Below are 141,334 nucleotides of genomic sequence, written 5' to 3'. Positions count from 1 at the left end.
GGGATATACGGAAAGAAAGATGCTCTAGACGCATGGAAGGTAAGGCCAAAACTATCAATATTATTATCAAGGTGGTGAAGGTATGATGAGCAAACACTCTTTTAAGCCTTCTTCACATTGCTCGTCGATCATGGTTTGGGCCCTTGGGGCTATTGATATGATGCCTAACCTGGCGAAAACTCCTAGGATGTGTCGGGTGAATTGTATGAAGCCTAAGAGGAATGAATTCAAATTGAACACGGATGATGCCTCCAAAGGCAATTCCGGCTTCTCAGGTGGAGGGAGGATTATAAGAATCGACAAAAGTGAGATTTTATTTGCTTTTTGTCGCTTTTATGACAACGGCACTAAGTTGTAGACAGAGACTAGGAGCATGTTAGATGGGCTGAGATGCTGTAAAGTATTTGGTCAATCTAACATTTGGCTTGAAGCAGACAATAAAACCTTGATTGATATGATCATTGACAAGGACCCCCCACGGTCCATTAATTATTACTAGCAAAAAATCCTGTGCCGACAAAGAATTGTTCAGACCACATCATAGGTTGATCTAAACCGTCCATATGATGGAACACAACATAAGTAGGTTGTGCCCGTAAACTAATTTTCATATGCTGATCCTAGCCCTCCAATCTATAGAGGTTTTCATAATTGTTGTTCCTCTGAAGGTGCCCAGAATTCGTCAATATTTTTACATGTGCATTCGTAATATCAAACATTTAGTAATTTGACCAGCACATAGTGAATAAGGAAAAGTAGTTTTTTCGTCATTGTTAGGGGTGCAACTTGGGTCTCAACCCGACCCAACCCGAGGAGCCCATATTTTCCAACCCAACCCGATTTCCAGCCCGACTGGGTTCAACCCGATTTGCAATTTCCTCAACCCGACCCAACCCGATTTCCAATTCGGGTTGGGTCGGGTCGGGTTGACCCGATTTGATATGATATCAATTGTTGACCACCTCAACTGAAGCCGGGTTGTTTTGGATTTTGAAAACCAATAGTAAGTCAACAATAATCAGTTTTTAACTCACAATCGGTTCTCAATATCCAAACCAAACATGGACTAACAATTAACAAAGGGAAATGTTATCCGCACTACTATATTTTGATGATCAAACTCCTCACTTTATTAAAGCACGGTATGGCCTGCACCCGTCCATTGTGGACTGTGGAGACTATTTCAATGTTGAAAAAGAAAAACACATATACAGAACTTCTTCAGATGGAACCCAAATTTCGGTTTCGGGTCGGGTTGCTCGACAACCCAATCCGACCCGACCCGACTCGATTTCCAATTCGGGTTGATTTTTCCCAACCCAACCTAACCGGATTTGCGAAACAGCTTAACCCGACCCAACCCAAATTCGGGTTGAACCCGTCGGGTTCGGGTTGAAGCCGACCCGCTTGGGAACATCCAAGTAACAACGATGATTTCAAATTATATATAGTGCTAATGTCCTCACTACCATATTTTATAATCGCACTCCTCACTTTATTAAAATGAACGGTATGGCCCATACCATAGGATAATCCAAACCGTCCATTAGATGGGCCACTGCCTACATAGGTTGTGCCCGAAAAATAATTTGCATTGGTTGATCCGAACCCTCCGATCTATAGCGGGTTATAGGTTGATCCAAACTGTCCATGTGATGGAACACAACATCAATCGGTTGTGCTCGTAAAATAATTTCCATAGGTTGATCCGAGCCCTCCAATCGATAGAGGTTTCCATAATTGTTGTTCATCTTCAAGTGCCCGGAATCTGTCAATATTTTGTAAGTGTCCTGCATGAGTAATAACAAGTGGTTCTTTCGTCATTGTCATATGTCTTTACCTCTTCTTGGTAGTTTTTTTTCGTAATTGTCATAGACAGGTACCCCGGGTCGGTACTTTTCGTATGTAGATTACGATTTTACCCTAAAATAATTTCTTATAAAGATATCAAGAAAGGGGTTAATGGTAAAAGAGTAATGTTGATGTGTAAATCTCACATAAAAAGAGAAGAAATTTCTTTTTTCTCTAGCTATATAGTAGTAGAATCCTTATTTTTTGGTAGTTACCAAAGTTCAGCCAAATCAAAAGATCCATCAGCCACCCCTTCCCGTATGATTGAGGATCAATTCTCCTCAAAATTGGATCATGGTGACCCTAGCAATTCTTTTCAAATCCAGTTTAATGCTAATCTCTTTGCTGCCCTTGAAAATGTTTCCACTCAGAATGGATGATGATGATTCTTGGCAAACAGTTAGAAAGAAAAAAGGAGAGTCTTTGGTACTTCTCCAACATGTATTCTGCCATTCCTCTCTAATCTATCCCATAAAGCAAATTTTGGGGTTTTGGATGCCGCAGGGAGTTAATCAGCCTTTCCTTGCATGAAATCGCTTGCTTTGGTTTCAGTGTTTTGGATTGACTCCCCCTTTTGTTATTTAAGCTTTGTTAGTTTGTTTTAATTCTTCTTGTTGTTTTTTCACCGCCACAATTACCGCGAGCAAACATATTAATGACGAGGAACGCATTTTTGCTTTGCTATGCTACTAATACTTGTATTTGCTCTGCTATTCTGCCCAAGCCTGGCTGAGGAAGAGTGAATAGGAATCCATTTTCTGAAAGATCCTGGCTTTCGTGCTTTGGTGGGTCGTCCGAGATCCTTTCGATGACCTATGTTGTGTTGAAGGGATATCTATATGATCCGATCGATTGCGCAAGGAGTTCTATTAGCAGGATAAGGGATTCCGAGTCTTTTGTTGATCAGGCGACACCCGGATTTGAACTGGGGAGAAAGGATTTGCAGTCCCCCGCCTTACCGCTCGGCCATGCCGCCAAAACGATACAAAATAGATATTTTCACTGTCCTTCTGTTCCCTCCTATATGTGGGAGTTTCTGTATTGCCCTATCTTGTTGGGGTTGGCTTTTCAAGCTTCATGTATATCTTTTCAAAATAAAAATAACGATAGGCCCTAGTTACCATCAAGACCATTGATACTATGTGTAAGATCAATCACTACAAAAATCAACTGTTTAGATTTTGCTAGCGAAATCACTTGATGGATCAAAGAACCTAGGTTCATCAAATTAAGTTGTTCTAAATGATAGTATGGCCTGGCCACAAGTGGGCCCAGTGAGTCGTTTTAGGACATTCCATTAAGTATCAAATCAAAATCGTTGATAGGCACATATAACATTAACATAGGCCCAGATCGGTCATAGATAGGGCCCACTATGCAATAGTTGGCGTGCCCCGTCCTATAAAACTTTTCGGTGTCCTTTGCGTCTCTCTCTCTCTCTCTCTCTCTCTCTCTCTCTAAACTTGGTTTGTGGAACTTTCTTCATGTTTCTTTTTCTGGACCCCTCTCTCCTTTGAAACAAGCCAAACCAGCAAAAAAAGCCCAAATCCCTCTCTGAAATTCGAGTTTTAGAAGTGGCGGGATGGCGATGAAGGTGGAAGCGGAGGCTTCTATCTCTGAGCTGCCTCTCTCTCAAACCGACATCAATTGGGACAGGTCGCTTTTCTCTATTCTACTTTTTTTCTTCTTCTTTTATTATATTTGTTTCAATCTTCTCTGCATATTTCCCGTATTTTTCTACTTTTTTTTCTCTAGATTAAGACATGGGTTTTCTTCCATATTGTTCATGACTATTCCTTCCTGTACTTTCTCTTCTCGTTTTTTTTTTTTTTTTTTGGGTTTTTTTTTTTTAAATTCTCTATTACTTTGCATTTGCTTAAATTTTCACTTTAGTTGCTGTTCATGTCTCAGATTAACTAAGTAGGTTTGCTTCCATTTTTATCAGGACTATTCCTTCCTGTACTTTCATATCTTTCTTTTTTCGAGTTTTTTTATTCCTTCTTGCTTTGCATTTGCGTAAATTTTCATTTTACTTGTTGTTTATGTCTCAGATTAACTAATTCAAGTATTGGTTTACTGTTGGTAGGATATAATTGCGACCATTTCGTACGCAGAACCTAACCCATTGGTCGGTCTTAACAGGTGTTATTACATTAATAAGTATGTCGAGTCATTCCAAATCATGATTTTTAGTACTTGTTAGGTGCTCCATTTTCCCATTGAGGCCTTTTACTTCCTGTAAAAAGGAAGAAGAGAGCAATGAGACGTGAACAGGAAGAACAGAGCAAAGAGAGGAAACTTGCAGTTGGATAGAATTCTGCTTACCTTCAATGGTTGCAGGGTCTCTATTATATAGAGATTGAGCTACACTTACTTTGGGCAACGCTCAATCAAGATATATTTACAATAAATGCATTCTAAGATTATTGTGTTACTGATTTACGAACAGTCAATCAATTAAGATAATTACTATATGAGATTTTTCTCAAATAGGAAAAGAGATTGGTCTAAGGCAAACTCTTAAATTGGAAACAAGGTGGGTTTTTATTCATGGATGGATCTTGAAGAGAATCTCAAGACGCGTTTATACGAAGTATCATGTTGAGTTTGCCACGAAACCATATGAATTGTTTCACAAGGAGACTCTTAGTCAAACCATCATCTAGTTGATCATTTGTGCTGAAAAATGATTCTCTTTGAGCCACTCATTCACAAACAAAATAATAATGAACCTTGATATACTTACCATTAAAAAAAATGAACCTCGATTTATTTCTTCCTAACATGAAAGGCTGGATTAGCTACCAAATAGGTAGCACTTATGCTGTCACAATATAGCCATGGGGCCCCAGGATGAGGAATGACGGGATCTTTTAGAAGTAACTATATCTAACGGATGTCTATTGTAGCAGAGGCAAGGACACGTTACCCGGACTTAGTACTGGAGCGAGCGACGATTGGCTATTTCTTGGAGCTCCATAAAATTAAGTTGGGATCAAGAAAAATTCAGCTGCTTGTGGTGGAGCACCTATCATTTGGTGAGCTGGCCCAATTAGCACTGGAAAAAGCCATACATGAGACATCGTGTGAGAAAAAAAACATAAGCCCGTGGCCAAGCGATCCTCTGAGATATCAAAGAATTCTCTTGACAGCTTCCAAATGAGTTGTCATTGGTTCGTGCATAAATTGAAAAATCTGATTAACCACATAGGAGAGATTAGGCCAAGTCAAAATAAAATACTACATAACCCCAACAATGTTGCGGTATGAAGTGGCATTAGAGAACAGTATACCCGTATGAGCTGATAACTTGAAAGAGCAGGCCGATGAGGAGCGGATAACTTGAAATCACAGACTGATGGGGTGGATACAAGTTTGGCATCAATCATGGTCGAGCGACGGAGGGGATCAAGGGCATACTTGGTCAGTGCAATTGTTAGGGTGCTATCCTTGCTTGTAACTTCTATTCTGATCTTGCATATCAAAACATCTAGAGAGGCAAGAGAGAAGTGATTGAATGCTTGTGTTGTCTCTTCAGGTGATGATAATATCATCGACACAGGTAAGAAGTTATATAGAGTCATGTTGTGAGTTACATATAAATAGAGAAGAATCACTTGGGGAGCAATGCAGTCCTTGTTCACAGAGGGTGGAGTTAAAGTGCAGAAACGATGCCCTGGGGTCTGTTTGAGACCATAAATTGCTTTGTAAAGTCGACAGACATGACTTGGCTATGTGGGATCTACAAATCAAGGAGGTTGTTGCATATTTACTTCTTCGTGACGGTTCCCATAAAGGAAGAAATTGCCAACATCGAGTTGACGGAGAGGCCAATGGCTTGCACATGCAAGGGACAGACTAAGCCGAATAATAGGTTCCTTAACAACTAGAATTATAGTATCCTCAAAGTCAATGACATAGTGCTGGTGAATCCCTTTGCAACAAGTCTTTCCTTATGTCGATCAACTATGCTGTCAGATTCTAGCTTTGTTTTAAATCCATTTGCAGCCAATAGGGTTGACGTGAGGTGATGGTGGAACTAAGGTCCATGTGTGGTTGCAAAGAAGGGCATTGAATTCGTTTTCAACAACGAGTCTCCAATGAGCATCTTTGAGGCTTGGGTAAAACATGTGTGGCCAGGGGTGGCATTCATGATAGAGAGAAAACATTGAGGTAGGGGGTGCTTGGTCGAGAGAAGAACTTTGGGCTTCCTGATTCCATCCTTTAACTGAGTAGCCTCCCCACAAAATCTAGGCAACGATGAGTTGTGTAACGCGCATCTCACCATATCCATGAGAGTACGACTTCATCTCTCAGCTACAACATTTTGCTCGGGTGCACCCGATATTGTATATTGAGCGATGATACCTTTATCCTGCAAATATAAGGATACTGCACCTGTATTGTGACCTGCTTCAGTTTTTTATTACCGTAGTTATTCTCCACCTATATTGGACCTCACAATTTTAATCTTTAAGTCTAGTTGATTCTCGACTTCCGCCTTATATATTTTAAACATACCATAGGCTTCTGACTTTCACAAATGAGATAAATATCTTCATAACAAGAAAAGTCATTGACAAATGCAATGAAATATCTTTCTCCACTAACACTCGAGTTGAAAAGGGGGGAAATGCCAAAATTTGTTTAATCCATGTCAATGAATCTGACTTTAGAAAAAAAAAAACTAGTTAGATTGTCCAGAATCACTCAAAATACATAAGTGCTTTCCTAGAAAGAAACTAGTGTATCAAATCGATCCCTCCGTTGGGCTGACTCAATAACTTATGGTATTAATGTTTTTCCAACATGAGGCTAGTCAGATGATAAACAGAACACTAAGGCAATGTCTGGCAGCCAGGAATTTTTTGTCATGATAAATCGGTTTCTCTGAGTGGTGAGAGGGGTAGGGCAGTGGGAGAAGGAGAGAGATTTGTGAGGGCACGAATGAGATGAGCCTGAAAAGTGGCTAAAAATAAGGAAAACGTCAATCCTATTTTGAGTAGAGTTTTTTGTTTCCTGATTTTTACCCCTTCTCATCACTTGGACGCACTAGTTTCCTTATTTTTGTTTCCTTCTTTTTAGCCACTGCACCCTCATTTCCACTTGGAGACACCGATTTATCATGGAAAAAAAATATTCATGGTAGCCAAACATGCCAAAAAGGTATTCACACCATTGGGCAGAAGAATTCCTCAAGTCAATCTTCTGCGTCCAACTCCCTCATACCGTCTATTTACACAAGGAAACAACTCTTAGTTTGGGTTAATCATTACATAGGATAAACAGACCCCACCAAAAGTGATCTTAAACAATGAACAATGCATGTACATAAAAGCAGGAATTGTAAAACACAAAAGCAATTCATTGTTAATCATCATGATCACAACTTGATCCATTTTCACAGATTATACCAAACAGTTTACGTCACAACATGCAGTTAAAGCTTCAAGAAAACACAATTAAGATCAGGAGTTGCAGGTAATAAGAACAAAAGATAAAAAAAAAAAACCACCTCAGTTAAGTCTCAAAACATTAATAGGGTTTGGAATCTCCCACCCTCAGGCCTATAGAGGTATCTGTTCACTAACTGCCACAAAAAAGGTATAAAGAAGACAAACTAGGGTTAAGCAGGTTCCAGAAGGGCTTGAGCCTTTACAGAAGGGTCTAACTGGGTCATAGATGGGCACAAATAGCTTCCAGAATGGTCGCTAAGATCCTAGGATCACTTTGTTGCTGAATGGCATGACAATTCTATCGGAAGATCTCTTATTAGGCATTGAAACAGTCCAGAAATGTTCCATAGCCAAAAGCCCAAGCCAAAACAGGTCCACAATGGTGTCAAACACCAGAAACTGCTCCCAGCTAGCCTCCTAGGTACTGAACCAGACCAAAAACGACCCGAAACAAAATCTGTTTGAGTTTAAATTGCAAGAATCAGGAATCGAAATCGACATCCTATTCTGACCCAAATTTTGGCACGTCTCCCCCTTTAATTATGCCCCAGTCTCATTTCTGGCCCCCTGATTCCCTTCATTTTTGGAACCAAACGCCGGAGTCCGGCTGAATCAGAAAGGGATGTTGATTCCAATTCCTGATTCCAGCAATCCAAACACACTCTCTGGGCCTTGAACCCATCAAAAAATTGTCCAAAACCTAAAAAGACTTTGAACTGATCCCGAAAACTTTGAGGCAGCCCTAAAATGGCCCAAATCAGACGATTCAGACTGAATCGGCCTCAAATGGCGTAAACCAGCCCTGAAGTGGTGCCAAATAACCTAAGTGTCCTTAAAAGGCTTGAACCAACCATAGGTCACTGGGCACTGAACTGATCATAAACCAATTCCCTGGACCAAAAACTTTGTCCAAAAATGGTCCAGCGAAAACTGGCTCAACCGGGCCGACAAATCCCGCCCAACTTCATGTCCATGAAACACACAGTCAAAATGCGTTTTGGAAACTCATGTACGATCCGAGAGCACCAAGACATGCTATAGAAAACGTGCCACCAAAATAATGCCACATGCTTCATGTGCTGAGCCCAATGCCGACCTTAATCGGGCCGTTGTCTTGCCGGTCGAACAGACCAGAATTTTTTTTCTTACAAACTATAACTCCTCACTGCATGCGCTACCCTCCACCATTATTTCTGGCCGATTGCCAGAAAGGGTCGCCAGAGCCCAGTAGTCACTGCTATGTCGCTGGAGTTGATCCGCCCACCATTTACCAATAGCGACTGTTTTCAAAGTAATGTTCGATTTTGACGAAAATTGCAAAACAGATCTTTTTATGCATTATGACAGCCTAAACAAGGCTCTGATACCAACTGCTGGTCTAGTGATCCAACGATCAATATGTGGAAATGATATTGATCTTTGTTGTCGGTAATGCATATTAAACACAAAGTTAAGTAAAAGCTCTCGAGTCCCTTGTGCCATGATCATGGGATGTCAGCCGGAGAATCTGAACCTCTTTTCTGACTTTTCTCCTTTCCTTGCTCTGGTATGGTCCTTGCTCTAGAATGATGGGTGTTTCTCTTCTTGTGTGGATTCAAGAAGACTAAACGAGTTTTGTAATGTGATTGAGATTTGAGAGTGAGGACCAAGGCTGTATTTATAAAGCCGACAATTGAATTTCCTATCACAACTCTAATGTAATTTGGTAGACTTCCATCCATTCACATTTCTCCCTCACACCTATTGTTTCGGCAAGGTCGGGTTGGTCAATGGATCTGGCCCACAACACTAACTAATAGTGACAATTTAGGCCTTTGGAAGGCCACCTAATGAAACTTATTGCAGAAAAATGATGAAACCTAAGAAGTCAATAAAACATTTGTCGTGAAGATGACTCTCAGGCTTCTACTACTTTCTTCTAGGCAGGGTCCTTATACTCCTCTTTGCTGAATATGCTTCGTTTGAAAATTATTAGATGCAAATACCCATATCTTTGGCATCTCATATTGTTTCCCCTTCCGGCAATGTCAATTTTTTTTTATAAGTACAAATTTTCTTATCTACCTTTAATTTGTGAAAAGAAGCAGGGTTTTGCCATGCATAGTGTTGGAAATGCTTACTATATTTTTCCCTGGCACTGGGCTTTAGGTTGGACAAGACGAGGTTTCATTTTATTGGAGCTATTCTCTTTACTGCCCAATCTGCCTTCTTACACCCAATAGCAGTTGTGAAGACGAGAATGCAAGTGGCTGAAGCTACATTTGCTCACATGTCTGGTAGATCAGTGTTTAGGAATATATTAAGAAAAGATGGAATTCCTGGTGTTTTCAGAGGTTTTGGTACTTCTGCTGTTGGATCATTGCCTGGTAGAGTATTGGCTTTGACTTCACTTGAAGTTTCAAAAGAAATGATGCTGAAATCCACCGAGGGTTCCAATATGCCTGAGGCAACACGTATTGCTGTGGCAAATGGAGTGGCAGGAATGCTGTCAAATATAGTTTCTTGTGTCTATTATGTTCCTCTGGATGTGGTAAGTTCATTCTTTCCTCTTACTTTCTTTTTTATGTGTTTCAGAATTTCGATATTGCTTTTAGTTTCATTATATAGTTTTTTTATCATTAGCAATGAAAATTATATATTACCCTCTTATTATTTTCTAATTAATCGATGTGTTCATTAAAACTTATTATTTGACCAAAGTGTTTCTTCTCCTAATTGATAGAAACATGTTTCCAATCAAAAGTGTTTCTAAGGGATACCTTGGATAAGGTATTTAAGGGATCGCTCAAAAACACGGTGTGGGGGGGGGGGGGGGCTCACATTGTTTGTGTGATGCAAACCATTCATTTGATGGCATAGATAGGGTGTGCCCAAAAAGTCAGCTCCATAGGATCATCCCAACCCTTCGTTTTGTGGAGGTTAAAATGGACGGGCATAAACCTCCATAAATCTGTCCATTTTTAACCTCCACAAATCAAAGGGTTGGGATGATCCTATGCAGCTGATTTTTCGGGCACACCCTATCTATGTCAGGGCCTATCAAATGAATGCTTTGGATCACCCCAACAATGTGCCCCCCTGTGTTTTTTGAGCGATACCTTATCTAAGGTATCCCTTAGAAACACTTTCCTGATATATCAATGCCACTTTACATCAAGAAAATTATCGAAATACCCTTTAGTGCAAAAATGAAAATTAATTTTTCCTTCAGGGTGTGCGTCATGCACATTAGTTCGTTGGGTGTGGATATTGCCAGAGTATGAGGCATTTGCTTGATATGGTCAAAGGATTGAGCTACCACCATAAAACCTGGCAAAATCTTATGATCCTCGCCATCACCAGCACACCTCCCGTATATCAGTACATCAACTCATGACTCGTCATCCAATATTGATATCAAGTAATCAAACATTATCAATGGAAAAGGAAGAACACTGATATCGAGCTTTAAAGGCCTCACTTTTATCTTTGGCATTGCCATAGTTAACAATAAAGTGTTTGTTTATGTGCCTCGCTCGTGAGTGCTGTCTGCTACTGCTTAATCTACATCACGTTGCATTGTAAATGGGCTATCTCCAAGATGACTAGATTGGTAGAGGGCTTGGTCTAGCTCGCACATATTGTTAGTTTGAAATTTCACATTAAAATTAACAGATCTGATATCTTTGCTAACTTGGAACTGATTTAGACTTCTATTCTAACAGTTTTAATTTTATTTATTCTTTCTCAATACATTGAGTGAGCCTGGCGTCAAATGGGCATTCTTTTTCTATTCTTGTCTATCGAAGGTTCCGAAACTATGCAGATGTTAACGACTGTCACAAGGTCTGGCAAGTTTAAAGATTTATCTATAAGTCAAAATAGCCAAGCCATATTGGGATTTGCAATATCTTCTCATGAAATGTGAGGACACTTTGACTAGGCGAGCTTCTCAGCTAGTGTTTGCTTAGTTGGTTTTATCTTTGTATAGGTGTCCTACACTCCTGCTCGTGCCTCTTTTGTCATATAGTATATCCAATCATCTGCTTTTGAATAGTGCTATTTCTGCAAAGGAAACAATTTCTAAAATCTCAGGTCATCCAAGATTTCTTGTATTCTCTTTAGAATCATGTAAATGTAGCTTTGGTTCTTCTTTTTTCCTGCTCTTACAATCTGTACATGTATTTTTTCAGGTTTGCCAGAGATTAATGGCCCAAGGTCTTCCGGGAATGAACACTTATAATGGTCCCTATGATGTTGTTCGAAAAGTGGTCAGGGCAGAGGGGTTTCGTGGTCTATATAGAGGCTTTGGGGTAACAATCCTGACCCACTCTCCAGCATCCGCACTTTGGTGGGGTGCCTATGGTTCAGCTCAGCATGTCATTTGGAGGTATGAAGAAATAAGTCAATTAGTTGAACCCATAACTCATATTTTTTCTTTGTAGGTCTAATTTTCGTTGTTACCAACATTTCGATTGATTTTTCTTTTTTCTTTTTTCTTTTTTTATATATATTAGGAGCTTGGGCTACGGAAACGATGCAGAGAAAAGGCCATCCCATTTGGAGATGGTGGCTGTCCAGGCTACGGCAGGAACAATAGCCGGTGCTTGTTCGTCAGTTATTACCACTCCAGTAGACACAATAAAGACCCGACTTCAGGTGAAGCACACTACACCCAAGACACATTAAAACATCGGCATTTAGAGTAAATACACTGTCCAAAAAAGTGGGGCCACCTGTCTAGATGATCTAACACATTCATTTGTTGGACCCCACCGCAAAATAGGTCATAGCTATCTGTGGTGGGGTCTAACAAATGAATGTGTTAGATCGTCTAAATAGGTGGGCTCCCACTTTATTTTTTTGGGGTAATATATTTACACTGAAATGCAGGCCCGCTTATCGTATAAAATCTCTTGGAACAACTCAGAAGTTGTTGGATATGCTTAGTAAATGTTTGACACTTGGTACTATTTTCAGTTCTCTGTTTCCTTCCCATCTGCTTTGTTTCATTTTTTGGGTGAATAGGTTGCGAAAGAGCAAACCAGATGCTTGCAAGTTTGAATAGTAAGGACCTGTTCATTTCAGATTGTGACAACTGATTGTTAGCCCCAGATTGGTTTTGGGCTCACAATTGGTTGGCATAATTAAAACTGTTGAGAGAAGAATGGAGAGTTAGAGAAGAAACTCCCCCTCACTAATGTATTTATTTAAAGAGAGATAAGTACAATTACAACTATGCCCTCAGGCTTATTACATATATCCAACACTCCCCCTCAAGCTGGAATGTAGATATTATACATTCCTAGCTTGCTACAAATATTATTCAACTTCGACTTAGGCAAGGGTTTTGTGAAAATATCTGCTAACTGGTCCACAGATCGAGTAAAAGAAACATGTATCTCGCCCTTATGGATTCTCTGACGAATAAAATGGATTCTCTGACGAATAAAATGGCAATCAACCTCTATATGCTTGGTTCTCTCATGGAAGACGGGATTGGTGGCTATGGTGATCCTGTGGGTCAGAAACCCTAGGGCTCTGATACCATGTTGAGAGAAGAATGGAGAGAAGAAAAGTGACTTAGAGAAGAAACTCCCCCTCACTAATGTATTTATTTAAAGAGAGATAAGTATAGTTACAACTATGTCCTCAGGCTTATTACATATATCCAACAAAAATGAACATGGCCTTAGTAATACAACAATTTTACTGATTGGCTATTATATTAATGAGGGTGATTTATCACCCAAACCCAAACCCAAACCAGGGCTTTGCTTCTTCACAAGTGTTAGAAAAACCTAATATGCAAATTACCTCTTTCTTAGATTTGAATCCAACTGCACAGCCGCATGTGAATTTTATAATGTAAAAGGTCTGTCAAGATACCAAACACTTCATCACAAATAAAAAGACTGGGGACATTAGTTTTGGTTGAACCTCCTAATGACATTTATTGTTATTGTTACTCTTTTGGTTGTTAATATCAAGAGTGCCATGCTATAGATCTAGTCACATGGCATGGACATAGATGCCAACTTACTTGAACTAGACTGGATACTAAATTCTAAGAACACCAGGGGGGGGGCTCGGTATCCTAATAGCTTTTCCTTGACTGCACCCTCACAATGGGATGGTAGAACTAAAAATGAACCCTTGTTTCTCAATATACTTGGAGCAACCCATATCTTAACTGCACCCACCAAGAGAGATATTGAACCTACAAAGAATCCTTGCTCCTTGCTCCTTTATGTAACGGAGAAGCAAGTATGAAACTGACATCCAAATCTCCAATGTCTGGGCTTAGGTATTTAGCCTCCACCAATGTAGTATGCTACCATTTGCGGGTCTGAATAAGCATGATCAATTGCCAGGGTGCCTATGAAAAATTTATAGTTCCCCTGTGGTTCCTGATTATTTAAACAATAAGAGGATAAGACAAACAAAAGGGCGTGGAAATGTTGTCATTTTTTGGAAAACACAAAAGGGTTTCGCAATGCTGGAAAAGGGGTGGAAATATCATTCCCTAAATAAAAAGGGAGATGATATTTTCATCCCTCTGCAGTACGCATTCGCCCCCTTTTAACGTGATTTGACGTCAAAAAGCGTTAAAGTTGCCCTCTGTTCACATTATAAGGGGGCGAATGAGTACTGCAGAGGGGTGAAAATATCATCTCAATAAAAAACACAAAAGAAGTGAATCCTCAAGTCCTGTTTATTTCTCTTTCTGTTGCACTACATTTTTCATCCTGCAGAGTTTGTGCGCCTGATGTAATTTGCTAATAGACACAATGTCGCAGCACATGTAACTGTCAGTTTTCTTGAGCATATACATTAGTATATAGATACTGCCCAAAACACTTTACTCGAATGCTTGGTATATCTGTGTGAGCGGTGCCGATGTGTCGTATTCTTACTCATTGACCATACTTATTTATAATTACTTGGATTTCATTTTCACAGGTTATGGATAATTATGGTGCTGGAAGGCCGTCGGTTATCAAAACGACAAAGAAACTCCTCAGGGAAGATGGGTGGAGAGGCTTCTATCGAGGGTTTGGACCGCGATTCCTGAATATGTCACTTTGGGGGACTTCGATGATCGTTACATACGAATTAATAAGTGAGTCATAATTCAGTTCATGCCTTTCTAAGATCCCACTTATACTGGCTTCTTTTTTATTTTATTTTTAAAATTTTTTAATGGCCACTTATACTGGCTTCTCAAAAGAGAAACCTTCAAAGTTAAGTCATCTTCAGTTTATCATCTGAATTACTTATGTTCGTTGTGTTTTTCTGTTTTGATAGAGAGATTATCAGTGAAGCACGTGTGAGGCATTCCAGTCTACGAAATAGCTCATGGGCATTACAATACTCTATTATAACAGGATTCAGTTTTTCATTCCAAAAGGGAGATTTTTTGCGCAACAGCTGAGACTACAGCAGGTAGAGGGTGTGTTGCTTCTTGATTCTTCCCATCCAGACTTCAGTGGCATTCAACACCTCATTTAATTTTGGTGATGAGATGGTCCTTTAGATAGTACCATAGGTGGCATCACTATTGGAAATGAGTTTTTACGAATGACCACCTATAGCTTAGCTTATTTTGTTTCCGAAATATTAAAAGACTCACCTACTGCTGCCCATTCTTTTGAAAAGACCACCTGACATTAGTTTCCTCCTAATGGAAACCCTAATGACAGTTGACTTTGACTCCAAAAGAGATGAAGATGACATTTGTAGTGTGAAAAGGGAGGAATTCCTTCAGTTGTAAATTTAAATTTGGTTATTCATTGTCCTTAATGAAATCAATTTAGTTTAACAAATCTCATTTAGTTATATAAAACCCTATTACCTACAAATCCATAACCCATTTCATAAAACCCATTGTTTTAAATATCATGATATATGATATGATATAGGCACTCCTATATCGATATATTGCCCGATATAACCTGGCTATCTCAAGTATGGTCGGGTTGGGTTTATAAAATAACCTGGCTAGGGTTTAGAAATCCTGGGTATCGTACAGGTCGGGTTGGGTTTAAAGGGAAAAAAAAATCCGAAACCCAAATCGTGACCCAACTATAATCTCTTGAATAACATGACAAATTCTTTTCCAGTTTTGTGATGCTTACCAATGTTGGCACTATCATGTTTTAATAATTGCACAAACTCGGCTTGCCTTTTCTATTTTTAATTAGCTTCTGAGAGCTTATTGAGATACGATCTTTGAAATTAGTCATTGTCCTGAGCTAAAACATTAAAAACTCGACCCGACGAGACTCGAGATAGATAATTTCTCGTATAGGGTAGGGTAACTCTAATGAGATGAATTAAGTAGGGCTAGTATGTTTGAAAATATGAAATTGGGGATTTTTTTGATAATTTTATTTTCCTCCGTGACATGGGTTAAAAGTTAAAGAAGAAGAGATGGTGGTCTCGGTTGATAATTGATTTTTGGACTCAAAATTAAACTCAATTCGAGTCCAATAATCGAATTACCTAAGATTTTAATATGTTACGCAAATAACGTATGAAACTATCAATCCTCTAAAGTTGAATATGATTACTTGCGAATATTGATTTCTTAAAAGGAGACTTGAATGCCTGTGATCATGCCCTCAGAGAACCAAAGACTTACCTTTTACCATTGATGGTGAAAATGAGTCTGTGCTGAGTTCCTCATTAAAATAAATAAACTTATCTACAAATAATGGCAAATTATTGAATACGTGGCAGTGCGTCCAGCCGTTTATTTTTGCAAGCTAATTATATTCATTAATCCTATCACTGAACACGTGGCAGTGGGCCAGCCGTAAACAATGGTTTCTTTAAATAAGAAAAGAGGGAGTGGCTTTTTCGACATTTTGAAGAAAAGAAGGTTCTATTCTTCGAAAAAAGTTTCTCAAGATGGAATCTTCAACACTTTTGAAGCGAAGCGTACGATAGCCGGCAAATGATAACGATGACCGTCGGGTACTACGTCAGTTTTGGCCATTAATACTTACGGTGAGTTAACGACCGTTAGGCCAATCTCCTATAAAATCTCCCCCTTCATTGCGTAGAATTTGGTTGTGGAGGACAGCTCTTTTAGATCTGCTCTCCCGGATCGCCTGTAATTTCTCCTTCTCTTTCTCTCATGTAAGCGTTAGATCTCTCTCTCTCTCTCTCTCTCTCTCTGTCTCTCTTGTTTTCTTCCCGATCTGTTTTTTTTCTAGGGATTTCTAAGGTTTTGCAATTCTATTCAAGGATATTTCATTGAGATCTGGCGTTTTATTCTGTGTGAGGATATCTCCTTTAGATCTGTTGTTTTTGCTGTTTTCCAAGTCGATCTGGTTATATTTCTTGCCTGATTCGTTTGATTTGTCTTTGGAATGTTTGGAAATCATGTTTTGACTGTTCGATCTGTGGAAATGAGGTGAATTACGTGGCTGATTCGGTTTTATGCTAGGATTTTGTTTTGATCTGCTCAATTTTTTTGCTGGATTCAGTTGATTTGCTTTTTGTTTGACGGAGAGGTTTTTTTATTGCTTGATTTGCATGTTTGTGATTGAATTTCATGCTAGATCCAGTTTTGGTTGGTTTTTGTTTTCTGGCGTGGGATTTCGTTCCTGATTTGATTCTTTTGTATTGCCTGAGGGTCTGGAATGAATATTTCGCCCTCAGTTGTGGGGTGAGGTCTTATTTTGTGTAAGATCCGTTGTTTATTGACTTTATTCTTTAATTTTACTGAATTTATTGTCTAGTCGCTTGATTTTCTTTTTGATGGACGAAATGGTGTTTTGACTGTTTGATTGCTGCAAACGAGGTTTAATTTTGGGCTTGATTTGGTGTTTTGAAGGCTTTTTTCGTAATTGGTGATTGTGTGGCAATGTTCTTTTTCATGTTATGTTCATGTTGATGAGCTTCAATTCTTTGGGCATGATTTGATGCCTTGAAGACAAGGATGTCGATTTTCTTGTTGGATTTGGTGCATGTTGTTAGATTGTATTTTTTATTTGATTTTTCTGCAAGGTGGTGCACAAAAAATAATACTTTCTGATGGTTTCTTTGTGTTTCGGGATGGATGTTATTTATTATTCGTTAATTAATCGGTTTTTTCGTTTTTAAATTTATAAAGATCCATTCATAAGTACTGTCCTTTTCAAATTCTCAGTCCAAGTTACGTTTTAAATTTCTTTTTGTTAAAGAAACAAAATTTTTTTCAATCAATGTTGTTTAAAACTTCAATTGTTGAAGATCTACTTCTGTTCAGGGTGGAACATGTTTTTTTTTAATAGAGTAAGATATGAAATGACTTTTAATTGTTTTTTTTATTCCCATATGTCATCATATAGAATTGTACTTCTAAATTATATTATTTGTAAGAGGCCGTTTCACCTCCGTTGCGACTAAGTGCGTCTTGAGGAATCAACCCAGTCACTTTCACTTGCATGGCTGAGATTAGTCTAACTGAAAGCAGGTTTTTTAATCTCAGCCATTCATGGGAAAGCGAATGGACTGATTTCTTGCAACACACTTAGTCACGACGGAGGTGAAATCCACTCTAATTATAATGTTTGGCAAAATTATCTTGCTTGCTGTTCCTTTGTGCAAGTCATTGGTTGAAATGATTTTTCTTTATAATTAGATTTGACCTGTCGTTTATCTTCTCTATGATTTTAGATTCCAGTATTTTCCTCTTGTTTTCTTTTTCCATTTTTAAAATTTTTGGTTGGTGCATTCATTTACTAACATTTACATGCATTGGCAATGGTTAGGATTTGATTTGCAATTTACATTTATATTCATTCATTAACTAGCTCAACTTCCTTTTTTGTTATTGTATAGTATATGAAATTTCAAGGATGAGCTGATGCATGTGAGTGTCGTGGTTAATTGATATTCCATGTGCAATCACTATACCTCATGCTCATTCATTGCCTGCAATTAGATAAAATCAGAGTATATGTGCAGATTTGATTTTTGTTAAGTTTGGTCAATGCACTATCTGTTTTTGAGGAGAGAATGTTTGAAAGGCCAAAGTTGTCCATTATTAAGAAACCGTTTCAACTGGCAGCCTCTGTACAGTGTGTCCCCCCCCCCCCCCCCCGGGTGTAAAATGGGATCGAACTCATGGCCTCAAGGTTGTGAGTTGTGACACGGAGTACTGTCCAATTGAGATGTGAGTTGAACCTCCAAAAGCTGGTGTTATAAATCTATGTCACAAGCAACGACAATCTCTCATTGTGTGTCGTGAAGATATAAAAAAAACTTCATGCACAACCATGAATGCACTCTTACTTGTATAATTAACATTTGATGGATTTGAATATTTTGATTTTTTCCCCATCAGACACAAAGATGGGGCTGTCTTTCACCAAGCTTTTCAGTCGGCTTTTTGCCAAGAAAGAGATGCGTATTCTTATGGTGGGTCTCGATGCTGCGGGTAAGACGACCATTTTGTACAAGCTCAAGCTTGGAGAGATCGTGACCACTATTCCTACCATCGGTATGTTTTACATAGATAATTAATGGCTGGCCATGTTCTTTCATAGTTATTGCTGGGTATGTTATCCAGATTTTCCTTCCATACTTATTTGGCATGGACAGGCCTGCAGAATTCTTGAATACTAGACTTGGATTTGCTTGCTTGTCTTCTTTATTATTTGGATGATTTAATTTAGTTTCTATCTCATTTACTTCTTCGTCAGGATTTAATGTGGAGACCGTGGAATATAAGAACATTAGCTTCACCGTGTGGGATGTTGGTGGTCAGGACAAGGTTAGTAAAGCTTTTTGGTTTTTATATGACAAATTTCTTATAACAAACATGGAAATATTCCAGTTTTCTTTGGAATTGTTTGCATCCAGGCTGTCGAAATAGAACTGCATTATAATTTCTATTTGAGATCAGATATGTGTGTGCGAGTGTGTGTGAAAATTCTAAGAACAAAAAATAATATATAGCGCTAGCACTATCAAAACAAAAGGGAATGACAATATAAGTTGAAATATCCTTATTTTGAAATATTTATGTGAAAGTTCAAGTTATTGTAGACTTCCAATGACATTGATTTGCCTATCATGGTACTGTTTTTATAGGGCACATTAGCACATGTTAACGAGTCATTTGCAATATGATATGGCATCAGTTTATTTGTTCTTTTGATTCTGTTACTATATCCAGAGTCTCCCATAGTTGGTCATAATTACTATCCAGTTTCAATTGCCTTTGCCAATTTGATTTGTTTCTTATACAAGCTTTATACTGTGTTATGTGCATGTGGATTTATCAAGCAGGTAAATGAAATCAAAATACATAATCTTAATTTACATTGCAACTTTTTGAAATACAATTTTCTGTATGGGCAATTTCAGATCCGACCTTTGTGGAGGCACTACTTCCAGAACACGCAGGGTCTTATTTTCGTGGTTGACAGTAATGATCGAGATCGTGTTGTTGAGGCCAGGGATGAGCTGCACAGGATGTTGAATGAGGTAAAGCTTCAATTATCCTTGATTTTTACTATGATATTTAGCTTATCCATAAGAATGAACCATCTAGAGAAAATTCTCTGTCCACGTATAAAATGTATGTATAAAAGGGTCATCAATGGCTGGACTCACGGTTTTGGCCAAAAAATGGGTAGCTGGAATGTGGATCCAGTTCGATTAGTCATTATAGGGAAAATATTGGATTTGATTAGCCAGTGAGGTTGGGGAATACGGATATCTATACTCTGCCCCATTATTGAAAACCTAGATTCTATATTTCTATACTAAAGGTCCATTGTGATGTTTTGATTGGATGGCAGGATGAGTTGAGAGATGCAGTGCTTCTTGTTTTTGCAAACAAGCAAGATCTTCCCAACGCCATGAACGCTGCAGAGATTACTGATAAGCTTGGCCTTCACTCCCTCCGCCAACGCCACTGGTAACATTTCTGTATTTCCTTGTCATCCATGTGGTTCCATTTTTTTCTTCTCCCTTGCTTTCCAATCTTTTTTGCTTAAAAAGTTTATCGAAGGCATTGTCTGCTACTTGCAGGTATATCCAGAGCACGTGTGCCACTTCTGGTGAAGGACTGTACGAGGGATTGGACTGGCTATCCAACAACATTGCTAACAAGGTCTGATTTGCATGCACATAATCCATTTCACTAGAAACTCAAACACAGATCTGTTTGCTCATTACACCCCCTCTTCTTGCAGGCCTAGAGACATGCTGGTTCACAATGATTATGGGTTTCAAAATCAGAGCAGATATTATTTGGGTATTGTTTTTAATTGTGCAAGATAAAGGTAGAGATAGAGACAGAGAGAGAGATAGAAAGAGATCCACCTTGGCTTCTATTGTTTTTAATTACAGACGCTGTCATTTTGTTATTCCTGTAGACTCATAATAATCCGGAAAGTTGTTCTTCTCTATCATCTCAGGGTTGGGAGGTTGATCTTCCTCTTCATTTGGTTTGGGTTTTCATTCCTCTTCCTTATCCTGAAATATATGCAGATCTTGCTGATTTGTTCGTCAGTTAATTGCATTGGCAAATTGATTTCTTTATAATCGTCCGTATCCTCCTATTTAAAGTGATTCTTAATTGTAATTCTTTCCCTTTTTTATCTGCAAATTAATAAAGAATTGTGTTCAGGTGTGGGAGAAAATACCCTGACTCCCTTGTTTTGAATTCTAACGAATTAAAGAGAAAATTCTATAACAATTTTAACAAGGGATTTGGGAGTTTAGAGAGAGAGAGAGAGAGGAGGAGGAGATTTAGTCACACAAGATGTTGTACACCTTACTGCGAAATACCTAGAGCATTAAATTCATCCAATTATATAGGGAAATGATATTAAGAGTGTAAGACAACCATGTTTTGATATATGAGCTCACCTATCCTGTCTTTTTGTATTTAAAGAGCTGTGAAAAGGTCATTACGGTTCCCAAAAAAACTCTTACAAGCCAATTAAAAAAAAATGAAATTTGGTCAAACGGTACCTCAAAATATTTGAAATAGTGAGATGGAACTCTTGAATTTCAAACTTGTTAAAGGGTTCCATTTTGCTTTTCCTGACAAGGTTTTTGATCGAAATACACTTCCACCCTCAAAATACACGTTAAGCCATAAAAAGTGTTCCCTTCTTTTTCTATCAACCCTTTTTTTCCCCAATTCCCATTAACGCCTGGAACAAAACAAAATGAGAAAAATGTGTTATTGTTGTCCTATTAGGGTTTGTGCTTGTAACCTCCTAATATCTCATTTAATGTGTTTGATAACTCTGTCTTTTTAGGATAGTGTATAAGGGTGTCTTAAGGGTGTATTAAGGGTTTATAAGGGTTTATAAGGGCTCATAAGTGTTATTAATGTTTGATGAGCCTACCATTGAGTTGAACCCTTGCTATGTATTTCATAACTGCCGTGATTAGGGTTGTCTAAGGGTTTATAAGGGTTGATAAGTGTTATTAATGTTTGATGGCCCTACCATTGAGTTGAACCCTTGCTAGGTATTTCATAACTGCTGTGATTAGGGTTGTCTAAGGGATTATCCAAAAAATAATCCCTTATTTTTTTTGCTTTGATAATCCCATAGAAAACCCCCATTTAGGTACTCGAAACCGCTTTTTAGTCCATGACCCTATTTTATTCCAATCCGTCCAATTGAAACACCCTAGATAAGCTCTATCAAGCCACAACTTAATAGACCCTTTTAAAGTCTTGAAATTTATGTTAGAGAGTTTAGAACCCCTGTGTAAAATTATAGAAAAATGCTCAAATCAATGGTTTCTCTTCTTTTACACTATGATGGACACTTGAAGGATGAGGTTTCTTGGGACTATGTCGGGGGAGGAAGACATTGTTATCGGTTTCCCGCCGAATTAATTTTGATGAATTTTAAAGTGCAATCCAAAGAAGAATTGGTATAACAGAAAGAGATGTTTTACTATCGATCAAATGTCGATATGTTGTTGATTCATATATAATCACTTTAATCGACGTTGATGATGATGATGTCCTTCAAACAATGTTGAGGATGTTTGACAGAGACATGTTTAATTCTGTAATGATATACATAACGAAACCATAAGTGAGAACAATATTAATTTATTGAATTCGTCAATACTTCTCCCAAACAATATTTGTATTAGTAGAACCTTTATTAATCCTAACATCCCATCTACTTCGATTCCGCTCCAAGAACGTGCACACGAAAGAGAAAATGTCAAACTTCGCCCGTGTTTTGAAGTAGACTTGCAAAAAGACTACGAAAGTGAATTTGTAAGTAAAGAGATCCTTGATACCAGTATAAGAGGTGGTACAGGAGAACACAGCATAAGGTATTTTTGTTCTTTGGTAATCTTTCAAGACTTCCATAGTTCAAATTATGAATTAATCATATGGATTGAGGCTGATTATATATTTTTGAACTATACAGGTCTCGATTTGACTTAAATGAAACATTGGCAAGTGGTTTGCATGCTAACCATGTTACCGGAGGTATAGATGAGTTACAAAATGTTGGAGATCATGAAGTGGACGTCAATAATGTTTTTGAAAAGATTTTTGTGTAAGGGGTTTAGATTATGAAGAAGAAAGAAATGATGATAATGATGATGATGATGATGATGATTATGAGGATCAGGAGGAGGAGGAAGAGGAAGACGAGGATGATCATCATGAAAACATCATTGTTAGTCCAACTGCTCGGCCTATCAACGGAGGCTTTCCTATCAGAGGGGGTACTTCTATCAGAAGTGGTACTCAATCGGTTCTGAGTGACGGTAGTGAGCCAATGGAAGTATATGGCATGTTTGTTGGAGCCCAAGAGATAGAAGCTGATACATTAAAATTTGACCAGTTAACAGTTGGGGCAATGTTTTATGACATGAGACACTTCAAAAAGGTTGTTCGAGAATATGCTATTCGACAGAGATTCATCTTTAAGAAGGCAAAGTCATCACGCACAAAATACTCCGTTTGATGCAAGGAAGATGGTTGCAAATGGCTTATAACGGGTGTGAATCATATGACTTTTGTGGTAGTGAAATCGTTTGTTGCGGACCATACGTGTACAGCTAAAATAAAGGGTAATGATTACCCTCTCATTATAACAGCTTGGGTAGCTGAGACATGTTTACGTTTATTCGCTCGCTCATAGGACGTCCGTCCGTAAAGTCTCTTGAAACTACAGATTCTGTCGATTTGATAACTCGAACATGTTGTCGTGCCTTCCAAACATATGGACCTCTGTACGGACATGCAATCGCATCCATTAACATATACTCTTATGAATTTTTTTGTTATTTTGTAAACAGTGGCTGTATTCAGATACACTTATAATTTTTTTGGAGTAGAAGTCACCCTATTTTTGAAACGGTAACGGATCGACTGCTGAGTTATTACAGTGGGTCCCACGGTTTGGCATAAGTCGGCCTGATATGGTCAAGTAATAATAGAGGTCCCCTCCATCCTTGGAAATTTCTAAATTTTCATATGTGATACTCCCATTTCATCTCTTGGTCACCCCATTTTCATATGTGATACTCCCATTTTTCTTGACCTGGTAACCCCTTCCAGGCCCAACAGACATGAACCGAAAATTTTCCAGGTGTGATAACCCATTTTCATCTCTTGGTCACCTCATTTTCATATGTGATACCCTCATTTTCCTTGACCTGGTAACCCCTTCCAGGCCCAACAGACATGAACCGAAAATTTTCCAGGTGTGATAACCCCATTTCATCTCTTGGTCACCCCATTTTCATATGTGATACCCCCATTTTCCTTGACCTAGTAACCCATTCCAGGCCCAAAAGATAAGAACCAAAATTTTCCAGGTTTGATACTCCCATTTCATCTCTTGGTCACCCCATTTTCATATGTAATACTCCCATTTTCCTTGACCTGGTAACCCCTTCCAGGCCCAACAGGCATAAAGCAAAAATTTTCCAGGTGTGATAACCCCATTTCATCTCTTGGTCACCCCATTTTCCTTGACCTGGTAACCCCTTCCAGGCCCAACAGACATGAACATAAAATTCTCCAGGTGTGATAACCCCATTTTATCTCTTGGTCACCCCATTTTCATATGTGATATCCCCATTTTCCTTGACCTGGTAACTCCTTCCAAGTAAAAGAGGGTTGTAAGCTTGTAATATTTTTAAAATAAACAAAACCGCCTGAGGAGTATTTAGGTAAAACAGCATGTCTAAAAAATTAAAATGGACCCATTTCACAAATTTGAAATGTGGGGGTACCGTTTCACTATTTCCGTTATTTTTTGGACCCTTTTGACCAAATTCCCAAAAGAAAAAAGAAGCTAGAGCGCGCACATAACAAACAGTTGGTGTGCTGATATCATTTCCCATTATATAATACCTAAAGGCTTTGAATTCATCCAATTATCAGACTACAGGCCGTATACAATTTAACTTTGCATAGCACTCACATGAATTCTAGCAAAAGAACACCTATTGTATCGTGAATTCATAAACAATCATCCATACTTCGAGAAGATTGTTTGGCAAATATCGAAGCCCATGGCTCAACCTTTGTATCTTAACTTTCAGGTCCCAGGTTCGATTTATGGAAATAAAAAGAAATATAGAAAGCCATATGGGGAAGATTCTTGTCATTCATATGCCCTGCCTTATTTTTGGGATTTAGCTATCATATTGGTACAAGTTACAGAGGAATGATAGACTGAAGGGAGTCCTTGCAAGTGGTTTTTGCAAAGGCACCCTTCAGTCTATCATTCCTCAGTTATAAGATAATGCTCTAAATAGCATAATTCAGAAGAAACAATGCATATGCTTTGCTAGCCGTCCGATAGAACAGTTTGAGATAGTTAAATAATGCGATTTTGTGTTCATGTCCTCTCAGTACTAAGAGACCTAATCACCCTAATGGCATTTTATATCAATCGTCCATTACTGAGTAGAGATTATATTTGATATCGAATCAACGCTGCCAATCATAGTTCTTCAACAGCTCTCATGGTAGGATTTTGCGACAGTTTCTTCTTTATTGATCTTTTCCTTTCGTCTGTTTCCTGTTTCAGTGACCAGTAAACCATTGTATGCTAATGCTTTCTGCTTTTTCTGATTTCCTTTTTCAGTGACTGAGTTAACCATTTTTTAAAACAGTAATCGAATTTTATTCAGAATGCAGAAAAATTAAAACATCTACATGGAGCAGAGATTGCTTTCCATCACTTTGGATGGTCAATGAATATGAAAACTAAAATTAAGGAGCTGCTTTCCGTCACTAGGATGCTCATTATTTCTCAACAGAACAAAAAACAGAAAAAGAAAAATGAAAGCTTTTCATCGTCACATACATAAATATACTCTACCGGGAAGTTCTAAACCTGGGTCTGTTGCAAAGCTGCAAGTATCACTGTCTCAAAACACTATTTGAACTGAAAAAGAAGTTCTCCTCACCTGCTATGGTGGAGTGTAGTCTCCCTGCTGCCCAACCATTATTCATTGCCCGAACGGCACTTCGAGCAGGGTCCCCTGTTACCCGACTGCCCTCTATCTGCTTTTCGTACTCTGAAAGACCAATATCCTTCCTCTCCTTTCTTCTTTTTCTGTCATCATCCTTCTCTTTCCTCAGCCAACTCTCCACTGTCCTCTACAATTAAATACAGCCACCAATCAAACCCAGATGAAAAATACCCGAGGAGACAAGAACAACATAATACTGCTTCTATGTAATTCATCTTGCTATAATTTCTGAGATCCATGGCCATAATCTTTCATATAGACTTTCAAGTATACTACTACCATTCATATTTACTATACAGAAGCCAAGTCAATAGACTGGGAATTTTGCCCAGCAATCACCAAAAGAACAATCCATATATTGAGTAGCTAAAGAAAAAACAAGTACCTTTTCATATTGAAACAAAACCAAAGTTTCTTGGAACAATCATGAAGTTGCATTTATGTATAAATTCATGCAATTCTTGGAGCAACAAAATGTCATTTGATGAGGGAAAAGAAACTAACCATAAGGGACAAATTACTCATTTCGTTAACTTTCTCCATTGGGAGTGCCAATTGCAACTTGCCATGAGCGACATAAACCTGTAATTTTGAAATTCGATAAACAAAGGCAAGAACTCGTAGTAAAATTTAAATGAGGGAGTTGAAGCATACAATGTAGGATGGCCAATCCTCGAGGCCATCAAATATGTGTGTTGCATATATAATTGTGGCGCCTCGCTCTTCACATTCCTTTTTGAGAAATTTCAAAAGATCGGACCTTGCTAGCACATCGAGGTCAACTGTAATCTCATCAAGAAGAAGAACCTGCAACAAGGTGAACATATAAATACAGCCTTAATGATTTGCGGTGACAATGATAAAAACCTATGCAAGGAAAACCTAATATAGAAATTGTACATGTCAGGCCAGAGAGAAAAACCTTAAAAGGCTTGAGGAGGCCCATACAAATCTGCACTCGTCTTCTCTGACCATCGGATGACCTGTGCATTCGCCATGATAGATCAATGTCTAAAACCTGAAGTACCAACAACAAAGAGATAAGTTAATAGCCTTAAAATATTCACAAACTATCTTCCATTCTGCAATGAAATGTTTCAGTAATGTATGTTTCCACTTCAGAAGAAGCAATTGTGCAATACCTTGATCAGTTCATTTCTCCTTTGCGGATCGACACCAGAAACTCCAAATATCATTTTCTCTGCAGAAATATCCATCTGTATCGGAACCTCAAAACCAGCAAAAGCAACATCTCGTCGCCACTGCAGGAAAAATCTTCCATTTAGAACTGATTTTGAACAGAAAAATGCTATTAATACTTCGGAACCGATGCAGAAAGCATACATGAACAAAAACATTTCCCTTACCCGAGGGAATAAACGTGTACTTCATTAGAATCAGAGGAAAATGAAAGAAAAATAATATGCACATGAAATGTTTCATTCAAAGGATTTACTCCATCAAGGGAGTAAAGAATTAATTTATCGTTGAGAAAAAGAACATGGAGTAGAATTAAGGAGGAAACATATTATCAGATATTATACTAAAATATGGATTATAGATGTTGGGAAGTTGCCTTGTTTCCCGCATATGAGAGAGAGAGAGAGAGTCTTCTTGGGTTTTCTTAGTCTTGAGTTTTTCTCAGGTTGTTCTTTGTGTATGATCTTGGTTGAGAAGCAAGGGAAAGGGTTCTAGGTTTGCGGGTCTACGGTTAATCCCTGGAAGATCGTGTTCTTACCTGTGGACATAAGTATCTTGCACGCAAAATCTTGGAGTGTATCGTATGGTTTGCTTTTCTTTTTACTATTCTTTTTATTTGTGCACGATTGGATTGGATTTGCCTTGTGGATTTTCTCAACAATAGAATTAAAGAAACAATGAAATGTCTAAACATGCTCCTTCCATATTATTAAATTTAGTGCAAATGAAAGACAAGGTGGCAATTATACTGAAACTATCGTGACAAGAAGAACCTATTTATTGGTTTTAGAGATAAAAGAAATCTAAAAAATAACCAATTTTCAAATTTGAAACCCAAATTCCATGCACAAAACTCATGCTTGTGTGTATAGGTTAAGCCCATCACACCGTATGCATAAATTAGTAAAAAACCAAAAGGAAAACAAGCCCACTAACAGCATCAACTTAAGCATACACTAAGGATAACATGCATCCGCAACTTCCTCACACTGATGTGTAGGATAAACCATCACACCCTATGCCCAAGTTAGCCAAAATATAAAATTGTAAGTCGTTAAGAGTTTTTCTTATAAATCTCAACTTGAGCTGTACCATAATTCAACAATGTCTAATCATATATTTGTTCTACCTATGAAAACATAGCAGGTCTCTATTTGGGAAATGATATCAGCACCAACCATGTTTGATATTTGCACTAAACCATCTTGTCTTTTATTATTTAAAGGAAGCTCTCTCACAGGCCCATTAAAAAAGGAAAGACAAGCTAGGTTTGTGCAGTTATTAAAACATGATTGTGCTGAAATCAGTTCCCCTCTAAGTTTCTCAAAATTTTCCAGAAAAGCATTACCTCTCCGCCGAGATAACACAAATCACCGGACGAGGTCAGTCCGGTGTCGTGAAAAGCAGATCTACCCAGAACCCTAACCATGTCCGGGTCCACCATGTGCTTCCCTCCCATTATTTTCAGAATTGTTGTTTTCCCTGAAATAGAAAACAAAATCAGCGAATCAAATATGGAAAACCCAGAAAAATAAAAAAAAAGAATCGACCGAAGAAGGAGGAATTCAACGGTCAAGATCGAACCGGCGCCATTGGATCCGACGAGGAGACAACGGTCACCGGAATTTAGAGAGAGGGAGAATTCGTCAATTAGAGGGGTGGATCCGGCAGGTGGGAGGCCGTCGATTCCCGGGTACGTGAATCTCAGATTGTTTATTTCGACGGTTGTGATTTTGCAGCTCTTTTCTGCCATTTTTTTTTTTTTGCCTGGGTTAGGTTCTGCAGAGAGAGAAAGAGAATTGCATCGCATTTTCTTGCTATTATTTGTGAATGGGCCACATGGGGCGAGTTGGGCTGTCATAGGCCCATTTCTAAGCCTGGACCACGTATCCACGTGTCTGAAAGAAACAGGACAATTTATAAATATTAATCCAATTTTCTTCTTCTCGGTGACATGAGAAATTTTTAATTTGAATCTAGGGTTTCTTTAGTCCACTAATTCTTCCATTTCTCTCCGAATCTCACGCTTGAAGGATTCAGTAAGCTTTCTTCTCTATCAAAACTTCATCTCTGTTAGGTTTTCTTGTTTTCTTACTTCAATTTTATTTTACTTATCTGCTTCTGTGTTCTCTTTCATCAACAGAATGACTGAAATCTCTTTCTCCCTATTTTTACATGAAAAAATGAATAGAAAATTTCAAGTCCGACGATCTGTGAAAAGAACTGAAAATTCCTCTCTTCTCTTTCGTTTTCTATGAATCTCCGTCCGAAAATTAGGTTTTCCTCATTTCGTACTTCTATTTTATTGTACGTATCTGGTTCTATATTTTCTTAGAGAGATCTATTTTTTTCCATCAACAGAATGGCTGCGATTTACAGTCTTTTCATCATTAACAAATCCGGTGGATTGATCTTCTACAAGGTAATGGAATATGTAACTTTTTTATAATATGCAATTTTTTGTATAGATCTTATTGCTTTTTATATTTTTTTTCTGTACCTTTTAGGAGATCTTCTATAAGGTAATGGAATATAAAACTTGTTTATAATGTGCAATTTTTTGTATAGATCTTATTTATTTATAATTTTTTTTCTTCTACTTTTTAGGATTATGGATCAGCTGGTCGGATGGATACGAACGACAGCTTGCGGTTGGCTAGTTTATGGCATTCGATGCACGCAATCTCTCAACAGTTGTCTCCCATAAATGGTTGTACCGGCATCGAACTCCTTGAGGCTGACACTTTTGATCTCCATTGTTTCCAGTCATTGACAGGTATGTGTGATGCTGTCAACCAACCAACGCATCTTATGAATAACGATGCTATCATGTTTGTTTGGTTGATTTTCATTTACTCTTAAGCCCATTGTGTATGTTTTGAGCTTCGGATTGGATAAAATATATGGAAATTTTGAGAATTGGATATGTTTGTGAGGGTGAAGACCTCTTGATTATGATGATCGGTGGCATTTTGGAGATGGATGTGGAAGTCGGCCATCGTGTTCTTGATCCAAGCTTTTGTTTGGACTGCGATTTTAAAGAAGCTTAATGAATATTGGGGGGAAAGAGGATTTTGTTTGGCAAGTGTGTCCTATGCTTTCAGAATGAGCAGTATGTTGCTCACATCATCCTTCATTTTTCCCTTGCTAGAAAGATATGGTGGTCGGTTCTTTGGTGGTTTGGGATAGCGTGGGTGTTTCCCCCAACTCTCAGAGTTATTCTTTAGGTGGTGTAGACTTATGCTGCTAGGACTACATTCATGTGGAATGTCGTTCCCTGCGCTATTTTGGGGTATATGTAGAATGAGAGGAATCCACACTTGTTTTAAAGTGTTCCTCGGACCAGCTGGGATTGGTGTAGTGTTCAGCGACAGCAATGGTACTTTATTGTGGGAGTATTCCAGTCCTATTAGTATTATTGATTCTTACTAATTTGAGTCTCCCAGGCTAGATTTGTTTGAGGGGCTTCTATAATTGAAGGGGACTCCCAAATGCAGTGGGCTGGAGGGCTGGAAAAAAAGTAGAGGTCCATGTAGAGAGTGAACTGTTCTTTTACCCACGCTGTTAGAGAGGCCAGTGGGAAAGCTGATTTGTCGGCCAAAGCCGGTGTTAGTAGATAATCTTATTTAGGGGTAATCTCTGCCCCGTCTTTAATTTTTATTTATTTTTTGGCATGCTGGTGCCCTTTTGTTGGTGCTCTTAATGTTATTAGATGGCTTAAAAATGAGAAACATCCTGCCATGGAAGTTTAAGCGTCTCTTCATGGAAATGTGATGTATCACTAATAGTATAAGTGGGTGCTAATTTACTTGTATTCATCATGAAGGACATGGTTTAGAAGATAAGCTAGCAAATTTTGGGGTGTCTGGTAATGTCAATGTTGTCATGCCTATCATGAGATTCGTCTATTGCGAGGTTCCCAACAACAATTCCATGTTGGCCAAGCTCTACGATGCTTTGATGCATGTAAGAAACTCATCATTATAGCGCGGTAAGCTTCTCAAAAGTCACAATGCTCCATCGGTCATGGGTAGAGTTTAGGCAACAAATGTCTGCCCTCCACAACATCAGACTTGTGTCAGCAGCCATGCAATTTCCTTCCATGAAAAACTATGGCTAATCTGTTTGTTATGCAAATTCTTTTAACCTGGATTTTACTTTTATCATTATTGTAGTAATGCTTGTTTATTAGCCTGCGCTGCATGTCCTGGCAAGTATGCAAGTCACACTGTCAGTATGCTCTGTTCAACAGATCAACACGAATCTAGCATTATGCTGTATATTACATTAGACCAGTGTTTAATCTTTCATCAAGACCAATCTAACTTTGCAATAGGTATTTGCCTGGTCCCTCAGATTCTACATCATTGAAAGCTTCTTAATTTTTCCATGGAACGAACTTAAACAGAAAAAATCAAACCATGGATTAAAACAATTCTCATTATATCAACTCCTGCTTTAATTTCAGTCCAGAGCATGCTTGATGTACTTCTCTAGTGCCTGGGAAGGCAATATATAAACCTAGTAGATAGCTTTGTGGCACTGAAGTAACCATAACCTTCCACTTTCCACCTGAAAAGATATAGTATGGGTTGCTGACCTTGGAACAGTCACAGGTTGTGATGCTTCTTGTTTCAATTCACCCTTTCAAGCAATAAATAGGTGAAATGTTGTCCCTGCCCTTGCTCCTGGTTGCAGTTACTTCTTCATAACTGAGATTTGGATCCAAGATGTCTAGAAACAACCTCCAGTGAAGACTGAAAAATACCCTCCCCATTCTGCCTAGATGAAACTGAAAGAGGTGAAAAGGAAACAAAGTAGGTAAAAACTTCGATCCAGCCTAAAATAATATTTTTCCAAAGCTATGGGGTTCTTTTTTTAGCCAAAACATGTAATACATTATGTCTATGTTTTTTTATGTGTTTTAAGTGAAATTTGAATTTATCTTTCAAAAAAAAAAAACCATGACCATCCCATATTATGGGGCAAGCAAGCAAGGAGTCTCTTCCCTTGTGCTGTTGTTACTATTAATGTTCCTTGTTTAATTATTTATCAGTTTTTTATTAGTAGTTTATAAGAAAATTTTCCTTAATGAATTTTAAATATGCTTTTGTTTTTCTCATTACTGTAATGATCTGTTATTATATTATTCGCAGGAACAAAGTTCTTTGTTGTCTGTGAACCCGGCACTCAACACATGGAAGGTCTTCTGAAACTCATCTATGAATTGTACACCGATTACGTCTTGAAAAACCCATTCTACGAAATGGAAATGCCAATCCGGTGTGAACTTTTCGACCTGAATCTTTCACAAGCAATCCAAAAGGATCGGGTCATGTTGATGGGCCGATGAACCAAAGCAAACCTCTATCAAATGCAGATTAACAGCTAATTAGATCTTTCTCTCGTTCATTTACAGAGATCAGTTCAATTTACTGCTTTTCCTAGTCGCTATCTTGATGAATGGTGGTGCACATTGCTAGTCCCAGGTTAGAAATTTATAGTACTAGTGACAGCTTGTGCTATGATAGACTTTTACTGGCAAGACTTGCCTTCATTTCAGGTTCACTGTGGGATAGTCCAACGCAGGGGATCTTTCGGAGCATGATGCATCAGCACTGGGTCCTCGAAATCAACTGTTTGTGATCAAACACTACGAAGGCCTACGGAACTTTGAAGGCTGTTTTCAGCCGAGAGAAAAATTGGTGAAGCCCAGCAAATGCATTAGTCCTTTCATCAAGCGCATGTTTGGTTACCATTTTCTAAACTTCAGATAAATGGAAATGGAGTTTGGTTTTGAGAATGTAGCCTGAGTTTTCATTATGCTGAAATTATTTAGGTCGATTTTTGCAAAGTGAAAAAGAGTTGCGCCCGCGATTATTCCTGCTCCGCTGAAATGATTTTGAGATTCCACATTTCCTACCCCACTGGAATGACTTCCAGAATGGTAACTGTTCTCTGGGGCGATTTTTTTAGTCCATCACTCTAGGAAACGGAAAAAGAAAAAAGAATTGGACACATTTGGCTGCCAGGGAATGTTTTTCATGATAAATCCGCAACTCCATGTGGAGATGAGGCCAGAATCCCTCAATCAGGAAACGAAATTCCGGAATCTAGACGAGCGATTCTGGTCTTCTTTCCGGATCTCTTTGAAGGCAGTCAATACTTGCTATGCTGTCTCTCCGGTGATCAGAAGCTGCTAAAAGTCCAGAAACAAAAAAACTCTATTCAAAACTGGGTTTATTTTTTCCGATTTTTAGTAGCACCTCATCACATTTTCTGGATTTCTTTTCATGATTTTGAGGGATTTCAGCCTCGTCTCCACTTGGAGGCCGATTTATCATGAAAACAAAGGCAGCTAGACATTCCCTATTCAAATAAGTGTTCAAGATTTCATGATTTTGCACTCTAGAGATGGAGTGGGAAGAATGGTTACTAAACACAACATAGATAAATTCTTTTGATTTTGTTGCTCGATTACGCTGCCGTAATTGGAGGATAGAGCGTTTAAACACTGCCAGGTTTGGATATGGGAAATGTTCCGAGCTTCCTCTTCTTTTGTGTGCAAATGAAGAACGGCTGGGGGCTTTTCTTCAAAAAGGTGCTAATGTCCCATTTGACATTAAACACACGATTATTTGCAAAAAATATAATAATTTTAATGCGAGATTTTGCTAGCGTCCATCCCATAAGCATTCTGCGAATTGGCTGTTGCATATCAGAGCAGCCGGATAAAGTCTGTTGAAAAGTGAGCCTATGTGGCTGCCTCTGACATGCAACAGCCCATCCACGAAATGCCTTCAGTGATGGACGCTATCGACTCCTAGACTCTTTTTTTTTTTTTTTAGGGAAATGATATTCCCCCCACCCCCTTCTCCTTTAAACAGGTAAAATCCGGTTTCTGTGAGAATGGTTCACTGCTTGAGGATAAATTCACCCCCTTGAACTTTTTCCTTTGCCTTTAAAACTTAACGAATAGGAGGGGATTTTATCCGTCAGATGGGGAAAATATCATTCCCCAATTTTTAGTATAAATTACGTCATTTGGTACCGGGGCGTGGTCTGGATTTGTTCTACATCTTGTCACATACCATACCGTCAATCTTAGATTTGTAATAAGTTATTTGGTTTCAGAACGCCAATCATAGATTTTTATACAAAAGACCCACAAGATAACATATCCCTAGGTCTCAAACTCCTGCTAACATGCAAGACAAGCTAAACATCAGTTAGATGGGAATGGCCGTGACTACAAGAACTCACACATCATGGGTGCACCATAGGTCTACTGATGAAAGAAATTCTAAAATTCCATTGTTAACGAAGTGATGAGGGAACCGTTTTTAAAAAAAAAACGAAGCGACGAGGGAACTATTTTTTGTCATTTTCCCAAAAAAATTAGTGATTCCTAAAATGAGAACGACTGCGAAAAAAGTAACTTTTACAATCAATGAATTTTCTTATGGGGCAGGCATCTATGTTAAATCAAGATTACTTATCTTGTAGAACATCATGTGGCGACACACATGGGCTCAATCCCATACCAAACAGATATCGCATGGGTAAGATAAAAGGACTAGAAAAATCAACGATTTAGCTTTTCTTGGCCTAACCCTAAATGGAACTCGATGGATCAAGGACCTAGGATCATCCGTTCAAGGTATTCTTAGCAGCAGTTGGCCAATATTATAGTTGTTGTCACGCAAACAGGGAAGAAGTGGACACAATGAGAAGTCTTTTAGAGGGAGCATAAAATTGACTTGCTTTTTAGCATTTTTCGAATAGAACGTCAAGCTTGATTTCTATTCAAAATGTCAAACACATCTCAAAAAATAAAGCATCAAGATTCTGCTTCTCATATGTAGACAAGGTTTAACTGATGAAGGAATGTTGTAGCAGAACTAAATACCGTCAACTTATCATTCCTTCCATAGATCCGCAAACTCGTCCGGCTCCAAAGGATTTGATAGTTCATGCATCTTCCTCCTTGTTTTGGCTTTGATCTTCTTCGCATACTTTCCAGCCTTTTTCTTCTTCTCCAATGCTCGGATCTAACACAATAGATAGAAACTTCTTCATGTCAATAAGTAAAAAAACAATCATATTGAAAAGACAATGACAGAGAATCATAACCCAGTCCGTAGAAGATTAACAATAACAAGGTAAGGCATGCATCTGAATTTGATAAGTATCACAAGAAATACATTAATGAAATAGCAAGAGCAAAAGTGAAATAAACTAAAATTAAGGGTACAAAATCAAAGCTAAACATGACAATAGCAAAAACAATCAAAACAAAGTCTGAATAAGAGATCAAAAGAGGAAAAAGATCTACATGCATAAAAATACAAAATGAGTGAGATCTACCTGGTTTGGAGAAACATAGAATGGATTTTCATACAATGTAGGGCCACCAAAACTGCCACCAAATACCTTTACTGGATTTAAACAAAACCTCGGACCAACCTGTCCATGACCAATTCCAAGTTAACATCGAATTTCTGAGCAGGAAAAAAAGTCTTGAGAAAAACAGCTTATTGCAAACCTCTACAAGGGTCATTTTGTCTAAACCTCCACGGTCTACTTTATCGGTCTCATTGTGAGGAACGGAAATCTGCAAAACCAATGAACATATATCAAAACACAGTGCTAAAATAAAAATCATTGATACAAAGGTAAATATCTATAAAACAAGCTAGAACTAATGTCGATTAGCAACTGAAGTTCCCCGCTGAATTGTCAAGTGAAAGAAATTACTAGACCGGTATTTACGAGAAATTATCAACTCCCATTAAATTCAGAATCAAACAGTAAAAGCTAATTGGGCAAGCATGTCCTGCTTGTGCAACACTCGTCTCAAATGATCTACAAGCCCGATACCTACTTCAAGTTTCATCATCTTCAAGAAAGTTTCAACAGTAACCTTGTTTTTCCTGTATAGCTCCCAAAATGGAAGAATGGGCACTTGGGTTGCATTTTAGGAGCCTCAAGAACAAAAATTCTCAGGCACAAACAGCTCAGGGAGTAAGCATGCATGCCTGTTTGTGTGGCTAACAAGACAGGCTATCTTAAATGAGAACCATCGGTTAGTTGTATAAATATGGTAGGTCCTAATAACATTACCTGATAATTCCGAAACCATATGTGATCGTCAACGATTGAAAAGGCAAAGACATGATCATGGTAAGGTTTAGCTTTTCTGTGATCCTTAGGCGTTCCAAATATCTGCAACAAAAGATGATGTCAGTACATTGCTACCAATCGAAAGGAAAAAAATAAGGATGTCAGACATCCAACTTCTGGTGGGAAGGACGTTGCCTCATCAACTTTGGACCCATAAATAAGGAAAACATAGCACCAGGTCAAATTAAACAACAAATAAAATAACAGATGAAGCCACTAGTGCACAGCTGCAACAAAATTTTCTGTGGGAAAGCAAGGTTGAGGATAGACAACATTGTAGATAACCTGTCCTGACTCCAGTGTTACAATTCTCAAACCCAGGGCTGCAGTATACCATCATATGGTCTTGGAAATCAGGACTCAATTACTTTACTGATTGTGAATAATTGCTGGAAATCAATAATTGTAGATATCATATTGCATGTATGAGGATTGTGGAACACAAGATCTAATTACTTTCCTTGTAGGGAAAAATTGTTGGATGAGGGTTGAGATTATGATCTTGAAGGCTATAATATTACAAGGAGAGCTGATATTCCCAACCCACTTTGTTACAGAGCCTACAGCCTTTTCTACAGCTCCGGCCACTCTGAAATTACGTAATTTTGTGAAGTTTTTCTAAAATGTCTAAAATGCCCGTGTAAATTTTTTGTCGAACAAGGTTTTCTAAAATGTCTAAAATGACCCTATATAAAATAATATCTTTTACTCAACGTCTTCTTTTCTTCTTACCATAGTTCAAAATCTTGAAAACTCAACCCGACTTGAAAGTCGGCCAAGCAGAGTTAACTTGGAAACTCGATGAAAACTTGAAAATACCCAAGCATAGAAAAATCCAAATATAAAGAATTATATAGATACAGTTCAAATTTCTAATAATAAAAAAGGAAAATTTGGAAAAAAAATATGAGAATAATAGTCTAACAATACAGATCTGTAATCTATGCATACTAGGATAAATCAAAGGAAAACATAAGAACTACAGAAGGTGAAAATAGATCCTCAATAATAAAATAATAATGAAATAGAACTGAATTTATATACTTCTAACACCAAAAATCAAAACATAATGATGTTTCCTAGAGCTATAACAATGAATGCCACTCCCTTATGCTGAATTGTTGATAGTGGCACCATTTTTTTTGTTTTTAATTTTATAACAAGTTGAACTAATGTGATAATGCTATTATTAAAAAAAAAAAAGACCATGTGAGGAGGTGTTTTGTTTACACTTGTCAACAAAGCATAGTTATTGCTGACTAGGTGTCTTGTAGCTCTAACAATAAATGGCATTCCTGTGTTTTAATTATGGCACTCAACTTTTTATTACACTTTTCTAATAAGTTTAACTAAAGTGAACAGTGCCATTATAAAAAAAAGACAAGCTCACCTATAAAAATATGCTAAAACCTGTCAAGCCCATTTGTAGTTTAGACTTCAAAAAGTAAAGCAATTAAAACACCATTCAAGATCTGTCTATCTTCCTTGGATGAAGGCACTTTGGTTGATGAAAATCACTTTACCCAAAATCTTTTAAACCTGTTCTGCTAAAACTTTAGCTAACTCTTCATATATACACAACACAAACTGATAGGTTGAAAATGTGTCAACCAATCTGTCCTGTCTTTTATTGAAGTTTTTATATTGTGTAAGCCCTTATAGTCCTGTACCTTTCAAAAAGTACTGTACGGAACGTATCATGGGATGATCCAAAGTTCCAAACCGTCCATATGATGGAACACAATGTAAATAGGTTGTGCGCCAAAAATCATTTCCATAGGATGATCCCAACCCTCCGATCTATAGGGGTTTCCATAATATGCAGTTCCCTACAGATCGGAGGGTTGGGATCATCCTATAGAAATGATTTTTTGGGCACTATAAGGGCTTACATCATATAAAACACCCTATATCGGAACAACAATAACAACTCAAACCTCATAAATTCTAGGTTATGGGATATTAAATTTTAAATTGAGATCAACTAGTAAGACAATCTCATTTTGATTTCCCAAAACAACCATGATAAAATGTTCAAGTGGCAAATGTGTTTAGGATCAGGGTTGTCGATCTAATGGGCCATCACAGGGAAACACAATGGATCCAGGTCGAGATCCCATTTGCAAGATTCAATTGACTTAAAGACATTTTAAAGTTTAAAGGGTCTTTTTCACCACCATTAGGATAGGGTCTACACTCATCCAACGAGGATGGGATCAGTGACAATAAGCTGGACTTGTGATGGTCAACAAGATTCATGGCCTAGATCACCGTACACATAGTGGTAGGTCCATGCCATATAATGATTGTCTTCCTTAATGAAAAATAAGCTTGAACAAAAAGATCCACTTCTAAATTACACATTGCTTTGAGAGGTACTTTGAAAAGGATCCATTAGTGCATGTCACTACTTTACTCACTATGCTACCATCCTTAATAATAATTGGGGCACGCCTCATCTCAAATGTTCTAGGTGACATACCACTGAATATAGTTACATTAATGTGTCTCCCTTCTTTTTTATTTATCAATACAGACAAGCAAACCACACAAACATACATATACTTCGTAAAAGAACAAAGAGAAACAAATCCAGATATAAAAACAAAAGACCAAAAAACCACATGCCTGCATGATTAACTCTTTCAAAAGCTTCCAGTGAGGCGCTTTATCGAAATTGGTCGTGAAAGTTAAAAGTGGACGTGATCCTTTCAAATGATTGCCAGTCAGCTTCAACTCTTCCATTGTATGTACTGATAGGAACAAGAAAAGCATGACTTTAGCAAAACTTAAGAGAATACATAGTTAACCAGATTTTACGGCTCAAAAAGATGTCGAGTTGATACAAAAAAAAAATACAATGGGAGACTCATGAAATTAACGTCTAGCATGAAAAATAATAATAAAATAACTTAAACAGTTTCAATGTGATGGCAATTGAAATTGAAAAAGAACCTACCAGCATTGACTAAGAATTTCACAGATGGTCCATTGGGGCACTTGGCCATCCAGAGGTAAAGATCTTTCAGTTTCCTGCACTGAAATAAGGAAAAAAATGTATGTTATCACCGTAAGAGAAAACAAACAAAACATTAGCCAGATTCTGATTTCTCCATTTGGTGGAAATTCCAGCTTCTATAACCTAGTTTTAACTTGGAAATTCCACCATGTACTATTTTGTACACATAAAGCTAAGCACAAATTTAAATACAGGTCATCCATAAAAGAAAAATAATACTAACTAAAAAGTGGTAAAAGAATTACATTTGTAGATTCCATTAAAAAAAAGGAAAAAGAATTATGGATCCAACTTTCTTTGTTGAAATATAATACAGAATTGGACTTGCAACCACAATTGCAACCTGCCAGCTAAAGGATGAGAGCTGAGCCAGGATTATGCAAACTTTATGTATGATGGGTATAGTTTGGACCTACACCATATTCATTGTGTTAGAAAGGTGTGACCCTAAATAACTTATTTGTCTGCTGGATGTAACTTCCTTAAGGATCTCTGTTTAGATTGCAGGAAAAACTTTTTGGCAGAAAATTTTTAGAGGGAAATGATAAGATTATAACTTATTTAGAGGGATATCATCATAAACTGAAAGTCCCTACAAATAAAACTTGAACCGCACTAGTTTGAGTTATTTTTTTTCATGTGTAATTAAACAATGGAAAAGCAGGACATACTAGAAATGTTTTTCCTTTCCAAAGTTTTTCAAAAAATTCTTGCAATCCAAACAGGATCTAAAGTTGGTGAATCTAACATTTCCTGCTTGATGATTAATGGCTTCCCATATAAATCCAACAAAATACCTCTTCAGTGATTTGACAAGAACCCCCAAGTCCCAACCACTTAGTAGGATGGGCACTTATGCTTCGTTTCTTTCGACGTAAAAATGGACGTAAATTTTGTTTTATGTTATAAAAATGAACATACAAAAAATCTTACGTCGAAAGAAATAGAGCCTTAGAGACTAAATCGCACCATAGGTGATCCCAGAGCATTCCATAGAGCCATTTGCAAACAAGATGAATTTATGAGGCAGGTCCAAACCATGGGGCAGCCCAAAAGGCATATGGCTAGGTCCAAATCATGTTAGCAGGACAAAGTTCAAATGCTAACGTAAGGTATGCCTACATGTCCGAATGCCCCGTTCAAGGCCATAACAAAAGCATAAGGGAAAATGCAAGTACTTGATACTTGAGGGCCCATAGATTATTGGTAAATATTTATCATTTACTTTAGTAACACGTTCCACTGCACTGGTAATGTAATCACATTAGCAGAATGTCTCGAATGATTTCATTAAACAATCAAAATAATATATATCGGCTTCCTAAATGATTTAACTAATCATGCTGTGCATATTATTGGAAGAATTTTCACAAGTGAAACTGATAGAAGCTTTAATATTTTGAAATTAAGAAAAATGAAGTTTTAATTGCTATTGATTTTGCAATTCAGTGCTGACTAGAAGAAAGTTTCTAAGAATGCAATCACTAATCTTTCTAGTGAATGGAAAGTTTTAATATTGTCTCTCGACACTAAATGGTAGTTTTCAAGTGGCAAAGAGTGTGGTAGACCAGAGCCACTAATTTTTGGATTGCAATCTAAATACTAAATAGCACCCAATTCAATCCGGGTGTTCTTGCAGTTGAACCCTTAGGCCACGTTTGGATACCTCATGTTTTTCTATTTGGATTTGGATTGACTTTTGGATACAAAATACATCAATCATCCTCATGCTGATGTTGTACGAGACAGAATTAGGGAGGGATGTCTGGCTGCTGCAGCAGCAGGGTTGAGGAGAAGCAAGGGTGAAGGTAATTGCCACAAATATTGATTTCTTGCAGAACAGATTTGAAAATCGGATTTTTTTTTCCACTGTTGACTGTTGTAGCTGATTTGGAAATCTAAGGATCTGACCCAATTCCAAATCTCAACTGCAAATGTGAGAAATCCAAATCTAAATCTTGTGGGTATCCAAACGTGGCCTTATATCATGTTTTATAATTGCTAAAAAAGAATTTCATACGACAATAAATAGAAGGACAATTGAGATGTTGAACTACTAGTACTACTTCACATAGTACAACCAAAATACTCATCGCCGTAGGCCTGTAGCTACTAGTACTCACTCACACATATAGCAAGAAAATGTTACGAACCTGAACGGTTCGTAACGTGATTGATCTTCTTAGAGGGAAGATCAGCCTCTTGATCCACTTCGAGGGAAGGATCGGACCTCCTTTGTGCAAAAGACACAATTTTTAAGATGCTTTCTTTTCACTGATGAAATAGAAGATTACAATTTATTTATAAGCCATAGATCCTATTCAACTTTCCTACTTAATAAGAATCCTACCCAAATCTACTTCCTAATTAAATAATAGCTTTCTATTCTAAGAGTAGCCAATATACTAAGAGTTATATCAAATCTCCATATCCTACTAAAAATATTACTAGCAGCCACATTAATATTAAAAGCCAATTTAGATATTGCTAAATCCTAATTTATTCAACTCTAAGTGGGACCCGTCTATCTAGTCACGTATCAGAAAATAAAGCAGTAAAAAAGAAATGAAAAGTGTGACATCGAAAAACAAGCAGAAGGAGCAATCCCTGAGCTCGACAATTTCATTCAGAGTCGCCCCTTTACTATCTTTCGATTCAACTTTGTTATCTTTCTTACAATGGGGCAAAAGAGAGACCACATTCAACATCAAATGCCTATATCTGAAAATCCATAAAAACTCGCATAAAAAAGTTGATCAACAAAAACAAAAAAAAAAAAAAAAATTTGAAATTACCTATAAGGAATGCGACGAGAACACGTGACTAGAACCTTTTCTTTGTTCCTAAAAATCGGAGAATCGGAATCTCTGTCATCGACCTTATCTTTCCATCCGATAAGCGTCCGTTTAGGTCTTGGCGGAGCGATTTCTTCTTTTTTCGTGGCTTCTGAAACCACTTCTACCTGCTTTCGCTTCTTCGCCATCTTTCTCCACTTCTACGGCAATGTAAAAATCATCAATGAAATCTAGGTTGGAACTGAAACCCTCAAAAGCAGAGAATAAGGATAAATGGTATGGAATTAGGGTTTTCCTCAAAAAGTATGGGTTAGGGCCCACGGGCCCACCCACGACGAAATTATTTTCGGGACATCGCCTATCTACAACAGAGACCAAAAAATGAACGGTTTGGATCACCCATTCATGTTGGGTGGCCTAGGCTGTAGCCATGTGACGTTTCCACAGTAATGATGTTTCGAAGAGATGAACCGTTGATATGCTCAGATAAATATGGCCCACAAGATCAAACAGTCCGATATATGCCACATACATGTGATCCGGTTCCATGAATCAGTCCAGGACAAAAGGTCCAGCCCATTGCCATTGTCCCCACCTTAATCAGATAATCGTAGCCCTTGATCTGTACTTCATGAGATGAGATCAAGAAGATGTGGGGTCACCTTGTGATGGTCCATCAGATCAATGTTTCCAATTACTCATCTTCCTTTATTTTATTATGTTATTATAAAGGAAAGCCCGTCTCTCTCGTTTTTTTTTTTTTTTTCTTTTTTCAATCAATTAGGAAAGAAGAGTTCTCTCAGCGATTTTCAAGAGTAATTATATGATGAAGGGTCGTATGAACACGTAAAGGTAGTACGATAAAGGTGCCACCCTTGATATTTTATCCAACAGCAGCTGAGCTGTTGGATGTTGAGTACGTGTTCATAGGGCCCTTCATCATATAAATTCCCTGATTTCCAATTCTTCATTCTTTTCACAATTACAGTTCATTGCACGCCTTACTGATAAGGGCTTTGAAGCCCGCTGAAAAACGTAAGCACCTAGCGCACATGATTATGAAGCCGTTGCCTGCTCTTCGATATGTATAGATTTATATATGCCGTCGTAGTATTAGATTGGAGTGTTAGGATCACCCGATGGAGATGATTTTTGAGGCACAACCTATTTTTGGATCTTTGAACAAAGTGTCCCCAGTGAATTTTCCAAAAAATATATTGTCTTGTATGCGTGCATACGTACATGCCATATAATAAGTGCCCTAATGTATACTGTGTCCTTCCGTAGGTGAGCATATATTTTGAAAAAAAAACAATGAAGCACATCTTGTTCGATGACATAAACATGTCGGGCCCCAATGCTTTTACAATGCTTTTAGACTGGTGCCCCAAAAAATCATCTCCATTGCCCATTGGTTGATGTAACCCTAATGTGCAGCTACACCATATAGAAACCTCTATAGATAATAGAGTTAGGATCTATACATTGTAGTCTAAAAACTGAATGGTTTAGATCTTTGAATAAAGTTGGCCTTCTCTATTTTACAAAAATACGTGCACCTTTGTAATGACAGATATATTTATTTTAAAAAACCATTGCGGCCCACATTATTCCAATATCCAGACCATTCATTTGGTGGGCCCCATTGTAAATAGGCCTTTCTCAAAAAATCATCTCCATATGATGCTAACTCTCTGATTTGTAGAGGCTTATTAGAGGATTTGGATTGTAGCAAACTTTTTTGAATTGTAGCAAACTTTCATTCGAATAGAAAGGGAGGACTGAAATGGTCAACTCCAAGAAGGGGATTGCTAACATCCATCGCATAAGGATTTTGGCCGCTTGTCTGTCGCACATCAGACCAGCCACCTCGGTAATGAAGACAACAGCTTTTGTCTCCATTCACGAGGTGGCTGGTCTGCCATGCAACAGATCAGCCGCAAAAAGCCTTTCGCGATGGAGCTTAGCAAATTCCCTCCAAGAAATATACAAAAGCAACATAAAGGAACCAAAGAAAAAGAAAACAAGGATAGCAACAAACTAAGTACAAATAAGGGTGGGAGAAAATCAAACATCTCAAGCCCTTCCTTATCTATCCGCCCTAGCAAGGCTATCAGCCGCATTATTGGCGGATCTTCTAACATGGATGAACATAATCGAAGATCTGGCCACACAATCTAGGACTTCATTGAAAATTGCGCAAATCTCCAAGAAGCGCACTGGAGCCTCTAAGCCAACGGATAACAATGAGGGAGTCACCCTCTACCACCACCCTACCATGCACCCCTTGTCCAAACATTTTACCCCTTGATGCACTGCTCGGACTTCCGCCTCGCCAGCAACAACACCACCAATAGGCCCTGCAAAGGCCATAACACCTCTCCCCTATCGTCTTCTAACAGGGTTTGGATCATCTTTATGGGCAAGGCCTCTTTATGCTGGGCCCGACAAATAACTTATTTGGATCTATGAACCAGGTAGGCCCAAGTGATTTCTTTTAAAAATATAATTTTTATAGGTCCACTTTCTTCAGTGACCTAACCATTCATCGTTACTGTTGAATGTGCAGAAACGGCCGCTACTGTTGAATGCCTTGATGTGAAATCTATGATAGATTTATTAAAAAATAGATAGAGAATGCAATGATCACCAAAATTGAGATGAAGTCTCCATTCCACAGCGACGGCATACAAGGAAGCAAATTCACCAGAATTTAAATACAGTAAAAATGACCGGAAGTAGAACAGTAAGATATGATTAGGTAAAACATAGCTGGGTAGCTCTAACTAGTTGGGTGGGTGGGCCGTCAAGTCATTTCCTAAAGGTTGATTCCAGCACTAGTTTGGATCACCAGAGCTTCCTCTGGAAGAACATGGCTAGGATGGCTTTACTGTGAGATAAGCAAAGGTCCTAAATAATTAAGGTAATGATAAGGGAGTATGGTTGGGATCATGCCATGCAGCATTGATCGGAGGCTAGAGAAATGGTATTAAAAGTTCTGACAGATTACGATAAGCTTTGTTTTGAAAGCATGTGAGGAGTGAATCTAGGACATGGAGGGAATGCTTATTGTCTTGGGGTCATACGGGGAAGTACATGGATATTTAATTATTTATGGACGACTTCCTGGGTATTCCTAAATTTTCAGGCATAGTTGGTTAAAATTCTATGACAAGGTCTTAGATGGCTTGAGGAGATCATGACAGTAGGGGTCCGGCCTAACCCCAGCTTGCCCATAAAAAAAAAGAGATAATGGCAAATGGTGCAATCGCAGGTGAGTTGGGTTTATACCTTCACGGTTGTTTGGATGTCTCAAGTAATCAAGCCAACGAGATGGGTTTAAGTTGTTATGGAAAAAGGCTAGGCTGGGAAGTTGATAGTGCTCGATCTGTGATGATTCTTAGGATTGTCCAGAGTTGTTGCACCCCCTCGATAATGATCTGATTGTTGCATGGACCAGGGTTCTGGCATTGGTGTGATTGGGCCATTGAAGTGTCTTTGAATGCAATCATAGCCATCAATCTTGCCAGGATCATCTCATCCTTTTATTCCTTTGCTACATTGGCAAAATGGGGGTGTCTATAAAATGAGGCTATATGAACTATTCTCGCTTTGAAAATTCACATTAGAGACTGGTTTGCAAGATCTACAAGTTGAGCTTCGTTTTGTTCTACATTTCATTAACAAAAGTCATCAGAATGATCATCAATACCCAAATATTTCATGTGAAGGCTTGAAGCTTTAATATTAAAGATGCATCCTTGTAGTTGATGTGCCACATCTATATAAAGTTCCACGGTTTGAGCTTCATCATTGGTGACTAGTCCAATGACATCAAAGAGATATAATTCAAGTAACTTCACTAATAGAATAGTGCATCAGAGCAATAAATTCTACCACACATAAAATCCATGTAGCATACTTGAAACTGATACTCAATCCCATTTATTTAGGCATCTTAAATATCAAGAAAGCTTATCTCCCTTCAAGATAAATTGACAACAGCAGGTTGGAAGTCAATGACCATAAATTTCTCCAAGGCAGGCAGGATTTGACCCGCAAACTCAACATGGGCTGGGTGTTCAAGATACTCCCTCACACCTTCTACGCTTTCAAATGTGGTCTCAAACACATGAGTGTAGCCTTGATGTAGGTTCTCTGTGCTCACATTTGTTCCCCTGGATTATGCAATGCCCAAAAGAGAGTTAAAACAAAATTAACAGCACCGTAATTTGCAATTTTCACCAAATATTTCCAATCACTCAGACATCACCATAAAGCAAAGTGCCATATATCAATGACAAAGATGTTAATCACAACCTAAGGAACATAATCAAACATTTTGGAAAGGTCATCGAAAGGTTGGGTCCTGGGTGCCCTGGACAGCGGGCAGCCAAAGTTTTTGGATTCCGAGCTAACCCTTGCTGTTTATTACTTCAAAATGTGCATGGCTTGTGAATGGGCTATTGAGCAATTGTAACTACCATTCTCATTTATTCTAATAACTAACATCATAAGGTTCCAGTTCAAAAAAAATCGTAAGGTATGTGATAACGTGATATACACCTATACAAGATTTACTTGAGTTCGAACAGACTATAATGGGCCCGACCTTAGAAATAGTACAGCATGAAATAGTACAGACAAAATGATTCTCACCATCTGATTGGTGGGTATGAATGTAGACCATCGGTCAATCATATTTTCTTGTCCATTTTTTGGACAATCAATCGAGTGGTTTGGATGAATCGTTGAGTGTGATTTTCATCCTATATTATCTCCATGCTGGGGCATAACAGTGATTCCTCATCTTCGCCCATTACATTAGCTTGCCAACATTTTTACTAAGTCCGAAGGACCTACTTGTCTTCAGGATACTTGTATCAAATTGTGCATCTCAGATCTATATGCTCCTACTTGAGGGGGTGCTGTTGGGTGTATACATGTAATGTCGTATATGTTAGATTTATTTCTATAGTTGAATTCTATTCATTAGTGTTACCCTTCACTAAGGGTATGCTGTTCATTGTAATACAATACTCGTGTTAATATAAAGCAAGGGAGACACATTTTCATTTCTCTATACTATCAACCCTTTATGATTTTTTTTAAATGGTAACCCTCTATGATTGTATTTGCAACAAAAAATATAGACAAATCAGCCAAGTATTTAGTCCCTCCAAAAATATTTCAGAAGTCCTAGCTTATAGCTTCAAGAAGGTGTTGCCGATCTTAATTTCTCTGTCTCAGGGCAGATAGAATTAAAAATGAAGACATTCATAAAAAGGTGGGGGTGGCACCAATTGAGGAGAAGATGAGAGAGCACCGCTTAAGATGGTTTGGGCATATCCAACGTAGGCCTTTGGATGCTCCTGTGAGAAGAGGCGACTCGTGCTAAATTGATGGAGTAAAAAGAGGTAGGGGTAGACCGAAAACAACTTGGGTAGAAACAGTGAGGAAAGACTTGATATCAAGGAACATAAAAGAGAACATGACCTTGGATACGATAGAATGGAAGAAAATGATCCACGTAGAAGAACTCAACTAGAACCATGATTAGAGCCGAGTAGATTCCTTTTACCTTCTTCATGAATTATTTTTCTAAAGGATTCATTTAGCCAACCCCAACTAGTTTGGGACAAAGGCTTTGTTGAGTTGAGTTGAGTTGAGTTGAGGGCAGAAATCATCACTGTCAAAATCTTAACGAAGAGTTGATACTGCATGAATGTATAGACTCTCTTCATCACAACAAGAAGGAAGGTTTCATCTGCAAGATTGGCCCCTACAAAAATATTTCAGGAATCCTAGCAGCTTCAAGAAGGTGTTGCTGATCTTAATTTCTCTGTCTCAGGGCAGAAATCATCACTATCAAAATCTTAACGAAGAGTTGATACTGCATGAATGTATAGACTCTCTTCATCCTAACAAGAAGGAGGGTTTCATCTGCAAGATTGACCTTAAGAAGGCTTATGGTCATGTAGAATGGTCATTTCTGATTTATATCCTCATCAAAGTGAGATTTGGTCGGACTTGGAGGAATTGGATTTCAAAATGCATCTCTCTCGCATATTTTTCCTTGCTAATCACACCTATTGGTTTCCTTCCATAACAACAGAGGATTCACGCAAGAGGATCTCCTCTCTCCCCACCTCTTCGTGATAGCGGGGAAAGCGTTGAGCCAAATGTTGTAGTTGGCGGAGGTTAACATACTGTTCTATGGGGTCAATATCTGCCCAAACATATCTCCCACATCCTACCTTCAATATGATGATAATGTGACTTATTTTTATAATAAGAAGAGAGAGCGTGTTAATATAAGATTGGTTTTGAGATGGTTTGATATTGTTTCTAGGCTCAATGTTCACCTGGCTAAAAGTGCATTGATTGGCATCAACATTGAGCAAGAAAGAACTATGGAGGCAGTGAATTCCTTGGGATACAAGGTGGGATATCTTCGCATTCAGAACCTCAGCCTCCTGTTTGGAATTGGAGTCCCTTCCAAATCCTTTGGGTCGGTTGTGGTCTTAGAAGCAGGAATCTTCCCTCAAGGTGTCACTCCCGACTCGGAACCACCATTCGGCGCTCCTTAGTAAGGAGCTTCCAAGGAGAGCGATCCCGAAGAGATGGAAACCGCTCCCATGGCGCTACCAACATACTCCTATTACTCCATTACTACTACCATCACCAACTTGCATTAAACTCCTCCAACTGTTCAAAGTACTTCATTGGAGTAACACGGAGGTATCTTCAGAAGGCATGCAGAAAGAGGGCATGAAAATGAAGACAGTTAGAAATTACAACTTTAGATGTACCTGGATTTTGAAAAACATGATGATTTGTATGAAGACACATAGAAATTACTATCTTTTGATGTACTTGAATTTTGAAAAACATGATAGTGAAAATATTACATTAACGCTCCCGCGACGCTCCCAATCTTAGACTCTTCTAGACCCCATGCTTCCCTGCCCCCGCACCCGTTTCGTGCTTCTATCATAGTTGTCAACTTGTGGTAGACATGATTGAGGCAAAAATTGATTCGTGGAAGGAAATATACATGTCAATGGGGAACCAGATCAGTCTTACTAAATTGGCAATGGAAAACTTTCCAGTCCACTAAAAGCCCCAAGTAGGCTGGAATTGGAAAAGTAATCAGAATGATAAAGGGAAGTGATTAAAGCGTTCTCATGTCCAACCAGCATTGCCGATTCTAACGATGCAGGAATCAAAGCCTTGCTTGAAGGCCTTATCATTCTCAGAGGTTTTCAAGGCATAAAAATCTGGGTGGAGGGTGACTTGGACTAACATTTGAATTTCTAGCAATTATAAGAGGTCGTGGAGATTCACTAACATACTTTCTTGCATCCGTGATACTAGAGAGACTCAATGTTTATCATTTTTTCTCTCACCCCGCCAAGAATAGAAGGAAATAGTTGATAAGCTTGCCAAAACTGGCGTTGAACGCAACAACCTCATTGGTTCTGATTCTTTCTCATAACAGTAGTGCGGCTGTATTAATTTTTGAGGGTTTAGAGCCATCTCGGACCTAGCTGTCTTTTGTTGATTAATAAAATGTTCATCTTTTCGAAGAAAATAGTGAAGCTTGATAAAGCACCTCTAATAATTGGTTATATATCTAGGGTGGGAATCACCTATACTTCTCAGCTAAGCTGGACTGAAAAAGATTAATTTTTCACATTCACATAAAAAGCCACCACCTGCCAAGTGCAAATACCTCATGAATCACACAATAATCATCACGCAACTGAAGCAAATGTCTTGTTATTATCTCATCAGAGTATCAGATTACCATTTTAGCAGCACTAGTTGAGTTTTGTAAAGCTCTACATTCCCACCAAACCTTTTTCTTCATGCTATAGGCCCACTTGCTTTCAAATTCTTTCTAAGAAGCGAAGAAACACTCAAAATGTTGATCATGAATATGCAACTCCTCTTATGTAAAATTGTACAAACACCAATAAAGAACCATGATAAAAGGGGCTTGTAATGTAAATTACATGTAGACACCCACAAATAATCCCAGGACTAATTAGTTTATTCTGCTTAAAATTTCTTATTCTTAGTCTCATTTCAAATAATTCCCCCCCCCCCCCAAAAAAAAGGTCATAAATTTCATAAGATCAATAATTTCATCTTTTGACAAAATTTAGGTCTCAAAATTTCAGTACTTGATCTGTGATACAGGCGTAGATCTTATACGATCTTCAAAATTTTAGATCCATACAAAATATCAGATTTATGAAAATATAGAACACTCATAACTTGACCCAAAAGGGAAAGCTGCAAGGGTGACAACCAAGTTGTTAGGGAGTCTAAGGAAAAGGCTGAGAGTACTGCGAGCATTAAAAAATCACTATTTCCTAAGGGCAGGTTCTGAGCATCATAAGCAGTGAAGAAACTCAAACCCAAAGACATATCTCAGATCTGGTTGACTCAAGATCATGCAAGAAAAAAAAAAGCACAGTAAAAATTTCAATCCAGCAGAAAATAATTCTTCATCGGTAATCCTCAAGTGATCCAAAAAAAGGTTTCTTATAGCCCCTATTTATATAAAAATATAAACCATAACCCTTTTTTGGTAGGTAAGCCAGGATTGAACCTATGACCTCAAGGTTGAGATACAAAGCCTCAAACGATTGAGCTACAGGCCCAGCCCCAATAAATCCTAAGATATTACCCAATAAGAAAAAAAATCTAAAAACTGCTAAAATCCCATCAAAATCTGCTGCCCAACACACTTTCGTAATCCTAAGAACACTGAGGCACAACAGCAATGAGAATTTCATCCCAAACAGGACAAGTCTTAAAACCCATCCTAACAAATATAAATAAGTTCCTAAAAATTGTCATTTCTTAACTAAAAAAGCAGGGTGGTGAGAGGTTTCATTTAGCTCAACCACATGTGGGCTCCTAGTTGACATCAACATGACAGCACTAGTTTGGCCTAGTTGGGCCCTTTTTTCTGTATCTTTTCTCCAGTAATAGGTCTTAATGACCCTTTGATGTATTTCATCAAGCTTCCTGCTTGTATCAAATGGGCTTAAATAAGGTGGCACAAGAGATGCAAGCATAAAAACAATGCCTGGATCTAAGGAATCATTACAAAGAAAATAAAACATTGAGGAGAATTTTATGTGTGAAACACTGGTACCAAATTATCCAGATAAACTAGAATTAGATTTGCTTATGACAGATACATTACCTGGGAATATAGCTCTAAAATATGTAGAAAAGAAAAATATGTCTTTCAAGTTTTAAGTCTATGCAGAAGACCCTAAGGGAGCTGAAGCTATGATACTTGAATCCTCCAAAATCCAGAAGTACCTGATAAGGATACTCTATCAGAGACAAGAAAGTGCTCAACAAGGATACTTGTCTTACGTATCAGTTAAGCTATGTCCACAATGAAATACCTTTTTAAATTCCACTATAAAAGAAACTATTATCTATCCAAAAAATAAATAAATAAATAAAAGATGCAGATGAACAGTTGAGGAAAATTTTGCTACAAAATTATTTTGTAGCAAATTTATAGTTATGTGGAAAACGCCCTCAAGGCAACAAGGACAATTTTCTTTGTTCTCGTTTTTTGAGCAAGCATCAATTAGCGCCAAAGTTCAACATCAATAGCATTCACAGAGTGTTATAAACAAGGGAAAAGCCCTAAAATCAACAGTAAAAAGTAACATGATCATTCGTGCATACTATCAACTAGAGAGATTGGAAGTTCCAAAGTGGCCAAATAGTTTAGGAAATTTCCATATTTTAACACCGTTTGTTGTATAAAAAAATGTAAACTAAATCACGTGACCAGAAATGCAGCGAGTTTTAGTCAATAAAGACACAATGAAGTGGCTGTTGGGAAAAGGAGAGATACCCAGATCCTAATAGTGAGAAATATGGAAAGAAATCGAATCAAGATCTTGCTAAAAAGACCCAGATAGAGAAAAATGATAGAAAGGAGAGGGTAGATGGAAATGGGTTGGTAGAAAAAAGTTACCAATGGAAAGTCTTGAGGGGCTCGATGAGGAGGAGGAGATTGGCGAAGGCTTTGATGAGTTGCTCTTTTCTGTCTTCTGGGATTTCTTCCTTGAACTTTGCTATCACAAGATGCTTCACCACAACCTTAGGCGATTCCATTCTCTCTCTCTCTCTCTCCCTCTCTCAAAAGCCCACAGAAATAATGAGGCAAAATTTGGTAGTGAAGTTATTACGTTATAAAGGATTAGTGGTGTAGGTGTACTGTCAAGTATAGATGGGGCCCGCTCTAATTCAAGGGTGCTCCACTATTGCGTAGTAGGCCCATTGATATGAACTGTCCATGGACCATCTTACAGGCCTTATGTTATTGTTTGGTATCCAATTGCCTTAAAATTTAATAATATACATTTAGGGTCTGGTTGGTTGACTTTTTTAAGTAGTTAAGAGGTTTTGCAGGTTTTGGTGTGTCATATCAGCAATCTGCGTTATTTGGTTGGTAAACAAAGGATAATGCCAGGATGAGCACGTGGTTTCTCGTTGGCAGGATGGCCCACTGGGCAGTCTTCACGGGAGTCTCTCTTGCAAATACCAAGACGAGCACGTGGCTTGTCCGGGACCTAGGTTCATTAGGCTCTTCCTTGATATTTCTCTCTACTTTCTCTCTTCTTCTTCGTCTTCTTTCTTCTTCTTCTTTATTTTGACTAGTAAAAATGCACCATGGGTGCACGTGGTTCATCTACATAAAAAAAATAATCATACGTTGTTTGTTTTTTATATCAACATGGATCAGTACTTATATCTTTTTTTTATTTTGACTAGTAAAAATGCACATGGGTGCACGTGGTTCATCTACATAAAAAAATAATCATATGTTGTTTGTTTTTTATATCAACATGGATCAGTACTTATATCTTGAGTGCTTGTGCAAATGCCATCAATTATTTTATTTTGTTTCGAAGATGATCATTGACTATTTATCTTAATATATGACATGATAGGCATATTGAAGAGACTTGCAAAGGGTTTTCATTTGCTTTATGATCATATAACATATGTAGTATATATGCTATTATATATCAGACTGCTCATGAAATTTATGTTTTCTGACAAGCATACTATAACGGTAAGAGGGAATAGTGGGAAGCAAAATATCCTTTTGAAGTTATTTTATTGCATATAAGAATAGAAACCCTAAATCCTAAATTAAAGAGAATGACGAAAAATGTCTTAAAAAGATTACAATAAAATGAGTAATGCTAAATTCAATGCTTTATATCATTCAATAAAGAAATTGATGGGATGCCAACATCCTTCCCATAATGGGCAAGCAATCTATTTCATCAAAAAAAAAAAAAGTACACCTAAATTATTTGAGAGATGACACAAGAAAATGACCTAATTCTTCAATAATAACTGATGATAAAAACAACTTCAATTTATAACATTCAATCAACAAACTAATAGGAAAATGATATACTGCACTCCAATACTATGGTGATGACTCTACTTTAGTTGTAAACTTATCTAAGTGAAGTAAGCCTGAAAGTTCTCAAACTCAACAATCAGATAAAAGAGGGCCTTGTGCCAATTTTATTGATTTTCTAGTGAAGTTTTAGTACATAAATACTACTAATATGTCTCCTAACATTTACCCAATAATATAAAATTTTAAAAGCCAATTTAGAACCAACATAGCAAAAAATATGAAACCCATAACATGTAAAAGCGTTAATAAGTTCATGTAATTAATTCCATGTGTTGTTTAAGACTCTTTAACGTGTGCCTATAGCAAACATTCATTATTATATAAGTCCTCATTTTGGTAAGTAGAAGTCTATGTCTAGAATCATAGCAATGTGATGTCTCTTTACATGGATCCACATAGTGTAAGCCCATGTAGTGAAGTATTTTTCAATAAGCCAGTAGGGGTCCCCGCCAAACCCAGATTACCTACAAAAAATTGTAGCGAAATTTTTTTCAAAATTTATTTTACGGCCTACACCAAAGGATGATCCAAATCGTCCATATGATCATTCCCAAATATGATGATCACATCCTTACAATGTATAGAGGAATGACATATTTTGGAAACCTCTATAGATCACTGGGTTGGGATCATCCTATGGAGATGATTTTTGGCACACAACTTATGGTGTAAGTTCGTATAGTCAAATATATTTTAAAAGTATCGTAATAAGGGACTATAAGGGCTTATTTTGAAAATGACACCCTGTCGTGCTTTCAATGGGAAATGTGAAATATCTACGGGGAATCGGAAGCAGAATCAACATATGACATAATGACAGCAAGCATGTAAATCCTTCTATTGATAATGACACTCATTATTAAAGCAAAGGAGTGCGGATATCATTTCTTCAGCCTAATATCACCAATTAAATATTTGATGGACCAGATTTTCCTCACCAAATGACCAATATATTAGCCCGCTTCGAATATATAGACGATTTAACTACACCCTTGTATTGATAATGACACCTACTTTTTTGAAAAATAAGAGACTATATCATTCCACAAGATGATCCCAACCCTTCAATCTATAGAGGTTTCCAAAATATGCCCTTCATGTATAGAATGTAGGGACTTGATTTTTGGTACACACCCTATCTGTGATGGGGCCCTGCAAATGAATGGTTTGGATCACCACAAAAAATGTGGGAGCCATGTGTTTGGGCATTGAAGCTCATATAAGCTTAAATGAGCTGAAGCTCACGAACAGGAGTTTTTTAAACTTTTTATACAGTAACCATCCATCAAGGTCATATAATTTCTCTAAAATGGGCTGGTAAAAAGTTAAAGAAGTTGGAGTATATAAATAGGGAAATGTTATCCGCACTACTGTATTTTGAAGAGGGCACTCCTCACTTTATGAAAAGTACGGTATGGCCCGCACCATAGGATGATCCCAAACCATCCATTAAATGGGCCACGACATAGGTTGTGCCCCAAAAATCATTTCCATAGGTTAATGCTAACCCTCCGATCTGAATGTTAGAGGGTTGATCCTAAACCTCTATAGATCGGATGCTAACCCCTCCGATCTGAATGTTAGAGGGTTGATCCTAAACCTCTATAGATCGGATGCTAACCCCTCTGATCTGAATGTTAGAGGGTTGATCCTAAACCTCTATGGATCGGAGGGTTAGGATCAACCTATGGAAATGATTTTTGGGGCACAATCGGCCATACCGTACTCTTAATAAAGTGAGGAGTGCCCTCATCAAAATACAGTAGTGCGGATAACATTTCCCCATAAATATCCACAAATTGAACGGTTAAGATTATCCTATAGAGAAGAAATTTGCTTGTATGTATATAAACGTCCACAAATTGAAAGATTAGGATTTAGGTGAATGAAGCAATAAATAAGGGCCGTGATAAATTCACCCCCTCCTTTTCAAAATGCATTGTACAACCCACAACATAGGATGATCCAAACCGTCCATTTGATGGGCCACATATTAAATAGGTTTTGCCCCAAAATCAGTTCCATAGGATGATCGAATCTCTATAGATTGGACGGCCAGGATCATCCTATGGAAATGATTTTTTGGGGCACAACCTATTTACATTGTGACCCATCAAATGGACGGCTTGGATCATCCTATGGTGTGGGCTGTGAAGTCGATTTTGGACGCATTATCGAGGGGTAAAAATTGGTGTGCACTGCCGAGAATATCCTTAAAAAGAAGCAACAATTTTTATCAAAAATCATTACGGGATGAAGAAAGTGCCATGGGATATGAATGGAATTTTTGGCAAAGAGTAGAATGAATTGGTAAGGATTTAGGCTTTGACGTGTCTGGGTAGAAAAATAGTCAATGTTTGGAGTTATCTTTGAGGGGCGAAATAGGGAATTGCTAGGGTATTTATTGCCCAAATGAATGCCGAGAATACCCTTAAGGAAAATAGAAATGTCTATGCAAAAGGTATTGTGCTGGAATGTGGGACATGAATGGAAATAACGTAAAAGTGAGGATGACTTTAACCCCTGATTCACGCTTTATATATAGTATAAGGATTGATAGGTAAACTGGAATTTGGTGGGGACCCCTACCGATTTATTGAAGAAAATAATTATAGAGTGGCATGCAAATCACCACCTCTTCCTCAAGAAACAAATTTAGAGGGGGAAACAAAGAGTACTCTCTCCCTAGACCTTAGAAAACAATTTTCCTATTCACTTCATAGACTGATAGGAAGGGTCTTCCCAGTGGCGGGGCCAGGATTTGTGCATAAGGGGCGCAGGCTTATACATATGGGGGCAGGCTTCAAATTTTAACAGGGTTGGGCTCCATTGAGTTGGGCCTATTAAGGAGTTTGGCCCAACTCAGCGGATACGTGCCTAGATGGGTCCCGTTTAGATTGGAATAAATTACTTTCTTATTTAGAGAATAAGATCAGATCTTACTAGATCTGATATATTTAGTAGCTTGATAGATTAGAATACTAATTTAGATTAGTATAATCTTTGTAGCTTGATAGATTAGAATACTAATTTAGATTAGTATAAATTTTTATATAATTATTTTTATTCTTATCATAAGATCTTTCTAGATATAAGATCTTTCTAGATCTTTCTATGTTTATCTTGAAGTGCTTTAATTAAGCACAATGCGTAGCTTGATAGATTAGAATACTAATTTAGATTAGTATAATCTTTATTTAGTTATTTTTATTCTTATCATAAGATATTTCTAGATCTTTCTATGTTTATCTTGGAGTGCTTTAATTAAGCACAATGCTACTGTATTGAAAGCGGATGAATGAAGAAACTTGTTACAAAACGTGTCTTGTGCACAAAGGAGGATTGATCCTGTGCAGCCATGGCGCAAGCTCTAATACCACTTGTTACGAACCTAGATCAGTTTGCAACTGATTTGATCTTCTCGGAGGGAAGATCGGCCTCTTGACCCACTTCGAGGGAAGGATCAATCCTCCGCACAAGACACGTTTTGTAACAAGTGTAGCTTGATAGATTAGAATACTAATTTAGATTAGTATAATCTTTATTTACTTATTTTTATTCTTATCATAAGATCTTTCTAGATATTTCTATGTTTATCTTGGAGTGCTTTATATAAGCACAATGCGTAGCTTGATAGATTATAATACTAATTTAGATTAGTATAATATTTATTTAGTTGTTTTTATTCTTATCATAATATCTTTCTATGTTTATCTTGGAGTGCTTTATATAAGCCCAATGCAACTGTATTGAAAGCGGATGAATGAAGAAACTTGTTACAAAATGTGTCTTGTGCACAAAAGATGATTGATCATGTGCAGCCATGGCGCAAGCTCTGATACCACTTGTTACAAGCCTAGATCAGTTTGCAACTGATTTGATCTTTTCGGAGGGAAGATCGGCCTCTTGACCCACTTCGAGGGAAGGATCAATCCTCCTTTGTGCACAAGACACGTTTTGTAACAAGTGTAGCTTGATAGATTATAATACTAATTTATATTAGTATATTCTTTATTTAGTTATTTTTATTCTTATCATAAGATCTTTCTATGTTTATCTTAGAGTGCTTTATATTAGCACAATGCTACTGTATTGAAAGCGGATGAATGAAGAAACTTGTTACAAAACATGTCTTGTGCACAAAGGAGGATTGATCCTTCCCTCGAAGTGGGTCAAGAGGCCGATCTTCCCTCCGAGAAGATCAAATCAGTTGTAGCTTGATCGATTAGAATACTAATTTAGATTAGTATAATCTTTATTTAGTTATTTTTATTCTTATCATAAGATCTTTCTATGTTTATCTTGGGGTGCTTTATATAAGCACAATGCTACTGTATTGAAAGCGGATGAATGAAGAAACTCGTTACAAAATGTGTCTTGTGCACAAAGGAGGATTGATCCTTCCCTCGAAGTGGGTCAAGAGGCCGTCTTCCCTCCGAAATGGGACCCATCTAGACACGAATTATTCCACCCCTCTTGAAATCAACTTTGTCCTTAAGGTTGGAGATTAAGAATTGGTTGGTGAAAAATAAGATGAGTGTAGCGGAGATGCGAATGTTTAGATGGATGTGTAGCCACATAAGGTTAGATCGAATTAAAAATGAAGACATCCATAAAAAAGTGGGGGTGGCACCAATTGAGGAGAAGATGAGAGAGCACCGCTTAAGATGGTTTGGGCATATCCAAAGTAGGCCTTTGGATGCTCCAGTGAGAAGAAGTGACTCTTGCCAAGTTGATGGAGTAAAAAGAGGTAGGGCCAGAACGAAAACAACTTCGGTAGAAACAGTTAGGAAAGACTTGAGGGCTAAGAACATAACAGAGAACATGACCTTGGATAGGATAGAATCAAGAAAATGATCCATGTAGACGAAACCAACTAGTGTCAGGATTAGACTTAGTCAATTTGAGCCAGATAAATCCGTTCACCTTCTTCATGAAAATTTTCTAAAAGATTCATTAGCCGACCCCAACTAGTTTGGGACAAAGGCTTAGTTGAGTTGAGTTGACCAGAAACATCTTGTTTACTTCTTTATCATCAAATATCCAAGTTCTTCCTCATATTTACTCTGAACCAATTTGACACTATATTAATTTCCCTCCTTTTATAAAAGGATTCCCAATGGAAAATAGTTGTATATGATTTGAGATAAAGGTTAAGTTTTTTTTTAATAGCATTTGATCGTATCATTCTTTTGCAATTAGATCCATCATTTGTCTTTCACCTCGTTGGAAATATTTGGTTGACTATATACACTTAAAATCAATTTTGTTTTGCTATTTCTTACACTTAAAAGAAAGTCATCGGTGGAGGGACAATGAACACAGAAACTCAAGAAAAGCTTGGTAGCTCTCTGCTTGAGCAATATGTAACTTGGTTTGCTTCACCTCAGAAGTAAACTCTGCTTTTGAGCATGATTCTCCCACAAAAGTGATATAAGCATTAGTATGTGGAGGGTTTTGCCTGCAAAGCCAATGTCTAAAATAAATAGCACACTATGTTGTGGTTAATTTGGCTTTCATGGGCACTGAAAGCTTACCTGAGAATAGGAGGATACAGATTTTTATGGCTCCAATCAAAGATATAAGTTCATTCCAATTCCTTTTACTCCTTTCACATTTTTATGCTTATGCCAGCTTTTGCTCATCGACTATGTTCTGTTGTGAGGCAAGAGACTAACTTCATGGCACGATTTGTGCTGTTCAATGTTTTAAACCACGCTCAGTTCAACAAGAAACCAGAAAAATACATTTATAGGGCTTGAGATTCAGACTACTTTTTCCTTTACTTTTTCAATAAAATTATAACATGGACATGAAACATCAACATGACAAATCACATAGAACTGATTTAGCCTCTTTGTTTGGGAGCTTTTGGATTTGCAAGTCAAAGGAAATGCACTTGGTTACACCATTGGCACGTCATCCGATTCTGGCGATCTAGCAAGTGTTCTGTTTCTCAGGATCTGGCCCTTTATAACACGGGCCTAATGATAGTAAAGAAAAAGAAAAATGAAAGTGGCTTAGCTCTGGAGAACAAGAGTCTTGTTGAGAATCATGTCATCTGTGGAGAAGTCAGCCTCTTTCCTAAATGTTCCCCTGCCAAAGTCTAAGTTGTAGGAGTCTGCGAGACCTTCAACAAGACCATATTCAGGAGCCCACCCTAGCTCGCTCTTGGCCTTTTCGACAGATGCGAAGAAATGCTGCATGCCATTGAAAAAAAAAAGAAAAAGCAAAACAATCTATATGTTATCTATAGCACACTATCCCAAATTATGATCATGGTCACAAATATCTCCGATATTTTCGAAAATATCCCAATATTTTATGATTTTTTATAAAGCGACAAAATCTTGAAATTTTCTTGAGATTCTGAAAAATCTTCGAGATATCTTCATATTTTATTTTTTACGGCAAAAATATCATGAAATATCGTGATAAATTCATGATATTATTGGTTGTCTTAATTTTGTTCTTAAATTTTATATTTTATATTTATTTTAATTAGGCCACTGATACTCGCAGTACCATGTTTTGATAATTACACTAACTCATCTTGTCTTTTATTATTTAACGAGCTGTCAAAGGTTATTACAATTTCCAAAAAGCGCTTGAAAGCTAATTATAAAAGTAAACAGAAGGTGAGCTAGTGCAATTATCAAAACATGGCAGTGCCAATATCATTAGCCTTTAAATATTTTGTTTTTCCAAAATTTCCCTAATTTTTTAAAAATATCCCAAGATACACCCTTCCCGGGTAATTTCCTGAGACAAATATTAGTGACTAAGATTAAAATCACTAAGACATCAATTGTAGGAGTGACTATGAAGTCGTAAAAAATGGAGTGTCAAATCAAGTTCTCACTCTTTATGATTTTCTCCCTCCTTAATTTCATCTCCTAGTTTTTGTTGTTTTTATTTCTCTTCTAGTTCTGTAAGGGGGACTCCCTCAGTCTTCTTTAATATATCATATTATCATATTACCATTCAAAAAAAAAATGAAGTCGTAAAAAATTTAAAGCATTATGGAATTTGGGAAAACCAATTGAAAGTTTTAAAAAGTAAGTAGGCAATTGGAGAAAAAAAAAACTTTTAAATCGGTTCTGAAGATTCTGATATTTAGTAAAAAAAATTATTCTTTCTTGTTTGAGCTTCCATGCATAAGTTGTGTACGCACCTGATCGCGGAATGGAAATGCCTTCTTTTTTCCGAAATCGAATTCCTTGGGATTAAAATGAATTATCTCTGGTTCAGGAAATCCAGCAGCCTGAAAGAAGTAAAAGAATTTGTATAATTCAAAATCAATGGTTGATACATGTAAATATAATTATGAGGAATTTTTTTATGTGATTACCTTGGCACATGCCTTCGCTAATCCATCGAAGGTGACATATTTTTCTCCAGAGATGTTGTACACTTGCTTGCTTGCCTTCTCATTACCTAGAACCTGAACAAAAGCTCTTGCCAAATCCTGGAATTTATTTGAATTTTTCTATTAGATTATTTCAAGGACAAACTACTAATGAATTATTAGACAATAAAAAAGAATCCCTGATTTTCCAATTCTAATAATCAGTGTTTGGATACGATCGGTTCTCAAAATCCAAAACAAACAGGACCTTGGCAATATGGATTTCTATGTATAGTTTCATAAATTATTGCACAGCATGATTTATAACATGGTTTTTGTTGTAGTGTACTTTTCCAGCATATCCAACTAGAGTTTCAATGGGGTACATTGAAAGTGTCAAGTTTTAGCACGCAGAAGGCACAAAAACCCTTAGATAATTAGTATCTGCAGACACACCGAGGCTATATTGATGGCCGATCGATGTGAAATTCGTAGAAATTTTATCATTTTGATACATTATAACTAACCTTAACATGACCTAGCTGTGTTATTTGAACTCCAGAGTTGGGGATTGGAATTGGACGACCAGCTTTCAAACGATGGAAGAACCATTCCTCAACAGGGTTGTAATTGAGGGGCCCATAGATATAAACCGGCCTTATAGAAGTCCAATTAACACCCTTTGCATCCAACAAGCTCTCAGTTTCAAGCTTCCCTTTGTGCCTGCTCTTTGGATCAACTGCATCAGTCTGTCATTCCCAATATAAAAGATTAGAAAAATACTACTTTTTGATACAATTCTTCGTCATGGTGAGGGAGGCTTAAATTTCACCCATGGGTAAGTTTCTAACAGTATCCCAAGCTTTTCAAGCACAGATGCGTAGCATTGGGGACTTCTAGTGATAAGTGTCATGGGTCAGTTATATCTTTTCACCCTCTTGATGAAATCAAACCAACAGATAAACATAAGTTCCACAGAGGTAGTAAAAAAAATAAAAAATGACCTCTGATGACAGCCTAGAGGCACTCTTAGATTCTTAAGGGTGAAATTTAAACCTCTGTCCCTCTAGATGTAAGTCACAGGGGTTGCAATGGAAATGTAAGATAAAAAACTCACCTCAAAGTGTGGTAACAAATCGGACTTGAGGTACACTCCAGCTGATGAGCAATATATGAACCTGAGACATATTTATTTATTCATTTTTCACAACCAGATAAAAGAAATTGATGAGTGAACAATTGCAAAGTGTTTGGATTTGATGAATAAATCATTACAAGAGGGCATGCATAGCAGACTCTGATGTGAATTCTATCATATGTTTTTTTCTATGAACATGATGATTTTGGTTACCCTGTGATATATACCCATGTTTATTATGTTGCACCACAATGACATGGTGCCCCTGAAAGGAAGTAGTAATTTCCAGAGCAATGTCTCAAAGGGAACGGGTATTTACAGCCCCTTGTTTTGGTGCCACACAGTCCTTGTCTTTATGTTAGAAATTCTCATCAGCTTTGCAATTTCCTAGTGATCTGTACAAGCCAATGAGGAGTCTAAAAAAAGAAATATCAGCTTCCTTTCCTAAAATTAGAAAATTATTGCAAGGGGGACTTACTGCTCTAACTTTGGCAAGGCATCTATTATGGGTTCTACTTCAACCGCATCTCGTCCTGTATAGAATGAAAAAAAAAAAAAAACAGTTAAGAAATATAAATAAGATCACCCAAACGTGCATCTGATCCTACTATTAAGGAGTGAATGGAGTACCCAAAAGTGTCCTCCTTAGAAAGAGTGAATCAGGCCTCTGTATTTCCACCCTTAGAAAATAAGTACTTCCACCCATTTTAGTTTGTCTTACCTGAAATGCTCCTGCTCTGTAGTTTGTAACAACTTTGTAGCATAAAAGAAAGACTCACATGAATGGAAATACATACATTTATGGGTGGCAATATCAGCTCCCTCAAGGATTACTTAATTGGATCTTGTCTGCAAATCTTCCTATAATTTTGGGAGCAATATGCAGACCATAATTTTGTGCTTAGAACTATTTTCATGGGGCTGTGATTTTAGATGTGTGCTATGTTATGTTTGTATCTTAAGGGAGCCCTATAACTATACCGTTTATATCATAGACAACGTCGAAGCCTTGAGCTGAAAGGCTACTCTTCACAAATTCAAAGTCTTTTCTATCTCCTTTCAAATGCAAGATCTGCACACCATTGAAACAAATAATTGAATATTTTCATCAAATGCAAATAAGCACAAGCACAATTAATCAAAAAAATTTCTTGGACAATCTTTCCAAGAAAACTACTGAAAATATGATTTTTCAATAGCTGTTCATTAAGTTGTGGGGAAAACATAGGTGCTGGTATTGTCACCCTTAAAATTAGGCACTTCCATCCATGTCAGTTAGAAAGTCCTTAAATTATGGGTGGCAAGGTGGCTCTTTCCTATTATATAAAGCTGCCCATACCAATTTCATCATCATCATCATCCAACCATATCAAAAAGAGAAAGGAACTAAGAAATATTTTTCATTTTTTTTCTTACCTTGGAGGAAAACTCCGAGTAGTCTTGGTCTGATTCTCCAGGGAGTTGCTGGGTGATGGGTGCTTTCCCTCTAGTAAACAGGGTCACCTGCCCACCACAAATTTATACATGCTTACCTTCTTGAGATAACAAAAATGACCCTACTTTTGAGAAAGGAAACTGATATCTACACCCTCTATTTATTTAAATCTTTTCAAGTAACTGTTACAGCTGCCAAGGAGCTGCTATAGCCAAGGGAGAGAGTTTGAAATAAAGAAAAGGATTGTATCTACCAAATTTAGGGGGTACAAATGTCAGCTGCCTTTCAAAATGACCAGCATACACACATGCTTCTTGCAAGAAAACACCAATTAAGCCTCTAATCTTGTTTCAAAATGACCATAGTAATATTAAATTTCATTGGTAGATTATGTGTAAGGTAAGACAGAACCTGATGGCCTTCTTTTACAAGGAGTCTTGACAAAAATACACCAATAAATCTGGTGCCCCCCATTATCAAAATCTTTTTGGCACTTGATGCTGTGACCCGCAGTCCCCCCTTTGGCTGCCATACCTTCCTTTTGTTCTGCAATTTGCAAAGAAAATGAATGAAATAATAAAATAAGATAGGAGAAGAGATGTAACTTTCATTTAATTTTCATTAAGGAGGGCTTTTCTTACCTGAATTGGGATGTTAAAACGAACTCCATTGAATTCTGAGAGAGAAGATGGGAGAAGAGAGAAGGGTGGAGAAACACAAGTAGTGTGATTGAATGGTTGTTTCTGTTGCAACACCACCAACCTCGCCATACCCTTTTTCCTTCTTTCTTGCAGGCTTTTGAAACTTGGGTGGTTGAGTTCAGTTGAGGGCGTTTGGCCTCTCGTAAAATGATGATGATAGTCTTAGCCCCCATCTTCTCTTACTCTTCTTTCACTGCTCTAAACAAGGATAAGACAAGGCCCACTTCGGTTACATCCACAGCCTCTTGTTTCAAATATCACCTTCCCTTTTCATTTTTAGACCGTTTGGATAGAGTGAAAACTGCAAAAATAACCCTCCCTTGCAAACAAGTAGAACTACTAGAAATACAGTCACCATCTGGATCAATGGTAACATTCAACTTCTGGATCCAATCAAGAGTCAAGACCATTGATTCTGTACAACATCGTGAGGTCACCCAGACGAGGGTCTTGATCCCATCCCTAGCCGACTTCCTATAAGTGAGATAAAGGACTACGAAAATCAATGGTTTAGTTTTTTCTTGGGACGGAACTCTACACTAGGCTTGATGGATCAATGGATTAAGGGCCTAGAATCATCTGATCAAAGTGTTTTCAACTGCATTTTGCCTCACTTATGACTGCCCCAAGTCCAAGTGTCTATTAGAAGGGAGCTAGTAGAAGCATTTTTCCATAAATAAGTGATTATATAGGGTCCCTTGTTCAACGATCCAAACCATTTATCCCCGTTGGGTTAGGTTGAGGCCAAGTTGGGGTTGCATTACCTCAACCCTAACCCGACCCAATCCGAGTGTTGGGTCAGAGGGTCAACCCTAACCCAACCTGCCTCGAAATCTCTCAACCCAAACGGAAGTACTAGTAACTTGAGCCCTCAAAACCCAGGTTTGAGCCAATTGATCCGCTAGATCATTGGTACTTCTAAAGACATGAACAAAAGAAAGGAAGTTGTCGTTAGTCATAATCTCATCCAAAAGCTTGGTCACATCCACATTGATCTCTCTCTCTCTCTCTCTCTCTCTCTCTCTCTCTACCTTATCGAAAAGAAAATCCAACAAAATGAAGAAAACAGACTATCTGGATGGATAGAATCCAACTCTCGAGCTTTTTTGTTTTTGGCAACCTCTGAAAATGGCGGGCTTGGCCCAGCAGTTTGCAGGCCTAAGATGCCAACCTCTCTCATCTTCTCCACTCTCAAAACCCACCTCTTCAAAACCCCAAAAGGTAACCTTGTCTCCCACCATAATCTCGGCAGTGGCCATCTCTAACGCCCAAACAAGAGAGCGTCAGAAGCTCAAGGAAATGTTCGAAGAAGCCTACGAGCGATGCAGAGCGGCCCCCATGGAGGGAATTTCCTTCACCGTCGAAGATTTCCACGCCGCCCTCGATAAGTACGACTTCGATTCCGAAATTGGCGCCAAGGTTAGACCTTTCTTGACGAGAATTGTATAAATTGGTTCTTGTGTTTAGGCTGGGTTGAGTATTTGTTGCTGAATTGAGTCAATTTCAAACTCCACTCCCAATCTGTTCATCTTTGTTTGTGTGGTCTGTGTGTTTCATTAGTCAGTTATATTGTTTTTATTATAACTTTGTAGAGAAAACTATGTGACCCAGATTGTTGAGGAGGTAATCAATGATGTGTGTTGATTATGCATGACTCAAGCATATCATGTTGTTGGCTAAGAGGTCTTTATAGAGAAAACAATTTGTTATGGGTCTCAGTAAGCTTTGTGTCATCTACTGCTTAACTGTGAGATATTTTCTAGAACTGACCCTTCATGATTATCACACTTCATAAGCTGTATCACTAAGTATGCGGTGGCCCTGTTCGTTTTGGACTTTGAGTATCGATTCTGAGTCCAAAACTGATTATTGGACTCAAAATTAAATGCAATTTTTTTTTACTCAGAATCAATTCTCAAAATCCAAAACAAACAGGACCTAACAAAATTCCATTTTGCAACCTTTATGCTTCAGTGCCCATTTCACCAGTTGATTTCTCTACAATATCGTGTTTCTTTCTAGTGTATGTAGCTATCCCATGTTTAACGCAAAATCTGCATGCATAACCATTCTGGCATAGGAGTTGCTTGCTAGCTATTGTCTCTTCTCCCTTCTTTAACTTTTCCTTTTAGTAGGTGGAGGTTGGTAGGCTGAGATGGAAGATTCTCATATACAGTAAAACCCCCAAATTTTAATTCAGAACTCTTTGTTTCTGGTGATTATATATGTTCTGTGTTGTAGCTTTCTATCAATCTATTGAGTTTTCTTGCCAGCTACACAACATTTGAGGATGCAATACTACGGATATGTCAAGAATTTGATGTTTCTGATCTGTCTTTTTTTTCACAGCCACTTGATTGCATAAAAGTAAAGGTTCTTAGTGTTTGATTTGGGGATGCAATGCTTTAATTCAGCTATAATTGTATTAATATTGTCTCTGCCCTCTCCTTTAAGAATTTTAAGTTATGTAGGTCGCATGCCTTTTTTTCTTGAATTGAGAAGAATTCTTTTAAAAAGAGTACGCAAGCTCAAAGATCGGGATGGATGTAGATCACATACTTTACTTCCACTTAATTCATAGCTGCAATTTCCATGACATTATTGATACTGATGCACTCCTTTCTTTCCAGGGTCCATCTGAATCTGTAGATTTTTCTTGGATGTTGTGTAATTTCTGGGAAGAGGAGGGGTTTAATCCATCATTTTTGTTTCAGGTGAAAGGAACAGTTTTCTGTATAGAAAACAATGGAGCTCTTATTGATATTACAGCAAAATCATCAGCATTCTTACCTGTCCAAGAAGCATGTATCCACAGAATTAAGAATGTAAAAGAGGCAGGCATATTTCCAGGTTTACAAGAAGAGTTTGTAGTTATTGGTGAGAATGATGATGATGATAGCTTGATTTTGAGCCTACGATCAATTCAGTATGACCTTGCGTGGGAGAGGTGTAGACAGCTTCAAGGGGAGGACGTTGTCGTCAAGGGTAAGGTGGGATATCAAATAGGAACCCTGCTATTTTTGGTTTCTTGTCTCTTGTTAGACATTGAACCACTCATTGATTTATATTTTTCTTCTCTCCACATTTCTTGCTACCAAATTTGGACATTATCCATTGCAAAATATGCATTTGTTTGCTAGTTGTGATTAGTTGGATGATTGATTTACCTCTCCACAGTGTTCACATCCTTCTAATTTTTCAATTCCAATTACAGAAATAATGTTTTATCTTTCAAAAAAAAAAAGATTACAGAAATAATGCTCAACAACTCACATCTACTCGTCAAATATCATAAGTGTTTGTGCCTTTCTTACTTACAAATGTATTAATTTATTATTTAAATGACATTTTAATGACTGCATAATATAACTAAGTGTTTTCATCAGCATTGTATTGAGTAGGGTACAGGGATGTAATGTTTATGATTGGAAAAATGTGAGGATTGAGTCGAAATCCTCCTAGTGCAGTGTTTCAATTGACAGGTGCATTATTAACTTGCCACTTATTCTTCAAAACATGGTTCCATACTTGGCTAAATTTGATTTATCACTTCTAGCATATGTGTCAATCAACACACGCTGGCTAAGGAATCTTTTTTTTTGTTGGAAAGATTGCAATTTCATTCATAGAAAAAGAGAAGACCGAGATGGTCGTTTACAAATTACAAAAAGAAGAAACAAACAAGACAGATAATAAAAATAACCACAATCACGGAGGTAGGAAGTCAAACATCTCCAACCCCACCTTCCCCACTCCTTGGCGAGCAAGGCTATCCGCCACACTGTTCACCGATCTGGCTAAGGAATCCACGGGTTTTAAATTATAATTTTTGGCTAAGGAACTTTTTGTTTTAAATTATAATTTGTGTTCTTTGCCAGGATTCATTATGCACTCAAAATAAGTTTAGCCAAACATTTTGTTTCATAATAATGCAAATCATATTCATATGTAAATCAGTGGGGTTAGATTAGGATTTAGGAAAGTACTGAATCTATCGTGCTAATCGGGAAGTTACACCTTGAGGTTATTACATAAAAACTTGTCTTGATTGAAAATACCTTACTTTCATCTTAATCCAACTTTCTTTGGCGTTGCTTGTATTGATAGTGTGCAATTTCCATCTTTCGTTTCCTTTTATTTTTTGTAGATACTGTTGGAGACTTGTACCAAGATGCATGTTATTGTTATCAGTATTGCCTCGACAATGGGATTCATGAGGCACATCTGGAAATCCAAACACACTACATATTTGTGGCAAAGCTTGATAGTCAAAGTTAAGGGAGCGTTGAAGCAGAATTTTAACAAAAAAAAATGAAAACTGAAAAATTAAATGTATTAAGTTATAACAAAAGTTCACTATCTCCTCAAAGGGCCATTTCAGAAGTGTTGAAACCTCTCCATATTTCAGTTGGCCTCATGTTCTGTCACATTAGGACTGCACCAAAAAAAAAAAGTTCACTATATTTCCTGAAAGAGCCACTTCAAATGTGTTTAAACCTCACCATATTCCAGTTGTCCTCATGTGCTGACACATTAGGAACCATTGTCCATCCAATATTGACATTAGGGAAAACCCAAAATTTACTCTGCATGTTAACTGCCACTAGGCCCACTACTAATAATTTTTCTAGTCCAATAAAACTTCTGTATTTGTTGTAAAATACATAATTTATGTGTGTTCTAAAGTCTAACATTTTATCTGCTGATCTGACATTTCTCCCCACTACTTATTTATTACATGATGGAATTCTTCAATAATCTGACTATTCTGAACAAATGTACAGATTGTCGGGGCAAACAAAGGAGGAGTGGTGGTCGTTGTGGAGGGCCTTCGTGGATTTGTTCCATTTTCACAGATATCAACAGTTGGTTCCTCGACTTCACTTTTGCATGTTGTATTTCTATTATTGGTGTTATAAACATGTCAAGTCCAATTCAATTTACTGCATTAAGTTGTCTCTGATCTGACTGGCTCTTAAAGCTGAAAGTAAACTCATTGGTTATCATTGGCCATATCTGATGTTGCCATCCACTAGAGCTGACCAAGTGGGCCAATTTTAACCTTCTTCACCTAAATCATAGGGTTTCATTTCCTTGTGCGGCATTATTATATGTTAAATATAAATGGGAATTTAGTCAATAACCTAAATATAATTTATTTGTTCAATGATAACTGGATTTCTCCATTTGCCTACCAGAAATCAGCTGCAGAAGAACTCCTTGATAAGGAAATACCGCTGAAATTTGTGGAGGTTGATGAGGACCAGTCGAGGCTTATTCTCAGTAACCGGAAGGCCATGGCAGACAGTCAGGCTCAACTTGGAATTGGATCGGTCGTCACTGGAACCGTTCAGAGTCTGAAACCATACGGTGCTTTTATTGACATTGGTGGAATTAATGGCCTTCTCCATGTTAGTCAGATCAGTCATGATCGTGTTTCGGACATAGGAACTGTCCTACAGCCTGGTGACACTCTCAAGGTATACACTTTAATTGTTTTACCTGTTAAAAATTCAGGGCATTTCCAGTATCTAATAAATGTAGCATTCTCATTGAAAAGGTTATGGTACTGAGCCATGACCGCGAGAGAGGACGGGTGAGTCTCTCTACGAAAAAGCTAGAGCCGTCACCTGGAGACATGATTCGCAATCCAAAGCTTGTTTTTGAGAAGGTAATTCTTGTAGCTGAATCTGTTCTTCCCCAGAAGGCTGTGACGAACGAGAAATCTAACCAGTAATTTCCTGATCATGGTGTTCTAACAGGCAGATGAGATGGCTCAGACTTTCAGGCAGAGAATAGCTCAAGCAGAAGCAATGGCCCGTGCTGACATGCTGAGGTTTCAGCCTGAGGTATTTTTTTAATTATTAAGCTTATAGTTAAGCCTTTCCAATAGAGAAGCCACGATGCTGTTACGGCCATAGTCCTGAATGTATTTTTCAAAAAATACGCTGGGGCCCACCTTGTTCAAAGATCAAATTCATTCATTTGTTGGGTTCCAACGTGAATAGGTTCCCCAAATATCAACACCACAGGAGGATTCTAACAATCCAATCAGTAGAGATGGCTCGTAGAAATCCCTACTGATCAGATGGTTAGGATCAAGGAAGCAGGATTCTTCCCTGGGAGCCTTCGATTCCCGCTTCGATTCCCGTTTCGATTCCCGCTCTGGCAACCTTTAGTAGGATTCTTCCCTGGGAGCCTTCGATTCCCGCTTTTGATTCCCGTTTCGATTCCCGCTTTTGATTCCCGCTTTCGATTCCCGCTCTGGCAACCTTGGTTAGGATCATCCTGTGAAGATGATATTTGAGGCATGATCTATTTATGTTGGGATCCAACAAATGAATGGCTTTGGATCTTTGAACAAGGTGGGTCCCACTGTATTTTTTTGAAAAATACTTGCACCTACTCTCTCTCTCTCTCTCATGTCATTTCTAGGCTTTGAACCTGATTGTCATTTTTGTGTTTCGCAGAGTGGATTGACTCTCAGCTCTGAGGGGATCTTAGGGCCTCTTACGCCAGACTTACCTGTGGATGGACTAGATTTAGGAGACATCCCTCCAGCTGAAGAGACATAAATGTCAAGTGCTATCGAGGTAAATTAGATTGTTTCCTGTAATTACATAGTCTTGCTGGCAAAGGTGCTCCCACGATGATTCTGAAATGATAAGATTGTTTCTCTCAGCACCCTTGGATTGTGTTTTAATTGAAAGGCATTCATGAGAATTACATTTGGCAATTATTTTGTCATTCAGAAACCATAACCAATTACTTTATGGCAAAAGGAAAAATCTAACAAAGCAGGTTGAAGGATCCAGACCTCAACAAGGGGAGCACAAGACTAAGAATTTTGCGGCATTACTTGGTAGCTGACTTTGCCGACCCCAACTAGTTTGAGACAAAGGCTTAGTTGAGTTGAGTTGAGTACTTGGTAGCTGACTTTGTTTTCTTGACAGAGCAAACATGGGTGAGGCAATGATGGTAATTCTTGTCATAGTGAGAGCTACAGAAACCAGAAATGTGAGTCATCAAAAGCCGGTTTCAACTAGTCAAGAAACTAAAACAAGTTGCATTCTATATATCAAATAAACAGATTGCAATAGCTATAGGTACAAATATAAATTGTTGGGTCTTGATGAGATCAACTGATTCCAATTTGCAATGTTGTGTACAAACTAGATCTATAGAATCATCAATGCTGGTGTGTTGCCGGAACATACAAGGGAATTGGGAAGGATTTTATGGTATCTCTCACCAAGGGTCGAGGTCCCCCTTCATTTAACGTTCAACATTGGCAGAGGGTAGCAACTCAAAATCACGCATATGGTGGATAAGCCCAGAACAGAGTGGAACTGTTTGGAGGAGCATACAAAACAAATAGCACGCTCACCAGTAGCGAATGCCTCTGCCCTGATGCAACCATGCAAACTAAAACAAGATCTAAAATCCTCCATTCTGCAAGCGGCTCGGACCCATCCCTGCAGAATTGTGGATCTAAACTATATCTCCATCATAATGAATCATGCGATATCTTATAATAATTGTGCATTTTGGATGTACACCCCTAATTGCAATTTGGGTCTTTTTCTATTGTAATTTACAGCATAAACTATAACCTAAAAAGCCCAAATTGTACTGAAATTGCAATTTTTACTGTAATTGACAGCATAAACTTTAATCTAAAAAGGCCCAAATTGAATTAGAACTGCAATGTGTCTTCACCCAGATGCACACTAAGGACCCCATCTGCCTTGCAGGCCATGTTGTCTATCCTTGTAGATCCCAGAAGTGCTGCGGACATCAATTAAAAAACTTCATGTTGGCACTCTTTCTACAAGGATCCAAGAAAATGAAAAAAAAATGAGGTTGGTGTGTTTGAAATTATCATCTGCCCTTCAAACTTTTTCAAATGAAGTTTCTTTAACTTTCTCAGATTTCATTTTGCTTACTAAATTATCTCCTTGCAACCAGATAATTTCATCAGCTAAAGCTTTAGTAGGCATTTATGTTTCAGATTTTCACCAAATCATAATCCCTTGAGTAGCTCCTCTATTTTCCAACGAATCCAACCGAAGGCCAAACTTCCTTTTTAAGATAAAAAAATGAAAATGGGAAAACACATCAATAGAGTTTAAACACGTAAATAGACGTAAAACTGTGCCATGTTTGTCCAACCCGAGAAAACAAATTGATACATACCGTGAATGCGTGGTGACTGTTGGATGGTGCCATCAATTTAGCCCTCTAAATTGATGGCACTTATTGTGAATTATTTCACACAAATCTAGCCTTGTTGGTCATTGAAGTTTTCTATTGATAATAAGGCCATCAAAGAAATCCAAGGCCATCTGAGAGATCATGTCATTTTTCAGCATGTCAGGAATTACTCCTATGCATCAGTTACCCCGAGCTAGAATCGACATAACCCATTTAGGGGCTATTTGGATACACAGATTTTAGAATCTTGAATCTTGGATTTCCTCAAAATCCTAGATGAGAGATGAGAGGAGGAGACCGCCTGTCATTTCTGATTTCTCTCCCTTCTTTCCGTCGAGCGAGAGAGAGAGTAGGAGATCGTCCCCTGTTTCCAGGTTTTAGAAATCTCAGAGATTTCTAAAACCTGGATTTCTTACTCAGACCCTTCATCTGCAACCTACTTCCCCCACATCTACAACCTACTTCCATTGTAAGATCCAGAATTTTACACAGCTTTCAAACTAAAAATCTGGATTCTAAAATCCACTTGTCCAAAGTGGCCCTTCAAGTTTTTCCGATTTTCTAACTTGATTTTTCCTGGTTTTTGTTTCTTGTTGATAGCCTTGGTCGTCTTGTATTTGACAATCTTGGTCTTGGGGTTTCCCAATTTCTTTTAACCATTCAAAAAATAATAATTCGCTATAACCGCTGTAATAGCGTAGAATAACGGCCTGTATATAGAACAGAATAATAAGTACGATCAGATTGTAAAGAGGTAACAAGATGAAATTAGGAGGAATTCTTGCAAATAAAATCAAAGCATGCTATAGATTCGGGGTAAACCAGCTGGTTGGATGCACAGGTGTATGCGTACCAAACCTCTGATAGTTTCGCACCTGCAGATCATGACTCTTTGAGGCAATTTAAAGATAAATCAGTGAAGGAGATGCAATTCCGAATTTCAGATCAGCTATCGTCATTATAGATCCCTTCTTTTTCTTTTTGTCAAGGGAGACGACATTGGGAGGTAGTTTACAGCTGAATGATTTGTTCCTCAAATCCGGGGCCACTTGAGCAGTAGAATTAGAATTGTAATAACAAACAAGTACCACCATCCAATTAGTTGGTGGATTCATAGCGTATGCATTAATTTTTTGTTGCTTATACTATATGCTTGTATCATTCTCCTCTAGTTTTTTTCAAAAACTTGTACATGCCGTTTAAGATATAAACAAAGACCAGCGTACAAACTAATTGCTACCTTCAATTACATTGAAAATGTGAGTCACTGCCTGGCTACATAGAAAAAGCCATGATAGAGGCTAAAGGAAAAGCAGTCGCTAACTTACTTCTTTGCTGCTCTTTTTAACTTTCTTCTGTTTTTGTTTCAATTGGGTAAGACCTGCAGCTGTGATCTTCACATTGCCAACAATTGCAGCCACCAATTCTGGGTCAGTACATGCTTTCATAAGTTCCTTTTCTCGGTTTGTTGCTTCTGACATGTGACTAAATAAATTCATTGCAGTTTTTGCAGCTACACCAAAAAAAATAAAATAGGAATTAGTAAATGGGAACTCTTAACCATGGTTTTAAATTTCGACCGAAATCCGAAATTACCGACACCGAAACAACAAAAAACCGAAATGGTCACTTATTTCGGAATTTCGGTTTTTCCGAAATTTGACACAAAAAGTCTGTTTTTTTTAATATTAATTTAATATTTCACCGAAATTTGGGTCAAAATTTTGGTAATTTTGGCCAAATTTTTGGTAATTTCGGCCAAAATTTAATAATGAATAAATTTTTATTTTTATTTTTATTTTTGTACCAGATTTCGACCGAAATTTCGAAATTTCAAGGTCCGAAACCGGTACCGAAACCGAAATTTTAAACCTTGCTCTTAACTACAATTCATCAAAATGAGAATTAAATCAATCATCACATTATCCACAGAATTAAGCTAAGAAGCTAACACTGAAAACTGACATGCTTTCAAAGAGTGATTTTCGAATTCATTTGGATTGATTGATTCTAATATTTCCCCAATGCACTTGTTTCTAATGATTGTAATGAGGAATCAAATTCTCAGATGAGATTGCTTATATTTTGATCTTTAATAAAAGGGAAGGAATTTCAAGGGATACTGAGGTCGATTTCAGGCCAACCAGCGAGGAGATATTAGGAATGCAAGATCACCTAAGGTCTGAGATTAGGAAAGGTAAGTTGGTGGGGAAAGAATGTAATTCACTATCAAACGAAAGGGCGGAAGAGGTAATTGCACAACTAATTACCCCTGATCATGAAGGTGGAGAATAAGCAGGGGAGGAGGAGAATACTGAAGACCAAGATGTGCTTCCTCAATTCAAACGACCGACAATGGAGGGGCAGACTGTCTTGCACTCTTGCCAAATGTGCGTGTGGTTTAAAAAATGAAAGTTCAATCATTAACTTGGAAGCAGTACCTAACAACCCATGAATAGGTTTAAGCAACCTTCTAATAGCCCTTCCAAGAAGCAACTTCACAGTATCCCATGCATTATGCTAACTTGCTAGGTTCAAGCTTTCAAGTCCTAAACTGATAGTATTTGACAAATGGAATAACAAATTACAAATCCATAATATTTACTTTAACTATAAGAAATGCATCTTTTGGATCTGTAAAGAACCAGTCTTAATAGAAAACAAGCACAAGTCAGTTCCAGGCAGTTCTGAGGTAGACCTCACTTTTCCATGATTTGCAGGTGGTTTGAGAAATCAGCAGCATAAGTATCACAGTTCAACTACCATTCAACAAAAAAAAAAGGTATCACAATTCAAAAAGTGTATCAAGGACATTTATTACTCATGAAAATTCAAAAAGTGTTTCATGGACATTTATTACTCATGGAACTAATTCTTCTCCACGAAGTATCACACAAGTTATTAGCAAATTATTTGCAATTTTGTAGTATCTAATTGATTAACTCCGTGATCTACTATTGCATGTGTCCTGAAAATATGAATAGAATATAAACTTTCAAACACAAAAAACATGCATGTTACATAATAATAATATGGAATCCTTAAGAGCTAAAATATGTCAGAGAAATTAGTGAAAAAGAAGTAGCAGCCTTCTACTCATTTGGCATCATTAATTATGATAACAAGATAATCAGAATACCTTTTCCTTTCTTTGCAGTGCCTGGAGTAATCTTCACACGGTACTTGTACGTTTGCAGAGCATTATAAGGGCCACAAACAGGAACAGCATACAATAGAATATCATTTGACAGCGGATTTCCAGTCAAGTAATCTATGTCATTTAACTTTTCCTTTTCCTCTTCACCTATCTCATGAATGTCATCTTCCTCAAACGCCGTTCTATCCATATCATTAGGAGTGTTATCCAAATCTGCTTCTGGAAGATCTTCACGAACATCACCAGATACTTGTTTATCTATACCGACCGTAGAGGGATCAGTTCCATCAAGATGCTCCTGACAGTCTCGAGAAAGGTGACCTACCTTTTTACATTTATAGCACACTTTTGAAGAATCATGCTGACCTGTCAGTTCAAGGAAATATGCATTAATAAGATGTAATCACATCCAATTGAAGATCATAACAGTTAAAATTAACAACAGAACACAGCAATGAGAAAAAGTTGTCATTTAAGAAACAAACACAACACACACACACAAGGAGCATAATCTAATGCTATCCAGATGTATTATGTTCCAATACTCAGTAGCTCTATCATACACATCTGGATCCACCTTAATGGACATGAACCGTTAAAGTGGTGGACTTGCACAGTGCCCAAAAAGCAAACAAATTCGTTTAATGGGAAAATGCCATTGAATCTGGACCGTCGCATAATGATAAAATGTTCTCTAATGGATCTCGATCGATAGTTATGATCACCCAATAAGAATATAGTATATATTTAACACACATGAGTGAGCGCGCGCACACACACACATCTTATATATATATATATGATGTGTGTGTGTGTGGGGGGGGGGGGGGGCTCGCTAGGCAATTTCACGGAAGGCCATTTTGCGGTTCACTTTTGCAGGAGAGAACAGCCACCTCAGATGAATTAACTGAATAATAATTGCCTAGAAAATCCCTGTATATGTATATAACTAGTAAAACTTCCATTCCATGTTTTTTTTAATGGATACTTCCATTCCATGTTTTTTTTTTTTGAATAGTTACTTCCATTCCATGTTAAAACATAAAACAACAGTTTTTGCAAAAATAATGAAATTTGTAATAAATGGAACTTCCAAATTTATAACCCATCTCCAAGAATTGGACTCTGAAGCTTTGCCGTCAACATGAAGAGAACTATCAATGAAACACATCAAAAGAAAAACAAAAATCCTAGCAGAGAAAACTAAAATTACAATTCTACTCTATGTCCGTTGTTTCTAGCAATAAGGATCACCAGTCATGGATTCAAGTGTCGGTTTAGGCATGTGTTTCGATCATCATAAAAACAGAAACATTTAGGTTTCAGGTGGAAATTTCAGCAGAAATCCTGTAAAATTGCGGAAACATAGAAATCTATGCAAATAATGGAAATTTAAGATGAAGCAGAATAAGCGCAAATACACACTTAGGGGCTGTTTGGATACGCAATTTTTAGAATCTTGGATTTCCTCAAAATTGTAGATAAGAGACGAGAGAAGAAAGAGACCAGCCGTCGTTTTTTTTAATTTCTCGCCCTTCTTCCTGACAGCAAGAGAACGAGAGATCGTCCCTTGTTTCCAGGTTTTAAAAATCTCAGGATGGGGGACAGATTTCTAAAACCTGGATTTCTTACTTAAAATCCAAGAAACGGTGTCAGGACAGCATACAACAGCTTGATCATGAACCCTCTTTTACACTGTCTTCAAACTAAAACCTGGATTCTAAAATCCTTGTATCCAAACGGCACCTTAGAAGCCATCACATAAGCAAGACAACCATGCTTAACGGTTTAACAACATCGAACACCTAGTGACATGCGTTGTCTCCTTCAACTTTCTACACACATTCAGAAACTTAACTTGTAGATGTCATGGTTACTAGATACATGTTCGTCAATCAACTTTTTTCTCCATCATGCAAGAGTAAGATTCTTTAAATCCAAAGAGTTTCTTTTAGGCCGCTGTTTAAAATTCTCTAGGAGTTGCATAAAGGGAATAATTATATACACGAAAGGATATACATAACATGACAACAAGATATAGCAAAGATATAATAATGGAATTTCTGGTAGCCATATGATATACTTTGACTGAAAAAGGTAAAACCAAAGAATTTTATTTTAATTAGATCATTCAACCTAGAAAAATGAAGATACTTTTCTTTGTTAGTATATATACCAGTAACTGGTCTGATTTCCTTGCCAGCAGCTCCATTCTTGTCTTGAGACTCTATTTCATTTTTGAGTGCTTTACCTGCAGACTAGAAAGTATGACATGCAAACAATATCATAAGTGACAAAGATAAGGTACCACCCTCTACATTTGTGCATAACTAAATCAAGTGAACCGCTAAAAATTATGTTACTCACAGCTAGCAAAGCCATACGAATTTTCCTTTCTTCATCATCCTGTTCTGCGTATTTTTCCTTAATTTTCTTAAGCTTTCCCCTTTGTCCACGAGTGATCTTTCCACCAGATGGCTTCAGGTTATCAACACTTTTATCTGTCCAAACACCTGAAAGATTATTTTCATTGCTTTTTTCTTTTCCCAGCAAACCAGTTTCAGTACCGCTGCCATTTGTCTGCCCTTTCTTGAGTTTTCGTCTCTCTACCTTTGATACATAAGGCTTTTCTCGAATCATAGCTTTTTTTCCTTCATGATCAGGATCCTCCATCAAAGTTGCCTGAGAAGCATCAGTCCCGTTTATTTTCCCTGGAAGTTTAGCAGACCCAAGCCAAAGAGCCCTATCAATGAGAACCTCAAGCTCGGGTGAGATGGAAGATAAATTATTTTCAGCCCTATCAGACATATTTTCGGTATCAATAACATTTAAGGTACTGCCTTTGTCACCATCAGGATCATTGCATGGGTCCATAGCTTCAAGATTAGGAAGAAGAGATTCACTGTGAGTAGAATCAAACACGGATATCCCATCCGATTTCGGCTGAGAATGATCATTTGTACTCGGCTCTTTGGGTTTATCTGTAACTTCACTAGTAATCTCTTCATCCGACTCAAAACCAGTATGTTCTCTAGCAGGCCCACTTTCTTCCATATCATGCAGCCCTTCCTCCTCACCTCTTACCCTCCTTTCATTTAAATGTGATCCCAAGGAGCTCTCGTCCAAGCGAAACAGAATGCCAAAACCCATAACAAGAGGATGATGAGGAAGGAAATTTTTTTTGCCACGGATCATGAAGCTCCCCACAGTAAGATATTCTCCTGTGGGAGCTGTTTTACTAACTTGGTGAGGATAGACCCACCAAGCACTAGTAACAATCTTCGAATCCCATGCTTGGCTATGGCACACCTGTTGATAAATAAGGATGTAAAAGGCCAATCAGAACCCAGTTACTTGTTATCTAAGGTAAGAAATCCATCAGTATCCGACATATAAACATGAGGCAACTGTAATATTTCCAGTCCTTTATACCCAAAAAATACCTTAACTGTAATATAAACATAATAGATAAAGCTGAGCAACTTACGGTGAAGCATCCTGTTTGATTTAAGGTAAGAGGAGGTACTGGGTTATCTGGCTTGTGATTCTTGATCACAGTACTAGAAGCTCCATGGAGGTCTGCATGGACATACCTATTTCCAATTCAAAGTAAGTTAACTCAGCATGAATCATGATGACCTAAAAAAGATTTTTTTAAGTTTTTTTTTGGTTGAAAATGATAGCTTTAAGAATTGTTAAAGTATAACAGTAAAAATAACGCCTTCTCCAACAGCTTAAGCTTTTGGCGTAACTGGTTGATTCACATGGTATCAGAGCAAAGGTATTGAGTTCAAACCTCCTATATGTTAAAAATCCACATGCAATGGTCAACCCAAAAGTTGGGACACATGTGCCAAGTGTAGGCCAACTCGAAGAAAGAGGGACCACACGTGAGGGGGAGTGTTAAAGTATAACAGTATAAATAACACCTTCTCCAACAGCTTAAGCTTTTGGATTAACTGCCTGTTTCACAAGAATAAATTTCCACTACAATATTACTTTGAAGTTTGAACCAAGTTACACAAGCATATTATATTCTCTAGGTAGATTAATTATCTTGCCACCATTCAAAAAAGTTAATTATCTTTTGGGATAATTACATTTACACCCCCTCTAGTTTCTGACACATCCACTTCCACCCCTATAGTTTAAAAAGTGACAAATACACCCCTGTAGTTTCAATTTGTTTAAGGCTTGCCCCCTCAGCTGAAGGTTCGTCCATAGATTGAAGGGATACGATGATCCGATGGAGCTGATTTTTTGGGCACACTCTATCTATGTCAGGACCCATCAAATGAACGCTTTCGATCATCCAAGTAATGTGGGCCCATACCCGAATCCAAACACTACCAAACGCTTTGGATTCGGGTATGAGCCCACATTATTTGGATGATCCAAAGCATTCATTTGATGGGTCCTGACATAGATAAGGTGTGCCCAAAAAATCAGCTCCATCGGATCATCCTAACCCTTCAATCTATGGACGAACCTTCAGCTGAGGGGGCAAACCTTAAACAAATTGAAACTACAGGGGTGTATTTGTCACTTTTTAAACTATAGGGGTGGAAGTGCATGTGTCAGAAAATAGAGGGGGTGTAAATGTAATTATCCCTCATCTTTTTATTTTGAACAGTAAAAAAATTAATTATCTTGCCATGAAATAATGTGAATAGTTTTAGGACCAATCAAATTGCGGGAAGATACTCATTGAAAAGAAATCCCACACTATTCAAATCATATCAACATTTACTCACAGATCTCCTTTGGACATATATCGCTTGACTATCATCTCATTTTGCTGAGCATCACGACCACTGATAATCAAATAATTTTCACTGCTGATAAACCAATTAAATTTCTCAAACCAGTGAACTTTGCGCATATGTGAGATTGCAGCAACTGTTTTTTCCTGCAAATAACAAGTAACAGATAAAAAGGCCAGCCACCAAATGTATATTACCAATATAAAATGACTTCCAGATGTAAACAAGATAACTTTCTTCAAAGTTTCAGGAACTTATTCATCAAATAAAGTAGACACGCATATTGCACACACCATTTAATTCAATCTTTAAAACCAAAGCTTGTTTAGGTGTTTATCAAACATTTGGAAAACCCATTCAAACCATTCTCTTAAGAGAGATAGTAGATCAGGGACACTACGTTAGATGGCCTCTATGGCAGTTTAAGTTCACCAATTACTTACAGATGGCCTGTATAATTCATGTAGATCAGGGACACATGTATGAAGGCAGTTTCATGATATCCACGTTAGTCTAGTCTGTTATAAAGGCACTTCATGAGGCTTTTTGTGTTCCCTACATAACTCTTCACAACAAATTTATGCCGGAAAAGAAAACAAATATAAAAATTTTGGAACCAAGTTTCTCTCATTAAAAGTGGTTTTAACAATTTAGTGGAAATGTACACTTCCGGCCTTCGCCGTTAATTATATTCTTGGAACACAAGAAAGAACTTTGGTTGTCCATCAAGAGGCTCCCTATAAATTACATTGACAATCGTTACAGAAATAAACATGATACAAAATCTAAAGTTCAGTATCCAGAAGGAAAGATTCAGGTTAGTTGAACTCGTGCATCGTATTTGTAAGGTATAATACTTTGGAGATTCTCTATAGAAAGCAATCATCCTCTATCCACAGGATTTTCTATTGTCGGATCATCATGAAGTGGCTCCCCAAAATAGAACATCTTTGATTTGGATAGTTCTCTACCACGGTTGCCATGATGTGTCTTCTGTAAATGATCATCTTCGACTGGCATGATTTACTACCTTTGGATCAACATTAAGTGTCACTTAGACCCCCTTTCCAAGGATTCCCACCCCCTTTTGTTTGTCTTTTCTTTAAAAAAAAGGAACTTGTATGAATACCTGTGAAAGTTGGAGACGTGATTTTCGCTCAGCTGCTTTGAAAGCCTTCTCATGCGCTGTAACAGTCTTTTCCTGTTTATTCTCCTGGCGTTTCTTTAGTTCATACCATCGACGAGCATTGGCATGTGCCGAAAGTGCCAAATCAACTTCTACCTGGAAATGAGAAAGGAAAGGATTAGCTTTGAAATATGAAAAATAAAGGTATGAACCAAATAAAATCATTTTTTTTTTTTTTGGAAAGTGGGTTGGGGGGGATAAAAAGATAAAAGAACTTCAAGATAATCATTGCAACCAGAACACATAGGAAAAAAGAGCTCATAAACTTCACTGTTACATCTTGAATTAAGAACGTAACAGTAAAAATAGCTCAGTTTCCCATAAGATGGAAGGTATTATGAGTATGAAGGTTATCAATAGATCAAAGTGTAAGATGTTGCGCATCCGTAGGGACTAGTCCTGCCCTAAAAATTGGGGTGGGAATACCCTATGTCATAAAAAAAAGTGTAAGATGTTAAAGTGCAACATGGCATGAGCATCTGAAATAGTTCTGTGAGAAATTAATTGCATTTATCGCAAGTCCAAACTCTTCTATGGCCTTTTTTGCTTGAAAGTTACCCAAAAAACAAAAAAACATGACGAGCTCAGACATAGAAATTTGCATAAACTAATTACTGAAATACATTCTGTTTATGAGAGCAGGGATCTGAAATTTCATGCCTAAAATAAAATAACACATATAATATATTGCATATGTAGGCAAACTGATTGATGCATCAAAATTCAAACGTCTAGCTGTCAAGAAACATAGTTTTGTACCAGAGGGATCTCTAGATTATCATTCCAGAAAACCCAACGGTGTTAAAACCAATTGTTTTGGTTCTGCTTTACCAATTGTTCAGTAAGTTCTGCTTTAACAATTGTTTTTGGATCACAATTAGATTGAGTTCATCAATCTCAGCATATTTATTGCGACTGATCTTCACGTATAACCACAAATTTTTAATTTTGTAATTTCGATTGTTGAATAATTCTATAATCGGTTATTTTGGCTGCTCTTTGGACATGTTCTCTCACACCTTCTAGGTGCGATTGTGACAGTTGTCATAAAATATGCAAATTCCAGCAAAATTAAGCCGGGTCTAATACGTACAATCTTGAAAATTGACTACAAGGGATTATACTCAATTTAAAAAAAAATCATGATGCACATCTATGCATGCAAGCAAGCATGTGTCATTCTAAGGAATTCATGTGTCTGCATGCGATTGATATAGATATATATTCATGAACAAAGACACATGTGCATTAAGAAAAGGATAAATACAGATGTATGTGTGTTTGTATCCATGTACTTACGAATATGTATGTATATATGTAATCATTCATATGCAAAGAAACTACAATAAAATGAACAGATCCAATTTTCAATCTGCAAAGTGCAAGTACAACACTGCAACTTCAACTGCAAGTACCTTATCAGCAGGGCATGTTTTTTCTTCGTCATCCGTTTCATCGAGATTGTTACTCAATAGTAATGTGATGCAGTTTCTTTCGAGATGGAGCTTATCAATGAGCCCAGCCACAGGATTTCCAGATTTCTTCTCCTCCTTCACCATCCGAGCAAGATCCTCCCAAGACATCCCATTTGCAAGGGCTATCCGAACAGCTAAAATAGCAGCATCAACATCTTCTAGATTGTATTCGATCAATTCTGCCATTGTGATGCAATGATCAACTTCCTTCTTCAGTGTATGAACACGATTTTCCTGCATCATAATATAGTGGCCTTTAACACGTATAAAGGAAAGCTGAAGAATACCAACAATAGATGCGAAATTATATTCCACAGAACTTTCCAGGTAAAGTGGGTTATTGCCACAGAATTTAAACCTGATCCAACCGTATTTTACTAAGTTTTTGCATCGCAGATCCTTCTTTTGCCTTTTGCTGTTGAGCTGCCCTTTGGCTTTCAATTTTACTGTAAAACTCATCTAACGCAGCATCAAATGTTTCCAATTTCACAAACTCCCTTGACTTCAACTGATTCAATAAAATGGGGCAGAACTCATCATAGACCTGCACAATGCAAACAAAAATATGGAATGAGAAGCCCATACAACATTCAACATCAAGGCAACATGTCATGATTACACATACAATCACTTGATGAAAATCCATCTGACAAAGGAGATGAGACTGTTGGTTCCCTAAAAAAAGCAGGAGCATACAAATTCACTAGCATATCAATTAAGATTGTTTGTATCAATTGCAAGAATAAAAGGGGAGAGAAAAAAAAAAGTGGGCGTTTTCACAAAATGGTAAATCCAATGGGATCCTACCTACTAGCATGACGTCAAAATAGCATATCAGGATTCTCTTGAATGACCTAATACTGCAGAGCTCTGACTTCCAATAATGCAGACATTTGCTTCTCTAGCTCAGGAGAACTGTAGAGGTAGAGAATAATAGGCAGTGACGCTAGATTATACACCATTCACAACGATAAAAAATGATGTAAGAAGGTGGGATATCATAAAGACCAATACGTTCAGCAACAATGAATTCCAACATGTATACCCAACTTGAGAAAGTGGAGGGTTGGGATGGAAGAAGAGAAAACAAGGCAAGGGCAACTTCCAAAATGTTAGGGCAGCCCAGTGCACGAGGCTCCCGCCATTGCGGGGTCTGGGGAGGGCTAGATGTACGCAGCCTTGCCCCTGCTTTGCAGAGAGGCTGTTTCCGTGACTCAAACCTATGTCACAAATGTTGTTCTCGGGAATTTCTCGGCAAGGGAAAATCTCGGGATATATTAATTTTTATTAATTTTTCCGGGTTTATATGGGGAAATAAACGGCAAAAAACTAAAATTATTTAAAAAAAATATTAAATTTAAGAAAAAAATATATAAAATAAAAATATCATAAAAATATCGGGATAATATCGCAATATTATAGGGATATTTTATCATAAAAATGAAAATATTGCTATATTTTTAAAATCTCGGGATTAGTTCGGGATTTTGTCGTTTTATCAAAATCTCTCGATAAAAACGCTATATTTTGAAAATATCGGAGATATTTGTGACATAGACTCGAACCTGTGATCACCAGGTCACAATGGAGCAACCTTGCCGTTGCACCAAGGCGCGCCCTCCAACTTCCAAAAAGTTAACAATATAAAAAATAATTTGAAACTTCTTTATCCCCAATTATTACATTAGGACAGAAAACAGAAAAAACTATACATGCATCAAAATGATAGTTGATGACAAAGTTGGGAATACCAAAATATTTTCATGCCATAATATGTAAAATGAACAATAAAAGTATCAGGTAGGGAATATGAGGAAACCTGGTCTGAACTTCCTTCTTGAGATGGAATGGCATCCTTTTTCCCTGAAGCTTTGCTCTGCATGAGAATGTATCCTTCAGGAACTTTTTCACCCGATATAACATCTGAAAGCCATTCCTCAAACTTGGCAACAGCTTGCGCCAAAATTTGAATTGTATCATTGTCAATTTTAACATCATTGTCTGTCCCAATTTTCATGGTTGGAAGCAGGCCAGCATCCAATATAATATGCTCAGAAAGTGCCGGTCCATAACCTAGGACCTCTCCAAGAACTGTCTTCAATGTGGCTTTCTTAGCCCGGCCACTATCATCAGCCTTTTTATTTGCATTCGACGAATTCCCGTCTTTACCACTGCCCCGTTCGTTAGATTTATCAGAAGCATTGTTTCTTCTGTCATCAACCTCGAGCGATTCATTACCAGCAGATGCCTTTGAACAAGTGAGAGTTGTTTGTAACTTATTAACAGTAGTCCTCTCAAAAACACGACAAGCTTCAACTGGATAGCGATGGCGTGACATGATTGCCAGTCCTTTATCATCATCCCTATATGGAAGGACGTTGTTACCACACACATACATCAGCTAATGAAATGAATCAACAATCTTTTAAGAAGTTAAAGTATCGTTCCCTGATATGAGAGAAGTTGCAACTGTGGCGTTGGCATAGATACCACACTATTAAACAAGTATAATTACATAAATAATCCGCCAGTTCATGTAATGCCGGACAAGGAAAATTGATCCCCTACATCGTATTGAGTAAAAAGTAAGAATGAAAATAAACTAGAGGATAAGAGTCACAGACCTGTGTGAGCGGAGAAGTGTCATGACAGTATAGTCGGAATCTGTGAGAAGTATATTTCCTTGTGCATACAGCTCCAGTATAATAAAATGTGCATTGCTACCTAGTCCAAACTGAAAGAGAATAATCTGGAATGGAGAAAACAAAGATGTATAGTGTAAGCAAGCAACAATAGAAAATGAGGATATATTTAAGGAGTTAGTCCCAAACTTTTGAAGCCCGATCCAGTTGATTCAACACCAGCAATATCAATGAATAAAAAAAAATAGCAGTCTACATACACGATCATATCCGAGTTGTCGCACGTCTTCAAGCCTTCTTGTCCGTATGTGCTTCCTCAATTTAAGAGTAAATCCAGAAGGAGTTGTGCTTTTGTCCCTGAAGAAAATAAAGAGATAAATAACAGAGTAGATGCAGCCTCCTAAATCATCAATTCCATTTAAGAAAAGAAAGAAAATGCAAGAATAAGATAGGAGCCCTACCGCACATATGCAGTTGTGTGCAACCTTACACCGCTTTCCATTAACAGTAAAACTTTTTCACTTTCGCCAGATTCGGTAACCCCACTACTGTTCATAAGCTTGAACATATATGTCTGTAAAAATGGAACACAAGAAATGTCAATGTCCCATGCTCGGGCTCGGAAAAAGGAATGGTATTGTTTGCTTTGAATAGTTTCCCCTATCGGTGTGATCATGCCCAAAACATTAACGAACGAACGAACTCCATAAAGACAAGGAAGAAAACCACCAATCAACGATTTGTACGTCTAGGGTTAGGGTTAGGGTTAGTGTTAGGATTGTTGAGATGGAAATTGAAAGAAGGGGTAAAAAATACCTTTGGAGAGAGATCATAGACGTTTGCGCAGCGCATTCCAATCAACCTCCGCAAGCATTTAACCTCGGCCGCCACGTCGGCCGTGTTCATCCGAACCTTAACCATCTCTTTTTTTCTCTTCTTGAATACACTCCTCCTGCTGTAATACAGGGAGAGAAGGAGAAAGGAGGGATTGTAACAAGAAATAGAAAGTTTCATCGGAGTTTTCATAAGTGCACGCACGTGCGGATCATCTCAAACATGAATGGCTAAGATCATTGATTCATGTGGTCTCCCCAGATTTTTTTATTGAGGCTAAAATGTTTTTTGATATTGGCACTACCATGTTATGATAATTACAACAAAACTTACCTTATCGTTTTTTATTGGAAAAATTATTTAAAAAATGCAAAATTTTGGTTATATTGTGAACAAAGGGTAGACATTTCAATTTTATAAAAAATGGGCTATTAGTGAGAGAATATGGCTTTTAGGACAAATATACCGCCCTTGCTTTTTTCCCACCACTTTTTGTGGTTCTAATCCCTATGTTATTCACCTACCCATTTGACATTTTTCTTTCTTCTTCTCTAAGCCTTCCTCCGTCCAACGTGGAAACCCCATTGCGATACTGGGTGCTCTCTCATGCAACTCCACCCACGAAATGCCTTCATGCGAAAGTCCCTACCAAATCTCATATTATAGTTAGACAGACGGTGGAGGATCTGAGGGGAAAAAATATAGTGAAGCCTGCTTATTTCAGTGATCTAAACCAATTACTTGTTGGGCCCTTTCATGTAGTGCCATAAAATCTTATCTACAGGATGATCATAACACTCTGATTTGTTAAGACTGTTTTTATGGGATCCAATAATTCTAACCCTCCATAATCCTAATGGTTTAGATCATCCTATGGAGACCAATTTGGAAGCAAGTCCTATCTATCTACACCAGAGCCCAAACAAATAAATGGTTTTTGTTCACTGGGCCCCACCTGTGTCTCACCTAAGAAATATGGGATCCATCAGTTTGATTAGATTATCCTAGACCCTTGATCAAACAAGTGGTTCATCTAAGTTTGTTCCAAAAGATCACATCTTATACCCCGAAACCACTAAGGAACCACATCTTATATCACGGAACCACTAGGGAACCACATTTTCTACCCCGGAACCACTAGGGAACCACATCTTATACTCAGAAACCACTAGGGAACCACATCTTATACCCCGGAACCACTAGGAAACCACATTTTCTACCTCGGAACAACTAGGGAACCACATTTTATACCCCCAAACCACTAGGGAACCACATTTTCTACCCTGGAACCACTAGGGAACCACATTTTATACTTAGGAACCACTAGGGAACCACATTTTATACAACCACTAGGGAACCACATTTTATACCCCGGAACCATTAGGGAACCACATCTTATACCCTGAAACCACTAGGGAACAACATCTTATATCACGGAACCACTAGGGAACCACATTTTCTACCCCGGAATCACTAGGGAACCACATTTTATACCTCGGAACCACTAGGGAACCACATTTTATACCCCGGAATGAAATACATGTGTGACAATCCAAGAGGAGGGTGAATTGGTCAATTAGAAAATTTAGGCTTAATTAAGGGAGATTAAAAATTAATCTTCTAATTAAGCACTAATTAGTCGAACCCTTGTTCAAATATGTATATCAATAAAAGCTAGGATTTAGACTTTCTAATCAGGCACATTTACTAAGCCTTGTTCAAATGGATATCATAATGCAATTAGGGTTTATAACATTTAACACAAGTGCATTTACTAACCCTTGTTCAATTAAGGCATAAACACAAGTAAGGTTAGAGATTACCAATCACCACACGTGCAAGAGAAGGAAAGGAAGAGAGAGAGAGAGAGAGAGAGAGAGAGAGAGAGAGAGAATGCACATCACAATGAGGACATCAAAATTTTATAGTGGTTCGGTCACAACTTGACCTACTCCACTCTTCCAGGTTTGGCTCATTGGGTACTCCACTACGGTGAGATTTGAAGCCTAATCTCGAAGCTCTTATAATAAGTTTTTCCATTCTCAAGGGCCAAAGCGAAGCCCGTCGCACGAAGCCTTGGTAAGGGAATCAAACTCTCACACATGATTCACCTTTCTTCACGGGCTGAATCAGAGACCCTTTTCTTCACCTTTATTTACAGGCCGAAGAGAACAATAAACAAATAAAAGCCCTATGGAGTGCCTCTTGGTAACATGTAGAAATTGAAGATAAAAGATGTTTTTAGCTTTTGAAATAAAATGTTGAAGTTCGAAGAGGAATAAGATTTGATCTTTCTCTAATGTTCAAAAGCTTATAAAGATAAGTTTTAATGATGTGTATATAGAGTATTTGAAAATATGACCATTTGGGGTAAAACTGTAAATAAATGGCTTGAAAAAGTCAAGCAGAAAATGCCCCAACGGCTAGTTTGCTCGACCGCGGCAGTCGCCCGCCCTATTCTATTTTCAAATTTCTTACCGTCGCGGTCGACCGGCCTCATGGCGGTCGCCCGGCGAGGGCTAACTGTTTGCTCAGAAAATTCGACTAAAAAACCTATCCCGGTCGACCGACCCACGGCGGTCGCCCGCTCAAACCATGTAGGATTGTTCTATTTTGAAGCAGACACATATCCGCGGTCGGCCAACTTAACCTGTTGACCGGCCCGATAAAATTCGAGAAGGCTTGGATTTCCAGGTTCCATTCCACGGTCGCTCGGTCGACCGGCCCTGGTAAAAATTCCATTTTAACTTTAAAGATCAGGGGCTTTTGGGCTATGGTCTTTGGGCTTTAAGTCCAAGGTTTTCAAACACATTTTTGGGTGTGTGTATGGTTTTCAAAGATATAAAAAGTTAAGTATAAAAACCATTTGAAAACCTTTTGAAAGTGCATTTAAACATAAAATCAAGAGAACTCCAAATACATTCTAAAAATAAGAATCTTGAGTCTTCTTGGAATGTCTTGGCTTCTTTGCACTCTCTTGGACTTCTTCGGCTTGAGTGAACATCTTGAACTTTGTCTTGGCTCTTGTGACATGTCCTCCAATTTTCAATGCAAGTTGAGGTACATGAGGTGTCACCATGGCATGTTCAACTCCAAGCTCCTTCTTGACACTTGCTTAGGAGCTTGTGGGATCTTCATGTTGAGCTACTCCACTTGAGCATCTTCAAATGAGAATGACTCCAATGTAGGTGCAAGCTCTTGGTTCCTTTGATCCTTGATCTACAAGTCATGTGTTGTGAAGAGTTGTGTAATGACGATTATGACATGAAATTCCTGTATACAACACAACACCTCAAAGCAACACATTAGTCAATAAATGTTAATAAATTTGGTTTGCTAGCATCAAAACATGAAGGTAAGATGAATGATTAACACATGTGAACCCTTGGGCTTATACGGAACCACTAGGGAACCACATCTTATACTCCGGAACCACTAGGGAACCACATCTTATACCCCGGAACCACTAGGGAACAACATCTTATACCACAGAACCACTAGGGAACCACATCTTATACCCTAGAACCACTAGGGAACCACATCTTATACCCCGGAACCACTAGGGAACCACATCTTATACCACAGAACCACTAGAGAACCACATTTTATACCCCGGAACCACTAGGGAATAACATTTTATACTCCGGAACCACTAGGGAACCACATTTTCTATCCCGGAACCACTAGGGAACCACATTTTATACCCCGGAACCACTAGGGAACCCTGCCTTAAACTTCGAGTCGGAAGTCTGAATCAATGGTCGGACTTTCGAATGAAAGCCAGTAGAAATGGAAAATCTATTGGTTTCCGTCGGAAATATGAAGGTTGGTTCAGACTTCCGAGTCGGAAGTCCGAAGCAAACGTCGGAAATCCGACGGAAACCAGTAGAAATGGAGCTTTATCACGTTGGCAATGGAGCTTTATCACGTTCCAAATGGAGTTTTTTTTTCAACACTACAATGGCAATGGAGCTTGAAAACGTTGGCAATGGAGTTTTTTTTTTCAAAACTACAATGGCAATGGAGCTTGGAAACGTTGCGAATGGAGTTTCGCGTTAGAGGAGCATAGACCTACTTGGAGCTATATTTATCACCAAAGTTCATATTTGTGACAAGTAATGGTGTTTTGTTTAATACAATGGGATTGGAGCTTGTAAAGGATGGCAATGCCTGTTTTTCATGTGGATGAGTTGGGGAAGAAGAAAGAAAAATGTGAAAATAGCTTAGGGATTAGAGCCTAAAAAGATGGTGGAAAAAAGTAAGGGGTATGTTCGTCCTTAAAGCCATATTCTCTCACCCGAGAGTCCTTTTTTTTATAAAATTATATGTCTACCTTTTATTCTCTGTATAACTAAAACTTAGCATTTTTTTAATAATTTTCCCTTTTTTATATCACCGTCGATAAATTAAAGACAGTTCCCATCAGCTTCATATCTCCAACTTGGCCCCTTTCTTCTCTCTTCGTTTCTCCAAAGCTTTCGCTCGGAGATTACAGAAAACTCGAAATCTCAGAACGATTCCTCGACAAATGTTGCAGTGCATATTCCTTTTATCCGACTCCGGGTAAGTTCAGTCTCGATCTCACTTTGACCCGCTCGAGAAAAACAATCTGATATCGAAGAACCCTAGGTTTGAGTTAGAATTCTTTCAATTTATTCCCTAAATTCTCTTAAATATAAAAGGGATTCTTCATCTACCTATACCTGATAGATTGGAGGTTTTAGAGTTTTTGAAAATGCTGCTGTAATTTTAAAATTCAATTTTCAATTATTACTATTGGTTTTTTTCTTCTTCCTACGTTTCATCAAAAAAAAAAAAAAAAACTGTCTGGATCGGTGCCGTGCGATAGCTAGTAATCCATTTTCAATTATACTCGAAATCAATTCTTTTGGTTATTAATAATTTTTTTCATGAATTATAGTTGCTCGTCCCATCCTCATTTTACTTGAGTTAGTTTGGATTCTTGTGGTACATTTCGGTGAAACCCATTAGGCAATTCATATCTTTTATCCATTTGAGGATTTTTCAGATGTTTGCTTAACTTTTAAGGTTACAAACATTAGCTTTTTCTATCTATATATTCTGCATCTTCAGATGCTTAATTTTGTACTTCAGAGTTCAGGCTGCAGTGGGTCCTCTATACTCACTCTTTAGAGTATCGGTATTTTCATATTTAAGACTATCTGTGTATGAAATTCGTAAGTCATGAAGCTATGTGATGCAATCTACAGGGAGGTAATGCTCGAGAAGCAGCTCACGGGGCATAAGGTCGATAGGTCCATTTGTGCGTGGTTCTGGGAGCATTCCATCTCCCAAGGAGAGTCATTTAAGGTGAGTAATGTTAAGAAAAAAATGTGATTAGCTCTGTTAGATGCCCTTGTTTTCAGCACTTAATGATGTGACTATGTAACTTCTATTGCAATGGAAATAACCAGAGGGTGGATTATGTTTTTTTAAAGGCATTGAGGAAGACATACATCAATGAAATATTTTACGTGAAGTTAATGCTTTGCGCTTTGCCTAGTCAGTCTGGAATTATTTGTGAAAACTTCATGGTTGAAGGCTTGGTAAAGTTTGGATATTCACTCAACTGAATTGGTGGCATGTCTTTAAGTAAAGGGACTCATTATCCTATATGTATTGGAGTATATAGTTAGTAAATTTAATACTGATATATATATATATATATATATATATATATATATATATATATATATATATATATATTCAGTGGTTAACTACACCTATTAATGAATTGTTATTTTGGGCTATCCTATTCTCTATTCACCCGCTAGTCACTAGCATTTTTTGTTTATTTACTATCAAAGGCTATTAAATTGATATAAGATATACCTTTAAGGAACCAACTCTCCCTTTGCCTCGGTGGTTTGGACTGTTTCTTAAACCTCAAAGGTTGAGGTTTCGAGCATTGGTACACTGACAGGCGAACCCAAAACGATAAACATTTAAGGAAAAGAAAATTTTAAACACTCCTAAATTCCAATTACTTAGCATGTAAGTTCTTTGGATAATGATCTTACTGGAAAGGGGTTTTATTGTATTAATTGTTTTCCAATGGTTACCTGATTGTATGTTCTGTTTATTTTGCTTTCTTCTTTTTACTGGATATAGCTTCTCCCGGTGATTGCTTCACCAACACATTATTTGTTCCAAATCATCCGTGAGGGAATCACATTCTTAGCATGCACACAGGTCGAAATGCCACCTTTGATGGGAATTGAGGTTTGTGTACCTTTTCCAGAGTATTCTTCATTGGTCACATGTACATGAATGTATTGAGAAATGGGTAATTTCTTTATGAGTATTAAATCTCAATATCCAGTTTATATCTTATGTAGTGGATAACATAGGTTAGTGCAATGCGAAATCCATTTTTATTCATGGCGAAATTCCCTGTGATGAGAAAGCGGCAAATTTGTAAGAGGACAGGCTGGTGCTGTAGCGTAGCTCCCTTTTTTATTTTCTGTTTTTTGTCAACTAAAGGCAAGTGGCTGATTTTACACATACTTGCAAGCTAATTTTTTTATAATATGTATTGTTCAAACTGAATTTGCAACCTTACCATTTGGGAAGAAACTTTGAGAGTATTTCCCATCTAGATGTATCATTTCATACTGTCAAATCACTAAAGAAGATCATAATTTCTTTGTCGCACAGCTCTTGCTATAGAATTTGAAGCTCAACTATTTCACTTTACTTCTAAAGTAAAAAACTTAAATTGGATGATTGCCATCTACATATTTGGGTTTTCATAAAATTCTGTAATAGATTGATGCTGTAAATCACCATTCTATTTTCTTATGTTCCATCTTGTAATAGTGAACACATGCTGGCTGATACTGTAAACCACCATTCTATTTTCTCACGTTCCATCTTGTGATAGTGAGCACATTGGGCATGCCATTCATTGCAATATGGTGTTAGATTTAATTTACAATACCTGGAATGACATTAAATGTCTTATGTCATAGGATCTTAGTAGATAAAGTTCCCCTAAGCCGTTCATGGTATCTAGTTGGTTTGTCTTGGTGATTCAACCCGGTGTTATTGAGGTGTTATGCCACCCTCTGTTTTAGGTCATAACCTAATCAACCTGAATCATCTTCCATGGTGGACTTGATCAAGTGCCTTGGCTTGCATAATTTACTTGCCAACTTGGAATGGGTTAGGTAAGTTCCTAATGTAATTTGATCAAGAGTGGCAGTTCTACTGTCAAAATTGTTAAGCCGAAAGTCTGAACTAAAATTCAAAAATTTATGAGATGGTTATAAAGGATCTAAGTTTTTCTGATTTCATATGAAGAGCAAATGCACCTATCAAAATAGTTCTTATATAGGGGAGAGCAATAAATTGGGGAAGCATGTCCTTGTTGCTTGGGGGCTCTGTTGAAACTTCTTGTAGGTGTTTTGTAAGTCATAATGTTTGGATGGCATGCTTTTACACTCTTACTCTTGTATAATAAATATGCTTTAGAGAAAACAGAGATTCTGTGAACTTCGCCCTTCATAAACTTGGCTAACAGAGATTCGGCTATAGTTCACAGAGCTGGTGAACAGTATGCTAGCCGGTGTGCAAGCTTGGCTCGCTGATCGCATGCAAGGGGCCTTTCAATTGGTGGTGAGCACCGTTTTGACACCAATCAATTAAGTTAGGCCTTTGGTCGAGTACTTCTTCTTGGCCCTGGTCCATCGGCCGGAACTGACCAAGAAGTGGAGGGCTCTTCCATTGATGAGTCTTTAGCCTAGTGATGAGTCTTTAGCCTTGCAAGGTGGTCCTTGCCGATCATCCCGGGATTCATGCTAGCTACTCGAGTGGCTTTCATTTTGCCAGTGATGGTGCTTGACTCAACCGCTTTACCTAGCTGCATGCTCAGATGGCTCAGTTGACACAAGTCAAACCCTTGCCGTGATTAATTAGGAGCCCTTTGTAGGTGTGGGCAACTCTTTGTTGACTTGGCCAACGTGAACATTTGGACTCTAATTTTCTCTCATGAGGTACATGTTGACACCTTAACTATGTTAACACTGTTACCCCTGTATAATATATATGTTACAGAGAGAACCCATACACACTCTACCCTTGACATCTACCTTTGGACCCTGAATGTTAAGCGAAGGAAAGCACCAGTGTCCCATCCCCCGATGTACGATTCAGCGTGAATGTACATGGATATGGATCGGGTATTGATGAGAATTAAAGGTGTGGGAACATGACAACTTGATTGCCTTCTAACCAGAGTGAAGTTGCGAAAGATACAAATCTATTGCTCAAATATTTTACGGATATGATGAGGTTCATGATTGTTCTGACAACTATTTGGTATCTGTATGGGAGCACTAACATATATGTTATGCACATCATTACACAAGGAACTAGTAGGAAATCATCCTAGCACGTGAATAGCTTTTTCTACTCATATCCATCTAGCATATATGTTATGCACTTCATTACACAGAGAACTAGTATGAAGTCATCCTAGCACATGAATAGCTTGTGCTACTCATATCTATGCACACACATTCGAAAATATTTCCGGGAGGCTATATGAAGTCACAAAGCATGCTGAACAGAATTACACAAGCATTTGGGAATTGTAAATCCTTCGATAACACCTTGTGCCCACCATTATCTTTAACATATCTTCAGTAGGATTGCATCTCAATAATCTCAGTGAAAGACATTCCTTTTCCCCCAATATTTATATTATATATTGGCGGATAAAAGTAAATGATATAATTGTTCCAATCATGTATGTCCATGGTATAATTGTTCCAATCATGTATGTCCATGGTAGACACATCGTACCAAACATTAGAAAGTATAAAATTTGGGAATCTCTTTAATGATTTGTGTTCTAATGTGAGTGAAATATTGGAGCTCCATTGTCATTTAAATTGTTCTAAAAAGGGGAGAATTCTATGCATGGAAAAGGTTTTCAACACTTAATTTCTATCTTTCCCAGATAAACTATATAACCTGGGAAACTTAAATTGCTACATTCTATGCTTGGAAACAGGGTTAAACTATTAGTTTTAAAAAAATTATTGTCTAAATCATTTTAGCTAGGAAGTTCATATCTAGAAGGTTTATCAGGGTTTTAAGGTGTTTGTTGGATTAGTTGACTGACTGATAGGAACAATGGAGTCTCTACTAATATGTAAATTGGAAAATGGAATTTATATTGGCCTTGGAATGTCAATGCGAAGCCAATGGAATCTTCAAGTAATGCATTATGCTATTAAATGTTAATTATAGTACTTGGATGTTCAAGTCCTTATGTTATTAAATGCTTGACTGTAAGACGTTTCCTACAAGTGAGGCATAGTAATTTGTTCATTTGCACACTATTTCTTGATGTTTCACATCGCAATTATGAGTAATAACATATTCAATGGTTTCTGACCTTTAGCCTTTTGTGGTGTAGTTTCTTTGTAGAGTAGCTGATGTTCTTTCAGACTATCTTGGAGGGTTGAATGAGGACTTAATCAAGGATAATTTTGTTATCGTATATGAGGTATTTGTGTCAACTCTTCTTTGGTGCGAAATTGTAATTTACATCAACATTTTCAACAAAAGGCACCATTTTCAACATGAAAATTAATTCATGGGCTGTAGTCAAATTCTTAGTTCAATTGGGAAGTAGCCGCTTCTAGATTATTTATATATTCTTTATGCCTATTTCTTATCATCCTTGTCTTATTATCAAGCACAAGATCTTCCGTGTCTGAACTAGAGAATGTTGTTTGTGGAGGCTTGCAGCTCTCCTGCAGGTCTTTGGGGTGATACTCAGTTCCCACTTTCTCCAGCTAGGAACTGTTTTCTGAGTAAATAAATACATTAGTAGACAACAAACCATCGGACACTGGTAGATCTAAATGAGTCACATTGCAAACCCCTTTCTTCATTTCTGATTTTATTGTATTCTGAAATTTGAGAGTCTCTTTAACTTTATTAATCCACAAAGAAAACATCATGCTGCTTGCTTTATTTTTAGGAAGATTTCTTTCATGCTCGCCATATCTTGGTTACTGTTCTGTCCTTTTAGGTGTCTCTGCTCTACTAGAAACTTTATGATAGGTATGTTTGGGACAAATTGCAGCTTTTGGACGAGATGATGGACAATGGTTTCCCTCTCACAACAGAACCAAACATCTTAAGGGAGATGATAGCTCCACCAAATATTGTTAGCAAAGTATTGAGTGTTGTGACTGGTAACAGTTCTAATGTGAGCAATACCCTTCCGGGTGCAACAGCGTCTTGTGTGCCTTGGAGAACAACTGACCTAAAGCATGCACAGAATGAAGTTTATGTTGATCTTGTTGAGGCAATGGATGCGATTGTGAGCAGGTTCCTATATAAAGTTTGCTTTATTTTTTTTTATTGGTTTATCAATTTTTATCCATCTTATTTTTTGGATATTTAATATTTTAGTTGTATGGTACCTTTCATAAGCAACTTACATTCTCATAGTAAGACTGCAATTTAACTTGAACTCTTACCGACGAGCTGCAATTCCATTAGAATCTGGACTGTGGGAAACTACCTCCTACATCTCTTGTTAATGGTCTCCTAGATTATCTTTTTTCTGGAATCAACTAGCCAAACCCCCTGAATTCAGTATACTTCGGACTTCTCATGTCATGGGAAGCTTTTCAAATTATTTCCTTCTTAGTTCTGTCAAGTAAGATATGTTAGACTTTTGGTAAGCAGGTAGATTTTGAAACTGCAGATTGTCAATACGTCCAAGTCTGCATTGCAGTGATGTCTGTGGCACCTTATATTCTAAGGGAATTCTTTGTCAGCTCCTTGATTTCTAGTGATTTTCAAATTGGCTCAGTTTAGTGTAAACATGGTAATATGGTTCATATTCTGGTGCTTGCAACAAATAGAAAAAACCTTATATCGCACAACATTTTTGTATCTGTCTGGACTGCACTATAATGAGGTACCCACAAACTACTTGGTTATACAGGTGTATTTGTGCATAAATGAGAAACTACTGTGTTGTAATAATTAATCTGCATATCTATGCACCTATGTCCAATTATTTGCTGATGCTTAGGCCATGTCTGGCAGCCAGGAATTTTTTCAGGAATAATTAGTGTCCTCAAGTGGTGAGAGAGGGGTAGGGCGGGTGGGAGAAGGAGAGAGATTTCAAAGGGCGGGACTGGGATGAGCGTGAGAAGAGGCTAAAATTCAGGAAAAATTTGATCCTATTTTGAGTGGAGTTTTCTATTTCCTGATTTTTAGCCAGCCACTTTTCACCCTCATCTCAACCGTGCCCTCTCAAATCTCTCTCCTTCTCCCACCCCATCTACCCCTCTCTCACCACTTGGAGACCCTAATTTATCATCAAAAAAATTCATGGTAGCCGAACGTGCCCTTAGTTGCTAGTTGGTCTCAACAAGATTCATTTTTTAAGGATCTTATAACCATGAGGATCATCATTCGATAGAAATTTAGTCTTTATGCCTTGGAGGATTATCATTAGGTGTTGAGTCCGCTAGACCATATGGTACCATAAACCCGGACATGCAGTTGCACTGTAGTTTTCAAATCATGAGTGGATTTCTTCTCTTTTGTGTTAACAGTGTCAATCATGGATTTTTTTTCTGGGGGGCAGAAGGGAAAACATGTTGATTTACATTCTATTAATTCTACTAGAGGTTCCAATTTTCATCTCAAACTCATTTATATTGTGGGCACCCAAGGCTGTTGTTTCTCTATCTGGGTCTGATTATTTTGTGGGTTATTGTGGTTGAACTTGGCTGTATTACTTATACAATATGGAATGCAAATATAAGATATTTTGGAATGCAAGTATTTTAACTGACTAACCTGCTTTGTAGTAACAAAATTGGAGTTTAGACAATTGTTACTCTTTATTGACGGGCTTGATACTCCAGGTTTCCTCATTGTGGTAGTTTACATTATATCTCCATTGTTTCTAGTCATTTGGGCACTTGCCATCTATTCTAGGACTAAGCAAATTTTCTATTGCTTATGTTGTGCAGAGATGGGGCTCTGGTGAAATGTGAAATATATGGTGAAGTTCAAGTCAACTCCAGCCTCTCCGGTCTTCCTGATTTGACTCTTTCTTTTGCAAATCCATCCATCCTGAATGATGTTCGGTTTCATCCTTGCGTTCGGTTTCGGCCATGGGAATCACATCAAATTTTGTCGTTTGTGCCTCCCGATGGGCAGTTTAAGCTCCTGAGTTATAGGTTTGTTAAGTTTGATTTGATTGAACTTTGGCATAGACATTCGCTCATGAGTTAGGTTTGCTAAGTTTGATTTTATTGAACTTCGGCATAGACATTCTTGATGCACATGTCAGTTTGGCATGTCTGGCTTTTTAATTCTTTTTTCCTTCAATTACACCTGTTAACTTTTACCTTGAACAGGGTAAAAAAGTTGAAGAACACCCCAATTTATGTAAAGCCACAACTAATCTCAGATGCAGGAACATGTCGTATCACTGTGTTAGTTGGAGTACGAAATGATCCTGGAAAGATAATTGACTCTATAACAGTTCAGTTTAAGCTGCTCTCTTGTGTTGCATCAGCAGACTTGAATTCTAATCATGGAACAGTAAACATCCTGGCAAATAAGGTAACAGATTACTTCCTGTTGGACTTGCTGTAATCCCTATATAGTAGATGATAGGATCCATCTACCATGGTTTCTCATGTTGAATTTACCAAAAGAACAAAGTGGAAGTGCATGAACTTGAAATTCCCTGAAGTACACTTTTCTCAAAAACAGTCTTTCAAGTGCTTTAGCCAAACAGTCTTCTCAATTTCCATGGTGAATATTGTGCCTTTTTTCTTATATGGGGATGGTCTGTAACGCTTCCAGACAAACATCCAACATACAAGACCAGTTTCAATTCCATAGTAGTAAAGGATCATTAAGAAGTTACCATTCTTTCTGGGTAGACCATTTATATGAATTGTTTTTATGTTATTTTCTTCAGGATTGCTTTTGGTCCATCGGGCGAATACCCAAAGATAAAGCCCCGTCCCTCACGGGAACCCTACTGCTTGAGACAGGTTTGGATCGCTTGCACGTGTTCCCGACATTTCAAGTGGGCTTCAAGATAATGGGTGTAGCTCTTTCAGGTGTGCAAATAGATAAATTGGATATCAAAAACACGCCGAATCGCCCATACAAAGGTTTCCGAGCTCTCACCCGTGCAGGAGAGTATGAAATAAGGTCCTAAATCAACCTCAAGTGTTCACCTTGCCATTGCTAATCAGGTCTTGAATGATGATATTGTACCCTTGAGAATCATTTGAGAGGATTTACAGTGATACTGTAATCTTGCTTGACTTGGGAACATTGCAGCCCTGGATTTGATCATAGTTTACAAATCTACACAGTTGAATCTGATTGTACAGCATTCTATCGATTGTACTAAAGAAAATCACCACTCAGTTTGTTCTTTATTTACTGTGACCCTTTTTTTGTTCAGAATCCTAGTCATGAAAAGCTGTAATAGACATGGGGAGTTTGTTCTTTTGCTCTGATTTGACTGGGATTTGAAATGATTGAGAACTTTGTTTTTGGTTAGTTTGCCATATACACTTACCTTCCATGTCTAGGCAAAAGCACCATAGTCCATAGATTAAGATAAACACAAGCATGTTTGAAATTATATAAATAACGATGAAAAAGATTAGAATTTGTTACAAAATAAGGGATGTGATATCATTTTCTATTTCTCACATTTTTGTCAATCCCTACATGAGAGAAAGGAGATGAATCCCACTAAATCAATCAATCCCCAAAATGAACTAAAACTATTGACAGAAGCCCAACAACACTACTCGGGCAACATTATTGGCTTATTAATTGGTACATTTTTATAATGAGAGACACCGCATATGTACGTATATCAGAATATGAGTTATATGTGCATCAGTGCATGTTTTTTCAACTCGAAAACTGTAATTGATAAAGAACGTTCGTGACTGGTTTCCTCGATGAAACAATGCTCTCCACACTTTGAATCATGTACTCTTTCATCTATGTGTTCTTCAAAGGGAGTGAAGAACTGTGACTGATCAACAACGGCTGGTGTTCTAAACCCCTGTTCGTTTGGGATTGTGACAACCGATTGTGACCCCCGATTATTGGCTTCAAAATTAATTTAATTGGGCCCGATAATCGGATTTAGGGGTGACAATCAGTTGCCACAATCTCAAACGAACAGGGTATAAGCTGTAGCATCGGTTCTGTTACCAGGTTTCATTTTTTCGTTTGATTTGTTTTGAGAACCGATTGTGAGTCCAAAACTGATTCTTACTCAAATTTATAATCAGTTTCGGTCTCAAAATCGGTTCTCAAAATACAAAACAAACAGGGCCTTGCATCAAAACCAGTTGCTCTAGTTACACGGCCCTTTGCTAACAGATCAGTCAACGCATTGGCACTAGGGGGCTGTGTAGGAAAGGAGAATTGCAAATTGCAGGAAAGAATTTATCTGATATCACTGATAATATCAATGAAGCGCCATGGCCCCAATTCTTCACTCTTAATCCACAATATCACACTGGATGAGTCACCCTTTACAAGTAAGAAACACTCCCCATGATGAATGATTAACAGCCTGGTGCCCCATTAGAATAGCTCAAATCTCCACTTCATTTGAATTGCAGCTCCCAATATAGATCGACAAAATGAATGAATAAACATATAATCCGAGAGAGAAAGAGACCTCAACAAAAACTTTGACCATGCCTCATGGTAAGCAAGTGATCAGCCAATCGTCTTGATTACTCTGAAGGAATCCATCACTCGGCGCAATTCATTTTCCTCCTCCAGGAATACATTTTCAGGTGTCTGCAACCTCAGTTCATACAATTGATTGTTTTCAACTCCGAGAACTGAAAGGTAACGCCTGTCCCATTCGAGACGAACTACCCGATCTTGGGGCCTGACGGCCAACTCATTGTTGCTCGCGAAAGACTTTATGTTTACCTGCATAAAGAATTATGGAAGCAAACTGAGGAAAGAACATCACAATAAAAAAAAACCAACCAGAAAGTAATCAATGATTATCATAGCTAGATGACAATGTAACATCATATTGTTTTATATTTTTACTTTACGAGCTAAAAAATAAAAATAATCAACCACAGTCAATGGAATAATACAAAAAAGGGCTAATATGGCAAGCAATATAGCACAATTAAGTGGACGAGCAAGTAGAAGAAAAATCATCTACATTTATCCATCCATGCTTTGTTTTACTTTTCTATGTAGTTACACAGAGCAACTTACAATTAAACTGCATGCTTCCTTGTTTTCGAATTGCCAAAATACATCAACTACTTAAACATATTGCCAAGCTTTGAACTTGTCAACTTTGTTAGACATTTCTAGGATAGAGTGAAAGACGGAGAGAAAACCGAATATCAGTGAGGATGGGTATGTGGATCAGAACTATAGAATAAAACTACAGAGACAAGAAAAGATGAAAAATGAACAAGAAATGCCAATGGTTAGGGTTGATCATAATAATTATCATGTTTGTTGAACATGACACCTTACCTCAACTTGATAGTAGAGCCGCCCATCATCTGCAACTCTTGAGGATGTAGAAAGAACATTTGATTCACGCCGAACACCAAGTCTAGTAGACATGAATTCTGTCAAATATTGCTTTAGCACCTTCTCTGCAGCTGCTTGTGGAGGACCCAAATCTTCAACACTTTTGTACCTAGAGGATGAAGGAGAGGATATTTCCACCGAGATATTCTCATCAAGAACAAAAGGGTCCCTGAAAAATATGTCAGCGCCAGCACCTCGAACTTGAATCCAGTTCTGAGGGTACTTGAATGTGTAACCATCAAAGGCATCTAAGTATTCCCTGAACCCAATTGATGTCTCAGCGAAGGCAATGTCATGTAAGCCCACTTGTGAGAAGATAAAGCTTGACAGCATGAAAGCCATTGCATTCCTTCTAGGAACTGCAAAAACTTCATCTGATTATTACAAAACATATTTGTTGACAATGACAAGTCATGCAGATAAATAAAATATCTGATACATCATACAACTACAGAGCATACATTTTGAAAATATGTGAGTAAACTCCAGTAGGACAATAGCCATCGGAATAACCAATGAATACTGGGACTCGATAAAAAATCATCACTATCAAATTCACTCTCCATGAGGTTAATTTGACAATTCTACTAATTATTCAACTGCACAATAAGTGAGTTATTGCAGCAAGCAATACCATTCGAAAAAAGAAAAAAGGTATTGCAGTAAGCAACAAAAAACGCCAGTAGCGCTACAAGTAGTATCATGGGTGTTATTTTTATCATTTAAACAAAAAAAAACTGAACCCAGTCCTCTCATTGATGAAACCCACAGTTCCGCATTGGGGATAAAAATTTTAGCCTACCTGTCAAACACATTGGGACTGTTCTCCATGGGGTTATAAATACGTGGACAAGCTGTTCCTGAGGATTGGCTACCCTCCTTGGATAATTTTAGCTTGAATAAATCCCTGGGATTTGCTATCCTGCTTGTATAATGTACCCTACCTATTGAACCAATTGAAGATGGAAGCACATGACAATCAATAAAATTTGAAATTAACTTAAAGTGGTATGATAATCTCTTTATAGATGGCGTAGCGGGTGCAGAATACGGAAAAATAACGCATCTTCTTCACAAAAACCCCTTCAATCGGCAAGGAAGAAAAGCACAAAGAGGAAACATAGCTTGGCTGCTATAAAAGAAAAGAAGAAAATAGATTATGAGAATTATGAGAAACTCATTCACTACCATGGGTTTTATAAAACCGATTTTACAAAACCAAAGTACCACCAAATCCTAACAAAACTAAACTACTCAAATCCTAAATATTAACAACCTAACAATCCAACCCAAATTAACTTTGTCTAGAATAAGATTCATAAATAAACTAAAACTTCTAATTACGCACAACTCCTAACCAAAAAATAATACTTTTAAAGAAACTACAGACACGTTGATGACGTTCTACATCAGTACCCTCCGCTTGAAGAGAACTCATCCTCGAGTTAATTGATTTGCACAACTGGTGGGTGATAAACAAATCTGTTACGCTGTACATCTCCAAGATGGTCATGTTGTTAGGAAGATCAACAACATAAGCATTGTCGTGAATCTTCTTGATTACCTGATACAATTCGATTTTCTTGCTCATAAACTTGTTGTATGCTCCCACTGGATTACAACCCTCCCTTAAACGAACCATCACTCAAACACTTGTGCTTGTTAGCAACTTCTTTGTACTCGACATTAGAATCCTCTAATTTCTTCTTGGCATGAACATGCACTGTCACAATTCTTTCGGCCGCATTATCTGCAACAACACTCATTTCCAATAACATTGGCAATGACACTAAGTCCAATGCGAGTCGGGTATTCGACCATACACAATTTGAAATGGTGACTTCCCTGTGGATCTATTGACCATGTTATTAAAGGTGAACTCATCGTGAGCTAGATAGAAATGGCACTGTTTTGCCTATCACTGGAAACACACCGTATAATAGTTCCCAACATCAGGTTCACCATCTCTGTTTGATCTTTTGTTTGCGGGGAGGCATGCACTACGGTACTGCAAATATGTATCAAATCACCTCTATAGAGTCTGCCAAAAATGACCAAGAAACTTACTACCATGGTCAGAAATGATTGTGTTCAGTACTCCATGAAAACAAACTACTTATCAAAAAACCAAATTAGCAACATTCATGACATCTACCGTCTTCTTGCATGGTATGAACTATGAAGTGTGCCCTATAGAAGCATTTACTAATTAGGATTCTTAAGGTTCACAAGAATCGAGTGCTCACTCTATTTCTCACCTACAAAAACATTAGTAAAAAAAAAAAAAAATGCATATATTTTTGGCAAGAATTGAGCGCTCACTCTCTTATCATATTTGACTTCAATAACCGTTTCCATATCTATTTGCAAATAATTTTTAGAGGTATCCAAGAGGCCCCAAGGCTACATATGCAGTTTCTTAAAACGTGGACCACCCCCGTGAGGAGTGCAAATGTTTCAAAACATGCCTGGTCAACTCGCAACTCGGCTCAGTTGACTCGGTTTTGTAATTAACCGAGCACACATACATGATCACAATGTACTCGCCGGGTTTTTAGTTTTTACTGACTCGGTTGAGTCAATGAAAAACTAAAAGTATACGCCTTTTTTTGGTCCAAAGGAAATTCCGCAATTTTCACGAAAAGCTTAGATCCCAATTACAGTCTTCAATGCGGGAAAAAAAAAAAAAAAACTGGAAACCCTAACCATTGGTAGCCGTGGCCTGCTCCTCGCAACCAATTACTGTCCGACACCTGGCAATGGCGGCGTTCGAAGCTAACGTGAACCGTGGCGGAGAAGTTCCAGTCGTGGAGCCCCACCGTAGCGGTGAGAAAAACGATTTCCGAGTCCTCGAAACACAAGACTGAGGTATGAGAAACGATTCCAGCACAGCGGCCATTGAATGAGGACAGAAAGGCCCCAAAAAAGGTCCGAATTACAAAAGTGCCACCGAAGAAGATCGATACAGAGAGAGAGAGGGAGGGAGAGAGACGTGGGTTCGAAGGGGAAAGAGAGAAATGGACGACATAATAATAGGGAAGTAGTGGATAAAGCGTTGTTTTGATTGAAGTGAAACTCGGTTCGTGACTCGCGGAACCTTCTCAAACTTTGGTCTTGGACCCGGACCCCACCCGTAGTCGCCCATGCAAACAAAATAAAGATTATAAAATCATAAGAAAAACTAGTGAAACGCAGGTTAGATTCTTCGAAAAACAAACCCCAATAAACCTGATTAAGAAACAACGCAGAAAGCATGAAAAAAATAATAATACCCCAAATGCCTAATAAAAAAAAAAGAACAAACAAACCTTCTACTCATATGCCTTCCTCAAAAGAAAAAATAAATCAAAAGTTGGAAGTTTTGAAGGATAAGAAGAACATGGTGAAGAAAGATAGAAGCAAGTAGGGCTGCAACAGGGTCGGGTTTTTCAAAACCTTAGCCCAACCCTGGATCCCATTATCTCAGCCCTGGCCTGCCGTGACCCTGAGTCAGGGCTGAAAAACCTCAACCCATTGCCCAACTTACAGGGCTCAGCGCGGCCCTGATTGGCACTAGTGCAAATACTTGTTAAGAGTGTCAAAAATAAAGCAACCACATATCATATAGAACAAAATGATCAATAAACAGAGAAATGAAACAAAAGAAGGTCATATGAATTCAACAACATGACGGGCAGCAGAGGCAATTAATAATAATAATCTAAAGAAACATCAATCCAAGATAATAGAAAACATTAGCAAAAGAAACATGCATAGATGGTTCAATTCTATAATAGAAAACTTAGGGTCGGGTGGGGCCGGGTCACGGTGACCCGAGGCATTAACCCAGAACCCGACCCGACCCTGAATCAGGGCCTAAAAAATGAACCTTGACCCGCCCTCAGGGTTGGAAAATCCAACCCAGACCCTATTCGGGCTCAGGTCGGATTAGGGCGGGTCAGGGCCAAACTTGCACCCCTAGAAGCAAGGTAGATGGAGAAGGGGAGGGCGAGAGATTCAATACCTACAATTAAAAAAAAGGGGGCTGATATTCTCTTAATTTTTATATAATGTAGATGTCGTATGACTATTCAGCAAGGAATAATCAAATTAAGTGCAGTTTGCATCTTGGAGGTCGAGTTTCTTCGAATTAACTCATTCTATCCCTTTTTCGATCTTCTTCTTCACTATTTTCTTGTCTGATAGAACAGTGTTCTATCAGTTTTTTCTGAGATTTCTCGCATTGATCTGCCGTGATGTCGCAAATCGATCATTGAAAGAACTTGTAGATAGGTTGTTGTGATCAATCTATGGTTTTCTTTTTTGTTTTTTTAGGTTTTAGAATGAAGATGATTATTAGGGTTTGTTCTTTTCTCTTTTGCTTCAAATGCCTGTTTGTTCTTTTCTCTTTTGCTTGAAATCTCTCTCCATAATGAAGGTGGATCTATTGAATGATTTTGAACTGATAGTTATCATTGATCTATTGCTTTTTTCTTTTTATTTCTGGTTATTTGAGATTTGAGGATGAGGGTTTGGAACAACATTTTAGGGTTTATTGAGACTTTCCTTTTATTCTTCTTATTTTTTTTCTTAAATTATGGCCCACATATGGATCCGTAACTTTTTCATTTTCATCTGTATTACAAATTGACAATAATAAGTCTTTGTCAAAGGAAATGAATTTCTTTGGTAAATGAAATGAATTTTCATGTGTATTACAATGATAAGTTGAAAATATCTATACTGTCCATGTAAATTTCTGCTTTCTGCAATATCTCCTGGTAAATAGAATGTGCTGCAAACTCTAATAAATTCTAAATTTTCAAGCAACTGACTTTCTGACAGAGCCTTCAAATAACAAAATTAGAGCGCCCTTCCCCCCCTCCCAAAAAAAAAAAGTAACAAAATTCATTATACCTTCAGATAATAACAAAATTTATCCTATAGTTGCATTATCTTTATTGATACTCCATTTTTAACATGATTATTTATATCTCTGTCTGTGCATTAATGCTGTGTAATTCATCTTGTAAATTGATTAGTCCTTTGTTTGCCAAATGCTCATGCAATACATTTTGAAACGACATACTGACACAACTATCCCATTGGCATTTTTATTGTATTCTTCCTGCACACTCCAAAATTTCCATCATGTAGTGCATCTGTTTTCACTTGATCACAGGGCCATTCAACTAAATAATGAAATTTTTGAAAGGATCAGCTCTAAAAAGAGTCCTTTTTAGTCTTACCACGGACGGCGTAGCTATTGTTTTCGAAGTTAAAATGCTATTTACCTCTGATATACTTGACAATAAACTAATTGGTACCCCAATGAACTATTAGAGGTACTAGGCTAGTACCCATTAAACTTCTGAGAGATAAACAACAAATAAATTTACAGCATATTCTTATATCTAACATCTTTCTCCCCCGCCATGGTGTTTAGGAGCCAAAGTCAGTTTTTTCATAAAGAAATGGCCCATCTATTGATCCGTGGCTTTTTTTTTTATGTGTATTACAATGATAACTCTGTGTATATGATCCAGTGTACCAAACATCTTTCTTCACCCCATGGTGTGCCATATTACAGTGATTGTGGTCTTTCATTTAGGTTTGGTTTATTAAGGTTTCTCATGTCCTGTACATTGTACATAGGAATACTTAGATCCGTTGCATATCATATGTCCGATTGGGGTTGTGTTCATCAATGTATGGAGGGGTTTATGTGCCCTATAAAAGTTTTCTGTGAAGAAATTAGACCAATGCATTTTTTCGATGAAGGTAACGGATTTTGTTGATAAGCAACAGAGATTGAGGATGTCATCGGGCTGAGGTAAAGATAGCAAGACTGATGTATTCAGTTCTTTTGCATTTTCATGGGATCTTGATTATAGGTCTTAGTTGTTTGAAATGGATTTCTTTTAACATAATGCAGAAAATGAAACATCATTTCTCCATCATATTGCTAGGCATGTGGCCTTTGGGGTAGGTTGTGCCGTTCTCTCATCATTTCTCCATCAGTCTTTGGTGCAGGTTGTGCTGTTCTCTCATGTTAGAAGCTTGAATTCCTGTTGTTTGTGCGTGAATGTCTTCATCATAGCTTAGAGGAACATGAATTTCAAATTATTTATGCTTGATTAGTTTGCAAAGTTAAATTAATTGGATTTAGTGTGCCTTATAGTGTAGCTTTCTGGTCACTATTGTTATTGTTTTGTTTTTTTTTCCTTTCGCTTTTAAGTTATTTGCAAGACCAATTAAGAAGCAAGAAAAGTGGAGATGGAGGCCTCTGCTTCAAGATGGAGAAGAGAAGCAACTCAATTACTCTGCTGATTGCACGACGAAGTTTGAGAAGGCCTAACAAACCGTAACCATGAAGCTACCACCATCCCCTCAAGCCTGCCCTCATGGCTCCAACAGTACAAGGAAGAAAACGAAAGACTGAACACTAATGACCAGGTTGATATTTTATCTAACCTTGTTTTTTTAATGGTATAGAATTGGATTAATAAAAATGCAAAAGTACGAGATAAAGCTCATATGGAGGGAGAAAATCGAACACTTCCAATGCCCGCTCGGGAGGCTCCCTCCCCCACTAGCCTTCTTATCTGACCTTGTTGCAAGTTGCAACTAAAACAAAGAGTTCAACATCTTAAATATTTATTTCTATTCTAATTTTCTTTGTTTTTCATTTCCTGACAGGGATATCTCCATGTCAGAGATCTATGCAAGAAATGGAATCCCATATGCAATTCAGTCCACAAAGAGCACCACCCAACTGAGAAAACCCTAGACGTCTCTTCTATTTCTTCACCTTCTGCTTCCATTTCTTCATACAATTAACACTGCTCCAATACCCACCAGACCCACGAAGCTTGGCCAGTTGTCCTAGATGCCAAACACCAACAGAGGGAACACCATTTCTGGATCACAGACGACGAAGGCTTTGAACCCAATTTTGGAATGATATTTTCAAAGCACGGGCCAAAACGAGCACTCTTAGCCAATCCTTTCACTTTAAATTGTCAAAAAAAGAATGGTCATAGGTAATCATCAAAGCCCACATAAGGATATCAAGTTATGTATCACTTTCACAGTTCACATTCAGATTCAGTTTTAGAGAATGCTTAGTATTGTTAACATTGTGAATACATATTCTGGAGATAGATCACTGACTAGTATTCTTATAATATGGTTTGTTGCTGTAGCTCTAATCATAAACTGTTCTTCTTTTAAGAAACAATAAAATAAAACCTTATATCCTTACGGCCAAACACTCAAAAAAAAAAAAAAAACTTATATCCTTCCTATTGTGGTTACCTACTTATCTCTCAAAGCATATACCTTAGGCACACCCTTAAAAATTCTTTGAGACAGATAACTGTTTTCTATTTTGATATTATGATTTATAAATCAAAGAGATTTCTTTAGCCAAATGTAAAACCACATATGTTTTTTTTTAACTCCTCTGAAACTTTTTGATAATATGATTTATAAATCAAGAGATTTCTTTCGCCAAATGTAAAACCATATATGGTTTTTTTTAAAACTCCTCTGAAACTTTCACATGTGTTATTTCAGTGACGCCCAAATCTATTTTGTTTCCTCGCTACCAATAAAAATATGTTTGATGCTTTATTCTGGATGAGGTTCACATACTGGCATTTAATCCTCACATTTCTTATATTTTTTTTTCTTATTTAAATGTTTTTTATTTTCTTCTTTATTTTGAGCATGGACAGCATGCATGATTTGATCTCCTGTTCCTCTTTCAGTCATTGGTTCTGGAAGTGTGTGACGAGACAGATGTTGCGGAACTAAAATTAAAGGTGTGGTTGTATTCGACTTGTTTTTCCATTCTTTTACCTTTACAGTACAGAATGAATTCTCACCATTCGACAATGTATGCCACAAGTGCCAACAAATGTCTTCTATTGGATAGTAGTTGTTGATACCAAATTAAAATGATTAGTGTTTGGGCAGTATTTGTTTGGTTAGAAGCTGTGAATCTAGGATTCGTCTAGTACATTCTGTGGAATTAATTCAATCTTTTGCATCACATTATCACAGATTTTATTTTTTCTGGAATTGTGCCTTATCAGTGTTTAAGATCTTGAGGGCTTGTGAATTGTTTCTACTACGATCACATTGGCATGCAGGGAAGATTGATAGGGTTTAGTCCAAAGTATTTTCAATGGTTTCTTTTTGTTGGTTTGATATTTTAGTTTGAGGGGAGACATGTCGTCATATTATCATCCGTCTTGCATCTTGTCTTGCAGGCAGTTGAAAATGATAAAACGAATGTTTCTGTGCTACTAAAGCGTGCACTCTTGTGTGAAAGGTGTGAGAAGTACAAACTCGGGGCTGAGGATCTGAGGGTTGTCCTGAAGATTGATCCTAGCAACATGCTTACTATAAAACTTCTATGTCCATGACATGGTAGTGTTGTCAAAAGAAAAGAAGAAGAAGATAAATCTCATGGTTTCTTTCTTTTTGTTATTGTTAGAATGAACATTTGTAGCCTTTTTTAATTATCAGAATGAGCACTTGATGAAGACCCATTTTTTCTTTCTTTTTGTAGGTGGGGTCTGTGGCTATGGAAACCTTCATAGTCAATGGTATGGGACTAACACAGTAGTTTTTTTTTTTTGAAAGTAAGACTAACACAGTAGCTTTGACCACTGCACTCTTCAATTATGGGTTGAGCTGTGGGTCTTGTTATAAGATTAGGTGTGTGAATGACCCTAATTGGATTTGAGAGTTGTTGCAAAGGTATATAGCTATCATTCTTTCAAGCTTCCATCTCTTGTACTTACATTTATTCTAGTAGTCATAGGAACATTCAAATGTTAACGTGCCTTCCCTATTCAGATTAGCAGAGTTTCATCTGTTTCAAATGTGAGTGAATCAGCTCTGTACTCTCTTGAAGGGTGTATAACCAAGGTTTTAAATTTCGGTTTCGGTACCCACCGAAATCTGAAATTTCGGGCCGAAATTCTGTAATAATTAAAAAAATATTATTTAATTAATTTCGAAATTTTGGACCGAAATTCAGGCCAAAATTCCGAACCGAATTCGGCCGAAATTTTGTATTTCGCGAAATTCCAAATTTCGGTTTCGGTCCAATTTCGGATTTCGGCCGAAATTTAAAACTATGCAGTATAACAACACTCTCTTGAAGGGGTGTATAGCAACAGATAGTCAGAATATGGGTGAATCAGTTGTCTCTCATCCTCTTCAATGTCCAACCCGGATATAGTTGCATGGCTTCTGGATTTTGGGATTTTTCCAGGTGCTCCTTTTGGAACTGAACAAAGAGATTTTTTTTCCGCTGCAAATTGCGTGTATATGACACACTTGGCATCAGAAAGCCAATTTTCTTTCAACAATTTGAGTACTTGGCATCAGACCCAACAGCAACAGTTACAATCATCCTATATAATACAGGAAGGATTTCCAGATAATTGCGGCTGCATTCGAACAAATTTAGCTCGTAAAATCCCTCCAAAATTTATCCTTGGGAAGTATTAAGAGATAGCAGCATTCTTACAGAATTTTCAATTTGGAAGGTTTGAGTAAATGATTTTAATCAAAGGTGTGTGCCATAGATTTTTCTCATGTAAGTATGTTAAATACAAAAGTCAAAGCTCGTGATCTTTGAATATTTGTGCAGAAACAAGCTAATCTCATCTTGTTCTTGGGGTGGTATGGGGTGAGGTGAAAAATAATGCTTGTTTCATTGTCTTTTTAATTTTTCATTGTTTTGCATTCAGAGATTGTAATTCTATCTGTAAACTCTCGAAATCTATACTTTTTTATGTTAGAAAAATGATGTGCAAATCTGTAATTTAGGATTTGAGAATACCTTGAACAGAATTAATCTCCTATCTTGTGCAGTCAGAAATCAATAGTAACTATTATGCCAGAATTAATTGTAAACAAGTAAACAAAAGTCGTTAGATCACTTATCAAGTTGAGGCACGAAGGATCTTCGCTGTCCTTAAGGCAAATCACGCCCCCACTATGACGAATCAACGGTGCAGATGGGTGTCTTGGCATATGCCTCCAAGATTCAACAACTCTCGCTCCAGGGGTGTGCACTCACGCAGCCCGGATGCCTTAGAACTTGCTTATATGAGCCGAATCGCCTTGATTCAGAAAGCTTAGGGGAGAAATAGAAGTTCCAGAAAAATAGAGAGAAGAACAATAGAAAACAGAAAGTCGTTCCCAAAAGATATCTTTTTGTATTCCATAAATCCGAATAAATAGAAAACTAAGAGACATGTTAGGTTGAAACGTCGCACTCATTTAGTGCGTGAGAAACGTTTCCCAACGGTCACTAAACCAAGATTATGCGTTTTCTTAAACGGTAAAACTAATTAAATAATTAGTAAACCAAGAGAAAAAAGAAAAATTAAAAGGAAAAAGGATTTGGGCCCACGCGCGCGGCCGCGCCGGGCGGAGCGCGTGTGTGGTAAGATCAAAAGCCCGCCGGGCCCAAGTGGGCGATCCGTGCGCGTAGGATCCCCATAACCTCTTGCTCATTCACAAGGCTAAGAGAGTGAAAGTATATATATGGCCACTCTCACCCTCTCACATTTCCCATTTAGGACTAAAGTTTTTTCATGACTTTAGTCCTTTTGGAGGGAAGCCCAAAAGCATAAAGCAAGAGAAACATATAATGACTAAAAACACCCTATTGTAAGTTTGAATTATAAAAATATTTTTTTCACATAAAAAGTCAACATTTTATGTCCGGGTTTTCTTTCATTTCATTCATCCTGCTTTCTATTCAATGAAAGTCCTTTATTTTTCTGGGTTTACTTTCATTTCATTCATCTTGCCTTCTTTTCAGTGGAAGTCCATGGTGTGGGTAGAAAATAGGAGCCATTTTTTAGATGTCTATCAATATTTCCTAGATATGCAGATGGTTTTTACCTTTTAGAAGCCAAATAAAACAAAAAAAGACAAATCAAGTTTATGTAGTTATCAAAAAATGGGAGTGCTAATATTAGTAGCCAAAGGTTGTTTGACGTGGTATGCCAACGGTGGTAGTATTTTTCCTAACCTTGTAATTATGCTCTTAGAAGTCAAATAAAACAGAAAAGACAAATCAAGTTTGTGCGGCAATAAAAAAACGGTAGTGCCAGTATCAGTAGCCAAAGGGTGTTTGACGTGGTATGCCAACCAACGGTGGTGGTATTTATATTTTTTTTTGTGTGGAAAGCAACGATAAATTTAAGCTTCTGGAGTAATTGGTTGTTTCACATAAGGTTTTAAATTTCAGTTTCGGACTAAATTTCAGACCTTGCCTAAGTGCAGAATTCTGCACTAATGAAGTGAACCGTCGGTAGTGCCAATATCATTAGCCAACAGTGGCTGTAAAACAGAAAAGACAAGCTGAGTTTGTGCACTTATCAAAACATTGCAGTGCCAATATCATAGCCGAAGGTGTATGCCAACAGTGGTTGTAAAACAGAAAAGACAAGCTGAGTCTGTGCAGTCATCAAAACATGTCAGTGTCAGATCATTAGCAAAAGGTAAGCCAAGTGGTTGTAAAACAGAAAAGACATGCTGAGTCTGTGAACTTATCAAAACATGTAGTGCTAATATCATTAGTCAAGGTGGTATGCCAATATGGTTGTAAAACAGAAAAAAACAAGCTGAGTTTGTGCACTTATCAAAACTGAATGTAAGCCTTTATTAAAGTGCCGAAACACTTGTTTGTAAAGCTATCATATATTTTTTTATCAAAGGGTATTTACTTCATTAATGCAATTAATCACTTTTAAAATGATTCTCGAGTTATTTTTTGCATTTTGTTGAGTCATGACTCATGTTCTGAGTCTATTCGAGTCAATTTAATTGAATTCACAAGTTTGTAAAGGGCATGCACATAAAAAGGGTTTGTATGATTGTATCTATATTGATTCCTGGAAAACAAAAATGATGAACCTTCTCTTTTCTTAGGAACAAAAGATGCGCGTCTATTGCCCGCTTTTGTCCTCCATTTCCTCTCTATTGCTGCTTTTGTCCTCCATTTCCTCTCTTCTTCTCAAACCACCCATCTCAAGAAAAAATAGAGGAATCTGCAAACATCTGAGCTACTATGATGTCCGTCTAGCACCCTGGATTCGTGTTGTAGCCGAATAAGGTGACTAGTACCTACCCACATTCCATTTTGTCCTGCCTTTATCTAAGGAAAGTCAGTTGTGGCGACTCCGACGATGATGAATATTGTAGTCTTCCCCTCAATAAAATTTCTTTAGCAGTACTCAAATCCCGTTGATCTTAAGGACATTTTCTCAAAATACTCACTTTGATCGAAACATCTCATCTCACAAAGTCAATTTTCAAAGAAAGTACTTAAAAAACAAGCCATCCAATGTTCTAAACATGTAACCTTTGGTTCATAGTGGGCTATAATACAAAAACCCCTCATATTTCAAAAACAATCAAATGTTTCAAGAAAATTCAATCCATCTTCTAGCCCGCATCCATCATATAACTTGAGATTAACAACCAAAGGGATGATGACTAATGTCTGTCGCCAAAAAGTAAATGACTGACTTTTGTGTGACTGGCTCCCGTTTAAACGGAGCTTTGATAGGATTGTAGGAAAAAGGACGAAGTTGAAAATCCCCTTGTATCAATTCTCAATGCTGCTAAGAAAATCACTGAAATGTAGATCAAATTCAAAGATTCTATCATTACCCTACTTTTATCTTCAATTCATTTATTACTTTCACGTCTTTTCCTCCTCCATGTACCAATTTTCCTTTGCATACGGCTTTTATCTCTCTCTCTCTCTCTCTCTCACCCATTGCCATATTTCTTCTAGAGAACGAGTCAGGATCAATGGTGATGAACAGTTATAGGGACCCATTTGGGGAGGTGTGTGCAATCAAAACGGTTGATCTTTTAGAACATCAAAGGCGACTCTGGTGGTCTTGGTCCCATATCGAACCGAAATCCATGCATGTGTTAAAGAACTACAAAATCAATGGTTTATCTTGTGTTTGTAGAACTATAAGAAGCTTGATAGATTAAGGACCTAAGATCATCTGATAAATTAATGTGCACTCAACTGAATTTGGCCTCAAGTAGACTTGAGGTTGTCGGTCAGACCAACTGATCCGAGCCTAAAAGCTCCTTTCTTCTTTAGCATTTTCCTTTCTTTCAATATATAAACTAATCATTGTTGACATTTTTGACACATCCAAGGCAGGTCTGCACTGCACCAAGTATTTCTGTCGAATTGAAGTAGCACTTCTCTAGACACGGCGATCTTGGCATCTTGACAAGTTCATGTCTTGGGTCTGGTTTGATCAAGCTAGTAGAAGTTTCAAAAAAAGGAGCTGCCCAATGTTTAATTTAGAGTATGTGAGCCGTTTTGGTGTCAAATGGCGGTTCATATACATACTAAACTTAGCCTTTAAATTACTTAATATATTATTAATTTGTAATTTAAGAAGTAAGAAAAAGGACAGCACGAGGCTCCCACCATTGCGGGGTCTGGGGAGGGCTAGATGTAATACCATAATGTTTCGTCCAACTTTGAAGTATTTACAAGCCGAGGTTCACTAATTGTATAGAGTAGATCGAGATGTGATTTTTTATAATAATATTTACAAGCCGAGGTTCACTAATTGACAACATGTTGGATCATGTGGCCACCAGCTCTTGATCGGAGATTTGTGACGGTGACGATAATCACGTGGCAATCCTGAGGCATGTATTGCACACACCTACATGCATTGATTTCCAAATTATATTATAAAAATCAATTTCTAAATGGGTGTCTTTACAACAAGAACCCTCAACCCTAAATTCGAGAAGAAAAAAAATCTAAACACTATAAAATGATTTTTGCTCTAATAGTCTACCACTAGATTATTCGAGACTTTTGGACCCCAACAATCCCGTGATCCAAACTCTATCATGGATTGCAAATGGTAACTGTGAATATTCATGAAGAAAACATTTAAAAAAGCCCTTTATTGATTAGCCATTGGTGGTTCTAACGTGTACTTAGTCTATTGTTGTCCACTAGAATTTTTTTTCTTTGTTAAAAGGTTAACATACTGTTGTTGATTAAAAAACTTTTACTTTTCTTCGGACAGAATTTGCATAAAATATATAGAACTCAACTCCAGTAACCCCAATTTAACTAATTTATCAGAAAACTTGTTGACATGGTTTAAATTTTGACGACTTGACTTGAAAGTGGGCTAAGTCGAGTCACCTCGAATAAGTAATTCGCTATTGGAGAAACAAATCAAGCCCAATTTCCAATCAGTGCAAGGATATTCTTAGGCCCTGTTTGTTTTGGATTTTGAGTCCAAAAGTGATTATTGGACTCTAACAGGGCCTTAAATTTAAGTCCAATAAACACTGATCAAAACCCAAAACAAACATGGCTTTAGTTATACTCACATTATATTATAACACTTAAATGGTCAAGTCTCCAATTAATAGACGGATGTTCATACTCTACGAGTTGTTAGTGAGTCAACTTCTTTTAGTAGTGTGTCGAGCAAGGTCGGATGATAACTCCTAGCTGCTGTTCAAGTCTCCATGTACCCAACTTTTTTGCCTCCTGTCAACTCTATGAGGCTATGTTCAGTGGTCTCAATGGATCCACTTTTTGGAGTGCTTTTTGGTTCTTACCTACTCTGGCTCCTGATCCATTTTGAATCAGACATTCGTTGTGCTCAGTTAGGGCTTAGGGTTAGGGAAGAGGAGGAAAAGGAGAGGGAAGAGACTCAAGAGGAAGAGAATAATCATCGAAACTTAAAAAAAAAAATGAAATGTTTGTGGTTTTGAGTATGGTTTTGTTATGAAAATATCCTCACGAATAGATATAAATGAATGATAATATGAAAAGCATTTTGTACATTAACATCCCCTATTCGGATCTAGGACACTCCATCGGATTTTGTATGGGTCACAGATCTGAAATAATTTTGGGCCTTAGGAAATGGATCCAAAAGACGGTCAGATCCAGCTTCTCTGCCCAAATCCCGTTCATTAACAAGTTAGATCCTTTGTGGCAAAGGTTGGTCAAAAGTATGTAATAGCAGTGAGATGAGGCCGATCATAACTCAAACTTGGGGCCTCCTAGCAGTGGATTCCTAAAGTTAAACTTTGATGGGTTTAGTTTGTGGAATCCAGGCCAGCTTGAGTTGGTGTCTTTCTGAGAAATGTCAATGGCGAAATGATATGGGCTTTTTCTGGCCCCATTGGAATTGCTGACTCCAATGAGGCGGAGATAAGAGCGGTGCAACAAGGAATCAGATAGGGCTGCAACTCGAGCCGGGTTTTACCCGACTTGCATCGACCCGACCCGAAAATAGCCTGGGTTGGGTTCAGGTTTCATGGGTTTCGGGTCGAGCCGGGTTGAGCATTCAAAAGCCCGCATGAATCTCGGGTCGAGCCGGATTTGAAGGGGCCTGACCCGACCCGATCCGACCCGAGATATTTCTCGGGTAGGGTTGGGTTCTCCAAAACCCGACCCGCCCGACCCGAGTTGCAGCCCTAGAATCAGATGTAGATCATAATGTTCTTGATAAGGACATAGTGGAGGGTGATTCCCCAGTTACTCCAAAAGCTTAAGCTGTTGGAGAAGGCGTTATTTAATCTTTTTATACTTTAACACCCCCCCCCCCCCCCCCCTCACGTGTGGCCCCTCTTTTGGGTTTGGCCTACGTGGCACATATGGCCCCACTTTTGAGTATGGCTATTGCAAGTGGATTTTTGCTATCAAAGAGGTTTGAACCCAGGCATTTGCTCTGATACCAAGTGAAACTATCAGTTACTCAAAAAACTTAAGCTGATGGAGAAGTCGTTATTTAATCTTTTTATACTTTAACAATAAATTGGTTGAAGAGAAGCTCCCCCCAACCTCGGAGGTTTGCTCGGTAGATTGACAAGATTTTGGATACTGTAGCGGGCACATAATTTCATTTCACCATGTTAGAAGATTGGCGAATAGTAAGGCCGATCAGTTAGCTAGGGAGGGAGTTTCTAGGGTGGAGCTATAAACTTTTGATTTCTTCGATCCCCACATAAGGGGTTATTGTATTGTATATGTTTGTTTCCGTTTTGCTCTTCTTTGCATCTGATCTTCTTGATCCTTTGGATATCAATTTAATTATTTGATATCAATTTAATTATTTGCCATTCTAAAAAACCAAAAACAAGTCTGATCCTTTGGATCCATCCTATAGTCTAAGACCCACTCTAGCTGGAGAGAGAGAGAGAGAGAGAGAGAGAGAGAGAGAGAGAGAGAGAGAGCACTCTGCTAATTTTCAAGACTGAATTAGCATGTATCAATTGCAAGTTTCTTGGTCATGGCGTGGGCATTAATTAAATGCCATCACACTTCATTTTCTTTCTTAGAGAATTGAGTATACACGCAAAATATAAGATAGGGTGGCCATTCCTAAACTGCCGTGAATTTCTCTCATATCCCAACAGCTACGTTGAACTTCTTTCAAACATCACAATCTAACCCTTCAAAGCAAGATTGTAGATTTACATTTTGCAGTGTGATAATGCCACATTGCCACGTGCTTTTTAAATTTGTGCAAACAATGCCATATCCAGCCCCGTGTGTCATAAATACCAAATTCTCTAAATTATTGAATTTTATTTAAAGCCCTAATTTTTTTTCTGTGAGTTTTAAAATTTTAAATCTGGAATGATAAAAAAATTCTCAAAATTTTCAATTTAAATCGAAAATTTGCAAATTAAACATGAATTGAACGAATGATTCATCAATTTCGCATATATCATTTGTAAATCTAGCCGACGGATGCACTTAATCACCCTTCCATGCTTTTAGTTGTTTTATTTATAAATTAAACAATTTTACACAGTAAATATATATGTTGTAAATACATCTTCCAACAGGGGAAAGCAATTAATTCTCCGCTCAAAATATGGTGGTCACAGGTTGGAGCTCCAGAAGCAGAGGTAAGGCTGCGTACATCTAGCTCTTCCTAGGACCCTGCAATAGCGGGAGCCTCTTGCACTGGGCCGCCCTTTCCGTCCTCTCTCGATTCTGATCCTTTCCTACACATTCGACCATCTCTCACCACGTGGCAAGCTAATGTTCCCTGAAAAAGATTTCATGGCTGCCAAACGTGGCCTAAACATTTCTTGATTTTTTTCGATTAAACAATTGTCTTGCTGAATTATTCCCGAATTCCTGTGGGTTACTGTGCAATGTGTTGTTTGGATCTTGGCGGGCAAGACTGCCTAATCATACAGCAAACTACTTAGCGTGCTAGACAAGAAAACGAATTATGTGCCACACGTCACGGCTTAGTCCCTCAGATTTGGGACTTAAGTCACATATAAATATAAAAGAAAAAAAAAGAAGGGAAAATTCTGGAGTCCCATGGTGGGTATCAATGCACAAAAATGGTATGTCTTGGTCTATTGCGTGAGCAAGACGCCACGCCAAGAAATTTACTATTTCAAACAAGGTTTTAGTAGCTAAACCATTACTTTCAACTCTCTATTAAGACTACCCTAAATAAAAAATTCTTTAAGGGAAGACCCATTTAGAAAGAAGACATCAGCCATGGTAAATGCCGATGTATCTAGACAACCCCACCTCATTTCTTTAATATTCCTTTATTATCTTCCCATCTCTCACTTTTTCCATGGTCTCTTTTGAATTGTATTCATACATCGCTATCTGTTGCTTTTGGCCTCCACTATGGCTACTCATCGTAGCCATTGCCGTCACCGTGTTCATCATATGCATCATCCTATTCCTCATCCCCGACGTTGTCATCATAAACATCATAAATTTACCAATAATAAACGTAATGGAAATAAACAAAATAAAAGAGAAATAAAGAGGGTGGAGTGGTTGATTTGAGGCAACCGGACCTCCTAGCGGCTCGATTCGAGAGGAGCCATGATTCTCCAAAACAAAGTCTCATTTGCTGTAAATTATCTTCTCTTCTTTTTTTCTTCTTTCATTAGATTACTACTACATAAATACAAGCAAGAGAGAGTGCCACATCACAAGCACCCTTACCCACTAACAGGACACATCACAAATAACTAACACCCACTACTTAACACATACACCATAACTAACACCCACACCATAATTATTATGCACATAACATATAGCTTATCTGTAATATTTGTTAACCATTGAGTAATAGCCCATTTGTAGGTGTGTAACTTGGGTTTATTTTTGGGAATTCAGATCAAACGTTTACAATAAAATCAGGTCGGGTTCAGGTTGGTTTCAATTCATTTTTAGCAAAAGCTCAGCCTGACCACACCAAGTTGCACCACTACCCATTTGGATGCTACTAAAATTGATCCTTATTTGCAAGTGAGAATTTAATCTTATTTGCAAATGAGAGTTAAGGTCTCTTTGCAAGCCAATAGTTATTAATTATTTCTAAAATTATTATAAATATTATTTTACTTTAGTCATACATATACAAAAAGCGTTAAAGTCCGCCACGTAAACCTCTCTTAAAGGGGTGCGAATTATCATACAGGGTGCAATTTTTATTTTTCATGCCGTTTTAAATGCACTTTGGTTAGATGATCCAATGGGGGCGCACCTAGCTGGTATTTTGCGAAGGTGGCCTTCAATTTAGCATTCCTCTATTTGTAATTAGTCATATTTAAACTTTGGGTGTATCCAAGGAGACCCTAAAATCACATCTTCATAGCTACATTGGGAGGTCACCAACATGAAAACGTAATTTGGGACTGTTAGAGAAGAAGATTCAAGTAGATCTCCATCTACAATTTTGTGGTCTAGCTTCTTCTTCGTCTTCTTCTTCGCTGTTTCCTTATAGACTTTTGACACATGCTTTCCTAATGAAATGAGAATCAAAGACCACAAAAACTATTGCAATTAGACCCGAAATTGGTGAATCACCCAGGTGTTAGTTATCCAAAAGGTGGCCATAGACCATTTGGGTCGCTTTTTCGGTGTATATCTGCCCGTTATAAGAAATGTCCTGGTCGTGACTTATCAGTCTGACATGTGTTGCAGGGACGGAGCCAGGATTTGCTCTAGGGTGGCGAAGTTGCAAAGAAGGTTGTTATAGCATGTTGAGGCCCACCATTCTACACTTCATGTTTGATAGGTAGGGCCCACCATCTCCCCCTAACCTATGCATAAGGTGGAGCCCACATTTTACACTTCAAATTTTGATGTAGAAGGGCCCACTATCCATTGCCCAAGAATAGTGATGATTTAATAAATTCCAAGACCCCCAAGAGGATCACTTTCTACTTTGAAAATCCCAATGACATTCGAGATTTTATATTTTGCGTTCACATAAAGTCAAGCATTTTTCAAAAAATACTATGGGGCCCACTTCATACGTGATCCAACCGTTCATTTATTGGGCCACAACATAAATAGGTTGCATCACGTAAATCATCATCATAGGATGATCCTAACCATTCAATCTATAGAGGTTTCTATAGCTAGAAATCCCATTATAGATCGGAGGGTTAGGATCATCCTATGGAGATGATTTACGGGGTGCAGGTGTGCAACCTACTTATATCGTGCGCAACAAATGAACAGTTTGGATCATTTTATGAATTGGGCCCTATTTTTAAAAAATACTTGACTTTACATTCATACAACATATAAAATCTCATAATTAACTAGTAGAGAGTTTTCACATGTATAGTCCAGTATTTTTCAAAAAGTATTGTACAGGCCATGCCATAGGATGATCCAAACCGTCCATTTGATGGGCCACAACGTTAATAGGCTGTGCCCAAAAATTCATTTAAATGGGATGATCCTAGCCCTCTAATATATAGAGGTGTACATCATATTATGTTCCCACATAAATGAATATTTGGGCACGACCTATTTTCGTCTTCGCCCATCAAATGGACGGTTTAGATCATCTTGTGGTGCAGCCTGTACAATACAATTTTTCTGATACAGGCTTACGCCATGTAAAATCTTGTGACTCTAATCAAATGGACGGTTTTGATTGTCTTGTGGTGTACTATTTTTCAAATACGAGCCTACATCATATACAATCATGCAGATAATGTGCCATTCCCCTCAGCAAATCAGTTGAAACGAGAGAGAGGGCATTGATTAATATTGAGAGAGAGAGAGAGAGTTAATCTAGGTAGAAAAAAGGCATTAATAGGTGGAAGATTCTGGATAGAGTTAATCTAGGTGGAAAAATGCATTAATTTAGTTGGCAAAAGCTTATAAGATAGGGAAGATTCATGATTTTCATAAAAGAGGGGTTAACTTTATGAAAAACTCTTAATCCATAGATTTTGAAAATTTTCCAGATTTTGGGGCGGGGGGGCGCAATTACCCCCCTTGGCTCCGTCCCTGTGTGTTGCCACGCCATGCAAGTGCACCCACCACGTGGCACTCTCCCGCCACATCACACGGCCCCATCTTCTTCCCCTCTACAAGCTCTGACCATGAGAGATGAAGAAGAAAGGGTTGAAAGAACAAAACAAAGGGAATGAGATGGATGGGCCCATGCCCCATTCATAGAACCAACAAATCTTTAAACTAGTAAGCTTATCATGGCATTTGTCTGGTGGTGGCAGAACATGCACAAATAAAATAACATATGCCAAAATTTTGTGTATATAATATACACATGCGCGAAGAGTTATAGACCAACATAATCACGTTTACCTTGGTACTTGTGAGGACCAAAAGAGACGGATTACATATTTTTAAACGAAAAGATGAAAGTGTATGAACAATGCACTCGAGCTCAGTCTATAAAATATGGAATATGCTATGTCGACTGTTGGGTGTTTCGCCTTTGGATTGTTCTGGATAGACCGCCCACATGCCAAATATGAGCCATTGATTTGGTGGACCAGAATCAATTTCTGGAAAAGTTTGACCGACAGTTTTTGAAGGCTTTTTGACTAGTGACTTTCATCGAATTCGAAATAGAAAATTAGTAATATTGTGTCCATTGCCATCGATCCAGACCGTCCAATGGATGATCCGTTCACAAAATTATCCAAACTCAATGTGGACCATCTAGATGGGGAACATGCTAATCAATCTGGACCATCAAATTGGCGGGTAATTGCAGAGAAATGTACCCTATCCATCCATTGCACGGTCTGGATCGACCGATTTGGCGTTGTTACAAAGCGTCCAATGATCACGCACACGAAAAGCCGATCAATCAATTAGATGGTCAGGATTAATAACCGCGACCCAAATGCATCACCTATGCTATGACCACATTCTCTTTCATGTTTAAAGATGATTTGAATCTGAGGTGAGATTGAGTAGACTCCATTAATACCCAAGAGGCCCATACCAACGGCGTTATCGATCAAATCTCTGTGTACACTCTCTACTAGTAGCTAGCCAGTAGCCAGTAGGACAGACAAGTCTCTTTTGTTTTCTTATTGAAGAAAGATATGGGTTGAATTTGTTTTTTGTTGTGAGTTAATTGAAACGCGTGCTCCTATTGGGTGATGCATTCTTTGGCGGCTGTATGCAGATTAGAGAATACACCATCTGCATTTTCTATAACTTCCTTCATGATAAAGGCGATTGAAAATGTATACGGCAGAGAAAATAAAATTCTCTACAGTGAGAGGTCAAATCACGAATAAATTATAAGAGCATTGCTAAGAAAAAATAAACCCAAGTTTGGGTCAAAGACGCTTGAGTAAAAGAAATATGAGACGAAAAGTGTCATGTATATGTGTTTTTTTCCCCCTCAACACCGTCCATGGAAATGAGACTATGAAGCACAGCCCCCTGAAAACCCGGCTCCTCTTTTGACAAACAAAAACCCACCGATATTTCGCTATCACGAAAGTATTTTCCACAGTCGCCGTATCCTTTCCGGTTTCCCACTCTAATATCTTCTCTCCGTCTCTTGGAGCTGTGAGGAGTTAACTTAAAAAAATATTTGATTTCGTGAAAAGTTGGAGATATTCAAGGCATGGAAAATTCTGTTTATCTCAAGAGATTTTCAATTTTCATCAATGCAAAGTGGTCCCTATTGTGGAACAACCAAGTATGTAGTTTCATCAGTGCCTTTCGGCCATAGTCCCTAGTGTGGAACAACCAAGTAGTCCGAAAGGTTAAGCAAGATGTTATTTAATCTTTTATACTTTAACATCCACCCCAACGTGTGCCCCTCTTTTTACGGTTTTTCCGATATTTGACCCAAAAAATCAGTTTTTTTTAAAAAAATTAATTTAACATTTCAACTAAATTTTGACCGAAATTTCAGTAATTTCGGCCAAAATTTAATATTGAGTAAAATATTGGTTTCGTTTTTTGTACCAGATTTCGACCGAAATTTCCGAATTTCATGGGTCCAAAACCGGTACCGAAACCAAAATTTTAAACCTTGGTAGTGACGAATGTTTGCATACGGGATAGTTAATTGACCCTTAAAAAGGATTCTAGATTGAGGGATCTGGAGTTGCCACCAGCGTCCTCGTTTGTGGTCCGAAGATCCCGAGCCAATGCTTACGGTTCCACAGCGTTTCCTGTACTATTCGACATTCAGAGATCTAAAATCGTGCCTTATGGGGGGATGCTCGTGCAAAAGGCTATGCCCTTGATATTTGATCCAAAAGCAGCCCCTTTTTTCATCTTTTAAGGGGCTGCTGTTGGATCAAATATCAAGGGCGGCTCATGGCCTTACACCACCATGGCCGATAGGCACTATATGATTTCTCGTAACATTCATAGACGACTTATCTCTGTTCACTTTCTTTTACGAGGCTTTAGTAATTTGCTAGGGACCATCGCAGAAGGCATTTGGCCTGTTGCATGTGAGTGCAGCCACCTCATTAATTAATAAGACAAAATATGTTGAAAAGTGGGCATATGTGGCTGCTGTGTCATTCAACAGCCGGCCCGCAAAATGCCTTCTTCTGTGATGGCCCCTAGCAAATCCTTAGGCTTCAGTATGTAGTTTTTGAACATATTTTCGTCCATCCAAAGGTCGCATTATGGTACTATACACTCAGATTAAGTTCTTGAGATGAGATTCCAAGGAAGAGTACTTGTCTACTCAATTTCAGGAATTTCTTCTGTCGGGCATTGTTCGTCAGCTATCCGCCCCTATACACCTCCATTTTCTTTGAGCTAATGAAAATCGTGTCTTTATATGGATGGATACGTGTATATATATAATATCAAATGATTTTCTCTGAGTTAATGAAAATTGTATACAAATAGAAAAAATTCTAGTCAAAATTTTCTAATCAATTTTCTCCGTAAAAAGAAAACAAATGACAGGGTAAAGAAAGATGTTTGGACTTAATTTAGCCACAAATATGTGGCAACACTTGATTTCTACGGACATTTTTGATAATTGCACACACGCCGCTTGTCATATCTCGTTAAATTGGTTTTTGTGAGCTTTTTGGTAATAGTAAAAACGGTTAACCGCTTTTTAAATAATAACAAACAAGAGTGTCAGTACAATTATCAAAACTTAGTAGTACCAATATCAGTAGGCTATTGAATTTGCAAAAATCAAATGTAGTGACTCAATTTGTAAAAGGAATTTACAAAAAAGTGCAGTGTAGGTGCTTTGGAAAAGATGCTTCACACTTTGTTAGCAAAACTCATTGTAAAATGACAAACTAGAAGACTAGTTTTGAAAAGAGGGGAAAGTAGGAGAAATTGAAGACTAGTTTTGCAAATATCGCGAGAAATTGAAGATTAGGAGGCCGGCCTATAATATAATTCCGAGACGACTAGCAGTTTGAATGGAACTTAGTGTTAAGTGTTTGAGTTCCTTAAGAAAGGAATTCTTCGACACGTGTCAAATCCTCAGCTACCTTTTGTCTTTAATTTGTTAGGCTTTTACCCAGCCAGCTCCCTCCCGGGGAGTAATCCTCATTTCTACTTTCTCCTCCCATTCTCTCAAAAACTTTTTATATATTTTTTTTAATGCGTGGATACGTGGTTGCATCTCCACCGTACGTCTAAATTTGCTTTTGAAAGATCTTCTATGGTCCACTTCCATTGATCAGATGGTAAATGTTGCCTATGATCCATCCATCTTGGGACCCACATTTTACGGCCGGATCGGCATATATACATCGGCCAATCAATGGCTAAGAAAATGAGCAAGAAAATTCTAGTTCAATTAGTCAAGGCTTTGTTCTTCAACTTTGAAGTTCAATCCCAGCTTACCTACCGAAACAAATAAGCAAAAATGTTAGAAGGGCGCAAATTCAACCGATGAAAATTGCACGAATGATATGATTTTGGATTGTTCAAAGGAAAACGACTTTTGAAAGATGACACATCAGATGGTGCTCCTCCTACCTTCTTATCAATGGTCCTAATCACACCGAAACCGTAGATGTAAACCTCTAAACGCTCACCTACGGCTATTTGGCACATGCCTATAGTGATAGAGTGGGTCAGGCCCATCATTGGTGACAGAGCCCAGACCAATCAATAATGGCCCCAACTTATAAATCAAGTGGGTCCAAGTCCGTGTGCAAATACGCAAGATTGAGGCCGGTGTGCAAATATTAATCAGTTAAAAGACATCTTAAAGAAGATATTTTTTCAGAATACTTGATTAAACGTCCACAATCATCCGGCGCGACTTAAGGCACTAGGTGGGAGATGTGATAGGCAATTGCTGTTGAATATGTCATGCCTTCCAAAATCTACATGGAAAGAGTAAACAAATCTCAAGCACAAGACCATAAACAAACCACAAGCACAGAGAAAAACTTGTTATGAGCAAGAAAACAAGAACAGATTAAAATGTTTTTCCCTTATCTAAACTCATATTAAACATACAACCATCATTTAATCTTCTTCTCTAAACTCTCACTCTCATCTCACATTATTTTCCATGCGAGTACCCACTTTCATAATGTTTTCAATAAATTATATAATTAGATCCTCTAATTGTAAGTATCAGTACACTCACTAGTCTAGCTAATAAACATAAGAGAGTCCTCTCATGATTTTAGAATCTGTACAAACTTATAACTCATTTTGTTATCCAAACATCAAAACCTTAAAGAGAAAAACAATCTGTGTTAAAACTAGTATTAGTCCAGTCACTAGTGGGAAATAAGACACAATCCTAACAATCTTCATATTGGCTCCTTTCCCACCAACGTTTTAGATTTTTCGTTAGCGTCTCCACCTGTGTTCTGTTAACGCAAATAGCTATTGGTGGTCCGAAACTACAAGCTACACATCTCATGAAATTATGTGAGTCCAATTGAATAGACATGACCAATGCAAATACTAATGTGTAGCATTGAATCAAGTATAACTAATTATCTCTCTTATCTTCTGTTCTAGCTAAGAAACACAAGAGACATCTCCTATAGTTTTAAAAACTGCCCAAACTCTCGTCTTTGTTTCCCATTAAAAACAAGAAAACATCGAATAGAAAAAACAATCCTAGTCAAACTAGGATGGCCCCACTTTTCTCTATAGAGAAATGCGATATGATCCCAACACCAATGATATTCATGGACCATATAAATATAATTGTACATGTGGTAGTGGATCAAGTATAAATAATTATTTTCCATTGGGCAAGGGTGCCCTGTGGGATTAAAGGGTGCCCTTGCAAAAGCAAGGTCACAAGAGTGCCTCGTTGGATTTGTAACCACACTTAAACATGCAAAATTAGAGGATTGGTAAAAGTTTTTAGGTGATGTAGATTCATGGATTTTTGCAAGGGATGCCTTCACTTTCGCATTCATCCTCTAGAAATGGTAAAGAATAGATATTTTGAAATTAAAACAAGAGGGATGCTAAACTGAAGGGCGCCTGGCCATGCAAAAATAAAAAATAGCTACAAGGGTTCCCTTTATATTTATTATTTGAAATTAAAATAAGAGGAATGCTAAATTAAAGTAAATTTAATTATAATGGCACACGGAATATAAAATTAAATAAATATTAAATGAAAATAAAAATCAAATAGATAAAAAATGCACTTTTGTGAGATGGTCCAATGGGGGCACCTTCTGTCTGATTGTTTGCAAGGGCGCCCTTCACTTTAACATTCCTCTTAAAAAAACATAAAACAAAATTTATAAGGAATGTGTCTAGGCCATGTTTGGCTGACATGAAAATTTTTTCCATAGAATTTTAGTTTATCAAGTGGTGAAAGAGCAGGAAGGATGAGAGGAGAGAGTAATTAAAGAAGGGATGAGTGAGGATAGGGTAAGAAAAGGCGGAAAAATAAGACAGAGAAAAAAGTAGTCCAAGCCAAATACAGTTTATTTTTTTCCCTGCTTTTTAACCGCTACTCGGTCATCGTTCTTAAGTCTCCTTTCTCCTACCCTTCCAAAGTCCTCCACCACCATTCACCAGTTGATAAACCAATATTCCATGGAATAATAATTCATGGTTGCCAAAGGTGGCCTTAAAGTCAATTTTAAGCAATAATTCTTGAATTGGTCACAAATAAGTCTTGCCCGATTGATAGAAGTCATTTATTTTCAGTAATTCCCGAATAATTCATAGAAAATAACACTAAGATTTTCTTTTACGTGGCCGACATTAAATTTTCCAAATTTAGCTAAGTTTTAAAACCCCCTTTTGAATTAACAATTTGTGAGTCGCCTGGGAAAAATGTAGATTCAACTGACGGACGAGATGTGTGGAGCATAATGAACGATCTAGATCATTCAGTTGTGGTCCTCAAATGTCAATATAGAACAAGTCATTTTGGTGGGTCCCATAGTCTATAATAGAGCAAATGCCTCCATCGAATGATCCTAGCCGTCCGACTCATGGACTCCAAAGAGCCATTTAAAACAAAAATGGCTAACCGATCTACCTGAAAGTGAAAAGGTACCGTTGATTGCTGGATAGTACAATGGGTGTGATATTTGGGCCATAGCTCATCAATGGTGGGACCCAACCAGATGACTTGTGTTGACTAACGCACGAGCTCTGCATGTACGGTGTAGATTGAGGTGTGGAAGAGAATCTACACATTAGAGGTCTTCAACATGGGATAGCAACCCTTGGATAACCTGTCCCAACATGATTTATCCATTCTAAATCAGTTTATCTTCAAATTAATTCTAGGGTTTCAAGAACAATTTTGTTCTAATAATATCTTAATCCTAGGATAGAGTTCAACATAAACAGAGGATAGCAAGTCTATGCAAGGATGAAATTGATAAACACAAGGTCCACATGGTGAACATCCGAGCGTAAGATAATAAGACGTGTCCTAGACATAAAAATTAATCATGCAATCAGCTAGATCAACAACGGTAAACGGGGTTGGGTATAAATTCTTGGATAAGCTGTTCCGGGGAATGGCTATCCCGGTCGGAAATATTTTAACATTTAAAATAACTAGTCCTTTGTTCACCAATTTTATTTTGGTGGTATTTTTTTCTTAATATTTTGGTAATAATTCTTCCCAGGGGTGAACATGGTTCCGGTTCGAACCAAGGAACCGAACCGAACAGGCACATTTGGTTCGGTTCGGTTCGGTTCTGGTTCAGAAATCCGGGAACCGGTACAAATTCGGTTCGGTTCTGGGTTTGGTATCCCGGAACCGAGAACCGAGTTGGTTTAATGTGATTTTTACTTTGGATATTAGGGTCTGATTATTTCCCAAATTTGTAGTTCATGGCTTCATGCATTGCCAAAATTTGTGCATGATTATCCCACTTGTTTGTACTTCTTCATACTTCATATAAATTTTGCATTGCCCAAATTTGTGCCTGTTACTGTTATTGTTAGTGCTTGTAATTCATATATAAACAGGGCTATTGGTGAAGGTTGGGTAAACCCAGAACCGAACCAAACCAAACTGATTATATATGGTTCTAGTTCGGTTCGGTTCCACACATATATTGCTCGGTTCTGGTTCCAATTTCAGGGAGCCGATTATATATGGTTCGGTTCTGGGTTTAACCCAAAACTGAACCGAACCGAACCATGTCCACCCCTAATTCTTCCTAAGAGAAAAGGTTGACATGATCGGAGGACGGAGAATCTACCCAAGGATAAAATAAACCTCAGCATGGTATCCTCGTGATGAACAGCCCAACTAGAAAATCAGAATAGGGTGAATAACATATGCACACATGTTCAGTGCATACTCTGTAGTCTGTACGGACAGTCCTTCCTCTGTAGAGATATATTAAACCACTTATAGGAAGGAGGCCTAACAGAAACCAACAAAAAATGTTTTATCTTTTACTATCAAGGCAAAAAAAGCATAGTAAAAATGTGAAGAGACATAAAGAGAGGAAAAGGACAAAAGGAGCAGCTGGCACGCTTCGATTAGGAGAGAGAAGAAAGTCAAAGTTCAAACACTCTTGCGCTGCTAAATAATGTTGAAACCTTTCTACTAATCTAATCTTTTTGCGGCGGGTTCTCTCACATGTTTCTTTTCCCATCTTCTTTTCCCTCCTCTATATATACATCTTCACGTCTCTCTACCCTTGTAATAATCCCAATCTCTCTCTCTCTCTCTCTCTCTCTCTCTCTAATCTCTCTATCATACCGTCTATTTTGAGCAATGGATGTTAATGGGAGAGGTTACAACTCTGGAACTCAAAGCGAAGAAGAGATGGATTTGAGGAGAGGCCCATGGACAATGGAAGAAGACATCATCCTCGTCAATTACATTGCAAACCATGGCGAAGGTCGATGGAACTCTCTCGCTCGATGCGCAGGTATATAACCATCATCCAATTGTAGATTTTTAATGCTTTCTATGGTGTTTTTTCAATCGAATTTTGTTTCAAACCATATATTCTAGAGAGAGTGAGGTTTTCTAGGAGATTTGCGGAATTGAAAGTCGGTTGTAGAAATAATTGTTCGAATGAAAAAACAGACATAGCAGAGGATTTTTTTTAGCGAAAATCAAATGATGGGAATTTGCATGCATGTACGAGTCAGAAAAAAGATAGTGTCAGAGGATTTTACTGAAATTAGAGAGGTGGTTTTCTGATAAAATGATATGAACTTGTCAAAAGAAAAAACTAAAAAATACATATCGTAATCTACCAAAAAAAAACCCTAAAAGAAAATGAAATTTTAGAAAACTTTACCAAAATCAACAAGATGGGTTTTCTTCCTATCGATTTCTTCTAACCGAAAATTCCTCAAAAACAGGTCTGAAAAGAACAGGAAAAAGCTGCCGACTAAGATGGCTGAATTACTTACGCCCTGATGTCCGGAGAGGAAATATCACTCCAGAAGAACAACTCTTAATCCTAGAACTCCATTCTCGTTGGGGAAACAGGTAAACATCACAACCCTTTCTCACTCTATTTTCTCTTTTTCTTCATCTAATTCCCCCTTCTCTGATAAAATTTTCTCCTTTTGATTTATTTCAGATGGTCGAAAATCGCTCAACATCTACCAGGAAGAACTGATAATGAAATAAAGAATTACTGGCGAACAAGGGTCCAAAAGCACGCAAAACAACTTCAATGCGATGTGAACAGCAAGAAGTTCAAAGACACCTTGCGTTATCTCTGGATTCCTAGACTGGCTGAAAGAATCCGGGCAGCAGCGGGCAGCTCCGGCAACAACAGCAACACCCATCCCGACCTGACAGCCGGTCATCAGGTAACACCTCAGTACGGACTTGGTGGGGGTGCGCAGGTGATGCCAAATTTCACCCCGGAGAATTCTAGCACCGTTGCTTCGTCAGACTCTCTACCTCAAGTTGTGTCCCCGGTATCTGACCTGACCGACTACTATTTGTCGGTAAACAGTAGCGATTTCCAACCTGCCCCTTATCAATTCCAAGAATCCCTCCCAAGTCCCTCCGGTTACTTTAACTATGGTTTGGCAGAGCAGAGCGGGTTTTTAGATGGGGACATATCCGAGAATACATGGAGCATGGAGGACATTTGGTTTTTGCAGAACCAGTTGTCGAACAGTATTTAGAAAGACAGAAGACACACAAGAAAAATGTAGAAACTGTGAAAATAAAAAAAGAGAGACAGAATTCCACAGAAATAGGTAGAAATGTTGGCTAATTGGGATTTTCTTATTTTTAGTTTGGGAATTGGGATTTTTTTTTTTAATTGACATGTACCAATTTGTTTTTGAAGGTTGGTTTTTTATCTAATAAATTTGTGAATAATTGTCTCCACCATGTGTTGTGTTGTGGTGTGTTTGTGTGTGTGTTTTTTTTTAATCCCCCTTTTGATGTGGTGGGATTTTGAAACCAGTCCATAGGATCTGAAGCTAGGACTTAGGTTTCATGTCATGTGTTCCTCACTCATTTCAGTTGCAACCAATATATTAAAGAAATAGAGTATTAAAAATATAGCAAATTCATATGGTAATGATTCTTACACGTGGCGTTTCATTATTAGCCGAGGTGTGGTCTAGTCATCTAGTATTATAGCTTTCAAAAGTTTGTTCGATCCTTATCGGTTCTCTGTGAGATGTATCACTTGTCATTGCTTACGTCTGAACGTCGAGAGGAGTGTGCGTAATGTTCACTGTTTGCCTTTGGCTTAATATGAGAAATGGTATCTGCACTTCCTTTTTTCTATCTTAGCTTTATTATAACACCTTTTGATTTGAGGATTATATTAACTTTTTATTTGTTCCTCATTAGAAAAAAGTGTCAATTAAAGAGTGTAGTGTCATTATTAAAACGAGGGGAGGCAGATATCATTTCCCTAAAATTGTTGATAAATTGTTGGAATCAGGAATTAGAATGGATATTCTATTCCGATTTAAGTACAATTTTTTTTTCTCAAAAAATTAAATTTATTCAATAAAAATTCCACAAACGGAACAAAATCAGAATACCACTTTTGGGGTGGGAAATAAACTCTACCATTTTCTCCTTTAATTCTCCCCTCGTCTCATTTTTGCCTCACTGATCTCATTCCATTTTTTAACCAAACCCGGAATGGAAATAAGACGCTGATTCCCGGGCCTCATTCCAGCTATCCGAACACATTACTGGTTTTTTTGGCATCTCTCCAGAGTTATGAAAGCAGTAGTACAGGCGCATTGCACTTTGCAAGTTGATGCACCTTGTGTAGTCGTTGATGCATGTTAGAACGATGTCAAGAGTGCTTACTTTTCTCTCTGCCGGATCATCTTCTTAGTGGTTTTTGGGCAAAAATCCTCCCACAGTTCACTCCTTATTCACGATCGGATATAAAGAGGTGTTGGAAAGAGAATTGCAATTGCAGGGAGAGAGAGAAGCAGTTATTGCCCCTAGGCTGAACCCTCCTGACCCTGGATGGTTGATGCTAAATTTTGATGAATCTAGTTTAGGAAATCCGGAGCCCTGGGGTATTGGAGGTCTTCTAAGAGATGAGAATAGTATCACGAAATGGGCACTTCAACAAAGTTAACCTTTAGTAGCATTCTCAGGTCCGATTGGTATTAAAGATTCAAGTGAATTGACATGGACAACTCATTGCGGAAGGAGATTCCTTTAATGTCATTAGATGGTTGGAAGGCTGATCTCCTCCTCCGTGGAAATTTTCATAACTTCTTGATGAGATTTTGGACCGGGTAGAAGGTCATAGCATTAACTATCATCATATAAGAAGGTCGGCAAACGAAGTGGAAGATCATCTTGCTTGAAGAGGAGTCGCTAGATACGAGTTTTGAATTTTTTGAGTTCCTCCCCCTGTGAGGATCACTATTGTATGTTTATTTCTGATCTGTATTTCTTTTCTTTTTAATCGGTAATCTGGGGTTAGGCGGACCCCTACCAGTATATTAATTAAAGAAAGATTATATTGGCTCTATATTTTTATCTCTGCTGTTTGCCTTGGTCAGGGCCTTTCTTCTTAGTAATAAAATCTCACCAATTTAAAAATAAAAAAATAAAAAAATAAAAATCGTTGATGCATGCCAGTGGGGTTACGGTCAATCCGATCACTTGCTACTGATTGGGCCCACCATTCGATTAGTGATTTTCGATTGGTTAGATGGTTAATATTGCTTTAAAGGTGTTTGAATTCAGTAATGGTACTTGGATAATGGGGCCCATCAAAAGAATGGGGAGGATTATCAAATAGTTTACTGCTATATCAAAAGGGGAAATGACATTTTTAACCCGTGTTTCTGGTATTTCCACGCTCTTTTGTTTCTTATTTGTCTTTTCAAACAAATGGGGGTGGAAAGTTCATAAAACGAGGTGAGAAAAATAAGAGCAAGACAAGGAAAGGGCTGCTACCCCGACTGAATAGCGTACAAAAAGAATTGAAACATGTGCGGAAACTAGTGAGTTTGACCGCTGACATATTCAGTTGCCACGTGTCGAATTCAGAAGCCTGTTAAGTGGTCCAGACGAAAGACTCGTTTACTGAGTGCCACGTAATCCCTTCTGAAATTTATAGTTAGGCTTCCTGGACTGAAGCACTGAGACCGAATTAACCATCCACGTGGCCGCACCTGGATACGCCTTGTGGAATGAGCTGGCAATCACTTTTGACAAGATTGCCACGTCATGGTCTACTAGTCCGGTGGGGCCCGCAAACGACAGGTCCTCTGCCTTCCAAATCGGTCAGACCACAATGAACGCACGTGATTTATAGTTAATTTACAATTCCAACCCACTGTCTTGATAATAACAACCCTATCTTTGCTTTTAGACTCCTGTTAGTTTTATCGCCTTCTGGAAAAGAAGAAAGGTTTGTTCTAGATTCTAATAAGAAATTCTAAAGTGGAACTTTGAACAAAGACACAACCACTTTGCTGAAATGTTTACTCGTTAGCTTCTTACTATTTTGCTCACCCAGGCCACCCCCTTCAGTGTAAAAAGAGTAGTCATAAATAAATTAGAGGAGGGGGGAAGAAAATGGGGTCGACAATATCATTTCCCTTGTTCAAATGTATCTAACAAATCCAGCCCATTGATTTTGATTCCACTCTAATCAGATGATTTTAGACATATGATCAAGCATGATGAAAAAAAGTCCTTTAAGATGTAACTAAGTAGTTGATTTTTCCCATGGGTCACATGCATTGAATCTGGTCCTACTGTGTCGCCCAATGATGACCTATCAGATTAACCAAACATTTTTCATCAAGCCGAGACCCTCTTGCTAGTCGATCTCTTACAGCAGTAGTAGTAGTAGTAATAATAATAGTAAGGGATTTGCTAGGAACTTTCGTAGAAATGCATTTTGCAGCTGTCGGTTGCATGAGAGAGCAGCCACCTCAAATGATTTCAACAAATAGGACATAATATGTTGAAAAGTGAGCCTAGGTGGCTGCTCTGTCGTGCAACAGCCAGCCACGAAATGCATGCCTTTCTGCGAAAGTCCCTAGCAAATCCCTAATAATAATAATATTAATTAATTAATTAACAGGGATTTGCTAGGCTATTTTATGAAAAGCCATTTCTAGGCTAGCTTTTACATGTGCGAACAGCCACACAAGAGCTTTTTGAAACATTTTGTCTTATTCATTTATTTCTTCTGAGGTGGTCGTTCTATTTGCAAAATTGCCTAGGAAATCCCTAATTAGATAATAATAAATTTGTTATTGCTAGCGTCCATCGTAAAAGTCATTTCGTGGATGGTCTGTTGCATCTGACTACAACTACTACTACTACTAATAACATTAGTAGCAGCAGCAACAACAGTATTTGTAGTAGTAGTAGTAGTAATAATAATAATATTATTAGATTGTTAAATGCATGGTTTGTACACATGCGAAACATGCAGACACAATTCATGTTTCCTTTTATATTTGGTTGAAGTGCAACTAAAACATTATTGTTTTCCATTTAACACGTGTTTTTTACTGTGTTTGAGGTGCAATTTGAGACATTAAGTATGCAGCCGGCATTCTTCTAATACTTCTAATAACTAGTTGCAGTCTCGTCCGATGCACGGGGCGAAGAAAAATTAGTATTCTAAAAAACTATCTATAACCCTCTCTCTATCTACAGAATTGCAATTTTTTTAAAATTTCGTGTGTATCTATTCATAGAAGTCCAATAGACATTACTCTCCATAAATATAGCGTGTATCTAATCTATACACACACCTTCTATGTATCGTCTCTTTTAAGGGAGAGAAAAATATACATGCCAGTTCTGTGTATAGACCCTTAATTTTAGGCCATATTTCTATTCCTTGATTTTAGTCTTTTTTTTTTTCAAATCTAAAATAAGAAGCGTATTTTACTATTTTAGGAGATTTAATATGTGGAGAGATATTATATTAAATAATCCTTGATTTTTGATGATTTTTCCATTCCTTGATTTTAGGCGTTTTAAATTCCGGGTGCCACATTCCCTTAACACGTTTTTAAATTTCGTTATTAAGGTTACGTGTGATAGATGAATACGTGTGAAACGGTGTGCCACATCCCCTTAATGCGTTATTAAATTTCGGAATGCAGTGGGGGTGACACGTGGCGCAACCTCAGCTTCCCACATTCAGCTTTACTTATATATAAAGAACACACATTTTCAATGATTTTGTGAAACAACCAATTACTCTTATGGTTGGTGTTATTTAATAATTTATGTTTCAATACCCCCCACTTCCCGTTGTGGCCCCTCTTTTAGGGTGGGTACACATGGCACATGTGACCTCTCATTTTCGTTAGCTGTACACGTAGATTTTTAATATCAAGGAGTTGTTGGGTTTTGAACAAAGGACCAATCGTGAGGCAAAAGTTTTGATACCTAGTGAAACAACCAATTACTCCGAAGCTTAAGTTGTTAGAGTTGGTGTTATTTAATCATATACTTCAACATATATTTATGCACATTTTCTTCAATATAATCTTGATTGGACTAAACAACATTCGAATTATAGAAATGGTTTACACATAAAATTTTGGTGTATAGTTAAATTCATAATCATCCATCTCTTAATAACCTTCTCTTTAAGAAGTAATATGATCAAACCAGCGTATCCAAATTCCAAACTAGGACTAGATGATAACTTGGCTACAATTAAAGGCATTCAACATGGTTTAGTCAACGATTGATGCAGTTAAATTTTCATTAATTCGGGTGATTCAAAATTGACTTAATAAACAAAACTTGGACTTTGACGATAAGTTGGAAAAGGTAAAGGGAGTTTACTCATGTCAGTCGACAATTAACATGTAGAGTTTAGGAAAATAGAAACACCACGATTGGGTGCTATTGGTCATATGTTTAGGATTCTATTATTGATGCAGTGTTTCAAGTGCAGACGGTAGCGTATATACCATGTTCTAGAACAAAGTTTTAAAAACATGATCAGTCTTTTTTAATCTATGTATTACCACTAACTTAGTATATTTATATGTTTATCTTTTGACGCATGCCTTTCAAAAGTAATGTTCCATTGAAAAATATTTATCCTCACATGGGTCACTAATGCTCTGTTTATCTAATCCATCTTATCTTATTAATTAAGTCAGGATTATCAATCCTTTGGTGTCCATTCTCCACAAGCAAGCCAAGGTTTTAAGTCAGTAATTTGTACTAGCTAATTAATCTGTTATATTGGTTTCTATTGGCTGAGATACCGGCCGATTTAATATTTTTCTAGGAAGGAAAACTTGCACTGAGCAATCACACACTTCAAACTTATCCTTGTATCTGTTTAAAAGGAATATTTTGAAAAATATAAATTTAAAATGTTATTTGATAATTTGAGATGGGTTTATCTCAACCTTTGAAATTTATGTGTCGATATCACCAATACAAAGATAGAAGCAAAAATTATGGGTGCCGATTTATCAGTATTTTCATGTTTAGACTAGTTTATATAAGTATGGTGTTGAATAAAAGTGTCTGATCTATGGATAGTCGAACCCAAACAGTGCAACTCGAAGCGAAAAACAATTACTTGAATCGGGAAAACATTTTTGTTTAAAACAAGAACTTATCTATTATGTAGAAAACTCTTTGGAGATTAGATTGAGAAGGTGAAGGTTGAGTCGTGCCACTGGTCACTCTCATTAAGAATTGTATCTGCCTCCTACAGGTGCAACCGGGATCCGCGAACCGACGCTCCAAGATAAAACAGCCAAACTTGGCTTAGTCCACGTGTACTCGCTGACTGGTCCACCCAGAATCACCAACGGAGCTGTGCTAAAATGGGAACGGAACGGAGGAAGAAGGTAGCAGAAACAGAAACAGAGCGGAAAATATAATTATGTTTTTGCAAGAAGCAGAGAACATAACGAATTTTGTGTGTACAAAACAATGCTCTCTTATCCCCTTTTATAGACACCATGTGTCCGTTGAAAAGGGACATCAAAGGAGAGAAAACGTACAGAGAAGTGTCTGTTGGAAGCGACACCATTAAAGAACAAAACGTTTTTCTCTCCAACAGTCATATTTGTGACCGTTGTGATTTGAAACATATTTGTAATTAATGGGGTATCCCTAACAAAACATGGGGTAAAAATATAACTGTTTTGGTTAATAAAAAGACAACTTTTATTTAAACCCAAACCCAAACCCGGACTATTTGCTTGTAGTTGAGAGCTCACTTCACACACACACACACACTCTCTCTCTCTCTCTCTCTCTCTCTCTCTCCAAGGTTTTGGGTTCAAGTCCCCATTCAAGCAATTGATTCTAGGTTTCAAAGAAAGAAGGGGAAACTTTTATTTGAATCTTCCCTCCAAATTTTAAACACATAGCAAAAGCATATTTGACTTTTCTATTTAAAACATTTAAAAATTTTCCATCATATGGTCAATAAACTAATCTTATTTTTGGTAAGGCTTATATTTTTTAGAACAGTAATAATTAAGGGAAATGATTTCTACACTCCAATGTTTTGATAAACATGGGCTCCAACTTTTGTCGTGTAGTATATAAAGGGTTGTCAGACTAATATTACGGTTCTCAAAAAGCTCTTAAACCCTTAAAATACTACACGACAAATATGTTTAGCGCATGTTTATCAAAACATTGGAGCGTTGAAATCAATTCCCATAATTAATTTAAGGGGAGTGCTACATAGACTCTCATATATCTTAAATCGACCCCATGTGTCTATCTCTCTCCTCTTTCTCTCTCTAATCCAGAGGAGAGAGAGAAAGACACATAGGGGGTCAATTTAAGATATTTCCGAGTCGATTTATTACTGCCCTTAATTTAAATGTTGGTTGATTAACTGAGAATTATGTTTCTCTCCACTGTTGAATTATGAAAAATTATGGGACGATTTATCAGTATTTTCTATGGTCAATATAAACACTAATCGCATTTCAGGTAAAGCTGATACGGAGATAAACCGATATTTCCCTGTGGGGGCGCAATTTCAGTGGTCTAGTGGCAAGTATTCGGTGCACACGCAACCACCCCCTATCCAAAAATACCAGAGAGCAAGAAAAGATAGTTTAAGGAAGAATGATACACCTTTTTCTGACCCTGCATTATCTTTCAATGTTCCAAAAATGGGTTCTTATCGTTGTTTTCTTTCCATCCCTTGCGTGAAAGCTTGGCCTAGAAGAATCTCATTTAAGTGTCACTTTTTTGTAACGGCTACATTCTCCCAGGTTTAATCTTTTCAACATTTTTGGCATAGTTTTATCCCTTTCAGTGCTCAGTAGACCTTGCCCACCCGCCCACCCGTAACAAATTCACAAAGTCCAATCCTTAGCATGCTACCTTAGGTAAGAACATGGGTTGTAATGTATCTAAACCTTTCCCAAGAGTAGATAGCTTTGAGTTAGGGTTTGCCAATACATTCTCAATGACTGCAACCATTTTTGTAAAGTCTTTCATAATTTCCAACCAGAAATCAATGACTTGAAAGCACTAGAAAGAGAGAGGACGCACGAAATCATGTGGGTATAGGGTTTCTTCCCCATGCCTAACATGGAGAATCAGTTGCTCACTGATGAAGATTGAAGGGGTTGAAAGGGTCTTGAGTTGTCTTGCATCTATGTTTTTTCCTCGATTTGAGGTAGCACACTTAAAGGGACTCCATTCTATTTTTGGATCTGGAATAACTTTGGCCCAATATAGTTGAATGACTCATGTGAAAGATACAACAAAACTAGGTTTTTCCTGTGAACAAAATCGTGGAGAAAAGTACCAAAATCCGTAGAGGATTTTCCCTGAGTATTTCAGCATGCTCAACTTCGAACAAAACTTAGCTCCATATTGGGGTGCATCTCGGGCCGGATTGGGTCGGGTTGAGGCCAACCTGACCCGACCCGACCCGAGTTCAACCTGAGTTTATAAGCTTATAAAAAAAATTCATAAAAAATGCCGGGTTTTGCTTGGGTAGGGTTGCCCAAACCCAACCTGAACTCAACCTGAGTTGGGGAAACTCAATCCGACTTTTTTTCAGGTTGAGTCTGACCCGAGTTGCGCCCGCTCCATACCGGTTTGGAGGAACTTCCTCCGTAAAGGACGTGGCCAAGTAAATACTGCCACTTGGCGATTCACTCATTTGAGAAAAAAAATAAAGGGCCAAGAAGTTAAAATCCAAATCCTAAAAGAGGAAAGTAAAGGAAAAAGAAAGGAAATGATAAATGCGCCCCCTTTCATTACTAAGGACACCCACCTAGAGTGAGTGCTATGACTGCAAAGGGGTTGATGTACTTCACATTTAATGAATGAAGTGACATGATTGCCACATTCAATGAATGCTGCTGGGTGTCCGGTGTCCCAAACGTTGAAAAGGAGCTCATTTATCATTTCCCAAAAAGAAATGCTACTGATATTGGCACCGCCATGTTTTGATAATTGCACAAACTCCTTTTTTTTGGCTTTTTAATTGGCTTCCTAGGGCATTTTGGTAACCGTAATGACCTCTGGCAGCTGTTTAAATAATAAAAGACGAGATGAGTCTGTGCAATTATTAAACTTGGTAGTGTTAATAAATGCACTAACTAAGCTTGTCTTTTCTTTCTTAATCGGCTTGTGAGAGCTTTTTGGGAACTGTAATAACCTTTGACAGTTTTTAAATAATAAAAGACAAGAAGAGATGGTGCAATTATTAAAACATGGTTGTCTTGGTAACATTTCTCATTATTTATTTTAAATGTTATTGATCTTGAGGGCCCACAGATGGGCATATGGGAGCATGCGTGCGAAATCAAGACTGTAGATCTTGTAGAATTTCACGAGGGAATCCACAAGATCTTCGTCCCATCGTGAACTGACATTCCATGTGTAAGATAGTGGCATAAAAAAACCAACGGACAAGATTTTCTTAACAGGACAAACACAAGGTTTATTGGTTCAACGGCCTAGGATAATCCCATCAAATTTTTCTCAGCAACATTTGCCCTGATTTATGGTTAATCAACGTACCTGGATTGTGTACACTACATAGATATAGGCCCAGTAGGGCCAGAATTGTTCAACGACGAAATAAGAAATAGTTAGATTTTCTTGAAGGAAGGCCTGGGCCTGAGCCTGAGCCTAGGCCTGAGGAACT

The 141,334-nt window shown here is 37.7% G+C and overlaps 12 protein-coding genes and 1 long non-coding RNA gene across 29 annotated transcripts in view; 8 read left to right on the top strand and 5 right to left on the bottom strand.

The window, feature by feature from the left end:
• UMAMIT25 (nodulin MtN21 /EamA-like transporter family protein) overlaps nt 1-3,490 on the top strand; it is an 8,125-nt gene extending 4,635 nt beyond the window's left edge. Inside the window, exon 7 of the mRNA XM_077362264.1 lies at nt 1-3,490. This exon is cut by the window's left edge and continues 206 nt beyond it. Within this exon, the coding sequence (XP_077218379.1) occupies nt 1-86 (86 nt within the window). The 3' untranslated portion in view covers nt 87-3,490.
• LOC143852708 (uncharacterized) lies at nt 3,308-15,112 on the top strand. The gene is made up of 6 exons (XM_077362267.1): nt 3,308-3,507; nt 9,456-9,837; nt 11,480-11,676; nt 11,804-11,945; nt 14,250-14,409; nt 14,595-15,112. Exons 1-6 carry the CDS (start codon nt 3,434-3,436, stop codon nt 14,618-14,620), a joined length of 981 nt encoding a protein of 326 aa, XP_077218382.1. The 5' UTR covers nt 3,308-3,433; the 3' UTR covers nt 14,621-15,112.
• Nucleotides 15,113-16,273: 1,161 nt separating this feature from the next.
• Nucleotides 16,274-20,736, top strand: LOC143852500 (ADP-ribosylation factor). Its single transcript, XM_077361885.1, has 7 exons — nt 16,274-16,430; nt 18,625-18,780; nt 18,983-19,053; nt 19,650-19,769; nt 20,087-20,205; nt 20,319-20,400; nt 20,483-20,736. The coding sequence occupies exons 2-7, from the start codon at nt 18,633-18,635 to the stop codon at nt 20,486-20,488; spliced, it is 546 nt and encodes a 181-aa protein (XP_077218000.1). The 5' UTR covers nt 16,274-16,430; nt 18,625-18,632; the 3' UTR covers nt 20,489-20,736.
• Nucleotides 20,737-25,467: 4,731 nt separating this feature from the next.
• On the bottom strand, nt 25,468-28,786 carry ABCI20 (non-intrinsic ABC protein 9). Its single transcript, XM_077362098.1, has 7 exons — nt 28,560-28,786; nt 28,324-28,457; nt 26,918-27,037; nt 26,698-26,793; nt 26,430-26,582; nt 26,280-26,357; nt 25,468-25,902 (listed from the first exon to the last, which is right to left on the bottom strand). The coding sequence occupies exons 1-7, from the start codon at nt 28,783-28,785 to the stop codon at nt 25,663-25,665; spliced, it is 1,047 nt and encodes a 348-aa protein (XP_077218213.1). The 5' UTR covers nt 28,786; the 3' UTR covers nt 25,468-25,662.
• LOC143852626 (uncharacterized) lies at nt 28,316-32,837 on the top strand. Of its 4 annotated transcripts, XR_013236808.1 has the most exons (5): nt 29,074-29,252; nt 29,337-29,397; nt 29,583-29,751; nt 32,132-32,464; nt 32,539-32,837. XR_013236808.1 is itself a non-coding variant. In XM_077362102.1 (4 exons), the coding sequence occupies exons 2-4, from the start codon at nt 29,338-29,340 to the stop codon at nt 32,326-32,328; spliced, it is 426 nt and encodes a 141-aa protein (XP_077218217.1). In that variant the 5' UTR covers nt 28,316-28,668; nt 29,337; the 3' UTR covers nt 32,329-32,837. The 4 variants fall into 4 exon arrangements, 3 of the variants coding, with proteins under 3 accessions (XP_077218217.1, XP_077218215.1, XP_077218214.1); XM_077362102.1 differs by lacking the exon at nt 29,074-29,252 and adding an exon at nt 28,316-28,668 and having other exon boundaries at nt 32,132-32,837; XM_077362100.1 differs by lacking the exon at nt 29,074-29,252 and adding an exon at nt 28,918-29,014 and having other exon boundaries at nt 32,132-32,837.
• A 1,872-nt stretch (nt 32,838-34,709) lies between these two features.
• LOC143852619 (ribosome biogenesis protein BRX1 homolog 1-like) lies at nt 34,710-42,764 on the bottom strand. The gene is made up of 7 exons (XM_077362094.1): nt 41,973-42,764; nt 39,118-39,191; nt 38,787-38,911; nt 36,099-36,200; nt 35,521-35,589; nt 35,343-35,441; nt 34,710-35,026 (listed from the first exon to the last, which is right to left on the bottom strand). The coding sequence occupies exons 1-7, from the start codon at nt 42,158-42,160 to the stop codon at nt 34,895-34,897; spliced, it is 789 nt and encodes a 262-aa protein (XP_077218209.1). The 5' UTR covers nt 42,161-42,764; the 3' UTR covers nt 34,710-34,894.
• A 16,419-nt stretch (nt 42,765-59,183) lies between these two features.
• Nucleotides 59,184-64,254, bottom strand: CRB (chloroplast RNA binding protein). Its single transcript, XM_077362631.1, has 10 exons — nt 64,023-64,254; nt 63,793-63,927; nt 63,363-63,449; nt 62,928-63,018; nt 62,425-62,479; nt 61,926-61,986; nt 61,336-61,557; nt 60,812-60,928; nt 60,635-60,724; nt 59,184-59,660 (listed from the first exon to the last, which is right to left on the bottom strand). Exons 1-10 carry the CDS (start codon nt 64,149-64,151, stop codon nt 59,481-59,483), a joined length of 1,167 nt encoding a protein of 388 aa, XP_077218746.1. The 5' UTR covers nt 64,152-64,254; the 3' UTR covers nt 59,184-59,480.
• An 847-nt stretch (nt 64,255-65,101) lies between these two features.
• On the top strand, nt 65,102-71,326 carry LOC143852953 (small ribosomal subunit protein bS1c-like). Of its 8 annotated transcripts, none has more exons than XR_013236922.1 (9): nt 65,102-65,501; nt 66,797-67,072; nt 68,867-68,947; nt 69,281-69,562; nt 69,643-69,753; nt 69,845-69,931; nt 70,553-70,675; nt 71,036-71,099; nt 71,259-71,326. XR_013236922.1 is itself a non-coding variant. In XM_077362630.1 (8 exons), the coding sequence occupies exons 1-7, from the start codon at nt 65,211-65,213 to the stop codon at nt 70,655-70,657; spliced, it is 1,233 nt and encodes a 410-aa protein (XP_077218745.1). In that variant the 5' UTR covers nt 65,102-65,210; the 3' UTR covers nt 70,658-70,675; nt 71,036-71,326. The 8 variants fall into 8 exon arrangements, 4 of the variants coding, with proteins under 4 accessions (XP_077218745.1, XP_077218743.1, XP_077218744.1 ...); XR_013236920.1 differs by adding an exon at nt 70,884-70,944 and having other exon boundaries at nt 71,036-71,326; XR_013236921.1 differs by adding an exon at nt 70,865-70,944 and having other exon boundaries at nt 71,036-71,326.
• Nucleotides 71,327-73,364: 2,038 nt separating this feature from the next.
• EMB1441 (zinc knuckle (CCHC-type) family protein) lies at nt 73,365-86,498 on the bottom strand. The gene is made up of 14 exons (XM_077362078.1): nt 86,336-86,498; nt 85,981-86,093; nt 85,780-85,876; nt 85,502-85,626; nt 84,697-85,240; nt 83,236-83,421; nt 82,818-83,111; nt 81,346-81,498; nt 80,208-80,362; nt 78,941-79,046; nt 77,821-78,762; nt 77,630-77,711; nt 75,436-75,819; nt 73,365-73,809 (listed from the first exon to the last, which is right to left on the bottom strand). The coding sequence occupies exons 1-14, from the start codon at nt 86,438-86,440 to the stop codon at nt 73,616-73,618; spliced, it is 3,480 nt and encodes a 1,159-aa protein (XP_077218193.1). The 5' UTR covers nt 86,441-86,498; the 3' UTR covers nt 73,365-73,615.
• A 4,259-nt stretch (nt 86,499-90,757) lies between these two features.
• On the top strand, nt 90,758-99,946 carry LOC143852804 (Clathrin adaptor complexes medium subunit family protein). Of its 2 annotated transcripts, XM_077362406.1 has the most exons (8): nt 90,758-90,916; nt 91,585-91,684; nt 92,486-92,596; nt 95,799-95,888; nt 96,474-96,721; nt 98,389-98,598; nt 98,779-98,986; nt 99,351-99,946. In XM_077362406.1, the coding sequence occupies exons 1-8, from the start codon at nt 90,882-90,884 to the stop codon at nt 99,594-99,596; spliced, it is 1,248 nt and encodes a 415-aa protein (XP_077218521.1). In that variant the 5' UTR covers nt 90,758-90,881; the 3' UTR covers nt 99,597-99,946. The 2 variants fall into 2 exon arrangements, with proteins under 2 accessions (XP_077218521.1, XP_077218522.1); XM_077362407.1 differs by lacking the exon at nt 92,486-92,596.
• Nucleotides 99,947-100,872: 926 nt separating this feature from the next.
• Nucleotides 100,873-105,066, bottom strand: PPD1 (Photosystem II reaction center PsbP family protein). Its single transcript, XM_077363205.1, has 3 exons — nt 104,696-105,066; nt 101,930-102,348; nt 100,873-101,356 (listed from the first exon to the last, which is right to left on the bottom strand). Exons 1-3 carry the CDS (start codon nt 104,886-104,888, stop codon nt 101,135-101,137), a joined length of 834 nt encoding a protein of 277 aa, XP_077219320.1. The 5' UTR covers nt 104,889-105,066; the 3' UTR covers nt 100,873-101,134.
• Nucleotides 105,067-105,938: 872 nt separating this feature from the next.
• On the top strand, nt 105,939-110,928 carry LOC143852925 (uncharacterized). 6 transcript variants are annotated; one of them, XR_013236898.1, is made up of 6 exons: nt 105,946-107,801; nt 107,904-107,953; nt 108,207-108,424; nt 108,668-109,011; nt 109,741-109,794; nt 110,245-110,928. It is a non-coding gene; the product is annotated as an uncharacterized LOC143852925 (long non-coding RNA). The 6 variants fall into 6 exon arrangements; XR_013236897.1 differs by having other exon boundaries at nt 105,939-107,801; nt 107,904-108,424; XR_013236899.1 differs by having other exon boundaries at nt 105,942-108,424; nt 110,245-110,446; nt 110,547-110,928.
• Nucleotides 110,929-130,364: 19,436 nt separating this feature from the next.
• LOC143852792 (transcription factor MYB108-like) lies at nt 130,365-132,087 on the top strand. The gene is made up of 3 exons (XM_077362394.1): nt 130,365-130,654; nt 131,097-131,226; nt 131,321-132,087. Exons 1-3 carry the CDS (start codon nt 130,498-130,500, stop codon nt 131,877-131,879), a joined length of 846 nt encoding a protein of 281 aa, XP_077218509.1. The 5' UTR covers nt 130,365-130,497; the 3' UTR covers nt 131,880-132,087.
• Nucleotides 132,088-141,334: the final 9,247 nt, after the last annotated feature.

Source organism: Tasmannia lanceolata, unplaced genomic scaffold (assembly GCF_043159265.1).
Source record: "Tasmannia lanceolata isolate RefF3 unplaced genomic scaffold, GAP_Taslan_0.1 ptg000019l, whole genome shotgun sequence".
Lineage (NCBI taxonomy): Eukaryota > Viridiplantae > Streptophyta > Magnoliopsida > Canellales > Winteraceae > Tasmannia > Tasmannia lanceolata.
The sequence above is the reverse complement of the archived record's forward strand: the minus strand, read 5'-3'. Positions and strand labels throughout refer to the sequence as shown.

What these genes read in the sequence shown, in the direction of transcription:
- LOC143852708 (XM_077362267.1), top strand. Translation starts at nt 3,434, where the DNA reads ATGGCGATGAAGGTGGAAGCGGAGGCTTCTATCTCTGAGCTGCCTCTC. An exon ending in ACCGACATCAATTGGGACAG is followed by an intron (nt 3,508 to 9,455) that starts GTCGCTTTTCTC and finishes ACTGGGCTTTAG; the next exon opens with GTTGGACAAGACGAGGTTTC. An exon ending in GCTCAGCATGTCATTTGGAG is followed by an intron (nt 11,677 to 11,803) that starts GTATGAAGAAAT and finishes TATATATATTAG; the next exon opens with GAGCTTGGGCTACGGAAACG.
- LOC143852500 (XM_077361885.1), top strand. Translation starts at nt 18,633, where the DNA reads ATGGGGCTGTCTTTCACCAAGCTTTTCAGTCGGCTTTTTGCCAAGAAA. An exon ending in TGCACAGGATGTTGAATGAG is followed by an intron (nt 19,770 to 20,086) that starts GTAAAGCTTCAA and finishes ATTGGATGGCAG; the next exon opens with GATGAGTTGAGAGATGCAGT. An exon ending in TCCCTCCGCCAACGCCACTG is followed by an intron (nt 20,206 to 20,318) that starts GTAACATTTCTG and finishes TGCTACTTGCAG; the next exon opens with GTATATCCAGAGCACGTGTG.
- ABCI20 (XM_077362098.1), bottom strand. Translation starts at nt 28,785, where the DNA reads ATGCGATGCAATTCTCTTTCTCTCTCTGCAGAACCTAACCCAGGCAAA. An exon ending in TGTGTTATCTCGGCGGAGAG is followed by an intron (nt 27,038 to 28,323) that starts GTAATGCTTTTC and finishes TTTTTCCTGCAG; the next exon opens with TGGCGACGAGATGTTGCTTT. An exon ending in AGGATTGGCCATCCTACATT is followed by an intron (nt 26,358 to 26,429) that starts GTATGCTTCAAC and finishes TCAAAATTACAG; the next exon opens with GTTTATGTCGCTCATGGCAA.
- LOC143852626 (XM_077362099.1), top strand. Translation starts at nt 29,230, where the DNA reads ATGAATCTCCGTCCGAAAATTAG. An exon ending in GTGGATTGATCTTCTACAAG is followed by an intron (nt 29,398 to 29,582) that starts GTAATGGAATAT and finishes TCTACTTTTTAG; the next exon opens with GATTATGGATCAGCTGGTCG. An exon ending in TTGTTTCCAGTCATTGACAG is followed by an intron (nt 29,752 to 32,131) that starts GTATGTGTGATG and finishes TATTATTCGCAG; the next exon opens with GAACAAAGTTCTTTGTTGTC.
- LOC143852619 (XM_077362094.1), bottom strand. Translation starts at nt 42,160, where the DNA reads ATGGCGAAGAAGCGAAAGCAGGTAGAAGTGGTTTCAGAAGCCACGAAA. An exon ending in TCTCGTCGCATTCCTTATAG is followed by an intron (nt 39,192 to 41,972) that starts GTAATTTCAAAT and finishes ATTTCAGTGCAG; the next exon opens with GAAACTGAAAGATCTTTACC. An exon ending in ACAAAATGACCCTTGTAGAG is followed by an intron (nt 35,442 to 35,520) that starts GTTTGCAATAAG and finishes GGTCATGGACAG; the next exon opens with GTTGGTCCGAGGTTTTGTTT.
- CRB (XM_077362631.1), bottom strand. Translation starts at nt 64,151, where the DNA reads ATGGCGAGGTTGGTGGTGTTGCAACAGAAACAACCATTCAATCACACT. An exon ending in GCCTTGCCAAAGTTAGAGCA is followed by an intron (nt 61,987 to 62,424) that starts GTAAGTCCCCCT and finishes AATATGTCTCAG; the next exon opens with GTTCATATATTGCTCATCAG. An exon ending in CATTTCCATTCCGCGATCAG is followed by an intron (nt 59,661 to 60,634) that starts GTGCGTACACAA and finishes AATGGCATGCAG; the next exon opens with CATTTCTTCGCATCTGTCGA.
- LOC143852953 (XM_077362630.1), top strand. Translation starts at nt 65,211, where the DNA reads ATGGCGGGCTTGGCCCAGCAGTTTGCAGGCCTAAGATGCCAACCTCTC. An exon ending in CATTTTCACAGATATCAACA is followed by an intron (nt 68,948 to 69,280) that starts GTTGGTTCCTCG and finishes TTTGCCTACCAG; the next exon opens with AAATCAGCTGCAGAAGAACT. An exon ending in TGCTGAGGTTTCAGCCTGAG is followed by an intron (nt 69,932 to 70,552) that starts GTATTTTTTTAA and finishes TGTGTTTCGCAG; the next exon opens with AGTGGATTGACTCTCAGCTC.
- EMB1441 (XM_077362078.1), bottom strand. Translation starts at nt 86,440, where the DNA reads ATGGTTAAGGTTCGGATGAACACGGCCGACGTGGCGGCCGAGGTTAAA. An exon ending in AAGAAGGAAGTTCAGACCAG is followed by an intron (nt 83,422 to 84,696) that starts GTTTCCTCATAT and finishes TGCATTGTGCAG; the next exon opens with GTCTATGATGAGTTCTGCCC. An exon ending in ATCAAACAGGATGCTTCACC is followed by an intron (nt 78,763 to 78,940) that starts GTAAGTTGCTCA and finishes ATTTATCAACAG; the next exon opens with GTGTGCCATAGCCAAGCATG.
- LOC143852804 (XM_077362406.1), top strand. Translation starts at nt 90,882, where the DNA reads ATGTTGCAGTGCATATTCCTTTTATCCGACTCCGG. An exon ending in CCCAAGGAGAGTCATTTAAG is followed by an intron (nt 91,685 to 92,485) that starts GTGAGTAATGTT and finishes TACTGGATATAG; the next exon opens with CTTCTCCCGGTGATTGCTTC. An exon ending in TTTAAGCTCCTGAGTTATAG is followed by an intron (nt 98,599 to 98,778) that starts GTTTGTTAAGTT and finishes TACCTTGAACAG; the next exon opens with GGTAAAAAAGTTGAAGAACA.
- PPD1 (XM_077363205.1), bottom strand. Translation starts at nt 104,888, where the DNA reads ATGGCCGCTGTGCTGGAATCGTTTCTCATACCTCAGTCTTGTGTTTCG. An exon ending in GCAGGCCACGGCTACCAATG is followed by an intron (nt 102,349 to 104,695) that starts GTTAGGGTTTCC and finishes AAGTTTTTGCAG; the next exon opens with TTCCTAGAAGGAATGCAATG. An exon ending in GGCTCTACTATCAAGTTGAG is followed by an intron (nt 101,357 to 101,929) that starts GTAAGGTGTCAT and finishes TTCTTTATGCAG; the next exon opens with GTAAACATAAAGTCTTTCGC.
- LOC143852792 (XM_077362394.1), top strand. Translation starts at nt 130,498, where the DNA reads ATGGATGTTAATGGGAGAGGTTACAACTCTGGAACTCAAAGCGAAGAA. An exon ending in CTCTCTCGCTCGATGCGCAG is followed by an intron (nt 130,655 to 131,096) that starts GTATATAACCAT and finishes CCTCAAAAACAG; the next exon opens with GTCTGAAAAGAACAGGAAAA. An exon ending in CATTCTCGTTGGGGAAACAG is followed by an intron (nt 131,227 to 131,320) that starts GTAAACATCACA and finishes GATTTATTTCAG; the next exon opens with ATGGTCGAAAATCGCTCAAC.